Below are 144179 nucleotides of genomic sequence, written 5' to 3' on the forward strand. Positions count from 1 at the left end.
CCGAAAAAGTTGATCTCATGCATGGCTTTTGAACTATGCTGGGTTAAGCATGTTCCCTGCCTCCTATTGAAAATAAAATATATAGATATTAAAGAAAAGTTTTATAGTTGTAAATATCAGTTTTATTGATCAAGTTCCTCATCATCTGTATGGATACTGTTTATAAAGACAGTATGGATCTTTACCACTCGGCATCATGATAACCTAAGGTGATTTCTCTGGGATTTGGTTTCCTTATTTGTAAAGCAGGGATTTGGTCAACTTGATCTTTATAATCTCTTTTGACTCTATGCTTGGGTGTGTATATACATACATGCATCTAGAAGCCTATTTAAAGACTTGGAATCCCTTACGTGAGGTGTCAGTCATGTTCCACGGGCTCCTATAATGTAGAATTCTGGTTCTAGGTGGCCAGTCACTACTCCTGAGGATTTGCAACTCCAGTCATCTAAGCAACTGGCCTCCTGGCCCAGGAGGAGGCTGGTTATACACAGTCCCCGACCCTCACTGTCCCAGTCCCCAACCCTCACTGTCCCAGGATCTATAAACAGTGAAGGGTATTAACCAAATCAGCTGGTTTGCTCAAGGGGGCACTAGCCGTCCCTAGGAGGGGCATTTGAATCAGTCTTCTACTCTGTAGACAGAAGATGGAATTGAACCAGTCACCATCTTCCATGGCCCAGAGCTGAAGGAGGTACTGGAAGGCCTGCTAGTGGAATTACCATTCCATGGCATGAATTTCCCTGGGACCAAATTGCCATGAGGAAAGCCCAAGGGACGAGGCACTTGAAACCCAGAGTGAGGGGAAGCTGGAAGGGTGATTGATCCTGGTTAATCCTGGGGGCCTCGGGGAATGGCCTGTCCCAGAAAGGTGCCTCCTCACAAGGCCCGTCAGAACTAATCTCACATGCAGGTAAAGAAGGATCCAGGGAAGGAAGGATTGGCTCAGCTGGGCAAGTTCACAGTATGAGAGAAAACTTTGCCATAGTGTAGGAGGGACCAAGGGGGTAGTGGGAAGCCAAGTCTGTTATTGTCCAAACAATACTAACATATAAGAGGTAAGAAGGAAAGAAAAAATCAGTAGAATGACCTAATATTGATACAGGTCAAAATCATGGCATCCCAAGTGGAGGCAAATTTTGATAGACTCATAGATTGAAAAGAGTTGATTCTGTGGTACAGAGGAGGTATAGCGACTACAGCCTGTGGGCCAAATATGGCCTGTTGACCTTTTCTGCAAATACAGTTATTGAATCATCTATCTATTCATGTATGTATTGACTAGGGCAGTTTTTGTGTTGCAGTGGCAGAGTTTAGTAGTTTCGACAGAGATCGTATGGTGTACAAAGCCTGACATATTTACCATCTAGTCCTTTACAGAAAAAGTTTGCTGGCCCTTGATGTAGCAGAAAGAACACATTGTTCCAAGCCCTGGGTCCACAACTTTGAATCCACACTAGCTTTTATAGCCTAACTTTCAAAGTTTTAATTTCTCATCTGTGAAATGGGGGACTATATTATTAGTGCCAACTAACCCCTTAAGTCACTAATTATGATAACTTATGATACTCGAATAAAATAATGAATGTGAAAATACGTGCTAAGTTGTAAAGAATTATACAAACACTGAATATTATTCGGGTTATTTTAGGAGTATCTGGCAAAAGAGAGAAGGCAAAGAAAGTTGTTTTTTCCTCAACAGAGGTAAAGTGGACATAAATAATAAATGACTGCAAAGCGTACATGAGCCTTCTTATTTGTGTCACTTAATGTATAGTTCTGAAATGATCTGAACTGGATTATTAAAGTTAAGGAGAAAGAAAGAAAAAACACAGCCACCTTGATGATGGATTGGAGGAATCTGTTAGGTGTGAAGTACAACAGGGTATTGTGGCCATCAGAGGGGACAGCCTAGCAGCTGCAAAGTGGAACTTGGGGAAGGGAAGAATAAAAGGGCAAATTCAGGAAATATTGCATGGAATAGATCTATACTAACAAATATACCTTGTTTACCTGAAATTCAAATCTAGCTGGATGTCTTGCATTTTTATTTTCTAAATCTGGCAACTGATCCTCCCCTCCCCCACCCCCCTGTGTGGTTCTGGTGGGGCGGCCAATCATAGGGCTCTGCTCATCGATCGCAAAGATCGTGCAGATTCTAGGAAACTCTGAATCTTCAGCAGAGATGAATAAAGATGCAGGACAGAGCTGATCATCTGATGGCAGTATTCTAGAAAGGCGTTCAGAGTTGCCCTGTTTTGTCCTTCCCTATGTATGGTTTAGCCTTTCTTTTAATTCTGCAAACTATGCTTTTCATTTCCAATCTATCCCTTTCTGTTTCTTAAACAAGTCGGAGTTGGTTTCTGCTGTTTGCCGTCGAAGAGCCCTAACCCATATGTATTGTATATCAATATACCCCAAACAGTATCCAACAAAATGCTGTGGGGATCGGTGGCTGGTAAAGTTGTGGACAGATGAGGAGATTAACAAGGGAGAGCTTTCTGAATGAGGGTCTGGACAAAGGCAGAGAAGAGTAGGGAAAGCGTACTCTGGACCCAGAATCTGGCGAATGATTACCTTTGCTGTACTGCATAGCAACTCATGGCTCTTCAGAAAGGGAGGGACATGATAAAAATGACGTTTGATTTAAAAAATTATTTCTAAAGCTGGTTTTTAAGGGTTTTGTCTGGAGAATATGGCCGGCAAGGAAGCGGGCTGAGGGCCTGTTCTCATGGACCAATAGACTGGGGGTCTGGGCCCCGGCGGAGGTGCGGCCGTGACATGCAGGGGGATGCAGAGAGAAAATGGTGAGAATCAGCTCAGAGGAGACTCCTGGATTTTAGTGGCTTTCTGATCCTGGGGAACATCCAAGTGGGAGGAGGAAAGAGCTCCAACTGGGCCATGAATGACAGTAACTCTGCTTGGGGGCTGCCCTGACCATGGGCTTCCCAGGGCCTGTGGCTGCAGGGCAGGCCTGAGAGGAGGGAGGGCGGCAGGAAAGGAGCAGCTTTTTAGGTCGTGGGGCGCATCCTTCCAGTTGGCTCGGAGTCTCTACCCTGGAGGAGGGATGTGGTGAGAGTGGAGCCCATCCAGCAGAGTGACAGGGATGATTAAAGGGATGGAAAATCAGGCCCATGAGGAAAGGTTAAAGGGATTGGCGCTGTTTAGCCTGGAGAAGAGAGGTGGCGATGTCATAGGTCCCTTCAAGCCCATGCATGGTTATTAAGAGACGCGTGCTAGGCAGCCGCCCTGCGCATCCGGGGAAGGCAGCACCCCTGAAGCCGGCGGGGCACCTCCTCAGGACGGAGAGGAGGGCTGTCGAGGGAGGCAGCGGCGTAATTATTAAGGCTCTTTTGCGGTCTCTGTAGTGCCCTCTGCCCTTCTCTTTCTTTTTGGCATCTGCCATTACGCCATGCAAACCGCAGCCCGGCCTCGTGACAGCACCAATATCTGCTTTCCTGCCCACTCGGAAGGTACTGTGGCTATAAAATTGACGCGTTAGATAAATACGGGCACAAAGGGTGGACTGTGTCTAGCTCTGCAGAACGTTCTGCCTGCTCTCCCCTCCCAACCTGGGTAAATCGCCCCGTCTCCGGTCCTTGCATCACCCCCAGCCTGGTCTAGTCCAACCGGGCTCCTTCTGACGGCCTCCCCAGGAGTTCACATTTGCTCTAACTCCCTGTCTCATTTGTCACTTGGGCAACTTGAGAGGTCTTCTAGTTCTTCCCAGGTCAAATATGTTTCATTTCACTCTTCTTTCTTTAAATGTGACACTCTCCCTCTCAGCAGGGCAGCCTCTTGCTCTGGGGCCAGGCTGCAGCATCGCACAGCCAGGCCAGCCTGCCACAGCCTCTCCCAGAGGAGACCAAAGACCCCTTGGTCTAGGCCACGTCAGGTCCCTGCTAGGGTGACCCAGGTCCTGGGCGTGTGGAGACTGTATTTTCCCGACGGACGTGGAAGTGATATAGTCACGGAAGGAAGGTCCGTTATGAACCACACATTCAGGCAGGTCAGAATTGGAGCTGAGTGACGGGTGGATGGGGGCATGGGAGGAGGAGAGATGGGGAATGGATGTTAGCCAAGCACGTACCATGTAAGTGATGGAATCTGGCTTTCGGAAAGTCCAGAGCTAAAACTTATTTGGTTACGGTTCCCTGTGTCCTAAAAGCAGCATGTCAGGGACTTCCACTTGGCTGCTAGCATAGTCCCCTGAGTAGGTGAGAAGAAACAGGGGGTCAAGTTCCCACGGAGAGGTTCTGTCAGGAAGCAGGGAACTTAGACCCCACCAGCTGCCTTTAGCCTTGGCAGGAATCACCTTCAGCACTGATAGCTCCTCAGGAGGCCGAAGGAATCAACAGGGACAGGGAAGGGGGCCGACGGGAGAGAAGTAGGCACGGAGGCTGCCCCGCCGAGGATTCCTGGGACAAGCTGAGCCCCTCCCTAAACAAGAGAAGATGCTCCTTTCCCTCTTCCCCTGTGGCCGTGGAGATGTCCAAAGGGCAGGTCTGGCTGGTATTGACCCCTGGGCCAGCACCAGGATGAATACCCAGTAGGCACATGGGGTCCTGAGACTGGGGAGTTAGGACAGTGGGCCTCAGAACCAGGCAGAACTGTCCCACCCTTCTCCAGCTGTCGTTGCCCTCCTCCTCATCTGTGAAATGGGCATGACCACGGTGGCTACCTTCTAAGGCTGCTGTGAATGCTGAGTAGCACTCAGTGCGCTTGGCATGGAGTGGACACTCAATCCACATGAGCTACCATTGTAATAACTTATTGTCACTGTGATCTTCTGAGTGGAATTGATGGCGCAGAGGAAGGGCTGTGAACAGGAAACGCTGGACTTCTGAAACCTGAGCGCTGCTCCTTTTAAGGCCACCCTCTCCCTAGCACTGGTGCCCGGCAGGTCTGTGACCGTGGCCAGCTTCGGAGGGGTCAGCCCCCCACCTTTTGTGGGGCACAGGCATCCTTGGTTCTGCAAAGAGGCGTGCCCATCTCTGTGCTCGATTCTGCTGGAAAAATCAGAACAATCCCTATTATTTTCGGTTCCCAGACCTTGAGTGTGTCAGGCTTCAGGTTCACTTCCTACATCTCTCTCGTCGCCCGGATCTGCAAGTAATTTAACCTTGTTTTCACAGAGCGCAAAGACGTTGTGCTCGTTTACACTGGAGACAAATTTCCCTCAATTGACGCAATCCTATTGATTAAATAATGACTTTCTTCCTCATTTAAAGGTAATTTCGGTTGGTATCATGACATGGAGGAGGAGTGAATGCCTTTTCTGTCCTGCTGTCTGAAGGGCAGGCTGTGAAGGTCGAGTCCCACTGCTCCAGACAGGGCCTTTGCATTTTTCTCACCTGTTCTGGAGTGTGGCTGAGTGATACCGGTGCCAGGATCCTGTGAGGAGGTTGACTAAACGTAGACAGGTTTCCATCAGGGACATTAAAGAGCCTGCATTTGCTTGGCAATGGCTGTCAAAGCTGGGGCAGTGTAGAAGCTCCTTTGTTTCAAAAATGGATTTGCGGGGGGTTGGGGGTGGGTAAACTGGGTGAAGGGGGTCAGAAGGTACAAGCTTCCAGTTTTACAATAAATAAGTCATGGGGACGTCATGTACAGCACGGTGACTGTAGGTAATAATACATACTGCATATTTGAAAGTTGCTAAGAGAGTAGATCATAGAAGTTCCCATCACAAGAAAAACAATTTTATAACGCCGTATGGTGACAAGTATTAACCAGACTTAGTGTAGTGGTCATTTCACAATATATACAAATATCGAATCACTATGTCGTACACCTGAAACTAATATAGTGTTTATGTCAATTATACCTCAATAAAAGGAAACAAAAGAAATGTTTTGAATGATTATTAAAGAGTATTAAAAAAGATGATTAGCATCTAATAAACTATGACCTGCACATAAACTGTCTTGCAAGATCACATCACACGATAGGACATGTCATTTGAGCCAAAGGTTCAAAATCAAAGGGAAAGGAAGCATTCACATCAGGAAGAACGTCAGCGAACAGCATGTGCTGGACAGGCACCGAGATGGTGGTGATGGTAGTGGTGGTGGTCCAAGAGAGCTGGGTGCTCTTAGCTAAGTCCCTTAACTTCATCTGGGCCCAGTTTCCTCATTAGTAAAATAGGGCCAGTTGGATCAGGTGATTTCTTTTTTCTTTTTAAATGAATGAATGAATGAATTTTTATTATTGGAGTATAGTTGTTTTACAGTGTTGTGTTAGTTTCTACTGTACAGCGAAGTGAGGTAGAGTTCCCTGTGCTATACAGCAGGTTCTTCTTTTTTGACAACTTTATTGGAGTATAATTGCTTCACAATGGTGTATTAGTTTCTGCTTTATAACAAAGTGAATCAGTTATACATATACATCTGTTCCCATATCCCTTCCCTCTTGCGTCTCCCTCCCTCCCACCCTCCCTATCCCACCCCTCTGGGTGGTCACAAAGCACCGAGCTGATCTCCCTGTGCTATGTGGCTGCTTCCCACTAACTATCTACCTTACGTTTGGTAGTTATACAGCAGGTTCTTATCAGTTATCTATTTTATACATGTTAGTGTACATATGTCAATCCCAGTCTCCCAATTCATCCCACTCCCCCCACCGCCCCCGGATCAGGTGATTTCTAAGGCCCTTACTGCCTTCAGTGTTCTGTGATATAAAGAAATCTGGAGACTTGGTTATTGTTTGCTTCCATGCCAGGTCTTTCCACTGAGTATTCCAATAAGGATAAGTCCAGAGGATGACGTCTGGGGGGATGGGGCCTCTCTCCCATTGTCTTTCTGTGTGGCTGGTCTCTCACAAGGCCAGGAGATACCTGGCTGGCTTAGGAGTAGTCACATGGAACCATAGCTCAAAAGGTGACTGAGCAGGAGAGAGAAGGAGATGGAGAAAACAGAGTCAGTTCTGTGAGTATCAGGATCCAGGTGGAGGCCTGGCCACCTCTGTCCAGGAAGGATGGCCTGAGGGTCAGCTCAACTCCTCCTTGGGATGGAGGGAGTTGAATCTGAGGGAGGAAGAGAGAGCCTGCCATGGCTCCCCATCCTGTTCTTCAAGATGATGCACCTTGGAGAGTTCCCTGATGCTTCCTGTGGACAGACCTTGTCTCCAGAGCTAACTTGTCATGTCCCGGGGAGGCCTGGGTCCTCTCCACTCTTGGTGAGGTCTGGGCACATGGGGAGGCAGGTGAGTGAGGCCTTCCAACTCCAGAGCAGAGTGCTTCAGGAAGTTGTGAGCCGCCCACTTCTGGAAGCATCTGGGGAAGCTTGCTGTCAGCGGACACTGGCATAGAGGGCCTCTAGGGGTGGGAGGCAAAAGAGTGGAGGAGGGTTTGAAGACCGTACTTATCCATGTAATAAACATTTTTTTGGTACCTAATGTGTGTGGGATCCAAAGCCAGGAGACCGCACCTATATTATTTCCTTCGATTCCCAAAACTGACTTCTGAGGGAGGCACTGTGGTCCCATTAGATAGATGGAGAAACTGAGGCTCAGAAGAGCTGGTCATGTCCCTGAAGGGATGCAGCAGGGAGTGGCAGAGTCAGTCCAGTCTGCTCTCTATGTCCCATCACAGGCCCCTACATTGGGCTGTGCAATGGGCTGCAGTTCTCACTCTGACTCTTGCTGGCTGTGTGGCTTGAACAAGTTACCTGACCTCTCTGAGTTTCAGTTCCTTCGTCTGTTTAAGGGTTATACCTACTTTTGAGGGTTGTCATGAAACAAAAATTGGTATCATGTGGAGGTGCCTAAAACAGGGCTAGGCATGGAGCAGGTCATGTGCATGTTTGCTTTCTTCCTCCTGCTTCAAGCTGATGTGGTTTCGTGAAGTTGACTGAATAATCAGTCTTACTCACTTTGGGATTTTCAGGGTCTAGCAGAAAGCTAGGCATGGCACAGACACTTAATAAATATTTGTTGAATGAATGGATACACAACACTTGTACCTACTGATGCTGGTCACCTGGATACTTAGGAACTTCTAAATGGATGGATTCATGACTTTTCATCTGAATGTTGGATGTCATCCTAGAACATAAGCAGCAAAAAGGCTCCAAAACATAGAAATATGAAATTGGTCAGATCTTACTGATGCCGATTCACTGGGAGAAATGTGTGGATCAGTGAAAGTCTGCATTGGGCCATAATTAAAGAAAGGTGATCTGTTATTTTCCAATAACTCCAGCTCTGTCACCAGGTTTATTTATTTACCACCCATCCATCCATTCATCCAATCATTCAACAGTGGCCTAGACGGGCTTTTAGGGCCTCCTTTAATAAACAGGGAAGAAAGATTATCTGGAGCATGTCGGTTATTTGTAGATAAATAGAGGCTTCCAAACTGCTTATGGGAGCTGGGAAACAGTTTGTTCTCAAGTGTTTTAGACATTCCTCCCATATCCTGCACGTATGGTTTCTTTGCCTCATCTCTGGAGAATCTTTACGCTAATTTACAGTTATATTCTTATCTCCTAAAGCGGTGGAAATGCTGGGTGCATCTGTCTGTTGCGTGTAAGTGCGTCTGAAGAGGAAGCACTAACACAGGGGGAATCTCATTCTTGAGGTTGAAAATGAGTGAAAATGGACTTATAAGGAGTAAAAATCCTTTGAACTGGGTGAGGCTGAGCCATTATTCTTGGAATCAAAAGATGGGTGGAAGAACTTTTTTTTTTTTTTTGATGATTCAGGCATATAGTAATACCTTCAGATCTTCTGAAACGTACCTGGCTATTTAGTCCTACACTAAAATAACTGCAGGTTTCTATGCTTTGGGAGCTCCTATCTGTGTGTTTTGCTTCCCTGTGTCACACAGCTATCACTTTGGTAATTCTCAGTCTACCTATCACCAGCAGTTCTTTCGTCTAATCTGTTGGCTCCTTCTAATATTCCATGGATAAAAAATAAAAAAAAAGTAATAATGATAACAAAACCCAAACCCAAGCAAAAGAAAACCTGAAAGGTAAGCTTGTTAGAACTATTTATGAAGCAAGAGTTAAAAGGATCTGAGGGGGGCTCCCATGGTGGCGCAGTGGTTGAGAGTCCGCCTGCCGATACAGGGGACACGGGTTCATGCCCCGGTCCGGGAAGATCCCATGTGCCACGGAGTGGCTGGGCCCATGAGCCATGGCTGCTGAGCCTGTGCATCCGGAGCCTGTGCTCCACAACGGGAGAGGCCACAGCAGTGAGAGGCCCGCGTACCACAAAAAAAAAAAAAAAACCAAAAAAACCCCCCAAAGAATCTGAGGGGACTTTCCGTGAGCACGTGGCATGACCTTTGAAACCTGGATTTTGGTGTCTGCACTGGCTATTTGGGGGCCTGTGCTACTTCCTTGTTCTTGATTGCAAGCTGATTTCAGGATTGGTGAGACATAAACTACATGTATGTCTTAGCATGGCAACCTGATGGCATTCCTCTGAGGCAGGGATGTGGCTTCATTTTCTGGAGGAGGGGACTGAGAGGGAAACAGTGTGAGTACCGGCTCTCCATGAGGCGCGGCCCTCAAGACCATGCTAAGTGAAATGGTGAGGTGGTGTGTTTATTTGCAAATGACCACATTGACTACTCACCTGTCATAACCTGGAAGCTGATTTTTTAATATTTTGATCAGAGCTGCTGATTTCTTGACCTCTTCCAGAGGCCTTATGGGAGATTCTGGTATCAGAAAAGGAGCGCTCAGTTAGGACTCAGAGGTTGAGAGTTACAGACTGGATTTAGCTCTGTGTGGTTGCTTAACCTCTCTGAACTCTGATTGTAAAACGTGAGGGCTTTGGTTAAACCTGACCTTTGCTAGGATCTCTCTAATCTAATAATATCCCGTGTATCTTTGATTTTCTGTGAGCTATGGAGCTGGCTATCTACAGGACTGGAGGAGAGTGGCTGTGAAAGGACAGCCGTCTTCCTGTGGGGAACTGCTGGGGAGCTGGGCTTTCCCCAGAGCATCATGGCATTATGGCATCCTGGTCATGAGGTGGGCTTACATCAGGGACTTCCTACACTGTCCCTTAGCATGTGCCTGGGGTTCTAGGAGCACTCGGATGGGATGGAAGGGGCATCAGCTCTTTAGGTCATGCTTCATTCCCCTCGGCATTCCCATCTGTCTCTGTCTTATCTTCCTCAGCCTTTCCCGGCTGGAGCCACCAGCAGGCATGTCCTATTCTGCAGCCAATTCTGACCAAGGCAGGAAATGGATGTGGAGTCTCAGCCTGCCACTGGGGGAAGGAGGGGGCCGGAATTTGGTCTCATGTTTTCAATCAGTAACAATCGTGCCTTGGTTAAACCTCAGAGGCGATGGTGCTACCACCGCTCAAAGCTGATAGTAAGTTGTGTTCCTCAGATGTGGGATCCAGAGGCTTAGGCACGACTCACAGGCTCCTGGGTGCCTTCTTCCTGCTCTCCAGTCGCTCAGATCCACATGAGGATTGGGTGTGTCAGAGGCAGGCTGGCTCCCTGGGCAGCCCCCAACTTCCAGAATTTCTTATGCATCCCCATCCCGCAATGGCATCAGCAGCCATTCCCGAATTCACAATCTGACTATAGTCTGATCTAGTATTCTAGACCCTGCCCTCTCTTCCTTGAGACTCAGTTTGAGGCTGGGGGCCTCCCCTAGGCACAGAGGCCTGCAGGGTGGGGTCTCACTGGGGATGGACAGCACAGGGTCCCATCAGTGCCTGGACTCTGCTGGTGTCTCCTCTCGTCTGAGCAGGGTCAGACCCTCAATTGTCACCTGCAGGAACCACACCTGAGCTTGCCTTGAACGGCTGAGCATCTTCACAGGAGTGGCCTCCAAGGTTGGAACAATTAGCCCAGAGTCCCAACACACTTGGTTCCTTAAGCCTGCCTCTTTCATGCCCCTAGAAAGCCAAGAGCAGACCAATAAATGCCTTTTGAAAGAATGTCTAAGTTTGTGGAGGTACCATCCTGAGATGTGATTTAGACTTGGGAGGCCCAGGTCTCCCTGAAATCTTCTTGAGGGATATCAGTGGACCTGCAGTGTAACTAATATCTGCTAAGCCACACTCTTGGCAAAGGTAATATGAGGAAGGTTGTAGAGATGGGAGCTTTTGGTGTCTAAGGAGCAGAACTGAAAATGGAGAAGCCAGGGAGGGTATAGAATTTGTCAGGGTGTCTGCCCAGAGGCGAGTAAATTTGGATTCTAGACAACAGGTGCCGTGCCTCAGACAGAGGGGAACAGGGCTTGCTGCAAATGGTGCTAGGAACATGCACTGCCTGGCCTCAGACTCTGTGCTTCTAAGTGCAAGTCCCAGCCCCTGCTGGCCACAGGGAGGCCCTCCACCTCTCCTCAGGGGTTCCCTGTGGGTGGACACCTGCTGCTCTGGCTTACCTTCTCAGTGCCCCCCCCACCCCGAGTTTGCTACTTGACAAGCAGAGCGGGGGGGTGAGCACTTCCCTCCTGGATGTACTGGGAAAACAGAGCTTCAGAGCATTCAAGGAGGACCCCTGCTGCCTGCCAGGTCCTCTGCCTGTGCTCACCCCATCAGCACCCTGCAGGCAGAGCTGCCTTCCCACCCTTACTCCCATGAGGGCCTGGCCTCAAACAGAGGGAACAGAACTGGGTGCAAATCCAGGAGGCCTCTTCATTCCCTACCCAGTACCTCCATCACCCCCACAGTGCCCTGGCCAGGCTACGGTTGCTCCCTCTCAGGAAAAGGCTCACAGGGGAGGGTCCCTCCAGACTCCTCTGAGACAACCCCAGGGGTCCAGGAGGGGAGATCCAAAAGCCTTAAGGAAAAGTCCGGGAGTTAGAGTGGGGTGGGGGAGGGACAGAAGCCCACTAGAGGTTCTGAACCCCCCTTGAGCCTCTGCCTGCCCCGGGGCCGTGGGTGGGGCAGCAGTGCCCCCTGGTGGCCACCACCTCTGGGCTCGCCACTGTCCCCACCAACGTGGCTTCCCAGATCTGTCCCATCTCTTCTCCCAGAGCCCCCACTGCCCACTATTCTTTCCTTCTATCCTTTTCTTTTATCTATTCCCTTCACTTTTTCTTTCGAACTCAGCTTTTGCCTTTTGAAACCTCGCTGCTGAAAACCATCCTGTAGGGCTGAGATGGATAAACCAGCAATAAGGCTTTAATAGCTGATAGTGCGCCAGGCTAGCATTAAGGGGCGGGGGGTTGTCACCTGGATGGGAGCAATATATTTTTTCATTGTACCATCTGTGTCTCAAAGTTCCTCCATTCCATTCCAACCCTAAACAACTGCGTTGTACTGAATGCTAGTCTGCGGCAGTTCTACTCCGTGGGGATCTACTCAGTGCCTCGTTTTACTCCTGGTCAGAGGCACCAGTATTCCTGTTGGAGGAGGAGAGGGATGGCTGTGGTAGGATGTGGGCGCAGATGGGTCTCCAGCCTGCCTTGCCCCCAGTTCCCCTGCCTCATGCTGGTCAAGATGACCTGGCTTTCTTCAGTCTCGGGGCACGAGATCCTCAAGCTTTGCCACCTCCTCCCATAAGGTGGGTAAGAAGCAGCTGCCCTAGTGAAGTTCTGGACCTCACCTTGGCTGCTGTAGGCTCCTGGCTTCTCACCCCTTGCCGGTGCAGCTGCAGGGCACAATGAAGTGTGTGTGTGGAGGGCAGGAAGCACCCATTCTCAGGACGGGAGGCCCCTGTCCCACCCCAAATGGGCCCCAAGTAGGGGTTAAAGGTAATAGTTAAAAGTCAGAGGGCTTTTATTTTCTTGAAAAGGAAGAAGCTGAAATATTCAAATAAAAATGAGGTTTATAATAGAGCACAAAGCTCTCAGCCTGGGTTCCAGTCCTAACATGGTTAAGCACCCACTTCCTGCCCCAGATCTTAATTTCTCCATCTGTACTGAGGCTGCAGTAACCCCCGAAAGGTCCCTTTTTGTGCTGAAGTTCTGTGGTTCCCTTTCCCTTACTTTTGCACAGCCGGGCAGGCTAGGATGCGGCTTTGATCTCCCCAAACTGGATCCTGTCCTAGCACCAGCTCCCTCCCACCCACTCACATGGATTCTAGGCTTGCATTTTTGCTGGAGTAATATTTTTCTAGTGTTTATTTTTAAGAGGTCTGCATCTGTGGTGACTGTCTCCCATTTGGAAAATTAACTGCTTACAGATGTTGTGTGTGGCACAGCACTCTCCCGAGCAGCGAAACCACTGGGGTTTGGATTTCATTTCAAAAGGAAGAGGAGGGAAGAAAAGCTGCATGTCTCTGATGTAGGTGGCAAAACTTCTTGACCTTCTATGAAATGCCCGAATGAGATTGACTTTGAGAAATTGAAGGGTGCAGAATTTCTTAAGGTTTGAGAACCCTAGTGTTAAAAAGCTCTCATTGAAATGGGTCATTTGTGGGACGTTTGTAGCTCTGGCTGCAGAGGACGATGCTGGCTGCCTGGCTGGAAGTGAGCTAACTCCTTTTAACCCTGCACACACTGCACGGGGTTCAGCCCTCACCCACCCACTCGGCCACGGTCAGCTCTGGCCAGTCCAGGCAGCAACTTCCCTTTGGGTCCGGGGTGACTCTCTGAGTTTAGGTAAAGGGCATCCCAGAGCAGAACTCAGCAGATCCTTCCGACTCTGGAGTCCTGAGCGCGCTCATTGGCTCTCCATCCTGTACTGCCCGCCTCCCCACCTTGACCCACCCCCTTAGTTTCTGCTCTCCCTGGCAACTTCTTCCTGGAGGCTTCCACCCCCAGGCATCACCCTGGCCCTTCCTCCCCACGTACAACAGAAAACCGGTCCAGGCCTAAAAAGACATCGCGTGAGTTCCCGAGGGACCCCCGTACAAAGCCTGTTTCTGTTTTCTTACTCACTGGCCACCCCGAACCCCCACCTCCTTAGCAGTTTCTAAATCCAGGCTCAAGAATGGAAACTAAGGAGGAGGGGTCTCAGCCAACTCTTTGAGTGGGTGCTTGTGGGGTGTGTGTGTGTGTGTGTGTGTGTGTGTAGTTTGTGCATGTGTGGTGGCATTTGTGGCTGTGAAGAGCGGATAGGGGAGCAACATTTTTCCCCAGCTGGTGCTCACCCAGGACCAGACATCATTCTTACCTGGATCTGGGACAGCTTCCTTTTTGCCATACTTCCCTCCCTTGGTTCAGTGATTTCTCTGCTCTCTGGCAGATTCCTGCTGCCTTTGTCCTGTGAGAGTAACTAAGAATAAATGAAAGTTTGAGCAGGAAAGAACCTTAGAGGCTGTCTTGAAATGATAATGAATCTGATCACTTTCCATATGAGAAAATTGAGGCCCAATCTGTGCAGTCTGTTTGAATAGCAATTCCATGCCAGTTCCAAATCAGTAGATTTAAGCATGGTAGTAATATTATTTTGTAGTTTTAGTAAGATTGTCTTTATGATAGAGACACCCAGAAACAACAGGAGGAGAATGTATAATATTCACTGTAGGCAGTTGGATTTGTGTTCAGAAGATGAAGCTTTAGAAGACCAAACTCAAGCTAGCTACAATTGTTTTTTTTTTTAAAAAAATGGAAAATTAACAGGCAGAAAGTTATGTCACTTGTTCAAAATCCTTTAAAATAAATCTGGGAGGGGTAAATTGAATGTAAGTTAAATTTATGATTAGGGATGGTATTGCCTCTTGGAACATGAAAACTATTAAGAAAAGCAGTATGCAAGAACTGCAGGTTGCTGAAAAGATTGATACATTGTACAAATCTTTTTTTTTTTTACATTTATCATAAGGAGAAACATAATTCTTTTGCAAAGAAACAACATGCAAATTTATCAACCATATATATCATTTGGCGGAGTGATGTCTGGTCTTAAGTGGGGGAAACAGAGAGAAGGAGAAAGGAGACAAAGGCCAAAGGCTACCGATGGACAGTGAGACACACACATTAGGGCCCCCTTTCAGTAGTCAGCTGGATGTGGGGAAAACCATCTGAGAGATGCTCCTGGCTGTCCAGGGTTTCCATAAAATATCAAACAGTAGATCCCCCTTTAGGCTCCAAATCTGGGACAAAGATGAAGATACTGACAATTTCTTCCCAGGTAATCACCCAGAGAGAATCTTTTCCTACTATGGGAGCACTCTCAAGCCTTTGAAGGGCTTCTCTGGTTGCAAACCATCATCACCTTGATGGGGAAACTGGTCAGACTACTTGGAGCTTTTAAGGTGCCCCATGCCTCTCACAGGCACAGGACAGGACACACAGCTTAGGCAAACGTGCTGCCTCTCTCTCTTTTGGTCACCATCTGTTTTCTAGTTTATTTGTGCTTGCTTCACATGATGCTAGACAACCAGTTTGACTGGTTTTTGTTTCACTAAATAGATGCCTCTGACCTATTTGGCATCCTGTGGAGAGAGAGCCTAGCACTGGGATGCATGGCAGGCTGAGGGAACAGGTTTTTTCCTTGGAAGCATGTTTGAATGTTCCTGAATGTTGGAGGTATTTAATATGGCAGACCTGTAAGGATGTGTTCTTAGTGGTTTCAGAGGAAGTCTGGAAAAAACAACCACCAACTGAAGCAAACCCAGATGGAAAATAATACTAGAAACGGGGGTTTAGTGATGGGTCCCAGGAGGGCATGGGCTGTTGGAGGGTGCCGAGGTGATCCATGTCCCTTCCCCCCCAGGTCGTGGGCAGTGGCCGCAGAGGGCAGGGCCTGAGAGAAACCAGGACCAGGGGCAGAGGGAGGGGCTGGTGGTCTTGGACAGCTTGAGTCTTTAGGGGACATCCAGACATGGGTGGACCAGATCGGAAATGTGGCTCCCCATTAACTCGGTATAATTCTGCTCCCAGTTCCAATGTGTGGGGTGTCCTACAGTTCAACTCAGTTCTGACACTATCTACTTGGATACACTACCCACAGGTTAAGGGCTCAGTCCTACAAGACTGTCTCTCCACCCACTTCAGATGCCACGTGAAAGTCTAGGTTGTCATCTGTGCCTCTGACCTACCAGCTATAGATCGGAGGTTCCACCAACCCCCTCCTTGGGTTCGCTTAATTTCTTAGAGCAGCTCACAGAATTCAGGGAAATATTTTACTTACTAGATTATTGGTTGATTATAATAGAATATAACTTAGGAACAGCCAGATGGAAGAGATGCGTAGGGCAAGGTATGTGGGAAGGGGCACAGAGCTTCCGTGTCCCCTTTGAGTATGCCACCGTCCCTAAATCTCCACGTATTCACCAACCCAGAAGCTCTCTGAACCCTGTCCTTTGGGTGTTTATGGAGGCTTCGTTAGGAGGTACGATTGAATAAGTCACTGGGCATTGGTGGTTGAACTCAATCTCCAGGCCCCTCTCCGCCTCCCCGGAGGTCAGGGCAGTGGAACTAAAAGGTCCAATCCTCAAATCACAAGGTTGGTTCCCATGGCAACCAGCACTAACATCAGGTGCTTTTGAAAAGTCACCTCATTAACAGAAACTCTAGTGTGGTTGAAAGGGGTTTGTTATAAATATCAAGGCACTTTTATTGCTCTTATCATTTTGGATATTACAAGGGTTTTCGGAGCTCTGTACCAGGAACCATGAAAAGGCCCAGTTATGTGTATTTCTTATTATAAATCACAATATCACACTCAGGTTCCTACATATGCAAATGTAATATTTCATTTTCATGGCACTTTAAACCCTGAGTCTAGCCATTGATAGTTGCTTGATGCTGACTTTTACAGTCGCTATAATTCTGAGACAAGTTGGCCAGATACGTCTGCTAGTTGCAAATGATTGATTTTATTATGCAAATTCAAACTGCTTTAATATGTACCCCCCTACTAAATTTTTTGGTTTGGAGCATTACCTGTGATATATATCTTGTCTTAATCCTGAAGAAAGAGGTATAATATTTTTATTAATGTAAAATAAACATGTAACCAAATGTTAAACAAATAATGAAAAGAATAACAAAGCAATGGCATACATACTATGTGCCAGGTATTTTCCATGTCATTTCACAAATGGCCCACAACAATGCTGTGGGGTAGGTATTATTATTCCCATACTACAGAGGGGAAAATTAAGGTTCAGAAAGGATAAGTAACCTGACTTCAGGTCATGCAGCTTTTAAGTGTCAGAGCTGGAATGCCAACCCTGGAGGCAGGACTGCAGAGTTCTAACAATTAACCCTGCTGCTATACTGCTTCCAAATATTAAAAAACAAACAAACAAACAAAAACCCCAAAATGTTGATTTGAAGAGTAATCACATTGTTAGCCTGTCTGGATGTTAGTCTGCATATGTTCCTTGGGCTGATGCCATTAGGCAGAAATGCAGAACCTTGAGGAAGTGACAGTATCTTGAATGATATTGAAGAGAGAATATTCATGAGGCAAAGCAGGGCAGAGAGTCAGGCCGGGGATAGGATGGATTTTCTGGTGGATCCACAGACTCCCAGGAAGGGTGTCTTGAAGAATGTTGTGTTAGGGTGAGGAGGGATGAATCCAGGGCTCTCCGGAGCAAGGTAAGGGAGTGACTTTCTCCTGGGGGAGGTGAGGCCAGGGGCTAGGGTTCGACTTCAGACCGCTGGGCCAACGCAGGAGGGCCCCACGTGTTATAAACACACAGAAAGCCGTCACTCGGGTGTGGCACTTAACATTGGCACGGTGTGACCGCCATCTCCAGGCCTTTGCTCTCTGACACCATGCAGGCTCCAGCAAATGCTTCTCCATTTGTCCCTCATGGTAAGTCCTTGGAATGAAAGGTGGCTGTGTTTTGATGTGAGGAAGGTTTGGGGGCTGTGTTGCCACCAATATCAGAAAAGAACACTGCTTCGAAGTGCAAGGAGGGTTTTGGTGGCAGAAGCCCTTTGGTGGGGAAAAAACGAATTAACTTGTGAAAACATTCATCTCAGATGGCATAAATGCTATCTTACCAAGTATCATTTTCCAGAAGTACTAAGTATCCATTTTCTTGCTTCTCTTTAACTTCCACTTTCTGGTGCTGGAGATATTCAGGAATTAGCATGATATTAGTATTTGCAACAGTGTCTGAGGAACATTTGCAACCTAAACAATTCATATTACTCTTAATTTTGTCTATATGTACACCTAGATATAACACAGATGAGGCATAACAACTTTTTTTTTTGCGGTACGCGGGCCCCTCACTGCCGTGGCCTCTCCCGCCGCGGAGCACAGGCTCTGGACACGCAGACTCAGCAGCCATGGCTCACAGGCCCAGCCGCTCCGCAGCATGTGGGATCCTCCCGGACCGGGGCACGAACCCACGTCCCCTGCATCGGCAGGCGGACTCCCAACCACTGAGCCACCAGGGAAGCCCATAACACCTATTTTTAACATGAGCAGCAATCAGACTTTGGATGCTAGAATTACAATGCTTTATTGCAATTTAAAAATAAAGGATACTTTACTTTTTTAAAAAGTCTAAATATAATCAAGTTAAATATTCAGAAAATCAAAAATATCATCATTATTTAAAATTTTATATTCATTAATTATAATTTGTATTTTATCATTAAATTATAATGGATAATTATCAATATTGAAATATTATTAAAATAAATTTAAAATATAGGTGAACATAATTTTACTTTTTCATTTTTTCACAGTTTTGATGGGACTCAAATGAGGCAAATTTAAATAGAATCACATTTTATATTAATCTTTTTATCATTGAGAATGAGTAGAATGAATACAAGTCAAGATTGTGATAAAAATATAAAATAGAAGAGTAAAAGCTCGGCTTTTGTTGGACCAGTCCATATAAAGTTTTTACACAGAACCTTACAAATTATTTACCTAATGAAGATTTAATTAGTAATCTAAACAATGAGAAAGTAAAAGGGAATTATTCATATCAAATTTACAACTCGGAAGCCATAGATGCAACTTATGCCTGCCTAGGAGACTTGAAGAAAAATACATTGATGAAATTAGCCCAATGGGAGGACAATGATGAATGGAAATCTTGGGAGCTTTACTGTGCTGTTGGGAGGCTGGCTCTGGGAAATGGCCTATCATGTCTTTCTCACCACAGGAGGGTATTTCCTTAAAACACAGTCCCATCCAGATGAATGGCTACAAATTTTGTTTGGGTGAACATGGCAAGATAATTTAATATTTCATTTTATACCAACATTCTTTCATTTGGAGAAAGAAATTACAGAAACTGGCTTTTATATGTTAAATTCAAAGACCATATTTTGTTCATTCATTCTGTAACAATTACAATCAATCTTGAAGTTTAGCTTTGGGTAAAGAAGATATTTATAGCCAGAAGAGGAAAATCACTTGTACACTCACAAAAAAAGCACATAAGCAATTGTTTGAGGGAAAAAAAAGGTGAATAAGCAGCAAACAATTAACAGTACTTAACAAAGACAAGTCAACACCAACACAGAACATTGGTGTGATATTTTTAAAAGAAAAATATTTATGTGTCCAATATTTAGCCAAACAAAATGATGCTTTTCATGGTTAACAGCACAGTAACAGCACGGAAAACAATGGAAAGTTGTCTGGGTTTTATATAAATGATTTAAGAATTTTCTGTTAGACTGATCAAATATGAAAGAGATTTAAAAAAGAATCAAATGATCATTATTGACAATGGAGGATTAAAAAGATTATTAAATCAATGGATAATAAAATAATAAGGACGTACATAATTTTTTTGAAGCATAGTTGATTTACAATGTGTTAGTTTCTGGTGTACAGCAAACTGATTCAGTTTTATATATATATATATATTCTTTTTCATATTTTTTCCCATTATGGTTTATTACAGGGTATTAAATGTAGTTCCCTGTGCTATATAGTAGGACCTTGTTGTTTATCTATTTTATATGTAGTAGTTTGTATCTGCTAATCCCAAACTCCTAATTTATCCCTCCCCATCCCCTTTTGTCTTTCTCTTTCTGAGTTACTTCACTTAGTATGGTAATCTCTAGGTCCATCCATGTTGCTGCAAATGACATTATTTCATTCTTTTTTTTATGGCTGAGTAGTATTCCATTGTGTCTAGATACACCACATCTTTATTCATTCATCTGTCAGTGGACATTTAGGTTGCTTCCATGTCTTGGCTATTGTAAATAGTGCTGCTATGAACATTGGGGTGCATGTATCTTTTCAAATTATAGTTTTCTCTGGATATATACTTAGAAATTGGATTGCTGGATCATATGGAAACTCTATTTTTAGTTTTTTAAGGAACCTCCATACTGTTTTTCATAGTGGCTGCACCAATTTACCTTTCCACGAACAGTGTAGGAGGGTTCCCTTTTCTCCACACCCTCTCCAGCATCTCTTTGTAGACTTTTAAATGATGGCCGTTCTGACTGGTGTGAGGTGGTACCTCACTGTAGTTTTGATTTGCATTTCCTTTATAATAAGTGATGTTGAGCATCTTTTCATGTGCGTATTGGCCATCTGTTTGTCTTCTTTGGAGAAATATCTATTTAGGACTTCTGCCCATTTTTTGATTGGGTTGTTTGTTTGTTTTTGTTATTGAGATGTGTGAGCTGTTTTGGAAATTAAGCCCTCGTCAGGTGCATCATTTGCAAATATTTTCTCCCATTTTTTGTAGGTTGTCTTTTCATTTTGTTTGTGTTTTTCTTTGCTGTGCAAAAGCCATTTGTTTATTTTTGCTTTTATTTCTATTACCTTGGGTGACTGACCTAAGAAAACATTGCTACAATTTATGTCAGAGAATGTTTTGCCTATGTTTCCTTCTAGGAGTTTTATGGTGTGCTTATATTTAACTCTTAAAACAATTTAGAGTTTATTTTTGTGTATAGTGTGGGGGAGTGTTCTAACTTCATTGATTTACATGAGGCTGTCTAGCTTTCTGAAAACCACTTGTTGAAGAGACTGTCTTTTCTCCATTGTATATTCTTGCTTCGTTTGTTGAAGATTAATTGACCGTAGGTGTGTGGGTTTATTTCTGAGCTCTCTGTTCTGTTTCATTGATCCATATATCTGTTTTTGTGCCAATACCACACTGTTTTGATTACTGTACCTTTGTAGCATTGTCTGAAGTCTGGGAGGGTTATGCCTCCAGCTTTGTTCTTTTTCCTCAGGATTGTTTTGGCAGTTCTGGGTTTTTATCATTCCATATAAGTTTTAGAATTATTTGTTCTAGTTCTATGAAAAATGTCATGGGTAATTTGGTAGGGATCACCTTAAATCTGTAGATTGCTTGGGGTAGTATGCCACTTTAACAATATTAATTCTTACACTCCAAGAACATGGAATATCTTTCCATTTCTTTGAATCATCTTCAATTTCCTTTATCAATGTTTTATAGTTCTCAGCATATAAGTCTTTCACCTCCTTGGTCAGGTTCATTCCTAAGTATTTTATTTTTTTGATGTGATTTTAAAAGGGATTTTTTTGTTTTTTTACTTTCCCTTTCTGATATTTCATTGTTAGTGTAAAGAAATGCAACAGATTTCTGTATGTTAATCTTGTATCCTGCTACCTTGCTGAATTCATTTATTAGTTCTAGTAGTTTTTGTGTGGAGTGTTTAGGGTTTTCTATGTATACTGTCATGTCATCTTCACATAATGACAATTTTACCTCTTCTCTTCTGATTTGGATATCATTTATTTCTTTTTCTTGTCTGATTGCTGTGGCTAGGACTTCCAATACTGTGTTGAATAGAAGTGGTGAGAGTGGGCATCCTTGTCTTGTTTCAGATTTTAGTGAAAGGCTTTCAGGTTTTCACCATTGAGTATTATGTTGGCTGTGGGTTTATCATAAATAGCTTTTATTATGTTGAGATATTGTTCCTCTATACCCACTTTGGTAAGAGTTTTTTTTTATCATGAATGGATGTTGAATTTTATCAAATGCCTTTTCTGTATCTATTGAGATGATCATGTGGTTTTTGTCTTTTCTTTTGTTGATGTGGTGTATCACATTGATTAATTTGTGTATGTTGAACCATCCTTGTGACCCTGGGATGAATCCAACTTGATCGTGGTGTAGGATCTTTTTTATGTGTTGTTGGATTCAGTTTGCTAATACTTTGTTGAGAAAACATACATAATTTTAAAAATAGAAAATGTTACTCAGTTCAACTAAATTGTAGCAGTCAAAAGTCATGTTGAATAACTTACACATTTATGATACTCATCGCTAGACTATCAGAAGAAAACAAGAAGCATAAAATTAATGAGACTTTTATTGGTTTTTACATGTGTTGTGAAATATGCGGGGTTCGTCTTAACTGAAGACATAGCTTTAAATTTTAGCCACTTATTTGAAAGATTGTTGAGGATAAGCCTATGATAATTATGCTAACATGGTTGTTAAAGAAAAAGGTAAACAGTTTAGAAATTTAGCTGAAAATACAGAAGCATTCTCTAAAGATTATTTTGAATTTTAACAAAGACAAGCATAGCTTCAGCAGTGCTGATAGCAATGACATTCCTTAGAACAACTCAAAGATTATATACATTGTTTTCAAAATATTTTTATTGTTATTGCCCAAAGGTGGGACATCTTGATGAAACACATACCAAATCTGACTTTACAAACTCTCTTAGCTCTACAATGGGAATTCTAATGAAATGCTGTTAAAGCAACTAGATTTAATCTAGACAGGATATGAACTACATTAGTAGAATTAAGCAGAACAATATAAGATCCTCAAATAAAGAGCAAATATTGGTCTTTGGCAGAAAGTTAAATTAATTTTGAATTTTCACCATTCAGTTATTTATTATGAACTTTTGTTTGCTATAAATAGTGTTATCAAAGATTTATAAAAACAGGAACAAAAACAATCAAAGCCCCGAACCATTTAAAATTTGGTTATTTCACTTTTAAAATAATTCTAAAAAAGTATTTAAAAGTTTAGAGAAAATTGTTATTCTCAAAAAAAAAAAAAGCTGCATGATAAATATGGAACAAAAGTACAATTCCAGGAAAATATAAGTGAATTCAAACAATGAAAACAAAAAATTTGCATGAAGGAGAAGATTCATATATATACAATCTGGAAACTGGTTTCTATAGACTATTTTCTGGCCATTCTAGATTAAGGTATTATCTTGATCAGAGGGAAATTTGAACAAATAAACCAACATATTGCTATTTTCAGTTTTCTTTATAATAAGCCAGTCCAGAAAAATTAAAAAAAGAAAAACCTATCAAATCCTGTATTGATCTAGATATTGTAAGAGAAGCTTAAAATGACTATATAAGTGATAGCGATTTATATAATGAAATGGAAATATTTTGTATTTCCAATGACAACACTAATTTATCATATATGGCCCCGTTACAATTGTTTGAGCTTGGTATGTAAAATTTATGATTCATTTCCAATCTAAGTATTGCTTTAAGGGCGCTCCTAGACCCAAGGAGGAGAACACCTGTGTGCCCCTGGCATTGTATCTGATGCCAGATGCTGTCCTTACCTGTGCCTCTTGGTGGTAGTGGGGTGCAGACAGAAGAGGGTCATGGGGAAGCTCCTTCAACCCTCAACAGAAGCTATTCATCAAGGGTCCTCAATATGCAAAATGGTCAGCCTTTATTTTTCTGGGTCATTCCAGAAGGAGAAAAGCCTGACTTGGTGATGGGAAGGGGAAGAAGTTTCTGAGTGAGAAGGGGCTTGCCTGGCGGGAGTCTGGGCTGTGGGCTGAGCATGGATGACCCCAGGGGTCCGATGAGATGTCCACCACAATCGAATTTCCCATGTGTTTTGGAACACTTCCTATTTCTGATATTTTGGCTCCGCAAATTTGGTGCTGGGAGGTGTAAGAAAGCGGCAGGCGTAGCAAATGGCCTGGGTGCAAAACCCTGATCCATCATGTATTATCTTGTGGCCTCAGGCAAGTTCATGAACCTCACTAGGCCCTGTTGCCTCCTCATCTATAAAGCAGGGCTAATAGTACACACCTTGCTGGGTTTCCTGTGGCACCCACGTCTTAGGATTTCCTAGATTGAGTGCTGCATCACTGGTGACTAGCACAGTACTTACCACAAGTGCAGCTCAACAAATGGCTGCTGACTGCAAGTGACGATAGGGACGCAGCAGGAGTTACTGGATTATTGGGTCAGACAAAGCCAAGATCAAATCCTAGCTACACTCTTTATTAATTGTGCAAGTTACTTCATTTCCTCCACCTCTCATTCCTTGTCTGTAAAGCGGGGATAATTAGAGAGCATGCCTCATAGGCTGTTGTGATGCTTACGAGAGGAAATGTACGTGTGGTCAGCCATCGAGAAATCCTAGCTGTGATGACTGTAAACAGGCGTGGGGAGTGCATTGAATGTGGCGTCAGGCTGCCGGCACCCAGTTTCCCGATCTGATAAATAACCAGCCCTCTGACTCGGCCATGTCACCTAAACCTAAACTTTCTGAGTCTTGTTTTCTGATCTGTCACATAGGGATGTTGATGCTTCATTGCCTCTGGACCATTGTATAGTTCAGATGAGGTGACATATGGGGAAGTTTGACATCCATGAAGCACTAACCGAATAGAAAGCATCATTGTACTCTGACCCCTGTTGTGTCAACCGCCTGAGTCCTCTGTGGGCTGTCAGAATCCTTGGTAACGGCCCCTGAATGTTGAAATTCCTTTCCTTTTGGGAGTTTCTTTTCATGAGGGTCTGCTGCCCCCTGGTGGGTGATATCACCATGTTGCAAACAGTTTTCTTGGAAAAGATCAGGGCCTTTAGGGAAGCTACAACTTTCCGGCTGTTACCTGGAGCACGGAGTCCCCCAGCCCCTGGTATCTGAGGCTGCAGAGCTGCTTTGCGGGCTGGAGGCCATAGCGCATCTCGAAGTGTCAGCTATGACTGGCTGGTCCATGGCCCACCTTCTAGTCCAGGCTAAGTGTGGACACACTCACACAGAGGGTGGAATATTCTCCCAGTTTTCTTCTCAGGGAGAGGAGAAGAGAAGCTTGGGCAGCCAAAACTCAGCCTGAGGATGGGGTGGGATAAAACTTTGGCTCCTGGGGAGAGGCCTTTGTTGAACCCGCTAGAGGCCGGGGGTCCAAGTGGAATTTCTTTCGAAAATTTCTCTGCAGAAGGCAGTTTGACATACGAAGTGCTTAGATTCATGGATCAGGTTGCTAGGGTTCAAATCCTGAGTCCTCCAAACAAAATGCTTCTCTAAGCCTCTAGGAGGAGAGACCAACTTGCAGACGGAAAGCAGGAAGGAAGCTCTTCTATGTGAGAGGGGAAGGGGTCCTCCTCCTCCGAGCCTTAGACTTAAGGGCTTGCAGCTCTAGCTTTTTAAAAACTGAAGATGCTCAGCCCTGGGCAGCTCCTCCCTCCCTCCACCCTTCAGCCCCCGGCTGTGGGCAACAGCAAGCTACAGTCTGTGTTCCTGTGGCAGGACTGGTGAGGCAGACAGATGTGGAGAGGAACGAAGGCTGTGGACAGAAACATTTGCTTAGAAGCCCGCTGTTGAGCACAGACAAGCAGGTGGTGTCAGCAGGCCTGCAGCTGCCCGCTCACCCTGCGGGGATCACTGCTTTGTCCTCTAAAGGCCCCACCCTCTGCTCTCACAGCCTGCGCCCGCCCAGCACTTGGTGTACAGTCTTGCCGGGATGGGATGGAGACGGGAATAACAGAGTGGCTTCCACTGTGGAGGGAGCCGGGCTGAGGCCTGCCTTCCCCAGAGGAAGAGACCCTCCAGGTGGAAGCCTTGCATCCGCTCTGCATCCCAGTGCTTTGCAGGACCTGTGTCTCTGGATTGCATGCAGGGCTTCTGCTGCCCGTGCTTCCCCAGCACCGGGGCCAGGAGGACACTGGTGTCACCTGCTCCCAGTGCAGAGAAATCTTTCTGCACAGGAGCCTGTGGCCTGACAGGCAGCAAGGGAGTCTCGTGGCCACACAGCTGTGTCCTCTGCAGCCGAGGGAGGCCTTGAGGGCCTGGCTGCTGTGCTCCAAACACCTCATGGCCCTGTCATTCTTCTGCCAGGAGGGGGGACATCTGGTGCTGTCTTGGGGACCAAGAGCTCCCACACCATTGAGCTTCTTCCAGGCCCAGAGAGGTGATGTTCAGCTTTTCTGCCTTTGTGAGACTTATTTTTTTATTCCCACAGAGGACAAGTTATTAGTCCTTGTCCCAATTATGAAAGTGTCCTATGTTTTATTGCCAAAATATTGGCAAAGCCAAGGGTGGAGCGTGGGAACAAGAAACTCAAAACCAAGTATAATCTCCCCACTCATAAATAATCAGTCAAGATTCAAAGATTTTTGTTTTATTAAAAAAATGTTAGAACTGTAGAAAACTGGAGAGAATGATAGTATGAATACCTCTATTCCTTTCACTAGATTTACCAGTTATTACCACCTGCCGTATTTCCTTCAGATCCTGTTCTCTACATTTTGTGTGTGTGCAGAAATGATAACATTTCACTTTCAAATATTTAGCAGGCATTTTGTAAAAGTAAAAAACTTCTCCACAGCCACAACATCCTCATCACTGCTGAAAAATAATTAAGAATTTTACAATATCATCTAACCTACATTCTATATTCAAAGTTTCAGATTTCTCCAATTGTCTTCAAAATGTCTTTTATATTTGTGTGTGCGTGTGTTTGTGTGTGTTTTAAACCTAAGCGCTATGCAACGTATTGAGTTGTTATGTTGTTAGTGTCTTTTCATCTCAAACAGCCCATCTTCCTTGCCTTAAACATTTTCATGATATTGACTTTTTTGAAGAGTCCAGGCAGGTTGTGTTGTAGAATGTCCTACAACTGGAGTTGTCAGATTGTGTGCTCATGGGATTCAGGTTAGACATTTTGGCGAGAATACTTCATTGGTGATACTGTATTGCTTCTTGTTGCGTCATCTCAAGAGGTTCCTGATGTCGGGTTATATCACTGCCTTTAAATGCTGCTTGTGCATCTGAATCACCTGGGGGAGCTTCCTTCTAATACAGATTCTTGGGCTTCGCACCTGGAGTTTCAGTTTCATTGGTCTGTGGTTTGCTTGGCACATTTGCATCGTTTAAAACTTCACAGGGATTCTGCTGGGTGGCCAGGTTGAAACCAGTGAGGGCACAGCCTTCCAGTCTCTCTCTCTTTTGTGAATTAACACCACCCATCCACACCCTGTGAAGCCTCCCTTCCAAACCGACAGAACTGAGCAGGGCTTCGAATCCCCTGCCTCTTCATCAGCCCAGCCTCCTCCCACCTCCTGTGGGATCTCGAGAGATGACTCACCCCAGTCCCTTTGCACTGGGACACAGACTCAGGGGCTGGGATGGATCTTGTCCTCACTCTGGGGTATGGGTGGTGGTGGGTGTGACCGTGGGTGGGGCCCGTGTCAAGGAAACTGGAAGGACCTCTCCCTGGGGATGGGAGGGGCAGTGTACTCCACCTACCCCTTGGGGTGAGAAGGAGGGAGCTTATGTGATCTGAGCCCCTGGATTTTCTTCCCACGGCTGGAGTGACATTTCTGGAAAGATCGGACTGACTTTGAAATTAGGAATTTGAAGATACTCAGCATTCCCTCTTCCTGTTGCGGCAGATTAGCCACTGACAATTCCCACTCCCCCAATATTTGTGTACACACACACACACACGCACACACACACACAGACACACACACACACTGAGGGCTGTGCCTGAGCTGAAGCAAAGCTGGGTTCTGGCCAGATGCCCCCACTGGCTGCTCCCAGCATCCTCCCCTCTCCTGCGTCTTCTCCCCTCTGCCAAAGGGGTCTACACACACACACACACACACACACACACACACACACACACACACACTCAATCAATAGGTGCAGAGTGGAATGGCAGGAGAGGAGCTGCAGGGGGCTGAAGACAGGTGAAGACAGAATCCAGCAAGTGTGACAGTGTGCTTTAGGTTGAAAAATCCAGCTGGTCAACCGAGAGTTAAACCGTGGTGGCAACAAAAGGCCGATGGTGTGCTAGGCTAGTAGGCTAAGTCAGGCAGGATTTAGTGGCTGGCTGTGCCCCAGTCAGGTACCTCCCTGGGTACCTTGTACAGTAACCACTTGGAGGTCTCACGCTCAGCAGCAGAGCACACAGAGGTACAGTGAATAATTGAATGCGTGAGAAGCTGTGGTCCCAGGGAGCTGGGGACCCTTCGATGGAGACAGCAGACCAGACGAGGCTCAGCCTTGTCCCTGGAGCATCACTCTGTCTCCAGCTGGAGGCTGTGACGAGCGCTGACTGGCTGGAACCCGACTGGATCCTGGGAGAGAAACCACTTCTAATCCTCCTGAGGATCAACAGTCTACCTGCTTGGTGCTTCTGACCTGGAAGCAGGAAGCCTCTCATGGGGTCGGGTTGGCTGGAGGTAGGCACATCTGGCTATGCAAGGAGGTGGAGCCCCTGCGATGGAGGGGCTGGGGAGGAGGAGGAAGCTGTGATTCTTTTTTTTTTTTTTTTTTTTTTTTGCGGTACGCGGGCCTCTCACTGTTGTGGCCTCTCCGGTTGCGGAGCACAGGCTCTGGATGCGCAGGCCCAGCGGCCACGGCTCACGGGCCCAGCCGCTCCGCGGCATGTGGGATCCTCCCGGACCGGGGCATGAGCCCGCGTCCCCTGCATCGGCAGGCGGACTCTCAACCACTGCGCCACCAGGAAAGCCCAGCTGTGATTCTTTATAGTATTCCTGTAGCTCTTACCTCCCCACAGCTGCCTTTCCTGCCGCACATCCAAGGCCAGCTGCACGACACCCCTCACATGCATGGATGCCTTTGGAAATATCACATTCCAGAAAGAAACTTCAGAATACACTACCTTGTCATGTATTCACATACATGCAGTCACACGTGCACGCACCATATACATGTACAAACGTGCACGTATGAGTTAGGACTCAGGGCCAAGGCAGGTCTGGTCCCTACTCTGCTACTTACTAGCTGTGTAGCCTTGGGCAAGTTGCTTTACCTCTCTGGACTACAGTTGCCTTCTCTGAGAGAGAGTGAAGTGAGGTGGTCTCTGAGAGCAGAGGATGTCCGAGGGGGATGAAAAGTAGGAATCATCTTCTTCCATCCCTTCCTTTTACAGATGCACAATCAGAGTAGAAGGAGCTCAAGGCTATGTCATCCACCCCTTCCTTAGACCACTGGGAGAAGTGAGGCCCAGACAGGGAAAGGAAGTGACTTGTCCTGGGGCACTTTAAAAAAAAAAAAATTAATTAATTAATTAATTTTTGGCTGCCTTGGGTCTTCGTTGCTGCATGCGGGCTTTTTCTAGTTGCGGCGCGTGGGCTTCTCATCGCGGTGGCTTCTCTTGTTGCGGAGCGCGGGCTCTAGGTGCGCAGGCTTCAGTAGTTGTGGCACGTGGGCTCAGTAGTTGTGGCTTGCGGGCTTTGGAGCTCAGGCTCAGTAGTTGTGGCACACGGGCTTAGTTGCTCTGCAGCATGTGGGATCTTCCCGGACCAGGGCTCGAACCTGTGTCCCCTGCATTGGCAGGTGGATTCCAACTTCTCCAAAACCAAACTGGAGAGGAGGAAGATGGTGGGTAAGCAGTGAAGAAATGGGAACACATGAGGTGACAAAGCCAGCATTGGTCATTCGGGGGTTGGAATGGCAGGAGGCATGAGACTGTGGGTGTTGGCAGGCTGTCTCTGCAGTTAGAGACTACAGGAGAGAAGTTCTGTGTGTGTGTGTTTTGGGCCACAGAGGCAGTGTTTGGTATGTACAGGTGCTAAGGGGTGTAATTGTGAGCTTGTGCAAGTGGCTGATATTGCTGTTTCAAATTGCTTGAGGTCAAAGTTTCAACCCTTTAAAATAGTTTTGTACCTGAAAGAACTGAGTCCACATTTTGTGTTTTTGGTGGATTTTCAGTCTGAGACACCTAGCTCAAACAAGAAGGTTAATCTAGAGGTTGCCTGTGTGGTTTCATGGAGTGTTACTGTATTTCATGGAGTGGTCGGGGCGGCGGGGGCAGGGATGTTTGGAAAATACTGGGGTTGACCAAGGCATTGAGGTTTCCTTACTAAGTGTAAGTCTTCTTAGAGCCTTAGAGCTTTGTAAGTCTCCAGGTGAGGGCCTGCTGTGCAGCATCCCTCAAGCTGCTGGACCATGAATCCTTTTCCTTGGGGCTTAGCATCTCAGGAAGCCATAATTTTATGGACCACCATTTAGCAAACATTGTTTGAGTCCTAGGCATTTTTTAAGTCATAAAAATAAAGAAAAAAAAGACCTTCTTATTTTTAGTATGAAAAACTTAACTCATGCCATTGATTTCCAGCAAAAGACTGTATTCAAAGATGATGATTTTAAGTAAATATAAAGACTCTGATTATTTTTTCAGTGATTCATAACATTTGTGATGAGACAGCACAGGACCTGTTCCTTGCGTTCTTCTGATTGAGCAGTTTTACGCTCGATGTCTGTTCTTTTATTTGACTTGGAAATTTAACATACATGTGTAACTTAAACTCTCAGGCTAGCATTTGTTCTATTCTGCCCAAACAACTCAAAGACTTGAGCTTGCCCTAACTCCAATCTTCCCTCCTGACCTATATGCCATTGTTGTCCAACATCTTAGCTCTGTCTTATGTTTGGAAGCCCCCCAATTAGACATTACGAATATTGTTTTATACATCAGTGTTTGTATAGATTTGTTCACGTGCTAACAACTTAGCTTGCTTTCCTCATTCCTTCTTGCATTGCAGACATTAAAGTTTTCTTATTGAGGGTCTGTTGGTAACAAGCTGTGCTTTGTTTTGTCTACAAATTTCTTTAAATCACTTTATTCTTGAAGGCTAGTTTTGTTTGGTATTAAATCGAGGTGGATGGTTATTATCTCCAAAGTTTATTCCCTTCATCTATTAGAAGTGGACAGTAAATATCTTCCTTAATGACCACATCAGGAGGTTCTTGGGAGGACCATATGGCATAACATCCAAAAAGCTTTAAGCAATAAATGTCAGATGTTCTGTTTGTCCTTTGCCCCATAAGAAAACTTTGAAAGTTGTGTAAGACAGAGCTAACTTTCTCAGCAAACAGGCTCTTTGCCAAATTGTCCTGCACAGTGTTTCTCAACCTTGTTTTCATTATTGTCCTTGTAAGGAGACTTCTTAGGTAATTTTTCCTAATTACTTCTCCGTCATAAATTTTTTTTTTTTTTTGCGGTACGTGGGCCTCTCACTGTCGTGGCCTCTCCCGTTGCGGAGCACAGGCTCCGGATGCACAGGCTCAGCGGCCATGGCTCACGGGCCCAGCCGCTCCATGGCACCTGGGATCCTCCTGGACTGGGCACGAACCTGCGTCACCTGCATCGGCAGGCGGACTCTCAACCACTGCGCCACCAGGGAAGCCCTCCGTCATAAAATTTAATACTACAGATATACTGCATATCTATTATGTACTGGATGTAAATCTGTGCTTTATACACAAGAAGAGCAAAGCTTTTTTTGCCCTGCCCCCTCCCCCCCAGTCCCTTTTTTCTCCCTTTGGGGTCATATAACCTTCGTAGAGAATACATGTCCTAGTGGTATTAGAAAATGAGCAGCATTTTCAAGCCACAGCATTGCCTAAGCGTGAAAGGATCAGGCTTTGGAACTGGATAGACCTGAGATTGAATTCCTGCTCAGGCACTGACTAGCTGCATGTGTCACATTGGGCAAGTTACTTAACTTCTCTAAGCCTGTTTTAGAACTGAAATATGGTGACAGTAATTAAATGAGCATTTAGTATCAGACCTGTAATATAGTAACAGTTTAATAAATGTTAGTTATTAACTAACATTTCCAAATGAGTTCGCATTCCTTAACACTTTTCTTTTGTCATTTTATTATAAAAACAACACACACATGTTTTTAACATATGTAGCATGAAGGAAAAATAAGTTATCTAATTCCATCTCTCCCCCTCTCCAGACCCAACCCCCCAGACTGTAAGGGAGACCCCACAGGAGGAAGAGCCTGTGGAGGTGCCTGGCTCAGTGGTCCAGTGGGAAAGAGCTCTCCCTGAGGGGCCCAAGGGGGAACCCTGGGGCTGGGGAGGCAGACAGAGGTCCTGGCAGACAGGTTCTAAGGGCAGCTATGCAGAGGCCACTGCCAATGTCCAGCTACCTCTGAACACACTGGAGGAAGTTCCCCAAATGTCTGAAAGAAGTAGCCTGAACACCTTTACCTTTCTCTAGGAGAGTGGTTCTCAAAATGTGGTCCCTGGACTGGCAGCATCAGCATTACTGGAGAATTTATTAAAGCTTCAAATATTTGGGCCCCCACCCAGATCTACTGAATCAGAAACTCTGGGTTTGGAGCCCAATTTGTATTTTAACAAGCCCTCCAGGTAATTCTGAGTACCTCTCAGGTTTGAGAACCATTGCTCTGGAACAAGTGTTCCCTCCCACAATGTCTCCTGGAGGGCAGGATTGCAAAAGGTTTGCTAAGGGAGGGGCTGGCTGAATCCCTCCTAAGGAGAAACAGGGGTTGGAAGTTTAGAAGGCTTTGAGCCAGAAGCCAACTGTGAATGCTTGAACGTTCCTCTGAGACTTCTATTGCGGCTGGATTCTGTTCAAAAGAAGCTGTTACTTAGAGCTCAGTTTGGAGCTTGAACTGAACACAATCACTGACAAATAAGTACAGGATTGTGCCTGTGTGTTGAGAATCTTTTTCTGGAGAATACTATGTTTTCTTTCTACATGAAACTAGAATGTCAAGGCCATGCCAATGTGTGGTTTAGGCAGAGAGTACATTGTATGTTTTGGCCCAAAGTGTTCCATGAACTCAAGGTTAATTTTGTGCTGGTCAACCTGACCCAGTCAGAAGAATGTTCAAAGTTTATCTAAAGTTAAGGTAGTTGAGCCAATAATAGACTTTAGTTCTTCTGCTTTGTTGTTAAAAAAAAGAAATCAGTGGGATATAAACTGCTTTCCTTCCACCAACCCTTAAACCCTGCGGCAGAGAGTGGTCAGTGAGGAATTAGGCCAGGCTACATATAACAGGAAACCCCAAATGGCAGTGGCTTATACACATAAGGGTTTTATTTTCTCACATCAAAGAAGTCTGGTGGTAGACAGTTCAAGGTCCATGGTTAGCAAGATTCAGTCTCCTGGGACTTCCCTGGTGGCGCAGTGGTTAAGAATCCACCTGCCAATGCAGGGGACAAGGGTTCAAGCCCTGGTCTGGGAAGATCCCACATGCCGCAGAGCAACTAAGCCCATGTGCTACAACAACTGAGCCTGTGCTCTGGAGCCCACGAGCCACAACTACTGAGCCTGTGTGCCACAACTACTGAGCCTGTGCGCCACAACTACTGAAGTCCGCGATCCTAGAGCCCATGCTCCACAACAAGAGAAGACACCACAATGAGAAGCCCGCGCACCTCAACGGAGAGTAGCCCCGACTCGCCGCAACTAGAGAAAGCCCGCGCACAGAAACAAGGACCCAACGCAGCCAAAAATAAATAAAATTAAATAAATAAATTTATATAAAAAAAGATTCAGGCTCCTTGTATATTTCTGCCCCGTCATCCTAGCTTGTGACTGCCATCCTCAGTGAAGGTCACCTCATTCCTAGAAAGCAGGACTGAGGAAGGGGGAAAGGAGGAGGTGAGGGAAAAAAGGGGAAAACAAAAGGGGGCCAGGGCAGCCTTCACTGTGCCTCCCAGGAAGCCCCCACAGAACTATCTCTTACATCTCATTGGCCAGAAAACTAGTTGCAAAGGCATCTGGGAAATGTAGTTTTATTTTCAAAGGCAATGATCCCAGCTGTAAATCGGTGTTCTGCTACTAAGGAGGAAAGTGGGCTAGATAATGCGGTAAGCAGATAATAGCTTGTGCCCTATGTGAGACTGCTTCTATTGATGTACAGGATCTTCCAGGGGCTGAGGAGAGAGCACTTTATAAGGGCCGAGACTTGGCCACAGCCTTGAGATATTCTGAGACACAATCCTGTTTCTCAGCTTCTTGCAGGAGGGTGGAGAGGGGGCTCCGGTGCTGAGCTGTGCTCCAGGACCATCTCCATCCATCCGCAAGGGGCAAGTGCAGGGTTTTGGCCTCTCCCTCTCCTCGTTCCCTGACAGCTTTGTACGCGATGTTTGCGTGCCTCCTTCCTCCATTTATGTATCCTGGATCCTCACTCTTCTTCCTCTGTTTCTATTTGACAAATGTAGAAACTGAGGGTCAGGGAATGTAAGCAACTTTCCTGGCTGCAGAGCCACATTTTAGAACCGGATGTCTCAGGGTCTCCTATGTCATGACGAGTGCCAACGACCTTCTTGTACTCCTTTTATCTCCTAGCTGAGCCTGATCCCTTAGAAAAAGCTGGGCTGGGAACTCTGCCAGGATTTCTGGGGAGTTTTAATGGAATAACGGTGCATCTGACAATAGGGCAGTGTGTCTTTTTTTTGGAGGTGGTGGTGGAGAGGTTACAGTTAAATAAGTTCTTGGGGGCAAAATGTTTGAGGGACCTGGATGGGGTAGATATAAGGGCAGAGGTGCTGAGAAACCTTTAGCTTTGGGGAGGGGCTGTCTGAGAGAGCCCTTCTGACAATACTACTGAAGGGTAAAGTCATCATCAGCCCTTTCCAGCCCTATGTGGGCATCCTCTCTGGATCTTTTCCTCACTGCGAGGAAGGACTCTCATCCCACAGTTTGCTGGAGAGTGGTTTTGGAGAAATTTGGAGCCAGGTGGAAACTCTTGATCATAAGGATTTCAGTTCCTGGTGACTTGAGTCTTTGGGCCTGGATACTGCTCAGAGTTTGAGTAATCAAAGCCTTGGGCCTTGAGGGAGACTCAACAGAATTTGGCTTTAAAAATTAGAATGTGTGACAATAGGGGAATGGTTAGATGAATTCAGGTATGAAAGACCATGTGGTAATTAAAGAAAAATAGGGATATAGACATAAAAACATCTCTGAGATGTACTGTAAAGTGAAGGAAAGTTGTAGAATAAATTTAAACATACACTAATAAAGAAACTTCTTCCAAATGCATATGTATGAAAGTGTACCAAAAAGGTGCTTTGGGATTCCCACAAACCAGTAAGTGCCCTGAGTCTCACAGGGTTGCTGTGAGTGTTAAATGAGATAATATACGAATGTGCTTTGCAAAAGTTGAAGTGGGAGACAAGTGTAAGGTAGAGGATATGAAACTATACTGTGCCATTACATTCTTGCCCTTGCTCCCAAACTGAATTTGGAATAAGGAAGAAAGGAGAAAACTGAGAGCTTGTTATAGGACAGACACTGTTCTCAGCACTTAGCATGCATTGCTTGCATGCACTACAACCCTATGAAGCAGGTATTATTATCATCCCCAAGTCAGTTGAGGAACTAAAGAATTTTAAGGTAATTTCCATGGTCATTCAGCTAGCAAGTTGCAGTCAGAACTTGAACCCCCCAGGTTCTGACACCAGAGTGCTGTTGTCAGTTGTGATAACTTGTTGAAATACCTTATACATATGTATGTTTTTACCATACGCTTCTTGCAGCAGTTTTGAGGAAGCCAAGATTTAAACCTCCAAGAATGAGTATGTGAAACTGATTCTAAACACTACTGAGTACTTACAGGCTTGTGCCAGGCAAAGGAATAACAGGAGCTAACATTTTCTGAGCATTTGCTGTGTGCAAGACACTCTTCTAAGTGCTTTACAAGTATTAATTCAATGCACACACTTTAGGTAGGAGGTACTATTACCCCAGTTTAACAGTTGAGAAAAGTGCTGCACAGAGAGTTTAAATAACTTGCCCAATGCAAAGATGTTTGAAATCTGGTCTCCACTCTCAGATCAATATGGGAGTAATAAATAATAAAACAGTGCAGTAAATGCTGCAATGTTATATTTACAGAGTTCTAAAGGCGCTCAGAGAGGACCAATCCCTGCAAGGAGAAGATGTGACATTTTGTGTGGGATCCTGGAAGGTGGAAGTGAGCGAGATTAGAGCAGGGGTGACTGCACGTGGAAGGCCCTGGGACTGAATCAGTGAGGCCCCCAATCTAAAGTCCTGGGTCAGAACCGAGTCGGGTGCCTACTGCAGCGCCGGCAAAGAAACGTGGCACACGCTGTCTGAGGCTGCTCTTCTGCAGATTCCAACCCTACAGAACCGCACATCCCGGCGGGGGCGGGGCTCAGCTTCTGCTCCAGGCTCCTGCCACGAAGAGCGCCCCCTCCCCCGCTCACCTTGGAACACGTGATCGTCAAGGGTAAAACTGCGCTCCTGATAGGCTGAAATGGTAAGGGACCGTCTTGGAAGGTAGAGCGATGATTGGTGGATAGGATAAACATGTAAGGGGGCTATCAGGATTGGTTGCCGCCTTCTCCGCCGTGGGAGGGCCGGGCAGAGACGCTTCTCGTAGAGAATTTTTCGGGTAAAAATGTCTGGAGCCTTTTATTCCCGCTACAGACTCCTGTGGGGACTTCCCGCCAGGTGTGCGTCACTTTACATCTTTGGAAACCAGATGTCTCTTAAGAAAATTATTCAGTCGTTCTCCACTGCTCTTCCCGCGGTGAGCGCTGCTCCGGCAGCGGAGCTTCTGATTGGCTGCTGTGGGATGGGGCAGGCTAGACAGGAGCCTGGCTTCCCGGCGTTCTCTCCAGCCCAGGGAGGACGGCGCCCCCAGGTGGTTTTCTGGCGCTATTGCCACCCGAAGTCCGCGCTTGGCGTGCTTGGCTCCCAGAGCCAAAGCTTTTTGACCTAGAAAGAGAAAGACCTAGACTCGAACAGATAACCAGCTATGCTGGATGAGAGTGTGGGCTCTCAGGGCTGACTGCCTGTGCTTGGTTTCAGCGTTACACTTTAGTCAGTTTCCTTTCTTTCCTGCCTGGGTGTCATCTATAAAATAGGTATAATAATAATACCTACCTCAGGGGATTGCTGTGAAGTTTCAATTAATATGCTTAAGGTTCCCACAGTGCCAGGCACATAATAGGCGCATAATGAATGCTAGCTGGTGGAGATCTGTGAAAGAGTTATGTGGAGTTTGAAAGACCAGCCATTATTTCCCAGATTACTCTCTTTCTCTGTCTCTATCTCTGTCTGTGTCTCTCTCAGTTTCCACATCTGTAAATGGGACTAACAGCAGCACCTGCTTAATGAAATTGTGGATTAATTGAGGTAATACTGGTAAAAATACCCAATATATAGTAGTCGGTAAATGTTGGCTTCTATTACTATTATCATTTAGCTGTTATGATTACTGTTTCCATTCTTCCTCCCCCAGGCAAAAGGTCACTTCACTCCGAGTTGGCCCCTCCGAAAGAGGAATAGTAGTTTACTTTGCCTGGAATTAGAGTCTATAAATCTATGACATTCAAATGTTTGAAGACCAGACTTGGAAAATCTCTACACCCCTGTCCTGCTCATCATTTCCGTCACTATTTTAGGCACTGTCTTCTTAAGCCCCACTTGGTACCCGAGAAGAGCATAACATTATAATCATTAACTCCTTGGTGCAGGATTTGTTTATCGGGCTATCTTTTAAGTTGACCCTAGTGTTGAACAGTATTTTGAGGGCAGGGATCACAGAATGACATATGCTGATGGAGTAAGATAAGATGTCAGGGGTCTGAAGGACCTAAGTCAACATATACTCTAGGGTGAGCCTGTGATTGGGACCAGGGATGGTGAAGTGTGTGGTGGTGGTTGGGTGCAGGGCAGCCTGGAATCATTGTGAGTCATGGGAAGAGCACTGGACTAACACTCCGAGATTTGAACTCTGGATATAACTTAATCTCTCTGGCTGTGACTTTGGACGAGGCACATATTTTCTGAGGATTAGTTTCGTTAGTAAGATAAAAATGTATTCTGTTGATTGGTGCCTGGCACATAACAAGCAATCTATAAATACTAGTAATTGTTGTTGTTATTATTGTTATTAACTCATCTTCAAAAATATGTTGAGGATTATGGGAAAATGCAGTCTATTAAGTTTTTATATACCAAGAATCATGGGTACCCGAGATCACCCAGTGAGCAGTTGGGACTTTGGCAAGGGTAGTCCACTTTTCCTTTTCCACTTTCTACTTGTTTTCTCCTCTTTTGTCTCTATTAAAAAAATCTGTCTAGCAGGTGAAGTCACATAACTGACCCAGTTTAATGAGGTCGTCATAATTCCTTGGATGCCTCCCTCCTCTACTGTAAATGTGACCAGCTCCCATCATCTGCCCCAGATACTCCCTTCCCTTTTGGCCTGTAAGATGGGGCTCTAGTTAGAGCTTAGGCCCTGTGCATGGTGACCTCCATGTACCTTGGCAGCCCCAGGACCCTGGAGGTCTTCTTGGGGTGAATGCCTTAGTAATGGGAAGCCCAAAGGTTGTGGTGGTACTGCTGGGAGCAGGTGTGATGGGGGTGGGTGGGTAGGACAGTTGACATCCTCTCCAGTCATCCTGTTCCGCTCACTCTGGGGTGCTATATCTCTCCCATTCTGAAGATGTATGTAGAGCTATTTCTCAGTTAAAAATAAAATAGAGACAGAGTAGTGGAAAAATCTGGGGCTTTTGTGTTGGGCACAAAATTACATTTGAATCTAGTCCTTTACTGTGTGATCTCAGAGGAGTTGCTTATTTTCATAGTTTTTTTATTTATACAGTGAGAGATAATTGGAATACTACTAGCAGCAAAAAGGAATGAAGTATTGACAAATGGAGTAACATGGATGAATCTCAAGATAATCATGCTGAGTGTAAGATGGCAGACAAAAAGATTATACACTGTCTGGTCTTATTTATATAAAATTCTAGAAAATGCACACTAGTCTATAGCATCAGAAAGCAGACCAGTGGTTGTCTGGGGACAATGAACTGGAAACGGGTGGAGGGAGGATTCCAAAGGGCACAAGGAAACTTTTGGAGGTGGTGGTTTCACAGGTATATACATATATCAAAACCTATTACATAGTGTACTTTAAATAAGTGCAGTTTATTGTATGTCAGTTCCTCAATAAGCTTATCAGAATGGGGATAATAAAACCTATTCATAAATAGTTGTGATGTTTTAATGAAAAAAAAAAGTGCTAAAGTGCCAGGAATTGCTAAAGCAATCAATAAAGGGCATTTTTATTCTCCCCCATTTTCACATATTTTAAAGAACAATATCAAAACATTAGCTTTAGCATCATATATTTATCTGACAAGGCCTATAAGTGGGCACCAACACTTCAAGTAATACAGGGTACATTTTTTTCCTGCTGTTTTGGGGATCATGGGTATATATATTATATAAGGATTAAATGGGACAGTCATGAGAGGAACTTTGAGCAGTGCTGAGCATGTAGTAAACACTCGATATGTTTTGTTTTTTGACTACTATTAATCATTATTACAGACTTGATGGATGGCACAGAGTGAGTGATCAGTAAATAATGGTGTAATTACAGTTATTTTGTTGCTATATTGGACAGACAGGAAAGACTTGCTAAAAGATCAAGGAAGTTAATTTCAAAAAAGGGTTTGCCTTTCCTGAGACTCCTTGATGGGGTTAGATTTTTGTATTTGGTGACAAATTGTGACATGTACCACCTGGAAGAAATTTGGTTAATGTCCTTTTCAGGAATATAATAGCTCATCATGACTGTTAATAAGATAATATTGCAGGTTTTTGATGTATTCACAGTGATCAGTGAGTTCAGGTGGAAATAAATGGTCCCTAATCCTAACAAAGTGGTACTAAAATTTGGGAGACATATCTTAGTGTCAGACATAAGCAGCTCCTGAGAAACTTGTCAAAATGCAGATTTGTGAGGCCTACCCGTAAAGATTCTGACTCGGTGATTCTAGGATGGGCTAGGAAGTTGTATTTTATTATGCATACCCAGTTGATTTTGATACAGGTATGCTGTAGACCATACTTTGTGAAGCACTCTTGGAGACATTTGATACCTTGGACAGCTCCTGGTGATGCTAGCTCAAGATTTTCAGGACACAGGACAGCTCCCAGCATCTCCAGCCCCATACACAGTGGGAAATGAACTTCAGTTCTCTATGGCAGCGGTCCCCAACCTTTTTGGTACCAGGGACCAGTTTCGTGGGAGACAGTTTTCCCACGGACCAGGGGCGGGGGTGGTTCAGGCGGTAATGTGAGTGATGGGGAGCGATGGGGAGCGGCAGACGAAGCTTTACTCACTTGACCGCTGCTCACCTTCTGCTGTGTGGCCTGGTTCCTAACAGGCCATGGGCCAGTACTGGCCTGTGGCCCGGAGGTTGGGGACCCCTGCTCTATGGGGCTTGCCCATTTTCCTAGAGAATTTAAAAGCCCAGGTCTCTAAAGACTGCACTTTGGGAAACTAAAATTTCTGGTTCCTGGTAGCAAATAAGGAGAAGGGGTACCTGGTACACCCTGTAGTAGAAAATATTGTAAGTCCAGGGTGCTTAACTTGGGAACTTTGGGGCAGTTGGGGCACAGGTAGTCTCCAGAGGATCTGAGACCTTCCTGAGGTTGTATGCAAAATTGTGAGGAGGATTGTGGACATATATTTTAGTGGGTGGGGAAATTAACTTTGTCTATGTTTGAGGATGGAAATATTCTGGATCAATGAATATTTGTACTTTTATGTAAAATTTATGTACTTTGAAAGACCTCTTAAAATTGTGTGGGTGACTAGAGAATTTTATTTAAGTTCCTCCTGGTTATTCAAGTACCTAACAACTATCTCTATCACTTCAACTATGACAACATCAATAAAAACAAGCATACGATCAATCCCTGAAGGCATCCAACTCTGACATTTCAAGTCATAACTTGAAGTACTCTCAAGTGTTGTGATGGAGGTCCCTTAAAGTTGGTACAGAATTGGATAGATCTCATCTTGGCTAATCTGGAAACTTTACATTACTAAAATACTGTCTTATTATAGGCCACGGTTAATGTGGGAAATGAGGTTGTTGGGTGATTAAGGAGTTTTTTTTTCTATATATTATTTGATCTTTAAGTGTTCTTATCCTTGATGGGTTTACAAGTAGACAAGTCAGTGGTTATGGAGTGTTGAGTTAGCTAATATTTGCAGCAGGTCAGACTATTTCTATAGACAAGGTGATGGCTATTAACAAAATTTCACTTAAAATACATCCCCAAAGGCAACCTTTAATATTAAGCAAACCATCCCACATTCATCATCTGTGGCCTGTCTGATGGTAGTCTGTAGCTTAATATTCTAATATACATAATATATGTAAAGAGAAAGTCATTCTCTCAAAGGTATAGCTGATTTGAATGATGTGTCCTGAAAGCTGTTGTTTTTTGACTGTGGAGAAGACTCTCTTGAGTCAGTGCCAATAAGCCTTGAGCTACTCCTGTGGTGGAGAGGAGGGAGCAGAGCTATTAATATGCTTCAGGAGACTAAGGGTATGCATTTGGGAGGCAGTTTGTGTCCATGACCCTGACCTTTTTCTTTCTGTGAGGAATAATGAGACAGAAATGATTGACTCAAGGCTCTTAGCAACTCAGCAAACCTTCTGAACTATCTGTGCTAATTTCAGAGTAAAGATAACCCAGATAGTTTCTTTTCTTGGCTTCTGTGACACCGGCTTCTCATGTTTGATTCCCTCCCTCCAGTCTCCCTGGATGCTCTCTTTTAATCTCTTAACTGGCTCCACCTTCTTTGCTTGACCTCCAGGCTCTTTCCTGGGTCCTCTTCTCTAGCTACCCTGTCTTCCTGGTGCATTTCATTTAGTCCCATTATGTTAATACCATCTATATACAGATGACTCCCAAGTGTTAGTCTCCAGTCTTGACCTTTCCTTGAGCTGCAGGCTCAAAAATCAAACTGCCTACTTAATGTCAGACTGCCTCCCTGACTTGGAGGTCTAATAGGCATTTTAAATGTCATGGGCCCAAGCAGAACTCTTTATTCTCATCTTTTCCCTCTCCCTATACTGTTCTTCTCCCGGTCTCTTCCTTGGAAAATGGCATCACCTTCTCCTAGTTTTTTAAGATAAAAACCTGGGGGTGGTTCCATTCTTTCCCTCACTTGTCCCATCCAGTTAATCAGTTCTATCTCCAAGATACATCTCCAGTATATTCACTTCTTTCCATTTCTACAACTGTCACCTTCAGGTTAAACAATCAACATCTCTCATCTGGACTTAAAAAAAATTATTTATTTTATTTATTTATTTTATTTATTTATTTTTGGCTGCGTTGGGTCTTCATTGCTGTGTGCAGCCTTTCTCTAGTTGTGGCGAGCGGGGGCTACTCTTCCTTGTGGTGCGTGGGCTTCTCATTGCGGTGACTTCTCTTATTGCAGAGCACAGGTTCTAGGCGTGCGGGCTTCAGTAGTCGTGGCACGCAGGCTCAGTAGTTGTGGCTCGTAGGCTCTAGAGTGCAGGCTCAGTAGTTGTGGCACATGGCTTAGTTGCTCCGTGGCATGTGGGATCTTCCCGGACCGGGGAGCAAACCCGTGTCCCCTGCATTAGGCAGGCGGATTCTTGACAACTGTGCCACCAGGGAAGCCCTAGACTGTTTTAATGGTCTTTTAACTAGTCTCTCAGCTTCCATTTTTGTTCTACTCTAATCCTTTCTCCAAACAGCAGCCAAAATAAATGATAAATCGAATCATATCACCTCCCTTCTTAATACTCACCAATGACTTCTTATTGAATTTAGTATAAAATTCAGACTTCTTTCTTTCCATTGACATTAAGACCCTACATGATACCATAATGTCCATCTCCCCAACTCACCTCCTTCTACTCTCTCTTGCTTTCTCTGCTCCAGCCACGCCTTCTTTCAATTCCTTAAATAAACCAAGTTTATCCCTACCTCAAAGCTTTTGCACTTATTTCTTCTTCCTGGAACGTTCATATTCAAGAACTTCACATGGCTGCCTCCTTCTCAATATCCAGGCTTAAGCTCCAATGTTATTTTCACAGAGAGAACATTTATTCATGACAGAGAAATCATTCACTTATTTCTCCTTCAGTCACTATCTCTCTTGTCTCCTGACTTCATTTTCGTAGTATTTATCATGTACTGGGTACAAATTTTATATGTCACATATTCAAACAAGCAAAAGAAGTGGTAATTTACTTGTTTTTAGTAATAATTGTAGTAAGCTAACTACTGTCACAGACAGCCTTAAATTTCAGTGGCTTGACACAATACAGTTGGTTTCTTGTGCATGGCACAGTCCCCTGTAGGGTGGGAGATTATGGGAGTGGAGACTGGGAAAGGGGTGTCTGATCTACTTCATGTCCACTCTGATCTCTTCTGAGTGGTTGAAGACTTCTGTCTCTGCTGCCATGAGTCACTGAGGTTGTCATGCTACTCTGTCATCTAGTCAGTCCATGCTGGTCATCCAGCATCCTTTTTGTCCAAGGCATGTTGCCTCTTCTGGTCCACTGGTGCTCTCTTAGACAACTCTGTACCCTTACTGGGATTACAGAAAACCTTTTGATGCTCTCCGGTACCATTCTGTGCTGAAGGAGCCTGGTGGGGCAGGGGGAGGTCATGGTTGGAGGACAGTTCTATTGGGTTTTCTTTCTGCCTGAATATGCCAGCCTCCATTCTGCTCTGCTGGGAACAGTCCCTGCTGTGTGAGACATTTTGTGAGGTTTTAAGAAATTCTCTGCTCTCATTCCTGAACCTAGTTAGGGGGCTCTATCAACACCCAACTGAAATTTCTTTTCTGAGAGGGGCCAGGAAGAAGGGGCCCTATCTTAGGGACCATCACCAACCATTTTCTCTCTTGCTTTTATCTACTAATTTTGAAGCTCTTTCCCTCAACTCAAAAAGGTCTTTGATCTCCTCTCTGAGTGAGTGAGAAGACATCTCAACTCTTCTCCTTCGAAACTGCGTTTATGGGTAAACTGTGTGCCCTCTTATTCCAGGCTTTGTCTTCTTGATGTTCGAAGTCAAGCTTTTTGAAACGAAACAAAACAAGGCAAAATAAAGCAAAGCATTTCATCTTCAAACACCTTGATTTTCAATATTGTCTCTTCTATGGATAAAAAAATCTACGTACACACTCAAAACCACTGAGAACAGTGCCGATAGAAAGGGACCGCTGCTTCTTAAAGGGCATGAGGAAGTGAAGTGTGGGGTGAGATGGGGTTGGCTGTGGGAATGAGAAACCTCAGTAAAGGTCTCAACATATTACTCCTCCACCATGTCTTGTTGTGTGTGAGCTCTCTCCCCCAACAGAAAATAATCTCCATGAGAGCAAAGACCTTGACAATCTTTTTTACTTATACATTCCTGGAGCCTAAAACAGTAAAAATTGTACTGTACAAAGTAAATAATTGTGCTTGTACAAAGTAAATAATTGCTAATTAAGCAATTTACTGTGATTAACTGATATTTGCTAAATGAATGGAAGAAAGGCTTTGGCATTTTTCTCAGCCTTGGTTTAAGCTAGGACTTTGGTCTGCCCATCTCTTCCTAATTCTGTACCCCTTAAAAATGATTTGAATGATCATGAACTACCAACTGAATTGTGTTGACATTTGAGGAGCTCTTAGCAGACCCTGTCTTTAGACTCAGTCATATAAATACTCTATAGTCTGAATTCAAGTCCTTTTCTGAAGCACAGTTACCAGGACAGGCACCTGGGTTGCTAATACAGACTTAAGAGACTTCTAATGATAAGAACTGAAACAAAATGAGGTTTTGTTATCCAGAAATTAATAAAATTTAAGAAGGTAGAACTAAAATATACCCATGCTTTATTCTGTAACCTATTTTCTTCACATTATTTTAACTTCTGTAGCATTAAAATAGTTTGGGCATGGTAGTCATCTTACAGAGATTAAAGCAACTTCATAAAACGCCATTTTATATCGTTTAAAGTGCTTTACAAAATTTGGAGGGAGAAGGAAAAGAAAGGAAATCCACTTATTTTGAGGCTAAGATTTTGCTCCCTAGTCACGATCAGACCCTGATATGCGCCCCTCCCTTCTTTTCCAAGGTCATCACCGAAAGTGCCTTGCATGTGCCCAGCCTTCTCAGGCCAGCTAGGTGCTGCCAGTTCTCCATCACCTTGGCCATGACATTCCTTCAGCCATTTCTTCTACTTTAGGGCTCAGCCTAAATTCCACCTGCTCTTTGTTACCCTACCTTCTCTTCCTCTTCTCAGAATCAACTGTCCTTATTCCCATAGCATGCTTTTTATGCATCTATTTAGCATGTATTTCATTCTCCCTTGGGTTCGAGTGCATTCTTGAACCATGTGCTTCTCTCTTACTGGCCTGCCAGCCTCTGGGAGAGGCTCCACTCATCTCCACAGCACTTTGCACTCCACAGGTGCTCAATTGTTAATGCTGTCATTGAACCAATGCTTATGTGTCTACCATGTTAAGGCACCCTTAATATGGCTAGGTAAACAAGGCTCTCTGCTTGTGACTAAACAGAAGTCAATTTTACATTATTATTTTCAATTAAACAGATGGGTTTTATTTCAACATTGCAAGACAGATGATTTTCTCTTTTTTTAATTCTTTAAATTTTAGATGTAGGACTTACACAGATGACTTTACTTTTTGATTATATGTCATCCCCAGCTATATGAGGTATATTCGTATTTCTGCCTATTCTCACTGTTCAGAAAAGAAGCTGAATCCTTCATACACATGAACAGAAAGAGACACTTCTTTCAGTTTGGCGGGAGGGGGTAGGGTTGAAATTTTACATCTGTGTTCACCCTCTGCTATCTTAGTTTGAATTGCTTTATCAGGCAGAGGGTCTCTTTGGGAACATTTATGCATTGAATACGTATTTATTGAGTAGCTTCTATGCATAATACCCTTCTTATTATCTGTATTTACTCTTGGCATAAACTAGCATGAACCACCCACTTTTGAAGGGATTATTAATTTCTTGCCAAACTCAGCCATGCATTGACTATTATGTTAACTTCTTAATTAAGGAATTGCCAGTTGCTAAAAAGGACAATCCCTGAAATCTCAGTGGTTGAACCAACAGGAGTTATTCACATAAGCACAGTTCAGTACAGGTGTTTCGTGTAGATTCAGGGACCCAGGCTCTTTCCATTTTGTGGTTCTACTATTTCTTAGGGCTTCAGAATCCTTTGCTTTCAGTTGGTAGATGGAAAAGAGAGAGGATAGAAAGTGTGTAGAATATTTTTATAGGCCAGGCCTGAACTATAGTGCTTCATAGCTCACAGTCCATTCACATGGCCCCACAGAGGCAAGGGGGAGCGTGCTAGAGAATTTAGTCTCTGAGCGGCTGCTTCCTTGCAGCAATGCTAGCCCTATGGACTGGAGCATCCGTTTTCAATCTCTGCCGCTATCTAGGCCAAACAGTGAAGCCAATGAGGTCTGTCTTCTCATGTTTCTGTTCCTTTTGCCGCCCTCCGTGATCCTCCCTTCACTTTCTCCCTAGCCCTATAGGTGCCCAGTCATCTGTCCTTCATCAGAAACTGCTCTTAGGAAGGAAGTGATGGTTATACTGAAGTCTCAGTGACAGATGAGGCTCAGTCTAGGGCTGTTTGCATTTTAACAGAAGAAAGCCTCTGTTTGATATAAGTAAAAAAATATGAAGCTCTAATAAGGGAATCTGAAGGCATGTGAAGTATTTTGGGGGAACAAGAATCATGCAGCCCCTAAAATTAAACCACATGTTAGATCTAACCGTGTCTTTCTATGCAACCCCCCAAACCACAAGACTGTTACGTATGGGATGAGTTTCTTTATTCTTTCATATAATTTGGAAACTTTCCATAAAGACAGGCTGTTATGGGCTGAACTGTGTTCTCCCCCACTCCCCCAACCCCGCCGCCAAATACATATGTTGAAGCTCTGATACCAGGTATCTCACAGTGTGACTATTTGGAGATAGCATCTTAAGAGGTGATTAAGTTAAAATGAGGCTGTTAGAGTGGATCCTAATCCAGTCTGACTGGTGTCCTTGTAAGAACGGGAGATTGGGACACACAGAGAGACCACAGGGCATGGGCACAGAGGGACAGCCATGTGAGGACACAGCAAGAGGGCAGGCACCTGCAAGTCAAGAAGAGAGGACTCAGAAGAAACCAAACCTGTGCCAATACCTTGGTCTTGGACTTCCAGCCTCCAGAACTGTGAGAAATAAATTTCTGTTGTTTTAAAGCCACCCAATCTGAGGTATGTTGTTATAGCAGCCTGAGAAAACTAGTACACAGATTCCCCCATTTTATTTAAAAAAATTTATTTATTTATTTATTTATTTTTGGCTGCGTTGGGTCTTTGTTACTGTGGGCAGGCTTTCTCTAGTTGTGGTGAGTGGGGCTACTCTTCGTTGCAGTGCGCAGGCTTCCCCTTGCAGTGGCTTCTCTTGTTGTGGAGCACAGGCTCTAGGGCATGTGGGCTTCAGTAGTTGTGGCACGCAGGCTCAGTAGTTGTGGCTTGAGGGCTCTAGAGCGCAGGCTCAGTAGCTGTGGCACACGGGCTTAGTTGCTCTGTGGCATGTGGGATCTTCCCAGACCAGGGCTCGAACCCGTGTTCCCTGCATTGGCAGGCGGATTCTTAACCACTGCGCCACCAGGGAAGCGTCCCCCCAACCCCGATTTTGTATATGGATCGGTATCTTTAAGTATGATAGGGGGCTAAGAGAAGGTTTGGGAGCAAGGATCCTCAGCTGTAAAAGAATCACAGATGAGTGAAAGAGCTTAACAACCGAGAGTGAATGGCTTCCATGTTTCCTTGAGAAGCCAAGAGTGTAATCTGTTAGATATTCTCCAGAATAGTGAATTGGCTTGGTCAGCTCTGAGTTAACGCCTCTAAAACGTGCTCAGATAAATTTGTGCTTGTCTCTATTTGTGTTCCTAAGGACTGATTTAAGTTACATGGGAGGAATGGAAGATTTCTGCAAAATGCTTTAACACATGGAAAATAAAATTTCTGGATAAATATTAGTCAAAAACTTCTTGCCCTAAACTACCCTCAAATGTCCAGCTAGCAATCCATAACTAGATGATTCAAAGGTAAGGTGGCACTGTGGTCAGCACAGTCGGTCTGAAGCCTTGGACTGCCTTTTTTTTTTTTTTTTGCCCCTAAGTAGGAAGAGCCTCAAGTCTTAGTTCCCTTTTGCTTCTGAAACTCATCAATTGCCGACATATTTTTTAGCACCCAAAGCTGAGTTCAGGACTTGAAAATGCCTTAGGGCCTGCCAACGCTGGGTTGGCCAGTGTTTCTTCCTTCTTGCAGGCACACCAGTGGCTCTGGGGCCTTTTCCAGGAAACAGTGTTTAAGAATTCAAACCCAGTCACAAATCCCCTGTGGGTAGACAGGAGAGAGCAGGCATCTGGCATCAAGAGATAGGAAACAGAAGAAACATGGTCCTGTCAAGTTGCTTTCTACAGTGCTTTGTTAGAATTCAATTCTCTTTATCTTAAGAAGCAGTCATGAGCTGCTTAATTTGAGATTTTTGGAAAGCAAATCATCCTTTTGGCAAAGAGGGAAAAAATGTGTCAACCATCTGGCTAAATCAAAGGCATCAGCATAGGGGAGGGAGCTTGTGCACTGAAAGGGCGCAGTGTGGGTGGGGGGAGACGGAGCCCTGGACTGGGGTTCTAGTTCCCACCCTGCCACCAGCTGCTGATGTGTCCCAGCTCAATCACTTAACCTTGGGTTTTCCTCACCTGTTGTATTAGCGTGAGTCTTGGCGGGGCTAAGCTGGGACTCTTGGGGAATGGAGTTAGGAGACTTTGCTGACGCCATGTAACTGTTTGCAAACACTTATCTGCAAAGGGCCTAAGATAAAAAGGCTTCATTGCTGTCCATAGCTGGGATTCCAACATTGATAGACATGTCTGATGGATTGGTGTGTGTGCACATGTGTCTGACTGAAGTACTATTCTAGGGGAATGAGGGAAGCCACTGAGAGAGAACTCAAGAGAAGGAAGAAGGGGTTGGGCAAGGAGATCCTGATTTTAAAATGAGACATAAGTGTCTGGGGACAGTGTGACAGCAGGGTCATGAGTTTGTCTAGACCCAGCCATCCTACAACAGAGGGCTTTTGTTTGTGAATTTAAAGTGCCACATCAGTAAACACTTGCTGGGGACCTTTCCTCCCACAGACAGATGTGACACAGAAGGGATAGTACCCTTCTCACTTTGGGAGAAGGGCTTGTTCTTCCAAGGTGCAGGGCCAACTTTCAAGTCCATGGCACCATCACAGAGGGGGAACCATGGCAGAGGCCATGACCACAGATCTAAGTCATGATTACATATATTCGTACTGAGAATTACAAGGAAAACTTGGAGAAGGGCAACCTGCGAAAGGTAAGACTGCCTGTCAACAGAAAGATAAAGGCTTGGAGCCTTTGAGATTTAGGTAGATTGGAGCATTCAGCTTCCACGTAAGAGGATGTAGCTGATCTTTGAACTCAATTCTAGTCCTCATCTTCTGTATTTCTCAGAATCTGAGGAGAATCCAACAGAAACTCTCACAATGATTACAAGTGTAATAATAGTGATAATTATCATTTGTTGAGTCACCTACCTTGTGCCAGGCAATGTGACGAGCAGTTTCCATTCACAATGAATCTGGAGGGTGGGTGGCAGTACACCCAATCTAAGATGAAGAATCTGGAGAGAAGCTGATTTGCCAGACTCAGATGGTGAACACTGATATTCAGATATGTCTGGTCCCAGATCTTATGCTCTCTCCACTTTACCACAACATGATGCTAGGAGATATTTTAAAATGGCCTTTTCACTATGCTTGACTGGATACCCAGAAGATGTGGCTGTCACCAGGAGACTGCCATGTCAGAGCCCTGAGCTGAGAATTCCAGTGACAAAGATGAGCCAGGACAAGGCACTGCACAACCTTTCCATCAGCAAGGCCACTCTGAAGGCTCTGTGACACTGCCCTGGGGCAGGGGGCAGGTGGAAGTGCCCCCAATGAATTACACTTCTGGGCATCTTTGTCATCAAGACTGGACCTAAGTGAAGTAGTGAAATGGAATGAAAATAATAATAACAATGACAAAGACAAAAATAACACCTAGCATTTATCCAACATCATTACATGCTAAGAACTGAGCAAAACACCTTATAAGCCTCTCTCTTTTTTTTTTTTAACATCTTTATTGGGGTATAATTGCTTTACAATGGTGTGTTAGTTTCTGCTTTATAACAAAGTGAATCAGCTATACATATACATATGTTCCCATATCTCTTCCCTCTTGCGTCTCCCTCCCGCCCACCCTCCCTATCCCACCCCTCTAGGTGGTCACAAAGAACTGAGCTGATCTCCCTGTGCTATGCGGCTGCTTCCCACTAGCTATCTGTTTTACGTTTGGTAGTGTATATATGTCCATGCCACTCTCTCACTTTGTCCCAGCTTACCCTTCCCCCTCCCTGTATCCTCAAGTCCATTCTCTAGTAGGTCTGTGTCTTTATTCCCGTCTTGCCCCTAGGTTCTTCATGACCATCTTTTTTTCTTTTTCTTTTTTCTTTTTTTTAGTTTCCATATGTATGTGTTAGCATACGGTATTTGTTTTTCTCTTTCTGACTTATTTCACTCTGTATGACAAACTCTAGGTCCATCCACCTCACTACAAATAACTCAATTTCGTTTCTTTTTATGGCTGGGTAATATTCCATTGTATATATGTGCCACATCTTCTTTATCCATTCATCTGTTGATGGACACTTAGGTTGCTTCCATGTCCTGGCTATTGTAAATAGAGCTGCAATGAACACTGTGGTACATGACACTTTTTGAATTATGGTTTTCTCAGGGTATATGCCCAGTAGTGGGATTGCTGGGTCATATGGAAGCTCTATTTTTAGTTTTTTAAGGAACCTCCATACTGTTCTCCATAGTGGCTGTATCAATTTACATTCCCACCAGCAGTGGAAGAGGGTTCCCTTTTCTCCGCACCCTCTCCAGCATTTATTGTTTGTAGATTTTTTGGTGATGGCCATTCTGACTGGTGTGAGATGATATCTCATTATAGTTTTGATTTACATTTCTTTAATGATTAATGATGTTGAGTATTCTTTCATGTGTGTGTTGACAATCTGTATTTCTTCTTCAGAGAAATGTCTATTTCGGTCTTCTGCCCGTTTTTGGATTGGGTTGTTTGTTTTTTGATATTGAGCTGCATGAGCTGCTTGTAAATTTTGGAGATTAATCCTTTGTCAGTTGCTTCATTTGCAAATATTTTCTCCCACTCTGAGGGTTGTCTTTTCGTCTTGTTTATGGTTTCCTTTGCTGTGGGAAAGCTTTTAAGTTTCATTATGTCCCATTTGTTTATTTTTGTTTTTATTTCCATTTCTCTAGGAGGTAGGTCAAAAAGGATCTTGCTGTGATTTATGTCATGGAGTGTTCTGCCTCTGTTTTCCTCTAAGAGTTTGATAGTGTCTGGCCTTACATTTAGGTCTTTAATCCATTTTGAGTTTATTTTTGTGTATGGTGTTAGGGAGTGTTCTAATTTCATTCTTTTACATGTAGCTGTCTGGTTTTCCCAGCACCAGTTATTGAAGAGGCTGTCTTTTCTCCACTGTATATTCTTGCCTCCTTTATCAAAGATAACGTGACCATATGTGCGTGGGTTTATCTCTGGGCTTTCTATCCTGTTCCATTGATCTATCTTTCTGTTTTTGTGCCAGTACCATACTGTCTTGATTACTGTTGCTTTGTAGTATAGTCTGAAGTCAGGGAGCCTGATTCCTCCAGCTCCGTTTTTCTTTCTCAAGATTGCTTTGGCTATTCGGGGTCTTTTGTGTTTCCATACACATTGTGCAATTTTTTGTTCTAGTTCTTTAAAAAATGCCATTGGTAGTTTGATAGGGATTGCATTGAATCTGTAGATTGCTTTGGTTAGTATAGTCATTTTCACAACGTTGATTCTTCCAATCCAATAACATGGTATATCTGTCCATCTTTTTGTATCCTCTTTAATTTCTTTCATCAGTGTCTTACAGTTTTCTGCATACAGGTCTTTTTTCTCCCTAGGTAGGTTTATTCCTAGGTATTTGATTCTTTTTGTTGCAGTGGTAAATGGGAGTGTTTCCTTAATTTCTCTTTCAGATTTTTCATCATTAGTGTATAGGAATGGAAGAGATTTCTGTGCATTAATTTTGTATCCTGCTACTCTACCAAATTCATTGATTAGCTCCAGTAGTGTTCTGGTAGCATCTTTAGGATTCTGTATGTATAGTATCATGTCACCTGTAAACAGTGACAGTTTTACTTCTTTAACGATTTGGATTCTTTTTATTTCTTTTTCTTCTCTGATTGCTGTGGCTAAAACTTCCCAAACTATGTTGAATAATAGTGGCGAGAGTGGGCAACCTTTTCTTGTTCCTGATCTTAGTGGAAATGGTTTCAGTTTTTCACCATTGAGGAAGATGTTGGCTGTGGGTTTGTCATATATGGCCTTTATTATGTTGAGGAAAGTTCCCTCTATGCCTACTTTCTGGAGGGTTTTTTTCATAAATGGGTGTTGAATTTTGCCGAAAGCTTTCTCTGCATCTATTGAGATCAGCAGTTAGAGAAAGAATAACAAAGAAACCCCAAAGTTAGCAGAAGGAAAGAAATTATAAAGATCAGATCAGAAATAAATGAAAAATAAATGAAGAAAACGATAGCAAAGATCAGTAAAACTAAAAGCTGTTTTTTTGAGAAGATAAACAAAATTGATAAAGCATTAGCCAGACTCATCAAGAAAAAAAGGGAGAAGACTCAAATCAATAGAATCAATAGAATTAAAAATGAAAAAGGAGAAGTAACAACTGACACTGCAGAAATACAAAAGATCATGAGAGATTACTACAAGCAACTCTATGCCAATAAAATGGACAACCTGGAAGAAACGGACAAATTCTTAGAAATGCACAACCTTCTGAGACTGAACCAGGAAGAAATAGAAAATATGAACAGACCAATCACAAGCAATGAAATTGAAACTGTGATTAAAATCTTCCAGCAAACAAAAGCCCAGGACCAGATGGCTTCACAGCCGAATTCTATCAAACATTTAGAGAAGAGCTAACACCTATCCTTCTCAAACTGTTCCAGAATATAGCAGAGGGAGGAACACTCCCAAACTCATTCTACGAGGCCATCATCACCCTGATACCAAAACCAGACAAAGACATCACAAAGAAAGAAAACTACTGGCCAATATCACTGATGAACATAGATGCAAAAGTCCTCAACAAAATACTAGCAAACAGAATCCAACAGCACATTAAAAGTATCATACACCATGATCAAGTGGAGTTTATCCCAGGAATGCAAGGAGTCTTCAATATATGCAAATCAGTCCATGTGATACACCATATTAACAAATTGAAGGAGAAAAACCATAAGCCTCTCTCTTAATTCTTACCCCTCCATGAGTTGACTGTTAGTATCATTATTTTACAATTGAGGAAACAGAGGCTCAGGGAGATTAAGCAAATTGTTTGATGATAAAGTATGTGAGTGGCAGGCAGAGCCAGGAATTGAACCCAGGTAAATGGAACTCCAAAGGCTGGATGCAGAATCACTATCATCCAGCATCTCTCTAGAATGGTACTCAGTTCGGTGCCCTCTTCTTTCCCTTCTGAATCACCCCACATCTCCCTCTTGCTCTGCATGTGGGACTCTCTCCCTCACCCTTGAAAGATCACTGGGCTCTAGGGCCCTCCAGCTCTTTTCCTCCCCAGTTATAACCCCATGGAAGGCACTGCTTTCAGTCATTTATACTTTAGAGCTGCAGTGGAAAAAGTTGAGGTACTTTGGTATTGTTTTAAAATGTTCCTGCTATGTATCATCACTGTTTATATTTACTTGTACGATAATTGGTACCAGAAAAAAGACAGGTGATTTTTCTTTCTAACCCCAAGAGGATCTGAATAGTTTTTATACTGGTTGACTTAATTATAGCAAGCTCAGTGAAGTCATTGTGGGTTAAATATTACAAAATGCAATTTCCTATAACAAATAAACAATGATTGATAGAAGCAATTTCCTACACTGGGCAGTTCGGCGAGTTTTATAGTCTCAAGGTTAGAGGCTGTGTAATAATTAACCATTATAGTTAATAGCAAAATCCCACAAGAAACCTTTGTGTACAAACTACTGAATTTTATGGTAATAAAATACTGAAAAAGTATAAGTCTGACAAAAAAGCATCCTCTCCCTCCAATCTATCTTATGTTTGTATTCTTAGTGGCTTCAAATTGAGTTGACTGGTAAATATTTTCCAGTTCTTTCCGTATCTATATAACGAGGTGTAATTGTTAGCTCTGTACAGAGTATTCTCAAAGTCTCATGTCGGCTTCTTAATCTCCCAAAGCTCTTTTATCAAAAAACTTGTGGCTTTTAAAAAAATATCTTATTTTTATTTTCTCCCCAGTTTTATTGAGATATGGTAGACATATAGCATTGTGTAAGCTTAAGGTGTACAACATGTTGACTTGATACATGTATATATTATAAAATGATTACCACAATAAGGTCAGTTAACACCTCCATCACCTCACATAATTACCATTTTTTTTTTGTGGTGAGAACATTTAAGATCTACTCTTTTAGCAGCGTTCAAGAATATAATACAGTATTGTTAATTATAGTCACCAAGTTGTACCTTAGATCCCCAGAACTTTAATTTTACTCAATGGTTAGTTAAAGAATTTAGGGTCTGTAATTTTTATTTCTGTAGTGTAAGTTTAAAAGGCAATTGCATTTTGACTTGCTTCTAGTTGAGAAACAATAGCTTTGACCCCTACATAAAGGAATTTTGAAAATTGCCCAGAGGAAAGTATTATTATTTTTTGTGGTGGGACAGGGAGTGAATTTTCTTATGGTTTCTGAAATCATGACATCCAGAGGTCCTTCCTGATGCTGGTCCAGCAGGTCATGCAGTATGGGCACTGTTTTCTGAAAGCTGACATGATGTGAACCGAGCACTGGTGACAACGTGCAGAGGTTGGGGACATGAGTGAGGGTGTGCACAGGGGTCGCCAGAAGGTTGAATGAGCCAGAACATGAAGCAGAGGGGACTGCTCAGTCCCAGGAGAGTGGCCATACAGGCTTGAGTTTCTTGATACTTCACTCCTTCTTTAATACATTCTGTTCAAAACTATATTGATTGGGTGTTCTAGGCACTGTGCTAGCACTATGGATATAAAAGTAAGCAAGGTAGACCAGTATCCTCAGGTGACTTACAGCTTAAACAGATAGTTAAATGAGCAGTTATGAAAAGGTGTGCTAAGTGTCATGATACAGAAAGTTCAGGGTGTTGGGAGAACAAAGCAGGGGACTCAGCCCCATCAAACAGAGGTCAGGAAGTAGTAGTATGTGAGGTCTGAAGGATGAGTAGAGGGTAGCCAGCTGAGGGAGGAGTTGAGAGATGAAGGTTCCAGACAGTGAGTTCTTCTTGTTTGAAGTCCTAGGGGCAAAAGATAATGTGGTGCATTGAGAATTGAAAGAAGTTTACTTTTCGGAGGAAGTAGCTATAGGGTGTGAGATAGGGAAGGGAGAAGGAGATTAGGCTGGAGAGATAGGTCAGGCCCCATCAGAGGCCATAGTAATGTTAGGCTTCATCTGAAAGACACTGAGAAATTACTGAAGGGTTTTGAGACTGAAAATGATGTGGTGAGATTCACATTTTAGAAAATCACTCTTATTGAGACTGAAAGAATGGAAAGGGGGCACAATTAGGGGCAGAGAGACCAGTTAGGAAGCTATTGCAGATTTCCAGTTGATAAATGTTGGGGGTGGTCTGGTGGTCTAAGGCAGTGTCACTGGAAATGAAGATAGTTTGAAGGACTTTGAGAAGGTGAAGTAGACGTGGTGAGAAATTTAATGTGGATGTGAGGAAGGAGAACAGTCAAGGGTGGCTGTTGTATGAAAGTGTCATATACATATTCAAGGAAAGGTTTGAGGGGGGAGGATGATGGTTCAGTCTTGGACTTGTTGAATTTGGGTCCCAGTGGGACAAGGCGGGGGTGTTGAGTAGAAGGTGGGTTCCATGGCTCTGGAGCTTGAGAGAGTGGTGTGGGCTGGTAATATAGATGGTAACCGAAATGATGGGAGAGGGTATGAAGGGAAAAGAGAAGTGAGCCTAAGGAATCAACGTTTGAGAGACAGGAAGAGGAAGAGGAAGGTCCAGTGATGAGAGAGCAGGAGGAAAACCAGGGGGGCCTGGGCTGTGGTAGAGAGTGTTCAGTAAGGGAGAGGTTAACAATATGAAATGATGAGGATGAGTGAACTAAAATAAGGAGCGAAGAGTGCCTGGAAGAGTTAGCCCCAAGGTAGACGTCGGCATCTTCGGCAGGAGCAGTTAAAGTGCAGTGATAGGCCAAACACCAGATTCCTCTGGGATGAGGAGTGAAACATCCTCCTTCAGGAGGAGAGGGACTATATTCTGAAGAGGACACAAGGCTAAAGGAGCTCGATGGGAAAGAGCCAGTGGATGAGAAAGTCTGAAGATGCAGGAAAGAGATGGGGTAATCAATAAAATGAGGTGAAAGTGGGTGGTATCCAGAAACAGGGGAGGGATAAGTCTTAAGCAGGGGAGCCTTACTACACTGGGTGGGAAGGAGGCAACTATGAGCAGGAATGTGAGCATTTTGCAGATGCAGAGGCAGGAAGTTGTGAAGTGTGAGTGAGAGTGGTATCTTCTACTTGTGGGTTAATGTTAAAGACATACCTCCTTATTTCTTTTCATGCACTTCATGAAGTATCATCAGAAATGCTATCAATAAGGTTTCTTTTGATACTTTTGTTGCTGTTGCTATTGAAGCAGATTCTCCTGATTAAGAAAAGGAGAAGGGAGAACTGTGTAAGCAATAACCCCTCACTTCTAAGCGAAGCAGAGTAAGGTCCTGGCCAATCCCAGGGTTATGGCAGTGAACATATCTGACCTTCCAGGCTGGCTGGTCCTCCTTTGGCTGCCAGCTTTAGGTTAGCACCTGCCAGGATGTCAACCATATGGGCTAAAAGAGACTGCAACCACTGTCACTATCTTGGCCTTCTACCATTTGGTTTTAGCCAGAACATTTTAAGGATCAATTATGCTAATACTTTTAAAAGAGCTTTGAAAATTGTAGATAATTAGAAATGTAATGGCATGAGATGATTATGTGAGGCAGTATGAAGTGGTGGAAAACAGTGGTATAGAAATTACTTGCTGTATGATTTTGTTTGGGTGCCTTAAACTCACTGAGACCCTTCAGCTTCTCGTTTATGAAGTAGCCTTTTCCTACCAGCTCTATAGAATTATTGTCAGCATCTAATGCAGTGGTTTTCAGTGTGGCTGGTCTTGTCCATTGGGGGTGATTTTGGAGTGAGGAGGGCAAGTTTTAGTTGTTGCAATAATGGGGAAAGGGTGGCATTTGCTGGGGTGGAGAGATTCAGGAATTTTGAGCATCTCACATACACTTGACAATCCTACAGAGAAGTTTTCCACTCCCAGCGTACAGTTGATGGGTCATATGGTAGTCGCATGCCTAGTTCTTTAAGAAAATGTTTTCCAGAGAGGCTATCCCTTTTTACTTTCTCAACAGCAATGTGCGAATGATCCAGTTTCTCTACAATCTCTTCAGTATTTAATGTTGTCACTATTTCTTATTTTAGTTATTCTGATAGGTGTGTAGAGATATCTATTTGTGGTGTTAATTTACATTTCCTTAGTGGCTAGTGATGTGAAAATCTTTTTGTGTGCCTGTTTGCCATCTGTATATCTTCCTTGGTGAAATGTCTGTTCATTTCTTTCCCTCATTTTCTAATTGGATTGTTTCTTTACTGTTAAGTTTTGAAAGTTCTTTATATATTCTAGATGCTAGTCCTTTGTTGGATATGTGGTTTGCAAATATTTTCTCTTAACAGAGTCTTTTGTTGAGCAAATTTTAAAATTTTGATGAAGTCTAACTTACTGATTTTTCCTTTTATGGATTATGCTTTTGGTATCAAGTCTAAGCATTCTTTGCCTAACCCTGGATCCTGAAGATTTTCCCTTAAGTTTTCTTTCTAATGTTTTATAGTTTCATGATTTACATTTAAGTCTGTGATCCATTTTGAGTCAATTTGTGTGTAAGATGTAAGACTTAGGTCAGGGTTCATTTTTTTGGACCTATGGATGACCAATTCCTCTAGCACCATTTGTTGAATTATTTTTGCTCCTTTGTCAAGAATCAGTTGGGCGTATTTTCATGGGTCTGTTTCTGCATTCTTTACTCTGTTCCATTGATCTATGTGTTTCTCTCTCCACTAGTACCAGACAGTCTTGATTATGGTAGCTATATAATAAGTCTCAAAGTGGGCTTCTCTGGTGGCGCAGTGGTTAAGAATCTGCCTGCCAATGCAGAGGACATGGGTTCGAGCCCTGGTCCAGGGAGATCCCACGTGCCGTGGAGCAACTAAGCCCGTGTGCCACAGCTACCGGGCCTGCACTCTTGAGCCTGTGAGCCACAACTACTGGGCCCACGTGCCACAGCTACTGAAGCCCGTGTGCCTAGAGCCTGTGCTCCGCAACAAGAGAAGCCACTGCAATGAGAAACCCACACACCACAACGAAGAGTAGCCCCTGCTCACTGCAACTAGAGAAAGACTGTATGCAGCAACAAAGACCCAATGCAGCCAAAAATAAATAAACAAATAAATAAATAATTTATTAAAAAAAAAAAAAGCCAAGGGATTGGACTAGAAAAAAAATGTCTCAAAGATGAGTAGGTAGATTCCTACCACTTTATTTTCTTTCTCAAAATGTTTTGTCTATTCTAATTCTTTTGTCTTTCCATATACATTTTAAGAATAATCTTATCTATAGACACAAAAAAATCTTGCTGGGGTTTTGATAGTAATTGTGTTAAAACTGTATGTCAGTTCAGGGAGAAATGACATCTTAGCTATGTTGAGTCTTCCAATCCATGAACATGGTATGTCTCTCCATTTATTTAGATCTTCTTTGATTTCTTTAATCAATAGTGTATAGTTTTCAGCATAGAAGTATGGCACATGTTTTGTAAGATTTATACCTAAGTATTTCATTTTTGAGTGATTTTTTAAATGGTATTATATTTAAATTTTTTGTATTCACATGTCTATTGCTAGTATGTAAAATACAGTCAATTCTTGTATGTTTATTTTGTATCCTACAACCTTCCTGAACTCATTTATTAGTTCCAGGAGATGTTTTGTAGATTCCTTCGGTTTTTCTATATAGATAATTAAGTCTTGGAAAATAGGGACAGTATTATTTCTTGCTTTCTGATCCGAATGCCTTTTATTTCCTTTTCTTGCCATAATATGTTGGCTAGAACTTCCAGGACTATGTTGAGTAAAAGTGGTGAGAGTGAACATCTTTGCCTCATTCTTCATCTTAAAGGGAAAGCATTCAGTTTTTTACCTTTAAGTATAATATTAGCTGTAAGTGTATTCTAGATGTTCTTTATCAAGTTTAGGAAGTTCTCCTCTATCCTATTTTACTGAGTTTTTTTTTTAAATCATGAATGGGTGTTCAGTTTTGTCCAGTGTTTTTCTATATTGACTGATATGATCGTATGTTTTTCTTCTTTAGCCTTTGATATGGTGGATTGTATTGATTAATTTTAGAATATTGAGCCAGCCTTCCATCCCTGGAATAAGCCCCACTTGATCATGTTCTGTAAGTTTTTTATATTACTGAATTCCATTTGCTAGTATTTTGTTAAGGATTATTGTATCAATGTTCATGAGAGATATTTGTCTGTAGTTTTCTTTTTTTTAATACTGTCTTTGTTTGGTTTTGGTTTCAGCATGATACTAGCTTCATAAAATGAACTGGGAAGTGTTCCTTTCTCTTCTGTTTTCTGGAAGAGGATGTGTAAAATTGGTGTTAATTCTTTATTAAGCATTTGGTAGAAATTTCCAATGAAACCATCTGGGTCGGGAGATTGTTTTTGTTCTTTATCATTTCCTTCCTTCTGCTTGATTTGGGTTTATTTTTTCTAATGTATGCATTTAGTACTATAAAATTCTCTCTCAGCCCTGCCTTAGTTCTGTCCCACAAATTTTATTGCCTTGTATTTTCATTTTTGCTCAGTTAAATATATTTTTTGATTTTCCTTGAGACTTCCTCTTTGACCTATAAATTATTTACAAGTGTGTTGTTTAGTTTCCAGGTGTTTGGAGATTATCCTGTTATCTTTGTTATTGATTTCTGTTTTAATTCTATTTTGGTCATAGAACACCCTCTGTATGATTTTAATTTTTTTAATTTTTTTTTTTTTTGCGGTACGCGGGCCTCTCACTGTTGTGGCCTCTCCCGTTGCGGAGCACAGGCTCCAGACGTGCAGGCTCAGTGGCCATGGCTCACTGGCCCAGCCGCTCCATGGCATGTGGGATCTTCCCAGACTGGGGCACGAACCCATGTCCCCTGCATCGGCAGGCGGACTCTCAACCACTGCGCCACCAGGGAAGCCCCGATTTTAATTTTTAAAAGTTTGTTGAGGTTGGTTTTATGATCCAGGATATGGTCTACTTTGGTATATGTTCTGTGGACACTTGAGAAGACTGTGTATTCTGCTGCTGTTGGGTAGAGTGTTCTATAAATGTCGATTAGATTCTGTTGGTTAATGGTAATGTTGAGTTCTTTTTTATCCTGCTGATTTTCTGTCTAGATGTACTAGCAATTGTTGATTGAAGGGTGTTGAAGTCTCCAGATATACTTGTGAAATTGTCTATTTCTCCAAAAGCTTCCATCAGTTTTTGCTTTACATATTTGGCATCTGTGTTGTTTGGTATGTTTACATTTAGGGTTGCTATGTTTTATTGGTTGATTGATCCTTTTAAACATTGTATAATGTCCCTGTCTGACTCTGGTAATATTTTTGCTTTGAAGTCAACTTTCTCTGATATCAAAACAGCCACTCCATCTTTCTTTTGATTAGTGTTTGCATGATGTGTCTTTTCCCATCCTTTTACTTTCAATCTTTTACTTTTAATCATACTGTTTATATTTAATATAATTATTGTTATGTTAAGGTTTAAATCTGCTCTTTTATCTTTTGCTTTCTGTTCTTCTTCTATGTTTAATTTTTTAAAAAATTCCTCTGTTTCCTTTTTTCTGCCTTCCTTTGGGTTATTTGAACATTTTGTAGAATTCCATTTTGATTTACCTACAGTGTCTTTGAGTGTTTCTCTCTGTAGAGTGTTTTTAGTGGTTGCTTTAGGTGTTATGTCACACAGACACACAGACACACACACATCTTATCACAGTCTGCTGGTGTCATAATTTTGCCAGTTTTGTATGAGGTATAAAAATCTTGCCTCCCTTTATGTCCCTTCTCCCCCTATTTATAATAAAGATGTCTTAGATATTTCTTCTCTATACATTTAGAACTATATTAGACCGTATTATAATTTTTGCTTCAACCATCAAACATAATTTAGAAGACTCAAGAGTAGAAGGAAAGAAGGTTGTATTTACCTATATTTTTGCTTACCATGTTCTTTCAAAGGGTACTTATTCACTCCTCTGGAGAAAGACAAGGTGAAAAACACATGACTCATCAAAGATTGTGACTTACCCTGGAATAATTTTTTTTCTTGGAAGCTGCCATTTCCCTCAGGAACTCTCACTGGATCATGTAATTCATGTTTTTATACCCTGTGTGGGGATTTGGCTTTTTTGTTTATGGAGTTTGGATAAATACAACCAGGCTACGCATTTAGCTAGTGTCCCAGCAGGTGCCAGAGAGGGAAGTTTGTCAAATGTAAATTAACATATATAATCTAAACATACTTCCAGTAACTGGGTTTAATATGTGCTCTGTTGACAAAGAAGTCTCCCAGGTAATAAATATTAAATGCTTGGGAATAGAAATATAGAGCTAAACTCCAGCCAAAAATTTAGCTCCTGTCTCTTTGGGCAAAGAGACAAAGTGGTGTTTTACTATTTTTTTTTTAAACCCTGGATGATTAGCTAACTAGATAAAGAAACATATAAATGATATGATCCCTTTTTAGTTGAGTTCTCATTAAAGAGAAGTTTGATTAAAAGTAAAAAATGAATACATTAGTTCATTGTAGGATAATTATATGTATATATAGTTATCATATATGTAAATATATTTCAATAAGGAAAAAACTCACTAATTTTGAATAATTGGCTCAGTGCTATAGAGAAACCCAGTCTGTTTATCTATTTATTCATTTATTATTGAGATATAATTGACATATAACATTGTATTAGTTTTAGATGTACAACATAATGATTTAATATATGTATATATTTAAAATGATTACCACAATAAGTTTAGTCAACATCCATCACCTCACATAGTTACAAATTTGGTTTTTCTTGTGATGAGAACTTCTACCATCTACACTCTTAGTAAATTTCAGATATACAATACAGACTTGTTCACTATAGTCACCATGGTGTGTATTATATCCCCAGGACATATTTATAGAAATTCAGTCTTAATAAGTAAAAATGGTTAAAGTATGGAAGATTTGAATGGATATACAGTGTTAATACTTTAAAGAACTAATAATTAAAGAAAGACTACCAATTAAAAATCCTGACACATTGGCTTTAAGGAAAAGACAAAAGAATTGTCATTGTTACACTCAATGTTGACATGAAAGGAAGTTTCTCAAATACTGTTATTTTATTTCTCAAACTAATATTTTCATTTATCATGTTAGTGCCATTAATTTGTCAAGAAAGCCTTTCTTTTTATAGTTGGAGCAAAATCAAACTTCAAATTAGAGTATATTTGAATCAAAGTCTCTCAACAGTGGCACCGTTGACATTTTGGGTTGGGTGATTCTTTATTGTAGGGGCTGCCCTGTACATTGCAGGACGTTTAGTAGTGTCCTCTACCTACTAGATTCCAGTAGCAACCACTCCTGCCCATCACCCCCACCAAGGAGTGACAAATAAAAATTCCTGCAGGCATTGCTAAATGTCCCCTGGGGACAAATTTGCTTCTGTTTGAGGACCACTGGTCTAAATTATTGGAATATCCAAAATAGTGCAGTTAAAACGTCTTATTGAACATCTACTCTACAATGAACATGAAAGGAAGGATGCCTTTAATTCAGAGTCAGTGATGTCTAAATAGACCACACTTGATGGCATCTGGGGATCTCCATTTTCATGCTCATTCCAAGGCTGAATTTGGGTGACCATAGCAGACTATTTGGTTTACATATGCTTCCATTTTCCCCTTTTCCCTGGCTGGGTTTGGTAGATAACCTGTCTGCTCCACGATAACTTAGAACAGAGTATACCTTATTATATTCAACATAATAGTTGAAGGATGCCCACATTGGCTAAATACATTGTTGATTTAATTACTGTGGTTTTGAATAAAGAGTTTGGCCTTCTTCTTTCCAAATAAATGCTTCATTGACCTTTTCCTTGTAGCTCTTCATAACCCTAATGACACATTCACTAATTTCAAAAAGAGTAATTCCCCTCCAAAGGTTAATAATTTCAATTAACTGTTTTGATCGAGGTAGGAGTTTTAAGTCTTGGCCAGTTGGGCTAATTGCTCATTCAAGGCTTTTGATTGTTCCCTGGCTAATTTCTTTTAAAGAAGCATCTGAACTAGCCTTTCTTTTTGCTCATTAGGTGCTTGGCAGCTTCCCAAAGTAAGCAAGGCTTGACATCTGGTATGTGGTACTTAGTACACTGGGGATTTTTGCCATCTCTTTGATATTACCCATTGTCCCCCTTATTTCTTTCAGGCCAGGGTTTCTTCCTCTTGGGATGCTCCTTGATTTCTAACCAAGCTAGTAACACAACTTCGGGAGCCCAAGTAAGGCTTAGGGCAGTGAGAGTCATCAGTTTTTGTTTTTGCTGGGTCTAGTTGAATCATTTTGATGTAGACTAAGAAAATGGCCAGTGTGGGACATGTTCAGTCTAAGGTTTGAGTGGATAGGGGCTGCTTATGAGGAGATGTTTTGACCTGACTTGGACTGAGGAGTTTTCTAGGACATGGGGCTTTCATTGCTAAAATCAGGAAAGGCCCAAGCAAATTAGAATGAGTTGGTCACCCTAGAAATACTACTGTAATCCAGACGTCTCATGATTTAGTAGCCTGCGAACTCAAATATGGCCACATAGTTATCAATACCTAAAAGTTGATAGCTCTGAGTCTTTACATCATAACTGCAAGAACTTTGTCCCTTGAATGTCTCCCAGATTTTTCTGGGAGTCTCTGGAAAGTGACTCATATGTTCTCAGAAATGAGGGCTCCTCCCTGTCTCTTTCTTCTTTCTCTGTCTCTCCCTCCACCTTCTTTTTTTCTTTTTTTTTTTTTCTTCCCCTATAACTTTCAAGCAGTGGCCTGCAGCCTGCAAAGTGCCTGCAGAACTGCCTCCATACTGCCCCTGTTGCTGCAAGTGTCTGTGAATAAATGGTCAACCCCCCAACCTGGTTTTTCTGCTGCTTTGCCAAGGATAGTTTTCTCCTGAGGGAGATCCCAAAGCCTTCAGGCTATTCACAGAGAGTCACAAGGTCCTTTAGTCCTTGGGCTCCCTCTTCTTTTCTCCAACGCCCCAGCTCCTTTCCTTCCATTATCCTTTCCTCCCACCTCTACTTATTCTCAGACATTCCTACACCTACAAAACGGAGAATCAAAAACCCCCGTACAACACCAACCCACACTGTGGGGCTGGGGTGGGGACATGGTCTTACTCATCTCACCCACTCACTCAGAATCTTCTTTTCTCCTCAGCCAAGCCACTGGGAGGATTTTCCAACCTGACCAAGAGTTTCCTCTCAGCCTCCAACTGCTTAATTAAAACCAGTTTGGGCTGTCCCTATCCCTTATGGCTGTATGGCACAAGTCTGAGAATTTACCTATCAAATCCGGAGTTTGCCAGGAAGCCATCTGGATAGGCAGCAGGAGGTCAGGGGTACTGTCCATGTGCTGCATCAGGACTAAGTGTTGGTGAGCACTGATGAGTTTCAAAGTGCTGAATTAGGGCACGTATTAGTGACTCAATCTCTCATTTCCTCACTAACCACTCCCATCCTAACTTGAATCATTTTCATATCTTTTGTGAAGACAGAGGATGAAAAACAAACTGTCGGAAGGATTTTGGCTGCAAATAACAAAAATTCTGATTCAACCTGGTTTAAACACATAGAACATTAATTATCTTATGTAACAGTGAATCCATAAGTAGGGCAAGCTTCAGAGTTGAGTGACTCAGTGGTTCAGCAATATCAACAAGAAGCCAGGTTGTCTCCATATCTGTGATATGTAATCCATACATTGTTTCACCTTTGGACTAATTCTCCTCCTGGTCACAAGATGGCTGCCGATAGAAACTGGGAAAACCTGTGCCCTTGATTTTATGCATTAGGATAAAGAGAGAGGGAGAGGAGGATAGAGAGATGGGGGAGGGAAGGGAAAGAGTGAGGGAGGGACGTCTTCCTGAAATATGGAATGTGAGTTTTTTCATGTAATCTGATTGGGCCAGTGTAGGTCATACGTCCACTGTGTGATCAGTGAGAATCACCAGAAAAATGCTTGCCATCCATTGATTTGTTGTGACTAATCAGAATCTATGCCCAGAGTTAGAAAAGGGTAAGCTTTTCTGAGTCGCCTGGGTTACATGAGAGGTGGATGGATAGTTGAACAGAATTGGGATTTTTTTTAGGAAGAAGGAAAAAGGGAATGGATGCTGCATAGCCAACTGAAAGAATCCTGTACACAAACAATTCAATTTTATGCCATTTCTCTATCCCTGTAACGGCCTTGGTAGTTCAGGAACTTTGGTAATATTCGTACAATTTGGCAGCCTACATAGTGCAGAGAGGATGGGTGTTGGATTCCTATGGACCCCAGTTTGAGTCATAGCTTTGCCATCTTCTCACTGTCTGACTTCCAGACAAGTGAAGTAACCTCCCTGATCTTCTGTTTCCTTATCTGTTCAATAGCTTAATGCTACTGACTATGGAGCATTGTTGTGGGTATTAAAGACAAAGTGTAAGTAAAGTATTTATCATAGAGCCGGCCACATAGTAGGTACTCAAGAAATGTTACTTGTCTGTGCTTTGTTCTGCTCACTCCCACTGGCCAATTTTGGAACATAACCACCTACTCACTCCACACCCCCACCCCTCTTGGCCAGCTCTTAATGACACTCATTTGCACTTAGTCCTTTTTCCAGCCACACTTCTGGGCTCCTTGGGCCATCCAGGGGGCCAGTAGTTGAGGATTATTATATGTGTAGCAGCCCTTTCCAAAAGGTGGAAGTTGATGGTGTGATATGCAACTCTTTCCTATGTGATGTCAGGTGGTTCAGTCCCTCTCTTTGTGGGTGAATTCCCTACAGTATCCAGCTTCTTGAGTACCTGATCCTGGAACAAGTGCACGTTTAGGGTTAGAATATCTGGATCCTTCCCTTTCTGGATGTGGAATCAGCTACTTGAGTATCTCTGAGCATCGGATTCTTCACAGTACAATTTTGATAACCAAATCTTCTCTGTTGGTTACTTTTCAATATCATAATAAATAGGATGATGTGTGTGAATACACTTAAAATGTGAATATGTGAAACCATGTTGAATAAGTAGGAAAATTTGCTGTTCTCCAGTCTCAGTCTCTCAGGTATCTAGGATGCAGACCCAAATATCACGATGGAATATGGAGCCATCTTACCCAGTGAGGGATGTTTGGTCAACTTCCTAGCCTCACTCCCATTTCATTCCTTCCTTTATTCATCAGATATTTAGGACATTCTGTGGGTGATAAAAACTAGGGGTACAAAGATAGCTAAGTCACCTGGCTTTATGAAGTAGTGACTTCTCTGCCTCCATCCACTTCCAGTTAATCCACAAATCCTGGTTGAGTTAATAAAATAGCCCCTGCTTCTCTAATTCTGTCTCTAGATGGTACCTTCTCAGTGCTGTTGCAGCTTCTGTATGACACTCAGCATCCCCTGAGCATCTGAGTGCCTGGTTTCAGTGGGTCCTGATGCTGAAGATGGAAGCACCCTCCAGAGAAGGGAAAGGTCTTGTTCAAGGCCACACAGATTTAGTACTCTGTTCTCAGCCCTATTTCTTTCTTTTAAAATTAATTAATTAATTAATTAATTAATTTTAAATTTATTTTTGGCTGTGTTGGGTCTTCGTTGCTGCGTGCGGGCTTTCTCTAGTTGTGGCGAGCAGGAGCTACTCTTTGCTGTGGTGCGCGGGCTTCTCATTGCAGTGGCTTCTCTTGTTGCAGAGCGTGAGCTCTAGGCCTGCGGGCTTCAGTAGTTGTGGCACGTGGGCTCAGTAGTTGTGGCTCACGGTCTCTAGAGCACAGGCTCAGTAGTGGTGGCGCACAGGCTTAGTTGCTCCGTGGCATGTGGGATCTTCCCGGACCAGGGCTCGAACCCATGTCCCCTGCATTGGCAGGCAGATGCTTAACCACTGCGCCACCAGAGAAGTCCCCCTCAGCCCTATTTCTCCTGATGCTCTGGTGAATGGTAGAGCTCAGGTCAAGACTCTTTTCTCTCTAACACATGGGTTCTCCTGAACTGTCATGAGTGTGTTTTCCCTAGTGTTGAAGGATTTACTATTGAAAACTATGTCCATCTCTTCTTCATAACTGGAAGTCCATCAGTTGAAGTCTATATATATAAAATCACTTCCCTCAGCTCTCTGGTATTGGCTTGTTGGAGGCAGAGGATGAGGTGGGCAGAGTGAAGACCACTTGGTTCTCATTTCAGTGAAGACTTGCTGAAGGACCTTGGAGAAGCCTCCAGCTGTGCCCATAATTGACAGTAAAAGTTGCCACCTATTCCCTGATCTTCGGGGAATCTGGGAGGGTATCTGAGAGAATGAAAGGAATGTAGGGGAGGAAAGAAGGGCCCTGGATTGGGATTCCAAAGGCTGTGGTGTCACCTTCCTTCTTTTGTGCAATCATGGACAAATCCTCACATCTCTTTGTGCCTCTATTTTCCCATTGATACAATAGGGATAATTATAAATATTTGCCTTCCTGATCTAAGAGGGATTATGGGGAAACCCTAGTATGGCTGTTGCAGTCAAGAGAAAAGAGAAAGTGTGAAGTGAGGGAGATAGGGTGGGACAGGAGGTTGGTACTGAGAAGGAATGGAATGGAGGAGGTGTGTGTGTGTGGGGGGGATGTCAGCAGACGCAAACAGAGTAGGAGCCTTGCTGTCTCTTTTGGGAGGTAGAATGGGTCCTGGTGAATAGTGGTGTTACAAATGGATTGGGAAGAGGTGAGGAGAAGGGGAGGATCTGTAGAAGGAAGAGGACAAGAGGCAAATTGTTCTAGACTGCTTGAAATTGGCAGGCTGTTTTCCTTTAAGATTAGGTTGGTCTAAGACGGGGAGAACAAAGACCACCAATATATAAGGAGTAAGATGGAGAAGTCAAGGAATAGTGAGCAATTTGAACCATCATCAGGAAAAAGTCAGAGCAGGGGTTTTCAATGGGTTATGTTTTGGGTTCTCAGGCTGTAAAAACCGGTGGACTCCCTGTGAAGTCAGGGGAGAGGAAAAAACGTGCTTAAAGATGGTGCTATGTCCCTGGAATTCTCCACAGATACTTTTAATTATTGACCAGAAAATAGTCATATGGCCACACCTAGCTGCAAGGGAGACTGGAAATACAGCTGTGTGCCCAGCTAAAATTTCTATTACTGTGGATACTGGGGGACAACTAGAAGTCTGTGTCCCAAGGATTAAATAAGACAGTGTTTGTAAAGCAATCAGCACAGTGGCTTGGACAGAGTAGACACTCAACGTGAATTAACTGTTGTTTCTACCCCTTGGTTACTTCAGGAGCAGAAGTACCAAAGGGAGGATGGGGCAAGGGTGGGGAGAAGTGAGCTCTGCGCTGTTTTTTTTTTTTTTTTTTTTTGCGGTACGCGGGCCTCTCACTGTTGTGGCCTCTCCCGTTGCGGAGCACAGGCTCTGGACGCTCAGGCTCAGCGGCCATGGCTCACGGGCCCAGCCGCTCCACTGCATCCGGGATCTTCCTGGACCGGGGCACGAACCCGTGTCCCCTGCAGCGGCAGGCGGACTCTCAACCACTGCACCACCAGGGAAGCCCCCTGTGCTGTTTTATAAAAAATTTATTTTGTTGAAATATAGTTGATTTACAGTGTTGTATTAATTTCTGCTGTACAGCAAAGTGACTCAGTTACACACACACACACACATATATATACACACACACACACACACACACACACATTCTTTTCCATTATGGTTTATCACAGGATATTGAATATAGTTCCCTGTGTTATTCAGTAAGACTTTGTTGTTGCTCCATTCTATACATAATAGTTTGCATCTGCAAACCCCAAACTCCCAATCCACCCCTCCCCCACCCCTCCTCAGTCCTGTGCTATTTTTGAAGTGAGAGAAGCTTCTACACTCCTTATGACAGAGGTATGGAAAGGAAATAAGTTTGGCCAGAGGTTGGAGGTTTATAGTTGCCCTTTTAGGTTTCTGTTTTGAAAATTGGCGTTTCAAAGACATAATCAAAATGGAAATGTACTAAACCAGGGACAGGGGAAGAGAGAATAGATAAGACTAAAAAGTGTTGAAATGTTTTAAAGAACTTTTACATATATTTACATAGCAACCCGTGAACACTTTTCTAATAAAAATTCTGAGAGGGAATTAGACAATATGTATGAAAGGCTTTAAACTCTTAGGAGGAATGGAGCTATGCAAATCTGAAGTGTTGGCATTGTTAATTACAACAATAGTTTTAATGTATGTCAAGCACTTTGCCCTTCAAAAGACAGGGGCTTAATGCACAAAAGGCAGGTGCTTAATGCACACCCCGCCGGGAACATGAGTTCCCGGCGGGGTGGCCTGCCTTTTCCTAGTGACTAATGCACCTTCTTCATCTGGGGCAAAACGGAGGATTAGCGGCCACTTCGTTAATCTCACTGTTTAACCACCAGACCAGAAACACTCCCTTTTTCTCTGTTGCTTTTTTCTCCTTTGCTTCTCTTCTTCTCTACCAGCGGGGGAAGTGTACATGCCCCTTTCAGCCCCAATTTCCTTTTTTCCTCCTTTCAAATCCCTCGAGGACTGTTAGCTCTTGCTTCAGGCCTAACTTTGACTAGCAAAGCCAGTATTTTCTCAGGACTCCTGTTTTTCTCCTGCAGACATGAAACAATAGAGCCTGTCCCTGGTGTATGCTCAGAACTAGGACTCTGATCTTGCTACGGACGGAGGGAAGAGCATTGGATTTGGAGGTAGAATGAGTGTTTCCTACTTATGAGTGCAGTTATTTTGGGTAAGCCAAGCTATGAAAGTGCTTCAGCATCCACAAAGCTCTATACAAATGTTATTATCTTACAGGGCAGAGTGGGTTCCAGTTGGCCAGGTAAGTGGAGATACAGGAACACTGTAATTGATCCTACTTACAAATGCCAGAGTTCATTTGCCTCTGCAAGTGGTTTGTCCTTCTTAAGGAGTAAGGATATTTCACAGTCATCCATTTATTTAACACTTCCATCAGATATTCTTTGTGTGCCTACGATGTACAGGGTGCCATCCTTATACTGGGTGCAACACTCCCTGGCCTCGTGGAACTTAGTCATGTGGGGGAGACAGATAATAAACAAGTAAACAAACAATTAAATTTGTAATTCCAGATTGTGATGTGCTCTGAAGGGAACTGACAGGGCTGTGGTTGAGGATTCTGGGATGTGGGCTGGCAGGAGCCACCCTCTGCTGACCCTTTCTAGGATGTGGCTCTCCGAGCGGAAGAAATCTTGGGACGTCTCTGGTCTTTCCCCTCATCCTTGGTTGGACCTCCCGTTTAAGGATCCCAGACTCAGGAGAGCGGATCTTGTTTTAGAAGCACTGCCCTCAGTCGTTGCCCCGTTGCCTCCTGCCTGGTGCTGGGCAGAACATGCTGCTTCCTTGTCTCCATCCCTGGGATCTGCTACCTCAGTGTCTCCCATCACCTGTGCCTTCCCCCAACAGAGGAGAGAGACTCCTAATTTGCCAGGGAAGGGCCCTTGCCTAAGCTTCTACCATGTATCGACTGTGCCAGCTTCTGGGATGCCAGCTCCCAGGCCTGCAGGCTGAGTAAATAAATGCGGGACACAGCTGTTTTGGGAGCTGACTAGCTTTTTATCAGGAGGCTAATGAAGCCTGCTTCCTTCTCATGCTCACGTGGCTGGGACAACTTTTCACTGTCTTAGGTGGCCCACTCAGCCCTGGCCTTCTGGATCAGCTGCTCTTGGGGGTAGCCAGCTGGAAGCTTGTTGGCATTTATTTCCTTTCTTAGCTGTAAAAACTCTGCCCCCTGAGATGGACCAGGTAATTACCGTGAAATAGATCTGGGCAATCACGTCTAGATAGAAATGGAAGGTAATATGTAAGTGGCAGGTATTTACATGATCTTGCTGCCCTGGGGGTCTAATGGTCCCGTTTTGGCTGGCAAAGAGGTCAACCACTTGAGGGGCTGTGTGGTGTCATGAGTTGTGCCCTGGGCTGGGGGGTCACAATATTTGGACTCTGTTCCTCACCAGATGGTGACTTTAGGTGAATCACTTCACCTCTCTGGTCTCAGTTCTCTTACTTGTAAAATGAGGGGGATGGGCTCGATGATTTACCTAGACCTTCTACATCAAATAATGAGATTTTATGAAGCATTTTCAGATACAGTCATCGAAAACAATCCTTTCCAGTCTCTGTCCTTTTTTCCTTTCTTTCCTTCTTTCTTTCAGTAATGAGTGGCCAGGAAAGGGAAATCAGAGGTTAACTCTCTGCTGCTGAGATAACATGTAATTCCATGGTTTCTGTAGACTGGTGACTTATATTCTTTAACTGGGACGGATGTTTAGTCTCTGCAGAACTGAAAGCCCTGCGCTGCACCCTCCCAGACTGGCCTCTGGCCTTTTCCACATTGGTGGGTTCAGGAAAGTGATGCAGTTGTTCCCCCAGTCACCAGTGGGCAAGAAGCGGAAGCCAGGCATTGGTGGGCAGGCCAGACCAGTGGCAGGGAATTGGAATTGTTGACATCCGTGCAGTGGGCACAAGTAACTGCCTGACATCATGCTCTTCACTCTGCCATCTCTGTCCTGCTCTGTGTCACTTCCCTGCCAGCCTGGCAGGTGGGACTAGAGGGAGGTCAGGGTACTTATTTGTGTTCCCTTGGGCCTTGGCACCTGGCTCCATGCAGGACTGTGGCTCTCCCACAGCTCCGGCCCTCACTGGGCTCTGGAAGCACTGTTCCACTACTTATCCCTTCATCTCCAGGGATCATGCAGTGGTTTCTTGTTGGGTGCACTTATTCTCTTAATCCTGCTGAGATTTCTACAAATAGTCCCATGTGGGGTGAATTCTGTTTCTTGTCAGGTCCCTAACTGTTATGACATCCAAAGAGGGCATGAAAAGTAACCAGGAGTTAAGATTGTATTGGCATTTATCTGTGTTTCTTGACCATGGCTGAGCTTTAAACTCCCGAGGGGAGTTTAAAAAAATACTGTGCTTGGTCCCTATCCCTAGAGATTCAGATTTAATGGTCCAGGGTAGGCCCTGGGATTGACATTTTTAAAAAGCCTCTGACGTGCAGCCTGAGTATGAAACAACCAATACCAACCATTGGTTGGTATTAATTGCTGGGGAAAATATATCTTTTTCCTGAGAATCAGGGTCATTTCCTTGGGTACAGACGTTTACTCTTTTTTCTTTTAAAGTTACTATGATAGAAAATTTCATACCTATACAAAATTAGGGAGTGTAGAGTAATGAATATGCATGTACCCATCACCCAGATTCAGCAATCGTCAATTTATGGCCCATCCAATGTAGTTGTATCATTTTATACACTGATCAGCAGTGGATGAGTGTTCCGGTGGCTCTGCATTTCTACCAACGTTTGGTATTGTCAGTCTTTTTTTTTTTTTGGTCATCCTGCTTGGAATGAAGTGATATCGTGGTTTTAATTTTTGTTACCCTATGTCTAATGATGTTGATTACCTTTTCATGTGCTCATTGGCCATTGTGTGTGTGTGTGTGTGTGTGTGTGTGTGTGTATTTAGAGATGACTGCATGTTTTCTGCACATTTTAAATTGCCTTTTGTCTTTTTATTGTTGATTTGTAGAAGTTATTTACATGTACTGAATACAAGTTTTTTGTTGTTTTTGTTATTGTTATTTGGTTACATAGGTATGCTGAAAATGTTCTTTCCCAGTCAGTGACTTGTCTTATTTTTCTTAGTGGTGTCTTCCTTCCTTCTTTCCTTCCTTCCTTCTCCTTCTCCTCTTCTTCTTCCTCTACTTCTCCTCCTCCTTCTTTTATTATTTTTTCCCTTTCAGTTTTATTGAAATATGATTGACACACAGCACTGTATATGTTTGAGGTGTACAGCTTAATGATTTGAATTACATACATCATGAAATGATCACAGTAAGTTTAGTGAACATACATCATCTCATATAACTACAAAATAAAAAGAAAAAAAATTTTTGAAGAGAACTCTTAGGATTTAGTTAACGATTTTCACATATAACACAGCAGTGTTACTAGTATTTATCATGTCATACATTACATCTCTATTACTTGCTTCTCTTATAACTGGAAGTTTGTACCTTTGGACTGCCTTCATCCAAATCCCCCTCTCCCTCCTCCCTTACCTCTGGTTACCACAAACCTGATCTCTGTTTCTAGGAGTTTGTTTGTTTTTGAAGTATAATTGACCTACAATGCTATGTTAGTTCCTGGTACACAATATAGTGTTTCACTATTTCTATACATCTCAGAATGATACCCATTCTTCTTTTTTTTTTTCCACTATAAAAAGGGCCATTCTTAACAGGACAAGGAAAAGGATGGATGTGTCATCCAGGGCACATCCAATACAACAAATACCAAGCTAAAATGTGTGTGTGTTTGTGTGTGTGTGTGTGATTGTGTCTGAATGATTTGACACACACCTTACAGACTGCTCTAGGTGGCTTCCTCATTTTGCCAGCAATTGTCTATGTCATTCAGGGTTCCAGTAGGAAACAGATGCTATACCAATGGGGTAATTGAGGAGACCTTAGTAAAAGCACTATTTGTAATGGTGTGGGCAGGATTAAGGGAGACCAGTAATGGATGGGGCATCACTCTAGGGCTAGGAGCCTAGGAGTCATTCTATCCCTAGGCCCGAGGAGTGAGGGAGGGAGTGGTTATGGGAGCCCAGAGAGGACAGCTTATGGAGAGGGCTGCCTTTGTTAGAGGTGCACACCCAGCTCGGCTGACTCAGTAGGGAGGGAGCTAGATGATTTTAAAATCTGATTTTACTTTCTTCTTTGCTTCCAATACCCAAATGGTGCTTCTCAATGTCTGGATCTAAGTGAAGCCAAAGGGCAAGGGAACGCATTGATGCAGTGTATACTTAACCTCCTGTAGCAAAGAGGCAGTTGAAGAAAGGTAGGGAGTGGATTTGAAAGAGTAAATGGGAAATAACCAGCACATTACTTGTTTCAGCTACTTGTATGGAAGAAATAAATCAGCATCTGTGGAACAGTAACCATCCGCTAGGCTCTGTGCCAGACACTCTACTTATACCATTCCTGTAATACAATATTCCTTATTCCTATGCCTCAGAGGAAGAAGCACTCAGTGATGTACCCCAGGCCAGAAGTGGGATTCAAAATCTGTGCTGGCTCATTTCATAGCCATTGTTCTGTGCATCCCACCATGATGACCCTAGTAACACATGCTCAGGGAGCCAAACAGAAAAGAACTTCTGCTGTCTTGTATGAACATTCTTTCCTGCAGCAGAGAATGAAAAAATAGGCAAGAAGTAGCTAATGTGAGGAATTTGTCTTCTCTGCATCAGAGGACAGCATAGGGCTGATAATGACCTGCTTGCAAAAATGGGGAGCTGGAGACCAAGGGCGATTCAGTGGTTAGCACATTCATCACAATCTGTGTCTTCGGAAAGTGTATCATTTACTGGGTCTTTTTTCATGGGTTCTTGCCTGGCATTCATGGAGCCTTGGGGATCCATGGATGGAACTGTGTTCCAATGTAATTGGTCCCTTTGTGATACAAGGTAGTTTATTTGTGCATTTATAGGCTTTAGGGACTGATGTAGGCATTCCACCATACAAAAGATTAAGAACCCCTGTGTGACAACGAATTCAGCATTAGTTAGTAATAGAGGACTTTAATTTTAATAAGAATATGATTAGAAGTCATGCATCCTTTGTATAGGGCAGGAGAGGTACTAAATGTCATGCCCAAACTCACTGTTCTAAGTGGCAAGGAAAAGGCAATGCTTTCATTAAGTAGAGAAGAAAGAAAGCAAACATGCTAGAAATATTTCATCAAGAAACACTTATTAAGTAGATATTAGACACTGTAGTGAGTGACTAAAAAACAAGGGGGGGGTCCTTTTCTGTGCCCAGATATTAGATCTCGCCATATATTCTTACCTTATTTTGATGTGCAGGTTGGTTGTTTTTGGCAGACACAGTTAAGGTGGGGTGGGATTGGAAGACCCAAGACCTGATGACCCTATGTGTGTGTTAAACCATAGAAAGGCAAAGTCCCAGAGGCAGAGTTAAAAGGGACATCAGAATCCATGAGATTCAACCTCCCATCTAACAAAGGACTCTCTTACATAACTCGTGTGACAGCTGGTTGTCTGACCTCTGCCTGACATGTCAGAGATGGAGCACTCCAGACCCTGCAGGGCCCAACGCTGTCTTTTTTTTTTGCCTTAATTGAACATGAATGAAGCAGCAGCAACACCACCACTAACATCATTTATGGAGCACTTACTCTATGCTGGGCACTGTGCTGAGCACTTTAAATGCATGATCCCCTTTAATCCTTCAAATGACTCTATGGGATTGGTAATGTCACCTCCATTTCATAGATGGATGAACTGAAGCTTAGTGATTAGCACACATATTTGTCACAGGGGTATGTGTGTGTGTGTGTGTTTGTGTTTGTAGGAGTATGTGTATTTGCGTGTAAAATAAATATATAGTACCCGGCTTCTCCTCCCACAAGCAGAAGACCAATACACACTACAGGGGATCTGACAGGACACTATTATGGGTGTCCCAGACAGGCCAATCATTTGGTGACTTTTTAAACTTATTTGGAATTATCTAGAACTTATAATTTTTTTCTGCACATAATTATTGGGAAGTTATTTATCTTTATCCACCTCCTTTCCTTCTTTCTTTCTTCTTCTTCTTTTTTTTTTTTAGTCTTTATTGAATCGGTTGCAATATTGCTTCTGTTTTTTATATTTTGGTTTTTTGGCCACGAGGCATGTGGGCTTTTAGCTCCCCAACCAGGGATCGAAACCGCACCCCCTGCATTGGAAGGCAAAGTCTTAACCACTGGACTCTCGGGGAAGTTCCGTTTCTTTTTTTTTATAATCATAATTCTTAAAAAATGTATTTTTTAAATTGAAGTATAGTTGATGTATATTACAGGTGAACAATATAGTGATTCACAGTTTTTAAAGGTTATACTCCATTTATAGTTGTTATAAAATATTTGCTATATTTCCTGTGTTGTACAATATATCCTTGTGGCTTATTTTATACCTAATAGATTGTAGCTATTGATCCCCTATCCCCTTTCCCTCTCCCCTCCGGTAAATGCTAGTTTGTCCTCTATATCTGTGAGTCTGCTTCTTTTTTGTTATATACTAGTTTGTTGTATTTTTTAGATTTCACATATAAGTGATATACAGTATTTGTCTTTCTCTGTCTGACTTATTTCACTTAGCATAATGTCCTCCAAGTCCATCCATGTTGCTGCAAATGGCAAGATTTTGTTCTTTCTTATGGCTGAGTAGTATTCCATTCTATATATATACCACATCTTCTTTGTCCATTCATCTGTTTATTGACACGTAGGTTGCTTCCATATCTTGGCTATTGTAAATAATGCTGCTATGAACATTGGGGTGCATGTATCATTTTGAATTAGGAGTGGAATTGCTGGGTCATATGGTAGTTCTATTTTTAGCTTTTTGAGAAAGCTTCATACTGTTTTCCACAGTGGCTCCACCAATTTACATTCCCTCCAACAGTGTAGGAAGGTTCCTTTTTCTCCACATCCTTGCCAACATATGTTATTTGTGTTCTTTTTGATGATAGCCATTCTGACAGGTGTGAGGTGATAACTCATTGTGTTTTTTTTTTTTTTTTTTTTTTTTTGCAGTACGCGGGCCTCTCACCGTTGTGGCCTCTCCTGTTGCGGAGCACAGGCTCCGGACGCGCAGGCTCAGTGGCCATGGCTCACGGGCCCAGCCGCTCCGCGGCATGTGGGATCTTCCCGGACCGGGGCACGAACCTGTGTCCACTGCATCGCCAGGCGGACTCTCAACCACTGCGCCACCGGGGAAGCCCCTCATTGTGGTTTTGATTTGCGTTTCCCTGATGATTAGACATGCTGAACGTCTTTTCATGTGCCTGTTGGCCATCTGTGTGTCTTTGTTGGGAAAATGTCTATTCAGTTCTCTGGCGTTTTTAATCAGGTTTTTTTAAAAAAATAAATTTATTTATTTTTTAAATTTTTGGCTGTGTTGGGTCTTTGTTGCTGTGCGCGGGCTTTCTCTAGTTGTGGTGAGTGGGGGCTACTCTTCATTGTGGTGCACAGGCTCTAGGTGCTCGGGCTTCAGTAGTTGTGGCACATGGGCTCAGTAGTTGTGGCTCGCAGGCTCTAGAGCGCAGGCTCAGTAGTTGTGATACACGGGCTTAGTTGCCCCGCAGTATGTGGGATCTTCCTGGACCAGGGATTGAACCCATATCCCCTGCATTTACAGGCAGATTCTTAACCACGGCGCCACCAGGGAAGTCCCTGTTTGGTTTTTTTGATGTTGGGCTGTATGAGCTATTTATATACTCTGGATATTAACCCCTTATCAGTCGTATCATTTGCAAATGTTTTCTCCCATTCAGTAGTCCACCTACATTCTTTTTCTTTTTTAAATCTTTATTGGAGTATAATTGCTTTACAATGTTTTGTTAGTTTCTGCTGTATAACAAAGTCAATCAGCTATGCGTATACATATATCCCCATATCTCCTCCCTCTTGCCTCTCCCTCCAACCCTCCCTATCCCACCCCTCTAGGTGGTTGCAAAGCACTGAGCTGATCTCCGTGTGCTATGCAGCAGCTTCCCACTAGCTATCTATTTTACATTTGGTAGTGTATATATGTCCATGCCACTCTCTCACTTTGTCACAGCTTACCTTTCCCCCTCCCCATATCCTCAAGTCCATTCTCTAGTAGGTCTGTGTCTTTATTCCCATCTTGCCCCTAGGGTCTTCATGACTTTTTTTTTTTTTCTTAGATTCCATATATATGTGTTAGCATACGGTATTTGTTTTTCTCCTTCTGACTTACTTCACTCTGTATGACAGACTGTAGGTCCATCCACCTCACTACAAATAACTCAATTTCGTTTCTTTTTATGGCTGAGTAATATTCCATTGTATATATGTGCCACATCTTCTTTATCCATTCTTCTGTCGATGGACACTTAGGTTGCTTCCATGTCCGGCTATTGTAAATAGAGCTGCAATGAACACTGTGGTACATAACTCTTTTTGAATTATGGTTTTCTCAGGGTATATGCCCAGTAGTGGGATTTCTGGGTCGTATGGTAGTTCTATTTTTAGCTTTTTAAGGAACTTCCATACTGTTCTCCATAGTGGCTGTATCAATTTACATTCCCACCAACAGTGCAAGAGAGTTCCCTTTTCTCCACACCCTCTCCAGCATTTATTGTTTGTAGATTTTTTGATGATGGCCATTCTGACTGGTGTGAGGTGATACCTCATTGTAGTTTGGATTTGCATTTCTCTAATAATTAGTGATGTTGAGCATCCTTTCATATGTTTGTTGGCAATCTGTATATCTTCTTTGGAGAAATGTCTATTTTGGTCTTCTGCCCATTTTTGGATTGGGTTGTTTGTTTTTTTGATATTGAACTGCATGCGCTGCTTGTAAATTTTGGAGATTAATCCTTTGTCAGTTGCTTCATTTGCAAATATTTTCTCCCATTCTGAGGATTGTCTTTTCGTCTTGTTTATGGTTTCCTTTGCTGTGCAAAAGCTTTTAAGTTTCATTAGGTCCCATTTGTTTATTTTTGTTTTTATTTCCATTTCTCTAGGAGGTGGGTCAAAAAGGATCTTGCTGTGATTTATGTCATAGAGTGTTCTGCCTCTGTTTTCCTCTAAGAGTTTGATAGTGTCTAGCCTTACATTTAAGTCTTTAATCATTTTGATTTTATTTTTGTGTATGGTGTTAGGGAGTGTTCTAATTTCATTCTTTTACATGTAGCTGTCTGGTTTTCCCAGCACCAGTTATTGAAGAGGCTGTCTTTTCTCTACTGTATATTCTTGCCTCCTTTATGAAAGATAAGGTGACCATATGTGCGTGGGTTTATCTCTGGGCTTTCTATCCTGTTCCATTGATGTATATTTCTGTTTTTGTGCCAGTACCATAGTGTCTTGATTACTGTAGCTTTGTAGTATAGTCTGAAGTCATGGAGCCTGATTCCTCCAGCTCCGTTTTTCGTTCTCAAGGTTGCTTTGGCTATTCGGGGTCTTTTGTGTTTCCATACACATTGTGCAATTTTTTGTTCTAGTTCTGTGAAAAATGCCATGGGTAGTTTGATAGGGATTGCATTGAATCTGTAGATTGCTTTGGGTAGTAGAGTCATTTTCACAATGTTGATTCTTCCAATCCAAGAACATGGTATATCTCTCCATCTATTTGTATCCTCTTTAATTTCTTTCATCAGTGTCTTATAGTTTTCTGCATACAGGTCTTTTTTCTCCCTAGGTAGGTTTATTCCTAGGTGTTTGATTCTTTTTGTTGCAATTGTAAATGGGAGTGTTTCCTTAATTTCTCTTTCAGATTTTTCATCATTAGTGTATAGGAATGGAAGAGATTTCTGTGCATTAATTTTGTATCGTGCCACTCTACCAAATTCATTGATTAGCTCTAGTAGTTTTCTGGTGGCATCTTTAGGATTCTGTGTATAGTATCATGTCACCTGTAAACAGTGACAGTTTTACTTCTTTTCTGATTTGGATTCCTTTTATTTCTTTTTCTTCTCTGATTGCTGTGGCTAAAACTTCCCAAACTATGTTGAATAAGAGTGGTGAGAGTGGGCAACCTTGTCTTGTCCCTGATCTTAGAGGAAATGGTTTCAGTTTTTCACCATTGAGAACAATGTTGGCTGTGGGTTTGTCATATATGGCCTTTATTATGTTGAGGTAGGTTCCCTCTATGCGTGCTTTCTCCACCTCCTTTCTTTAACTCATGTTAATTCAGTATGTACCCAAGGATGCATTCTGGGGATAGATTATGACCTCAGATCCTGCTTGGTTTGACTTGTCTCTTTTACAGCTCTGGACTTGAGGTGGTATTGATGGTGGAAGTGTATTGTTGATGAAAAGAGTGATTCTCAGCCCAGAGACAGATTTCCTTCTTTGTAAAACGATGTGGGCAGGTTGCATGGCTGCTTAAGTTTCATTCTGGCTATGACACTGTGAGTCTATGAACCTGAAAATGAAAAATGTGAACATGGGGATAAGAGAGAACACAGTGTTCGTTGGCTTGGGGGAATAAAAAAGAAAATTTTCCATAGATAAAATTGCTTTTATCAAATTAACTTAGTTACTTATCATTGCTAAATAAAAAAGGAACTATTTTTTTCCTCAAGGCTGACTACTGAACCCAAGACCTGCCTAGTTCTTGTTAATTGGAAAGGTAATTTGTAATTTTTAGTGTGACCACTGGGTGGCACAATTGCTCCACATTGTTAGTAAAAACCACCCTGCATTTTTAGGTGAAGTGGGTTTTCAGGAAGCTGCTGAACCTGCATCTCCTTAAGGAGAAATATACAGTGGTATATATATAGCCGGAATGGACTTCCGGAATTATTTGGTTCAATCCCTTTTATTTTTTTTAATTGCACTATTTTATTTTATTTAATCTATGTGATATATGAATACATTCTAATTATAAAAGAATTAAGTTTTATGTATGCCCCTCTCCACTCTCTCTCTGCTATGCTCATTCCCCACCCCAGAGAAAACCCATTGTTAACCCTTTGGGGTATTTCTTTAAGGTCCTTCCTTTTTAGTATACACATAGGTATATGTGCATGTGATATATGTCTTTTCTTAATGAACATTCATGCAACCTCCTGATTTTGTAAATGAAGAAAGATACAGTGTAGGAATTGGAGCCAATATTGTTTTATGGGAAGAGGCTGTGCTTCAGAGTCACACAGACTTGAGTTTTAAATTTTGATCTTGCAACTTAATAGTTACCAACCTTGGCCAAGCTATTTAGTTCTCACCTGAGCCTCATTCCCCTCAACTTGCAAGCTATTCAGGTGTACTAAAAGCGATGAATACATGCAAATGCTCTGAGCTCAGCTGGCTGGCTGTAAAGTGTTAGTTTCCTTCCCTGTCACTCTTTGCCAAGTTCAAACAGCTCAGTAGTGGAAGAACACAGTTTTCTCCATCCTGTGCCTCCTAGGAACCTTTGAAAGATGTCAGTACATGTGTACATGCATAATCATATGCAAAATCCAGCTTAAGGACCCAGTGACCCATAAGTATGAATCCTGCTGTTGCCAAAGCCTTCCCTGGCCTCTGTGTGTCTTGCTTCTGTCCAAATTCAGGGAAGAACTGTATTTGAGGGCTGGAAGGAAACGCCAGGGGCTCCAAAGGGCACAGGAATTCAGAAAGGCTCAGTTGACTGGGGTTCAAGTTCAGACTAAGCTCAAGTCTGTAAACTTGTGCAAAACTCCTATGTTCTCTGTGCCCAAGTTTCTTTACCTGTAAAACCAGAAAGATGAATTTGGATCCCATTAGAGCTTATACTAGTGAGTAGATAAATCAGCCATGTAGCTCATGATGCTTTCCTTTTTGCCTTGTTTTCCAGAAAGCTTAGAGCCAAATTGAATGTGAATTGAAACCACTTTCCTTGCCCCCAGGTTTCTGGTTATGGTTTTTCCATTTCATGGTTTTATGTTGGTTATTATTTTAATGGTGTGAACTGTGGATCTGTAAAGGCGATGGTGAGGAGATGGGCTGGACTTCTTGCTAATCCAGGCATGTGGGAGCTTCAGGCCTTGTCCTTTGAGATACTGTGGGCAGGAGGGGTTCCTACCCCTGTTTAAAATGTTCTCCTCTCAGTTTTGCCTAATAATTCCTGATATTTCATTTGGCCATTTTAGAAGATCCTTTCAGATAAGTTTGAAAATAGTTATTTAAAAATAAGATCTCTGATCTTATCTAAATCTCTCAACAGTCTCTGAGGCTTGATCACAAAGCAGCAGGCACACGGGGACACTAGTCGAATGGTGTTTTATAAAAACAACACAACCTTAAAAACATTAAAAGACCAAACCAAACCCAGAGTAACAGCGTATCTGTTTCAGTTAAGAAAGTCTTTTCCTGAAAAAGCGAAGCGGGCTTTAGAGGCAACTAGATGGCTGGCAGCACAGGTCTTGAGGGCAGCTTTGCAGGTTGATGATTTTATTTCATCTCCGGGTAGACTGGGCTCCATCCGATGGGGCCACATGCTCCCTTGTCTCTGTCTGGTTCTGAGCTACTCACTGAGTGACAGCTCTTTCCCCCTTAGTCTGTGGATGTGAATCTCACCTCACAGGTTTCCTCAGGAGGAGAAAGGGGCTGTGGAACCCACCTTGGAGATCACAACCTGCATTGTTATGGCACCTTGTTCTGCCACTGTCCATGAAATGGCAAAGGTCTCTCTATTTGGTTCATATCCTGCCTAAATTGACCAAAGAATCTCCCGGGGTTCCTGGGGCGGGGCCCTGGAGCTCCCCAAAGGGACCACCTCTGGGACTCCCTGGATCCCTGATTTTAGGACTCCTGGAGGGTGCTTCTGAGATACAGAAGGATCAATTTTGCAGTTAAGGAGAAACGAGGAAGACACAGACCTCAGAGCAGAATCTTTCAATCACTCTGCAAAGCAACTCCATTACTGTGAATTCTGGAATGAGCTAGCTGTGGGATGAACAGGAACGGCCTTTGCCACTTTGCAGGTTTTCTCTCATTCCAGGCAGGTGACGGCGGTGGGGGGTTGGGGGTGGGGAAGCAGCTGCAGGCTTTGGGTTTTAAACAAGTCTCCTGTCCTGGTGTAAAGGCTGAGCTTTCTAAGGAAGAGGAGAGAGAGGCTTCGATGACACAGTGGAGCTGTGGGAGAACGCCTTCACATCCCAGCAGAATGGGCGGGAAATAAGCCTTTTCAGATTCTGCCTTGATGAGGCTTCAAGGAGGGACGTCTGTTTCTTTTCCTGAGTTCAGAGACAGGCACAGTCTACAGTCAAGGCTGTGAGCTGTGCTACCACTAATTTTATTTAAAAAAATTTCTTCTCATTTCTGCATGAATTGCTATTGACAGTGTCTGAGCATCTTCCTCGCTAACCGTCTCCCACGGCAGAGTCTTGTCTGAGTAGAACTGTACCTAAGCCATTCAGGTCCAAGCTGCCCGGCATTCAGCAGAAGAAAGCCTGCTTGGAACAGCTGTGTTTCAGTGGTCACTATCTTGCCTCCGCAGGAAGCTGGGCAGCTTTTTTGAAATGCAAAGTCAGCTAAGTCAGTGCAGTGCTGAGACCTGATTAAGAAAGCCTCACTATTCAATTCGATTTAAATGAAGCGATTTTCAAAATCTTAACCGTTTAGATGCCAAAGGAGAAGGAAGAAAGCCAAAGCTGATGGGGAACGAAATCACTTTCCAAAAATGGGGGCTATTTTCACAATGGAAACATCAGTTCTGAACTGCTGCGCTGTGGACAAAGTGGTGGCAGACCTGGCTTCAGGGCCTTGTCTTCAAAGTGTGCAGAGTGCCCTGGCAGTTGGAAAGAGCCAGATGGCCTACCGGTTCCACTCAGCTTGGCTGCACTTGTCAATCCTGCAAAAGGGCTTCTTCCTGACTCCAGACCTCTGACCTCCTTTTCTTAGAGTACTTACTTTAGAAAACTTTCAATTGTAAATTCTTTCTCTGCCCCTTGGAGAGGTAAATCTTCTCCCAGACTCTTGCCACGGTTATAATCCAGGAATGTCTTCTTCAAGGACCTGGGAGCCACCCCTTTGAAATGCATCATCAGGAAACTTAGTGGTTGTATCTCCCAGTCTATGTGGGCAGGTAGGAGTCTAACTGCCACAAGCACCAATTAGCAAACGCAGACAGCCTGTTCACATTGATCAGCCTCCCTGGTAACTCCCTCTAGTACTTTTACACCAGCTCACCCGGCACTTAATAACTCTCCTGCCTTGCCTTTTGTTCAGCCTCTTTCCCCTCTTGCTGCAGAGTCCTGAATACAATCTTCCTTGCCTGTTTAATTCTGTCTAGTGCAATTTTCTTTGGCATTGCTCAGTCCAAATCCTCTTTCTGCCACCCTCTGTGGAGCAAACTCTTCTCAGATGGAACCCTCCTGGGAGATGCCCCTCCCCCTACCTTCACTTCTGGTTGGAAGAACCCCATTCCGGTCCCTCTGGCTGCCGTCTGTAATCCCAGAGATGATCACCTCAGTATTTCCTAAGGAGGGAGGACATGGGGAAAGGGAAAGGAAACCAGCACTTGGCTGCTCCTTGGGTCTGATCTCTTTTTCCACAGTGGTCTCTCTATTTTGTGATTTTCTTTTAAAAATACAGTTTTAAGGAATTCCCTGGCAGTACAGTGGTTAAGACTCGGTGCTTTCACTGCCGGGGCCTGGGTTCAATCCGTGGCCGGGGAACTAAGATCCTGCAAGCTGTGTGGTGCAGCCAAAAAAATATTTTTCTTTTGTTTAAAACTTGGATGGGGGGGGCTTCCCTGGTGGCGTAGTGGTTGAGAGTCCGCCTGCCGATGCAGGGGACACGGGTTCGTGCCCCGGTCCGGGAGGATCCCACATGCCGCGGAGTGGCTGGGCCCGTGAGCCATGGCCGCTGAGCCTGCGCGTCCGGAGCCTGTGCTCTGCAACGGGAGAGGCCGCAACAGTGAGAGGCCCGCGTACCAAAAAAAAAAACCAAAAAAACAAACTTGGATGGGGAATAAATTAGAAATGCTACGCACAGCAGTGCGAGAGAACATCCCTTGAGCCACTGCACTGGGGTTCGGGGAGAGAGTATCTCAATGGCTATACTTAGAGAAATGTGTGGTCCATGTGGAGTCCACATCCCACTGAGTGTGGTGCTTTAGAGACTGGGCTCTGGAGCCCACCTGCCTGGACTGATTCTCACCTCCACTGCTTGATGTGTGACTGTGGGCGAGTTGCCCAAGTCTCCCCGTGCCTCAGTTTCCTCATCTGTAAAATCTGGGCTCCATCATAGGGTTGTCATGAGGGTTACATGCTTACATGTAAAACGCTTAGTACAGTGCCTAGCACAGAGTAAACTTCCAATAAATGCTTAGCCATAATCATTATAGTATGCACATTTTTGTTTTCTCCTGAAAGGAAGCACGGGCAGTTGTTAACAAATAACCTTTGGGGGGCTTCCCTGGTGGCGCAGTGGTTGAGAGTCTGCCTGCCGATGCAGGGGACACGAGTTCGTGCCCCGGTCCGGGAGGATCCCATGTGCCGTGGAGCGGCTAGGCCTGTGAGCCATGGCTGCTGAGCCTGCGCGTCCGGAGCCTGTGCTCCACAACAGGAGAGGCCACAACAGTGAGAGGCCGGCGTACTGCAAAAAAAAACAAAAAACAAAAAACAAAACAAACCTTTGGGGAGTAACAGAATAGGGAGGGAGATATTGCCTTTTGATTTTATACTTCCTTGTACTGTTTCAACTTTTTAACCCTGTACTTCTTTTATTTAAAGATTTTAATTAACTAAACATTTTTTCCCTTTGGTAATTAAGTGAAATAGGCCATTGATAGGAAGGGAGGAAATAATTGTCTAGAAACAAGGCTTCAATAAATCTGTGCCTTGTCAGAGTAAAATTTAATCTTGAAGAGCCCATTTTAAAAAATGAAAATTAAACATGTGAAACAAATAAATACTACGTATTTCAGATCCCTTCTCCTAAGTCCCTTTGATTTGATTGACTTAAAATTACATGGTAATGCAACAGAATCACTGCTGGGAAAACACTTAATGTGTTTCAGAGGTGAACTGCCCTGCAGGGTGGCACCGTAATGTATTTTTGGGTGGAGAAAAAAATACATATTGTTTCCAACCTGATAGCAGAATTCCTGTCGGGGTGGGATTAGCCTTTAGAAAAATTTACTGTTATCTTCTTTAGGTGTGAGGGGATTATCCTGATCCCTCTGCCTTCCTGCCCCTACTGGCTGAGTCAGAGACCAAGAGAGATGAGAATTTCTCTTTATCAGAAGCTGGAGCCATGTTAAATTCCCAGGGACAGCTGAGAAATGAGGGGACGAGGAGCTTAAAGATAGAGGAAAGCAAGAAAGCTGACCAGGGAGAGGTTCTGGGAGGAATGGTCAAGGGGAGCTTTGGAAGAAGGGTGTCTTTGATTTGAAGTTATCCCCTGTGCAGCAGTATCCTCCACAATCACTGTTCTACGTAACAGCTCTTGTGTAAGGGTTTGGGGAAATGAGGAAAGAGACTAAAAGAGAACGAAAAGAATAGCCTCAAGAGGACTGATTTGACTAAGATAATTATTTAGGGGGTGGAAGAAGTCAAAGCCAGAGGAAATAGTGCAACCTCTTTTTTTTTTTTTTTTTGCGATACGCGGGCCTCTCACTGTTGTGGCCTCTCCCGTTGCGGAGCACAGGCTCCGGACACGCAGGCTCAGCGGCCATGGCTCACGGGCCCAGCCGCTCCGCGGCATGTGGGATCCCCCTGGACCGGGGCACGAACCCGTGTCCCCTGCATCGGCAGGCGGACTCTCAACCACTGCACCACCAGGGAAGCCCCAGTGTAACCTCTTTGAGAGATATTGGGGATGTTGGGTTTCCCACTGACTGGGGCCAAGGAGGCTGAAGCCGTTTCTTCTAGTAGTGTGGCAGAAACTTCTAATTGTCCCCCATTATCTATTCTTGCTTTTAACCTAGAACTCGCCTAGCTTCACCAAGGCACATGATTATCCTACTAGAGACTACATTTGCTTTGCAGCTAGATGTGTCCCTTTGACCATGCATCTTGCCAATGGAAGACAAACAGAATGTGCAAAGCATGTAATTTCCCTTTCATTCCCTTGACAGGAAATGATTTATCTCTCATCTTCTCTTTTCCTCCCTCCATGGTCTAGAATGTGGAAGTAGCAGTAAGTCCATTTGACCACAAAGATAAGGACAGCACCTACAAGGCTTGTCAAAGCATAGATTGCAGGACCTCCCTTTCTAGAGTTTCTGATTCCAGTAGGGTTGAGGTGAGGGCATGAGAATTTGCGTTTCTAACAAGCTCTGGGGTGATGCTGATACTGCTAGTCCAGGGAACACAGGAGAATGGAGGACAACACTGTAGGAGCCTGGGTCCCTGGATGTTCTTGTGGAGCAGTCACCTAACCCACTGTATTATGTCTGGACTGTTACCATAAGAGTGGAGTAAACTTTTACCTTGTTGGAGCCACAGTGTTTTCATCTCTCTCTTTTTTTAAAGCAGTTGAACCTGTATCTTAATACAAATATTGCAGGTAAGGGTTACATAGTAAGGCTGGAGGACTTGGGGACTGCTGGGCAGCTGGCTCTTATGTTCGACACAGATGATTTTTATTTGGAAAAGTAATAAAACAAAGGCAATTACTTTTTTAGTGACATAATGACTTCTTTTATGAGAGTATTACAGGTAGGCAGTGAACTGAAAACATTCCTTCCACATCTGCGTCATTGCTTGTTTTCTTGTCTTGGGAAAATCTAAACACTTGTGTTCTCATTTAAGTGGGGCATGCAATTTCAGTGGTTTTGTTCAAAGAGGGGTACCTTGTCTTAGAAATCATTGGAAAGTCAAGCATTTCCTATTATGTTAGTTAATATGAACATAAAGATAATGATAACAATAATACCGAACATTACTGAATGCTCACTAGGTACCAGGTACTATGTACTCTCCATGCATCATTTCATTTATTCTTACAATGACCCTGTGAGGAAGCATTACTATTATCTCCATTTTGCAGATGAAATTGAGGCTTGGAGGGCTCAAATAGCAGGTTCAATTCCATTCCAGGTCTGCCAGATACCAAAGCCCATGAGGTCAACCTTGGCAATACTCTCTCTCCCCCTGGTAAATGATTCATTCTCAGATGGTTTTCAGGCTTAGTGTATCAGGCCTATCATTTGTTAGCAATTGGGTTCTTTTGAGTGTGTATATGTTTTCAAATGCAAATATTATTATTTTTTCCTTTGAGCAGTTAGGCCTCCCTTGCATAATCTAGACTGCTCTGGTTCTAGGAATCTGCTGTGGGGACTGTTAATTGGAAATGGGAAAAGGGCATGGAGTTTAACAGGTGACAAATGGCTTTGGGTTGCCTAGATTTAAGGCTGTGAGAATTTACTACCAATGCAGTGTTGGGTTTAGTAAGTAATCACCTGCCTATGGGGGCAACAGTGAGGGGTGCCGTCCCACAATGGTTTCAGGTAGGGACCATGGTAATTTTCCAAGTTATATGCTTCTGGAGCAAAGCCAAACCCCAATAAATGCAGGCCAGCATGAATGGGGAGCATTAACCACCATTAGACCAAATCCATACATCTCTATAGTGGTCCCTCTTGGTTCTGGGCCTCTGGCTGCTTCTTAGAGTTGATATTTTCCCCAGCCTCCTGTCACTGCTTCAAAATTCATCTGTTCTTTTTCCCATTTTTCTGTATCATTGCAGAACAATCATTGAATGAATTATTCAACAGTTCATTAATTAATTCCATTCTTACTTTGATGGGATTATTAGGATCAGGCAATGCCACCAGCAGAGCATATCTTTAGCTCTACACAGACCCTAGGGATGATCACATGTTTACATGACTTCACAACTGTGAACCATTGTTCCTAAATGTGCTAATTAATCATTGGTAATAAACCATAGGCCTGTAACACCCTGTCTTTGACTTGATTCTGTTCTGCATATTTCAAGGCCTTAATTTGGGGAGTCAGTAAACTTTTCCTGTTAAGGGGCAGATAGTAAATATTTTTGAGACCATATGGCCTCTGTTGCAACTACTGAACTTTGCTGTTGTAGTGGGAAAGCAGCCACACACAGTAGGTAAACAAATGAGTGTGGCTGTGTTCCAATAAAACTTTATTGTAACAAGTAGTGGGACAGATTTGGCCCACGGGCTATATATTTGCCTACCCCTGATTTAGATGAAGACAACAATTTATTCAGTCAACATTTAAGAGGACTTAACAGCTGCTGAGAAAAGTTGGGGGAGGAAGAAGTAGCTGGACCATGGTTTATAGGACCAAAATTCAAAGCTGTCTTGGCATTCTGGCCCCTGCTCAAGACAATAAGATTAAATAGGTTCAAAGTATGACCTTGAGTATGTAGGATGGGAGTCAACTTGCTGGGAGGGAATTTGCATGAAAAAGACCTAATTCCTACTTTGCCTTAAAGTGGGAGGCCTTGCTTGCTAAAAGTGCTGACAGTCTGGGGCTGTATTGCAGGTTGACTGGGTGTAGATCAGTGATATATGATAGTCCTCCTGGGTTTTCTGCTGGTCAGATTACACCTGGAGTGTGGGGTGCAATTTGGACACCTCATTTTGGGGTCCACTGACAAATTAAAGTGCATCTGAAGGAGGGGGACCAAGATGGTTAGGGGCCAGGACATCATTGTCTATGAGGAATTGTGAACTGAACCAGGTTATGTTTAGTCAGGGAAGAGAGGACCAAAGTGAGGATTGTCATTACCTTCCTTTGTCTGGATTTCTGTCACGAAAGATTTGTACGTGGCTTGAGGGCTGTGGCGCTTGCAGGCAGCAGCCACGCAATTAGTACGTGACTGAACAATGTGCAGAGAGGTTACAAGGAGGGAAAGTCAGGCCTGGGAGAAAGGTAAACTTTCTAACAGTCAGAGTTGTCTGTCAATGGAGCGGCCGCTTTGGTTATTTCCAAGCGTCTGGAGAGTGCTGGGCACTGAAGAGTTACTGAGATGCAACAACATTTCCCTCTGCATCAGGAGGGAAACCAAATGTTTTGATGTTCTAACAAAATGGCCTTTAAAGAAAGATAAAAGGAGTGAGGGCAGATGGGTTATTTTTATTGTTTGTAAAATCCAATAAAAATATTCTCTGTAGTGTACAGTGTCTTTGGCTGAGCAGGCATTCAAGTATTGAGGGGGGATAATAAACATTTTCAACAAATTGCTTGTATCATTCAACAGAGAAGTGGGAGAGATGATCATGTAAGTACTTACAGGTTTGCCAGGTGGTCAGTGCCACGTGGATTCGTTACCAAGGCCTTTGAAGAATAGAGGGTGATTCAGAAATGCGTAACTTTAGTAAGCGCTCTATAAGAATAGTGACGTCCTCTTTTTTACAGAACAAACTGTCTCTCTAGTCTCCAGACTCTGTTACCCTCTGGGTCAAGTTATGGAGCATTTGCTACGTGCCAGGAATAGGTCAAAGCATTGTATGTATTGATTTGTTTATTTCGCTACAGCAGTGTTTCTTTTTATTTTTTTTTCTTTTTTTTTTTTAAGGAAGAGCGCAAGGGCCGCGAGCTCCCGGGAACCCCTGGCCCATCCCCCGCGCCGAGGGTGGCGGAGGACCCGGACGCGGATGCGTCCAGCGGCACGTGCGTGCAGCCGGCCCCTCCAGCCCTGTACGGCCCACCCCGGGAAAGGGGCCGACGGGCCCGGCGTCTCGGTCCGCCCCCGCCCCCCCTACAGCAGTGTTTCTTAACCAAGGATGATTTTGCCCTCGCAGGGGACGTGTGGTAATATCTGGAAACAGTTGGTTGTCATAACTGAGGGAGGGGGCTGGAATCCAGTGGTTGGAGGCCAGGGTTGCTGCTAAACATCCTACAATGCACAGGACAGCCCTTCACAACATAGAATTGTCCAGGCCCAAATGTTGATAATGTTGACATAGAGGTACCTTGTTTTATAGGACAGTAGGTGCTATTATCATACCCATTTTACAGATAGAGAAACTCAGAAGCTAAGTAACTGGTCCAGGGTCCTCCAGAGCTGGAAAATTAGGTAACCACTTTGCTGTCTTGTCTCTTTGTTTACCTAGTGATGTTATAATGCATGCAGCCTATGAAGTACTATGTGTGCTTGTCATATTTTCTTGGTACCAGGACAAAAATGGACTATTTTCATTTTTCATTTTATACTTAATAAATAGGAAAATTCTTAGCGAGCAACTCAGTTCTCTCCTGATGAGTTTGTTAGTGGAGTCAGACCAAAGGTTCTGGGAGGCTCTAGCGGCCTGGGAAGAAGAAGGCATGATCCACTCTTCCTTATTGTCTACGGTGCCCTTAGTGGCTGATGGCAGAGAGGTTACCTGCCGCCTGTGTAGGTAAGTTCAGGTGATCAGCACTTCCTCATGAGAGCTGTTTATATATCAGACAGGGAAACCACTTAAGTTTGTGACTTAAGTGGATCAAAATTCTCTGTTTTTCCTTCTCGCTGTGGTCCCCAGTCCTGACACTAACCCCTAGCCAGGGGTCTGAATTTCTTCCATAAGTAGCTTGTTGCTTATTGTGATAAAGAATCCTAAGGTGCAGATGTGTTATCTGGAAGGGCTAACCTAAATTAGGTTCCTACATTTGTTCTAGAGGCCTCTCAGGTTTCTTAGGGAAGGACAGAGGACTGGGGATTTCAGTGGAGAGAAAAGAAAAAGGAAAAGGCAAACATCATTTGTTACAGAGGAAGGGCTCCCATGGCTGGGGCTTGGGAAGGAATGGAAATGGAAACATTTGTTTACCGAATTGGTAGGACACTGGGCCTGACTTCTTTCTCCATCTTCAGCTCTCCTGCTGGTTTGGCTCTTTCTTCCAGAGACAGTCTCAGAGACTGTATGTATGTCACGTGCATAGTGAGTGTGATTGACCTTTGAGACTCTAGTACCTAATGCAGAGCCTGGCATGACTTTACTGATGCATCCATTCAACTGGCATTTAAGGAGTGCTTCATATATATCCTGGTTCCTGACCTCAAGAGGCTTCAAAGCACATCTAGGGACCAGATAAGTAAAATGAAGGCTACATGCTCAGACATGCATGCACAGGGGGATTTGGGGGCAGCAGTGTTTCTGGGTCAGACTAGGGGGTCAGGGAAGGTCTCCTGGAGTAGAAATTTCTTGAGTTGGTTTTCGAAGGCTCAGATTTAGTTAGCTATTAAAAGAAGTGATTGGAATGTGTCTCAGCCCAATGGAGTAGCATGTGCCAGGGCGCAGAAGTGTAAACCTTGGCAATGAGAGAGAATTGTAAGGGTTCAGCAAAGTGAGTGTGGGGGAGGGATGGGAATGAGGCCAGGGATGTGGGCAGTAGCCACACCAATAAGAAACTTCCTGCCACACTAAGGGCTTTGGATGTGGACCTGAAAGCTCCAAGGACTCCACTGAGGGCTCCCATTTGCTTTCAAATGTGCCCTCTGGCAGCTGCTTGCAGAAAGTATTGGAGAAGGGCCAGACTGGCAGCAGGAAATAGTGTCAGGAGCTTTTGTTATGTTTTTGTGTGGAGGAGAAGCACAAAGGCCTGAGCTCACAACTCATAGGAGCACTGGCTAGGAAGGGACTGATTTGAGAAATACTTGGAAGTAGAATCTTCACGGTTGGTAACTGCTTCTACGTGGATAATGACAGGGGCGTGCTTCCCGGCTCCCTCTGAAGTTAGGTGTGGCCATGTGACCTGCTTTGGCCAATGAAATATGAATGGAAACACTTTTATGGTGTCTCATCAGAGATTGCATTGTTTGAAATGAGATTGTAGATGAAAATATTTTAATGAAACATTTTAGCAGAATATAACATAAGAACTACCCAGCAACAGAGATCTTATGTTTAAATGCTCTGCAACCAGAGGAAGACAAGAATGAAAATGACCAGCCCTCCTGGGATCTGTTCACAAGCAGAGTGAACCCTTGTGGTTTTATTTTGGTATGGATTTTTCAGCATTCGACTCCTATATTTGTCTACATCTTAACTGGAGATACTCTGCAGCACAAAGTCACACACACACACACACACACACACACACACACACCCCTCCACTCAAGCCAGGATATAGTGTTCTAAAGGCCTTTAAAGAGAATAGGACAGTTTCACCTTGGTGTGGCTCTCCAGTGATGAAGGGAGGTAATGTTAAATGGACAAAGTTGTTGGCTTCTAGTGTTTCTTCTCTCCTAATGTTTCAGGGTGTGGCCCTGCAGTCAACTCTACATCATTCATGCTCGAATCGATGAGGACTGGCTTCATGTGCCTCTTTCCTTTTTTGTCTCCCACCTGATATGCTGTTTGTTTTTTTTTTTTAAATCACTTTATTGCTAACTGTACTCTTGCAGCAGGGAAAGAAGATCTGGCTAAATCAATCTGATTTACCTGCCCCCCAAAACTGGTGGAGGGGACTGAAAAATGACCCGGAGAATAGTCTCCTGATAACATTAAAAAAAATTCAGATTATTCTCTTCCTCAGCTGGGAAAAGTAACATGTTGAGTGTTGACTTCCCAAGTAGTTTATTCCATAAGTTACAAAATATGTCATCTTGAGCCTGCCACTTGAGAAGTACTGCAGAGCCTTTGATGGTCCATAAAATGAGATGGGTCTTCATGGTGCAGGGCGAGGCTGTCTGGGATGTGTAGCCTGGTAGGAAATGCTCTTTGCAAAACTTCTCTTCTGCGGTCCTTCCCTACCAACTGCCAAGATTTAAACTCACCATCAGACAGAGAGATGAGCTCTGGAACTCTCACTCATTACTGAGATTCAAAGGTGCTAAAATAACCACAAAGCAGTGAGATTCCTTCTTCAGATTGCCAAAGAAGGAAGTGAATGATCTGTGACTCAGAGGTATCTCCTTCAGTTAATCATGGCTGACTCTTCGCTGCCTGCAATCCCTATAAATCACTGTGAAACGAGGAAGAAAAATGATATATGCGATATGGAAGGAAGGGAAATAGGCTGCATGTTTCTACGTAGGGTTGCTGAGACAGTTCTGAGTTTTTAAGAGGCAGCCCCCGCATGCAGAAGGCGGGAACGACAAATGTGTCTGAATCATTGGTTAGCAAAGCCGGCCTCGCCTGACTGACGGCCGTGTGATGGGCTCTGCCCATTCCCATCTGTTTCACAAGTTTATTGCCAGTAGGGGAAACATGCTTAGCTTGGAACTGTGTTCTGGTCTTGCTCGATGCTTTGATAAATCACAGGAACCTTAGAATGAGCTGAAGGTGACTAGGTAAAGTATCTCTTCTGCACTCTGTCCTGCATCTGAGTTCCCTGGTAAACTGGTTCCACCTCGACTAGACTAAGACAGGGATGTTCTTTCATGACAAGGTGGGAAACGGGGAAGGATTTTCAAATAAGAAGGGTCCCCTGGCGTACTGGGTCTACTTCCACAGCCATGGCCCTGGAAAAACAGATAAGACAGTTGTGCTCATTTCTAGGAATGCTCGCAATACTTGGCAGAAACATTCTCTTTCTTGGTGGCCCTGCCTGAAAGCACGTGTCCTTTATTCTTTTGACAAGGCATTCAGTGCCCTTAAATATAACTTTTATTCTTTCAAGCTCCAATAACCTGAGGCAGTAATTGAAGAGTATATGTGTTTGTGACTTGTGATCCCTGTGTCTGGTTTGTAACCAGACACACTGGGGGCATCTGTCTGTGCTCTGTGGTGGCCATCATGAACCCGGTCTTGCCTCCGCTGTAGTTCTCCAGTGGGTTGATCTCACTCCTTGTGGGTATTGCTGCGGCTCAGTTACTGCTGTGTTATGTGTACGGGTGGTCCTTGGGTTTTGTATCCTCTGGTTTCGCATCTGCAGATTCAACCAATTGCAGATTCGACTATAGTTGGTTGAATCTGTGGATGTGAAACTTGTGAATATGGAGTGCCACCTGTATTCCTGCATTTTACGTAAGGGACCTGAGCATCTCTGGATTTTGATATCTGTGGGGGCTCCTGAAACCAATTCCCCACAGATACTGAGGGAGGACGGTACATCCTTGGGGGTGGTGTGGGGGTGGAGGTGTGAAGATTCAAGATGAATCGCCAGCAGTAAAGTCCCAGTGACAGAATTATAAAGATACCGATGGAAATGGAAAAACAGAATCAACAGACTTGGTGACTGGATGACTTTCAGTCATTTGGGGAATTGGAGTTCTATGCAGGTAAACTAAGGAAGAACCTAATTGTGTAAACAGAGTAAGAAAAGAAAACAATTAAAGGGAAAAGGTTGGAAGAGGAAACACAGGGCAAGGAGATTATTTGAGGCCTGGTGGGGAAGGTGATTTCTGATCTAAAAATGGTTGTAGAATTGGTGAGCTGGCAATGAAGGCAGGCAATTTGGGGGGTTGTGTTTGGTAGGGAATTGGAAATCTCAGAAGGAACTGAGATTCAGAAGTGAGGTCAGTACTGGTGAGATAGGTTTAAGAGTATTTCGTGTTGATGTGATAATTGCTAGGTCCAAGGGAGTAGGTCTAACTGCGCAGAGAGAGATGTGCATGGTAAAGAGAAGAGACCTGCAGAGGACGTCCGAAATGTTTCCATTTGAGGGCTGGGAGGAGAAAGGTGCCGGTGCAATGGAGACCAAGAAGGAACAGTAGAAAAAGGAGACCAGAGGGCACAGAGGAAAAGCAAAACAGTTTTAGGAGAGGATAGCTGCATCGAAGGTTCCAGAGGGGTCAAGTAGGGGGAGGACTGTGATGAGACCATAGTGTTTCCTCTTAGAAAGATATTGGAGATGTTTGAAAAAGCATTTTCAGTGAAGTGTTTGATGTGGAAGCCTGATTCCTGGGAGCTGAGAGGTGAATGAGGGATGGAGAGCCATGGGTAGTGAATGGGATTTGTGTATGATGTTGATGAATGGAAGGAGGGTTGCTTGATGTGGGGACATGTGGAAAAGGCATCTTACCTTAAGGGATAAAGGGAAGAGATGAACATTCAAGAGAGGGTGAGGAGCTGATTAATGTGACAAAATCTAGGAGGAGGCATGAAAGATGGAAACCTGTAGCTGAAATTCGGTCTCTGTACACCAGTACTGAATTGAATCTCAGAGACAGCGTTTTGAGTGAAGTAGAAAAGAATAGCTTTACTGCTTTGTCAGGCAAAGGGGGCCACAGCGGGCTAATGCCCTCAAGACGGTGTCCAGATCTGGAGGGGGTAGTGAGGAGTTTTATAGTAATGGTTCAAAGCGGAGGGCGTGATCAGCTCGTGGACATTCTTCTGATTGGTTGGTGGTAAGGTAAGTGGGAGTCAACATCATCAACCTTCTGATTCCAACTGGTCTGGGGTCTACATGCTTGTGGGCAGCATACAGTTAATTCCTTTCACCTGGTGGGGATTTCAGTCTCTGCAAAACAGCTCAAAGATATTGTTATGGATATCCCTTGAGGGGGAACCAGGACCCTGCCCCAAGGCTGCACTATTGTTTTTTGACTGCCCCTCCCTTGTCTCCACATCCCCTCCCTTCCCTGATTAGCAACTGTTGGAACCTGCCCTTTGGAACTCAGGGAAGGTCATGGAGGCTGAATGAAGCCTATTTCCTGCAAACAAGAAACGGGGGACACAGAAAGACTTTTGTGCCCAGGAGCCCCAAGGGTCCTTCTCTGTTTCAAACCAAAGCCCAGGGATCACCATTAGCACAGGAGAGGAGTTGGGATTCCTCCTCCCTGCAGACTAGAGAGAGGCCGGAGGGGCAGATGAAACAATGAAGTTACTTTGAGGTGAAGGTGGTGTGTGGGGGGGATGGGGGTGGTGGTGGTGAGGGAGAGAGCGTTTTCAGTGAAGTAGGAGGCTCAGAAAGAAGGGGATGGGGTATTTGAAGGTTAGAGTAGGATGGGTTGAAATTGCTGCCCTATGGAGCAGGATGGACAGTTAATAAGGATGAATAAAAGGATTAGTGAGCAGCTGAGGCGGAATAACATAGATTTATAATGGAGCTGGTCAGCTGGCTTTTATAATTTTCTACAGTTTGGGAACAGGAGTGGATAAAATGGATGATTAGGTTTACCCAGGGTTGGGGATTGGCAAGATTAGAGAGATCATAGAGTGGGATAGATCTGGAAAGAGGACTTCAGGGTGTTTCTGTATATCTGTATTTAACAACAGAGACCCCTGGGATGGGTCATGAGAGAGGCCTCAGAGTCTTGGATGCCACAGCACAAATGAGCTCACTAGCTCTCTTTCACTCAAGAACTTCTCCAAGGAGGTCTATGGTACCTTTCAAAGGTGAGTTTTCATGGGAAGGAGTGAGGAAAAATGAAGAGCCCTGCTAAGGGGGTTAGGATAGTGTTGGAAATCAAAGGCATTGAGGATCCTGGGACCACAGAAGTCTCCCAGATGGAGGGGGGAAGCTCCTTGGCCTCTAATCTATGTCAAGAATTACATCATGCAATCCTTTCTCTAAGGCTGTGAATTAAACACAGAAGGCTGAGACTTGTGCCCCAGGTTTCCTGGGTTGGGAATAAGAAAATGAGCCAGGATTCCAGCCCAGGTTTGTATGACACCAAAATGCATGAACCACTCACTGCCCCACACCACCTTCTTCCTTGAAGCTTTAGAAGGTTCCATGAAGGTAAGTCTCTGGTTGGTCCTCAAGAGGTTTTGGACCACCAGCACCATCCTGACTCTGCTCATCCGGGAGCAGATTCACAAGCACAGTAGGTTTGGATAGGAGTGTAGCTACCTTTCTGTAAATCGTGACCAATAACCAGGGAGGGGATTGCTTCTAGTGTGCTGTAAATTCCTTATGATTCATTTCTTTGGAGAATGCTTCCTCAAGTTGGCTTTTGAATTCTCTTCACATAAGCTTGGACATTTGTGTTTAAACTGAAGTTTGAAAACATTCTGAAGTGTCTCTTGTCTACTTAATTCTACCTTCTATCTCCCTCTTGGTGGAAGCAGAATGGGTTAGAATTTGAGCTAGAGAAGGACATGTCATTCACTTGCCTTCCAGGGGAGATCTCCTGACAGGAGGCACTATGTACTGTGTCCCTGGCCGTGGACAGAGACCCTCAGAGAGGGAAACATGGTGGTAACTGACAGCGAATGAACTAAAGATTCACAAAAAGGATGCAACCTGAGGGACCATGTGAGCCGAGGAGAGCTGCGAGCATAAGTAATGTGGGGAACAGGAGCCCGAAGCCAAAAGCAGGCCCAAAGGCTGCAGTTAGAGGCTTGTATGCCTTAAAAAAATAAAAACAGTGCCCCTGGGGCTACACTATGCTCAGGCAAGGCAATATTTTAGAAGAAGAAGAATAGGTGACCTCCTTTCATTTCTGAGCTTTATTTTGCTCAGAGCTGGGAATGGAGGCAAGCAGTGTGAAGGGAAGACTTCTAGCAGCTACTTTTGGTTAGTTTTTAAGTTCACTATTATGGTAGCCAGCCTCTACAATGGCCGCCAGTGATCTCCACATACTGGTATTCATATCACTGTGTAGGAGTGAGTGCTAGGCCTAGTGATGTGTTTCTAACAAGTAGAATGTGGTACAAGTAATGGTCGTCACTTCCAAGATTAGGTTACAAAAAAGACTGTGACTTTGTTCCACCGTCTCGTCTTGCCCTCCCACCTGCTTTCTCTGATTGAGTCAGCTGCTGTGTTGTGGACTGTCCTATGGAGGCCCATGTGGCAAGGAGGCGAAAGAGGACTCCAGTCAACAGCCAGTGAGGACCTGAGAACCTCAGTCCAACAACCTCCAAGGAACTGAAGGCTGCCAACAACCACATGAGCTTGGAAGTGAATCTTCCTCCTGTTGAGTCTTGCGATGACTACCGCCTGAGTTGATCTTGATCACGGCCTTGTGACTCTGAGTCATAGGACCCATCAGCAACTGTGAGTTAATAAGTGTGTATTTAAGATGTCATGTTTTGGGATAACTTATTACACAGAAGTAGATAACGAATACAACTCTATGATTTCCCACGTGACTACTCCATCCACCATTGGCGTAAAATAGGTTCTTCCTGGAAAGACAGAAGAGAACGCTTTATAATCACTCTGGGCCATATAGCGTTGCTGCCCCTGAGTCTGTGACACCCCGATCCTCCTTGCCAAGAGCATTGATGACCTCCTGAAATAAAACTGGAGAGGCCAAAATCTCAGTGCCTTCGGATGGCGCCTATTACACTGCTTGGACCCCTCTATGTAAAAGGCTGTGAAAATTCTTTGGTTTTATGGCTCAGTAACACTAAGAACCTACTGGGGAGATGGGCAGGTTAGTTAGTGGTAGAAAGATCAAGTTTTAGGCCAGGGCAGAGTAGAGCCAGGCCTGGATCACCTGGGGACTCTCCTCTCCATAGGACTCTGCTTCTTGACTGGGCTCTGTTCCAGTGGGTAGGGCATCCCTGTCCACTCTCAGACAATGTGCTCTTCCTGACCTCATCACAGAACACTCTCCCTAATTTTCTGAATTACTAACCACACTGCTTTTCATTAACCCTGGATCCCAACCAAGTGTTTTTCTGACACCAGCCTTTTAAGCTACCTACACTTAAAAAAATTGCTTTATATGCTGATGGTTTTACCTAACATTCTTAATTCTAACTCTATCCTGTCTCCTGCCACAGCTATCATAGATTTGGCTTTAAAAGAGGTTTTAGTTTTTTTTCCCTCAAGGCCAATATCCTATCCTTCATTATACCACTCATAGGCAATCGTTACGGAGCTCCTTGGGAATATTTTCAGTTTGTTCTTAGATATATTGGGTGGGCCAAAAGGTTCGTTCTTTTTTCCCATAAGATGGCTCTAGTAGCACTTAGTTGTCTTTAACTTCATTCAAAACAATTTTGTTAGATTGCATATGACTGCTGTCATATCAGCGTGCATTTAAAAGAAGACTTAGCAAAATTGGTGAATTTTTGGTAGCCATTTTAATATTGAAGTTGGAAGAAAAAAAGCAACATTTTCAGCATATTATGCTTTATTATTTCAAGAAAGGTTAAAACACAACTGAAACGCAAAAAAAGATTTGTGTGGCGTATGGAGAAGGTGCTGTGACTGAACGTGTCAAAAGTGGTTTGCGAAGTCTCATGCTAGGGATTTCTCGCTGGACGATGAAATCTACCCATCTCACTGGATGGGTAGACCATTTGAAGTTGACAGTGATCAAATCTAAACAATAATTGAGAACAATGAAATTTATACCACATGGGAGATAGCTGATATACTCAAAATATCCAAATCAAGCATTGAAAATCATTTGCACCAGCTTGGTTATGTTAATCGCTTTGATGTTTGGGTTCCACATAAGTTAAGAGAAAAAAACCTTCTTGACCATATTTCCACATGCACTTCTCTACTGAAATGTAATGAAAACATTCCGTTTTTAAAACAAATTGTGATGGGCGACGAACAGTGGATACTGTACGACAATGTGGAATGGAAGAGATCATGGGGCAAGTGAAATGAACCACCACCAACCACACCAAAGGCCAGTCTCCATCTAAAGAAGGTGATGTGTATATGGTGGGATGGGAAGGGAGTCCTCTATTATGAGCTCCTTCCAGAAAACCAAACAATTAATTCCAACAAATACTGCTCCCAGTTAGACCACTTGAAAGCGACACTCAATGAAAAGCGACCAGAATTAGTCAACAGAAAATGCATAATCTTCCATCAGGATAATGCAAGACCACTTGTTTCTTTGAAGACCTGGCAAAAAATGTTACAGCTTGACTGGGAAGTTCTGATTCATCCGCTGTATTCACCAGACATTGCACTTTCGGATTTCCACTTATTTCGGTCTTTACAAAATTCTCTTAATGGAAAGAATTTCAGTTCCCTGGAAGACTGTAAAAGGCACCTGGAACAATTCTTTGCTCAAAAAGATAAAAAGTTTTGGGAAGATGGAATTATGAAGTTGCCTGAAAAATGGCAGAAGGTAGTGGAACAAGAGGGTGAATATGTTTTTCAATAAAGTTCTCGGTGAAAATGAAATATGTGTCTATCATTTTTACTTAAATAACCAAAGACACTTTTTGGCCCACCCAATAGAAACTTACTGGACTTATTTACAGAACAGAAATAAACTCACAGACATAGAAAACCAAATTAAGTTTACCAAAAGGGAAACGGGGGGAAGGGATAAATTAGGAGTTTGAGATTAAAATATACATACAACTATATATAAAATAGATAACCAACAAGGACCTATAGTACAGGGAACTATACTTAATATCTTGTAATAACCTTGTAATAACCTATAATGGAAAAGAATCTAAAAAAGAATATGTGTGTGTATATATATATATATAACTGAATCACTTTGCTGTATACCTGAAACTGACACAACATTGTAAATCAACTACATTTCAAGAAAAATTTTAAAAAAGATAAGAGATGCTACATAAGAAAATATCTTATGCTGGCATACTTTTGACAAGATCATGTGTGCATTTCTCTCCTTCTATACTTAGAATAGAAGGAATTGTATTACATTTGAACTTCGGCTACTTATTATTAAAAATGAAAGATCAGGGAAGTACTCCTTCTCCTTCCTTGACCCCAGATGACAGTTACTTCAGACCTTCTCTCTCCTCAAACCTCCAACACCTCTCCCAACATTGCTTTAAGCTGGTGACCACGCATCCTACTTTATTGAGGACATCAAAGCAACTGAAAGATGCGTCTACAGACTGCTCCCCTGCCAGTATCTGCCCTTCAAATTCACATCAAACTCCTCCACTTGTGCACAAGCTCCCATTCTCCTCTTGCTGTTTTCAGGGCATCACTTCAGCAACTCTCCACTTCTTTCTTACACCACTGACTTTTTGTTCTTTACTGGATCATTCTTATGGACATACTATTACATCTTCCATCTTAAAAAGGGAATCTTCTCCTGAGTCTACTTTCTCCACCAGCTGCCACCCCATTTCTTTGCACCTGCTGCAACAATAATCCTAGAAAATGATATCTATGCTCACTGTCTCTAATTTCTTACATCCCGATTTCTCTTGAAACCTACTTAATCAGGCTTTTTCTCAAATCCTTCCATAGAAATGGCTCTTGTCAAGGTTACCTATGACCTCCACATTGTTATACCCCATGGCTAGTTTCAGTCTTCATCTTACTTGAACTGTTAGCAGCATTTGAGACACGCGTTCAGTCCCTGCTCTTTGATACACTTTCCCTGCTTGGCTTCCAGTGTACCATACCCTCCTGGCCACTCCTCCTTGACTTCCTTTGCTGGTTCCTTTTCTTCTCTCAGATCTCATAATGTAGGAATGTTCTAGGGCTCAGTCCTTGATCCTCTCCTGTTTTTCTCTCCATACTCCTTGATTTCCTTGGTGATCTTGGTGATTCCTTGGTGATCTCCTCCAGTCCCATGTCTATAAATGCCATCTATATGCCTGCCAATGAGTACAAAATTGTTATGTCCAGCTCAGACTTTTATACTCCAGATTATTATAGCCATCTGTCTACTTTGCATCTATATTTGGATGTCTAATTGACTTCTTAAACCGAGTCTGTACGAAACTGAGTTCCTGTTCCCCTGATGGTTGCCAAACCTGTAACAGTTGTAGCCTTCCCCATCTTAATTGATAGCGATCCATTATTCCATTATTTAAGCCAAAAAAATTGGCGTTATCTTTGACTCTATTCTTTCTCTCATGCCCTGTTTAAACAGTCAGGAAATCCTGTTGACTTTTTAGCTTTTTTGAAAATTGAAGTATAGTTGATTTACAATATTGTGTTAGTTTCAGGTGTACAGCAAAGTGATTCAGTTAATTATCTTTTTCAGATTATATTCCATTGTAGGTCATTATGAGATATTGAATATAATTTCCTGTGCTATACAGGGGATCCTGTTGCTTATCTATTTTATGTATAGTAGTTTGTATCTGTTAATCCCGTACTCCTAATTTGCCCCGCCTTCACTCCCTCTCCCCTTTGGTAACCATAAGTTTTTTTCTATGTCTGTCTGTTTCTGTTTTGTCCATAGATTCATTTGTATTATTTTTTAGATTCTACTTGTAAGTGATATCATATAATACTTGTTTGTGTCTGGTTTACCTCATTAAGTATAATATTCTCTAGGTCCATTCATGTTACTGCAAGTGGCAATATTTCATTCTTTTTTATGAGTGAGCACTATTCCATTGTGTGTATGTGTGTGTGTGTATGTGTGTGTGTGTATATATATATACACACACATATATGTATATATATGTATATATGTATATATATATGTATATATACATACCATACCTTCTTAAGCCAGTTGTATGTTGATGGGCACTTGGGTGTTTTCCATGTCTTGGGTATTATAAATAGTGCTGCTTTGAACACTGGGATGAATGTATCTTTTAGAATTAGACTTTTCATTTTTTCTGGATATATACCCAGGAGTGGGATTGCTGGATCATATGGTAGCTTTATTTTTAGTTTTTTAAGGAAACTCCATACTGTTTTCCAGTGGCTGCACAAATTTATATTCTCACTAACAGTGTAGGATGGTTCCTCTTTTCTCCACCCCTTTCCAGCATTTATTATTTGTAGACTTTTTGATGATGGCCATTGTGACAGTTGTGAGGTGAAACCTCACTGTACTTTTCTCTTTTCTTTTAACATCTTTATTGGAGTATAATTGCTTTACAATGGTGTGTTAGTTTCTGCTGTATAACAAAGTGAATCAGCTATACATATACATATATCCCCATATCTCCTCGCTCTTGCATCTCCCTCCCACCCTCCCTATCCCAGGCCTCTAGGTGGACACAAAGCATCGAGCTGATCTCCCTGTGCTATGCGGCTGCTTCCCACTAGCTATCTGTTTTACATCTGGTAGTGTATATATGTCCGTGCCACTCTCTCACTTCGTCCCAGCTTACCCTTCCCCCTCCGTGTGTCCTCAAGTCCATTCTCTACGTCTGCGTCTTTATTCCTATCCTGCCCCTAGGTTCTTCAGAACCTCTTTTTTTTTTCTTAGATTCCATATATATGTGTTAGCATACGGTATTTGTTTTTATCTTTCTGACTTACTTCACTCTCTATGACAGACTCTAGGTCCATCCACCTCACTACAAATAACAATTTTGTTTCTTTCTATGGCTGAGTAATATTCCATTGTATACATGTGCCACATCTTCTTTATCCATTCATCTGTCGATGGACACTTAGTTTGCTTCCATGTCCTGGCTATTGTAAATAAAGCTGCAATGAACATTGTGGTACATGACTCTTTTTGAATTATGGTTTTCTCAGGGTATATGCCCAGTAGTGGGATTACTGGGTCATATGGTAGTTCTATTTTTAGTTTTTTAAGGAACCTCCATACTGTTCTCCATAGTGGCTGTATCAATTTATATTCCCACCAACAGTGCAAGAGGGTTCCCTTTTCTTGACACCCTCTCCAGCATTTATTGTTTCTAGATTTTTTGATGATGGCCATTCTGACTGGTGTGAGGTGATGCCTCATTGTAGTTTGGATTTGCATTTCTCTAATGATTAATGATGTTGAGTATCCTTTCATATGTTTGTTGGCAATCTGTATATCTTCTTTGGAGAAATGTCTACTTAGGTCTTCTGCCCATTTTTGGACTGGATTGTTTGTTTTTTTTATATTGAGCTCCATGAGCTGCTTATATATTTTGGAAATTAATCCTTTGTCAGTTGCTTTGTTTGCAAATATTTTCTCCCATTCTGAGAGTTGTCTTTTTGTCTTGTTTATGGTTTCCTTTGCTGTGCAAAAGCTTTTAAGTTTCATTAGGTCCCATTTGTTTTTTGTTTGTTTTTATTTCCATTTCTCTAGGAGGTGGGTCAAAAAGGATCTTGTGGTGATTTATGTCATAGAGTGTTCTGTCTATGTTTTCCTCTAAGAGTTTTATAGTGCCTAGCCTTACATTTAGGTCTTTAATCCAATTTGAGTTTATTTTTGTGTATGGTGTTAGGGAGTGTTCTAATTTCATTCTTTTACATGTAACTGTCCAGTTTTCCCAGCACCACTTATTGAAGAGGCTGTGTTTTCTCCATTGTATACTCTTGCCTCCTTTGTCAATGATAAGGTTAATCTCTGGGCTTTCTATCCTGTTCCATTGATCTATATTTCTGTATTTGTGCCAGTACCATACTGTCTTGATGACTGTAGCTTTGTAGTATAGGCTGAAGTCTGGGAGCCTGATTCCTTCAGCTCTGTTTTTCTTTCTCAAGATTGCTTTGGCTATTCGGGGTCTCTTGTGTTTCCATACAAATTTTGCAATTTTTTGTTCTAGCTCTGCGAAAAATGTCATTGGTAGTTTGATAGGATTGCATTGAATCTGTAGATTGCTTTGTGTAGTATAGTCATGTTCACAGTGTTGATTCTTCCAATCCAAGAACATGCAATATCTCTCCATCTGTTTGTATCATCTTTAATTTCTTTCATCAGTCTCTTACAGTTTTCTGCATACAGGTCTTTTGTCTCCTTAGGTAGGTTTATTCCTAGGTATTTGATTCTTTTTGTTGCAATAGTAAATGGGAGTGTATCCTTAAATTCTCTATCAGATCTTTCACCGTTAGTGTATAGGAATGCAAGAGATTTCTGTGCATGAATTTTGTATCCTGCTACTTTACCAAATTCATTGATTAGCTCTAGTAGTTTTATGGTAACATCTTTAGGATTCTCTTTGTATAGTATCATGTCATCTGCAAACAGCGACAGCTTTATATCTTTTCTGATTTGGATTCCTTTTATTTCTTCTTCTTCTCTGATTGCTCTGATTTCTTCTTTGATTGATTCTCAAAGCAGTGTTGAATAATAGTCGTGGGAGTGGGCAACCTTGTCTTGTTCCTGAACTTAGTGGAAATGGTTTCAGTTTTTCACCATTGAAGACGATGTTGGCTATGGGTTTGTCATATATGGCCTTTATTATGTTGAGGTAAGTTCCCTCTATGCCTACTTTCTGGAGGGCTTTTCTCATAAATGGTGTTGAATTTTGTCCAGAGCTTTTTCTGCATCTATTGAGATGATCATATGGTTTTTATTCTTCAATTTGCTAATGTGGTGTATCACATTGATTGATTTGCATATATAGAAGAATCCTTGCAATCCTGGGGTAAACCCCACTTGATCATGGTGTATGATCCTTTTAATGTGCTGTTGGATTCTGTTTGCTAATATGTTGTTGAGGATTTTTGCATCTGTGTTCATCAGTGATATTGACCTGTAGTTTTCTTTTTTTGTGACATCTTTGTCTGGTTTTGATATCAGGATGATGGTGACCTCGTAGAATGAGTTTGGGAGTGTTCCTCCTTCTGTTACATTTTGGAAGAGTTTGAGAAGTATAGGTGTTAGCTCTTTTCTAAATTTTTAATAGAATTCACCTGTGAAGCCATCTAGTCCTGGGCTGTTGTTTATTGGAAGATTTTTACTCACAGTTTCAATTTCAGTGCTTGTGATTGGTCTGTTTGTATTTTCTATTTCTTTCTGGTTCATTCTCGGAAGGTTGTGCTTTTCTAAGCATTTGTCCATTTCTTCCACGTTGTCCATTTTATTGGCATATAGTTGCTTGTAGTAATCTCTCATGATCCTTTGTATTTCTGCAGTGTCAGTTGTTACTTCTCCTTTTTCATTTCTAATTCTATTGATTTGAGTCTTCTCCCTTTTTTCTTGATGAGTCTGGCTTATGGTTTATCAGTGTTGTTTATCTTCTCAAAGAACCAGCTTTTAGTTTTATTGATCTTTGCTATTGTTTCCTTCATTCCTTTTTCATTTATTTCTGATCTGATCTTTATGATTTCTTTCCTTCTGCTAACTTTGGGTTTTTTTTTTTTGTTGTTGTTGTTCTTCTTTCTCTAATTGCTTTAGGTGTAAGGTTAGGTTGTTTATTTGAGATGTTTCTTGTTTCTTCAGGTAGGATTGTATTGCTATAAACTTCCCTCTTAGAACTGCTTTTTCTGCATCCCATAGGTTTTGGGTTGCCGTGTTTTCACTGTCATTTGTTTCTAGGTGTTTTTTGATACCCTCTATGATTTCTTCAGTGATCTCTTGGTTATTTAGTAGTGCATTGTTTAGCCTCCATGTGCTTGTATTGTTTACAGATTTTTTCCTGTAATTGATATCTAGTCTCATAGTGTTGTGGTCAGAAAAGATACTTGATATGATTTCAGTTTTCTAAAATTTACCAAGGCTTGATTTGTGACCCAAGATATGATGTATCCTGGAGAATGTTTCATGAGCACCTGAGAAGAAAGTGTATTCTGTTGTTTTGGATGGAATGTCCATCAATTAATGGACATAGTTAATGTTCATTAAATATCAATTAAGTCCATCTTGTTTAATGTGTCATTTAAGTCTGTGTTTCCTTATTTATTTTCATTTTGGATGATCCATTGGTGAAAGTGGGGTGTTAACATCCCCTACTATTATTATGTTACTGTTGATTTCCCCTTTTATGGCATTTGCCTTATGTACTGAGGTGCTCCTGTGCTGGGTGCATAAATATTTACAATTGTTATATCTTCTTCTTGGATTGATCCGTTGACCATTATGTAGTGTCCTTCTTTGTCTTTTGTAATAGTTTTTACTTTAAAGTCTATTTTGTCTGATATGAGAACTGCTACTCCCGCTTTCTGTTGATTTCCATTTGCATAGAATATGCTTTTCCATCCCCTCACTTTCAGTCTGTATGTGTCCCTGGGTCTGAAGTGGGTCTCTTGTAGACAGCATATATACGGGTGTTGTTTTTCTTTCCATTCAGACAGTGTGTGTCTTTTGGTTGGAACATTTAATCCATTTACATTTAAGGTAGTTATCGATATGTATGTTCCTGTTACCATTTTCTTAATTATTTTGGGTTTGTTATTGTAGGTCTTTTCCTTCTCTTGTGTTTCCTGCCTAGAGAAATTCCTTTAGCATTTGTTGTAAACCTGGTTTGGTGGGGCTGTATTCTCTTAGCTTTTGCTTGTCTGTAAAGGTTTTAATTTCTCCGTCAAATCTGAATGAGATTCTTTCTGGGTAGAGTAATCTTGGCTGTAGGTTTTCCCCTTTCATCCCTTTAAATATGTCCTGCCACTCCCTTCTGGCTTGCAGAGTTTCTGCTGAAAGATCAGCTGTTAAGCTTATGGGGATTCCTTTGTATGTTATTTGTTGCTTTTCCCTTGCTGCTTTCAATATTTTTTCTTTGTATTTAATTTTTGATAGTTTGATTAATATGTGTCTTGGCATGTTTCTCATTGGATTTGTCCTGTATGGGACTCTCTGCACTTCCTGGACTTTGACTGACTATTTTCTTTCCCATAGTAGGGAAGTTTTCAATCATAATGTCTTCAAATATTTTCTCAGTCCCTTTTTTTTCCTCTTCTTCTTCTGGGACCCCTGTAATTCGAATGTTGGTGCATTTAATGTTGTCCCAGAGGTCTTTGAGACTGTCTCAATTCTTTTCATTCTTTTTTCTTTATTCTGCTCTGCAGTAGTTATTTCCACTATTTTATCTTCCAGGTCACTTATCCATTCTTCTGCCTCAGTTATTCTGCTATGGATTCCTTCTAGAGAATTTTAAATTTCATTTATTGTGTTGTTCATCATTGTTTGCTTCTTCTTTAGTTTTTCTAGGTCCTTGTTAAATGTTTCTTGTATTTTCTCCATTCTATTTCCAACATTTTGGATCATCTTTACTATCATTACTCTGAATTCTTTTTCAGGTAGACTGCCTGTTTCCTCCTCATTTGTTTGGTCTGGTGGGTTTTTACCTTGCTCCTTCATCTGCTGTGTATTTCTCTGTCTTCTCATTTTGCTTATCTCACTGTGTTTGTGTTCTCCTTTTCGCAGGCTGCAGGTTCGTAGCTCCCATTGTTTTTGGTATCTGTCCCCAGTGGCTAAGGTTGGTTCAGTGGGTTGTGTAGGCTTGCTGGTGGAGGGGACTGGTGCTTGTGTTCTGGTGGATGAGCCTGGATCTTGTTGGGCAGAACCACGTCTGGTGGTGTGTTTTGGGGTGTCTGTGAACTTATTATGATTTTAAGCAGCCTCTCTGCTAATGTGTGGGGTTGTGTTCCTGTCTTGCTAGTTGTTTGGCATGGGGTGTCCAGCACTGTAGCTTGCTGGTCGTTGAGTGAAGCTGGGTCTTAGCATTGAGAAGGAGATCTCTGGGAGAGCTTTCACCATTTAATATTATGTGGGGCCAGGAGGTCTCTGGTGGACCAGTGTCCTGATGGACCAGTGCCCTGAACTTGGCTCTCCCACCTCAGAGCCTCAGGCCTGACACCCAGACAGAGCACCAAGACCCTGTCAGCCACATGGCTCAGAAGTATAGGGAGGAAGGAAAAGGAATGAAGAAAAAATAAAATGAAATAAAGTTATTAAAATAAAAAAAATTATTAAAAATAAAAAATAATAAAGTATTAAACAAAGAAAGAAAGAGAGAAGAGATCAACCAAGTCAGTAAACAAATCCACCAATGATAATAAGTGCTAAAAACTATACTAAAAAAAAAAAAAAAAGGACAGACAGAACCCTAGGACAAATGCTAAAAGCAAAGCTATACAGACAAAATCACACAAAGAAGGATACACATGCAAAGTCACAAAAAGAGCAAAAGGTAAAAAAAAAAAAAATATATATATATATATATATATATTTTTTTTTTAAAAAAAACGAAGAGAGCAACCAAATCAATAAACAAATCTACCAATGTTAATGAGCTCTAAATAGTAAACTAAGATAAACATAAAAACAGAAACAAAGTAGTTGCAGAAAGCAAACCCCAAGTCTACAGTTGCTCCCAAATTTCACCACCTCAATTTTGGGATGATTCGTTGTCTATTCAGGTATTCCAGAGATGCAGGGTACATCAAGTTGATTGTGGAGATTTAATCCACTGCTCCTGAGGCTGCTGGGAGAGTTTTCCCTTTCTCTTCTCTGTTCACACAGCTCCTGGGGTTCAGCTTTGGATATGGCCCCTCCTCTGCATGTAGGTAGCCTGAGGGCGTCTGTTCCCCTCTCAGACAGGACGGGGTTAAAGGAGCAGCTGATTAGGGGGCTCTGGCTCACTCAGACTGTGGTGGGGGTTGTGAGGGAAGGGTATGGAATGCGGGGCAAGCCTGCGGTGGCAGAGGCCAGTGTGATGTTGCAACAGCCTGAGGCACACCGTCCGTTCTCCTGGGGAAGTTGGCCCTGGTTCACGAGACCCTGGCAGTGGCGGGCTGCACAGGCTCCCCGGAAGCGAGGTGTGGATAGTGACCTGTGCTTGCACACAGGCTTCTTGGTGCCTGCAGCAGCAGCCTTAGCATTTCATGCCCATCTCTGTTGTCCATGCTGATAGCCGTGGGTTGCACCTGTCTAGTGCTCATTTAGGTGGTGCTCTGAATCCCCTCTCTTTGCGCACCCCGAAACAATGGTCTCTTGCCTCTTAGGCAGTTCCAGACTTTTTCCTGGACTCCTTCCCTGCTAGCTGTGGCACACTAGCCCCCTTCAGGCTGTGTTCACGCAGCCAACGCCAGTCCTATCCCTGGGATCTGAACTCAGAAGCCTGAGCCTCAGCTCCCAGCCCCCACCTGCCCCAGCGGGTGAGCAGACAAGCCTCTCGGGCTGGTGAGTGCCGGTCAGCACCTATCCTGTGTGCAGGAAGCTGTCTGCTTTGCCCTCCGCACCCCTGCTGCTGCGCTCTCCTCCGTGGCTCCGAAGCTCCCCCCACCGCCCACCCCACGTCTCCACCAGTGAAGGGGCTTCCTAGTGTGTGGAAACCTTTCCTCCTTCACAGCTCCCTCCCAGAGGGGCAGGTTCTGTCCCTATTCTTTTGTCTCTGTTTTTTCTTTTTCGTTTGCCCTACCCAGGTACGTGGGGAGTTTCTTGCCTTTTGGGAAGTCTGACGTCTTCTGCCAGTGTTCAGTGGGTGTTCTGTAGGAGCTGTTCCACATGTAGATGTATTTCTGATGTATTTGTGGGGAGGAAGGTGATCTTCACATCTTACTCCTCCGCCATCTTGAAGGTTCCCGCCTCATTGTAGTTTTGATTTGTATTTCTCTAATGATTAGCGATGTTGAATGTCTTTTCATGTGCCTGTTGGTCATCTGCTTGTCTTCTTTGGAAAAATGTGTATTTAGATCTTCTGCCCATTTTTTGATTGGGTTGTTTGTTTTTTCCATATTGAGCTGTATGAGCCCATTGGCTTTATCTTTAAGATCTATCCAGAATGTGACCATTTTTCACCAGTTCCTGTGCTTTCATTCAGATCCACTGTCATCTCTTACATGGATTCCTGTAATAGCCTCCTGGGGCTCCTTGTTTCCGCCCTTGCTTCTCTGCAGTCTATTTCCAACACAGCAGCCAGATCTACCATTTTGAAAGACTGTGTCGCCTCATTCTTAAAACATTCCAAAAGCTCTCACCCATATTATATATATTTGTCCTTAAGTGGCCTGCATGATCTGATTTCTGTCACTTCTGTGATCTTGGCTGTGCTACAGAAGTCCTCTAAGTGGTGGTTTCCTCATCTGAAAAGTAGAGGAGAGTATAATTTTGTAAGGATTAAATGAGATAGTACATGTAGTAGTAAAAAAAATTGAAATAATTATTTCTTTACTATTATTAGTAATTATTAAATATTAAGTTTAATGCCTTTAGCTTGGAATTCAAGGTCATTTACATCTTTTCCCAATCTTTCCTTATACTGGATTTCTCATGGTTCTCCCTTTTCTACTTCTCAGTTTTCTTGCTTGTAAAATTTGTAAAATGGAGATAAGTTTTGCCCTTGCTCACGAGGACTGCACATCAAACTCCTCTTACTGAAGAAGGGACTGCACAAATAGAAGATATTTTCACCCTGTTCCCAAGGACTAAAAGGTTCTTCTTTCTTGTCTCTGCAGTAATAACAACAAAGTGCTTTTCCTTCAAATGTTTTACCTGGGAACCCTCCCTTCTCCCCCACCCCCCCAAAAAACCCCACATGTCTGTTGCTCTGGCAACATCAGGAAGGGAATTAGCACCCAAAGAAACTGTAAGTACTGTGCCTGTGCAGCCTTCAGGGATGGGTACTTGATTTGACAATTTAGAAAACAGCAAAGACCCTTGCTTCTACACCTTGTGATACCATTTGTCCTTGTCAACTCTGATTAATTAATGTTTCAGCAGAACAGAAGTGTCATTCATTGTGTATTCTTCTAGATGCTTGAAGTCGATGGGGCTTGTTTCTCTCGTTTAGTTGAAATGCTTCCCACACAAAAGAAAGTCAGCTTGTTGGATTCCCAGAGAATATTCATTCACCCATAGGCCCAGAGCACAATCATTTCAGTGCACATTGTGACAAAAGAGGGAAATGTGTTATTATCCAATCATCTTGTAAAAAATCTGGTGTAATGTTTGAGTTCAGCAGATGGTTGGACCTGGGGAGATGAAAGACTGTCCTAGAACTTTTTGGACGGGCCTGTGACCCATCTGCTTGTTTGAGGTAACCTACATGGCTCCTATGTGAGACCTTTGCTCCTTTTAATCCTGCCTCTACATCTTTGTCCATAAGGGTTGTCTGTATTGTTGGAGCTGGACAACCTAGGTCAGGGGAGGAAGGGGGAAGAGGTCTTGGAAAGAAGTGAGACGCAGCTAGTTCTCTACAGGGATTGTCCAGACGAATGTCTCATTAGTTCTCCATTTTAAATTTGAGTTGAAGACCAGGATATATGAACAACAAAAATAAAAATCTGGTACAATGAATGGAGGTAATGGAGCCACCATCAAGTAACTTAAAGTTCATCCTTACTATATGTAGCAATTGAATAATTGTTACCATGTGTATGGTATTTGGACAGAAATTTAACTTGGCGCCTATTTTGGGGCCTGGGTCCTCGGCAAGGCATTATGCTTAGTGGTGTAATATGATAGGAGAAGCATGACCTCCACGGGCTAACTTTACCATACCAACTGCATGTCTTTGGGCTAGATGTTGAACCTCTCTGTGCCTCAGTTTCTTCTTCTGCAAAGTGAATGATATGATAATAATGATAATAATACTTTGTAGAGTTATTGTGAGGGTTAAATGAGATAATGTATGTGAAACTAATTGGAATGGAGTTAGATCCTTTGACCCTACATGCTTTCAGGATCATCGAGGGGTGAGATGAGTATAACAAGATAATGATAACATGATCCCTTTTCCCCCAGGTGTAGCAGGAAAGTAAGTAGACAAATAATATAAATATAATGCAAATGATTAAATGTGCTATAAAGCAAAATGATTAGAAAAACAAGAGAATGAGATGAATTTTGACTAAGGAGAAATTGGATGCTTTGGAGAAGGTGGGATGGGTGGATAGAATGAGTGGTGGGGAGGTGGAGGGGAAAGCAAAAGCAAGTGCCTGGAGTCTGGAGAGCACAGGGTATGGTGGGGTAACCTTATTAGGATGGCTTTCCAGGAACAGGCTCTCTGGAAGGGTATTGGAAAAGAAGTCTGGCTTCCAGTTAGGTTAAGATGGAGTGCTGGATGAGTAGTTTGGGTTTTATTGTGTTAAAAAATTGGGAGCCATTGAAGTGCTTTGTTTTGTTTGTTTGTTTGTTTTTTTGTAGCAGGTGAGTGACAATGATCAGGTCTGTGCTTTAGAAACATAATTCTGGCTCTAGTATGTCTGAGGGGTAATGGGGAGGGAGACTGCAATACTCTACAGGAGAAATGATGAGGGCCTTATACAGGGAGGTTGGATGCAGGAGAGGAAGTGGGTATGGGAGATGTTGCTGAGGAATAATCTACAGATTTTAGCAACTTATCAGATGTAATGACTGAAACTGGGATAGGCCAAGCTTAGATTAGCTTTGAAGTCCCTTGGGAGCCTGGGTGACCTGGAAGATGGACAGACTAGGGACCTGTGGTTGTTAAATGATTAATTTGTATCACTTCCAGGTCAGTGGTGGGAAAGGTTAAGGGAAACTGGGTGAAACAGAAAACTACCACAAGCTCCAGGAAAGATCCCTGGATCTGTAACTCTGGATGGGGCATGGGGAGATATGGTGCTCACGCTGTCCAGCTACTCTGGGAGATGAAACATGAATTTCCAGCCCTCCCATTTCTGGTCAAGGTAAGAATCAAGGTCTGGCCCCATTTAGTCTTCCCTTTCCTCTCCAGTAGCCTGTCGAAGCTCAAAGCCTTGTCCAACTTTCAGCAGTCTGTGAAGGAGGAGTCATCTTGTACAACCAAGGGGAGGATGCTTCTCTGGTGTCTGATGCAGTGCCAGCCCCAGAGTCCCAGCCCCAAGTCTACCCACCAATACCAGGGGGCAGGCACACCTGTCAGCCAGGAGTAGGCATATAGAACTCAAAGAAGTAATGTTTTGGATTATTATTCTTTTTCCCTTTTTCCTTTGGTTCCACTTACCATCATTATCTAATCCTTCAATAAGAAGTTCTTGAATGCCTACCAATTGCATGGGGTGAGAGCATCCTTTTAACAGTAATTAGAAATTGCCCTCAAGGAACTTATGCTAGACTTTTACGTTGCTTGATACCCTTTCCTGTCTGTTAATAGAAGAAGAACTGCCCTGGGAAAGTTAACAGTTGATCATTGGCATTATTTCAGGCTAGAGCCTGCCATCTATAAATATAGTCTCCCTTATTTTACAAGTAAGAAACAGGATCAGAGAGGAGGTCAGACAACTCAAGCCAAAACTGGGTTTAGAACCCATGTTTTTCCAGCTGTGTCTTTTGAAATTACTCTTTGTCTCTCTGAAGCTGAAAACCCCAGAATAAATTATCACAAAAATATTCTAGCATAAAATCTCTTTTTTGGGGAGTGGTGTCAAAGAATAGTAACACTAATTTGATTTATTTTAGTTTTGAAATATTTTAATTGATTTTTGACAGATAAGAACTGTACATATTTAAGGCATACAATATTATGTTTTGATAATGTATACATAATGAAATGATTATCACAATCAAAGTAATTAACATATCCATTACCTCCCATAGTTACCTTTCTTTTGCATGTATGTAATGAGAATAATTGAGATCTACTCTCTTAGCAAAATTCAAGTACATAATGCATTGTTATTAACTACAGTCACCATACTGTATATTAGGTTTCCAGAACTTACTCATCTTGTAACTGATAGTTTGTAACCTTTGATCAATATCTCCCCTTTTCACTCACCTCTAGCCTCTGGTAGCCTCCATTCTACCCGCTGTAACTATGAGTTCAACTTCTTTTTTCCTTTTTTAAAAATTCTATACCTAAGCGAGATCGTGCAGTATTTGCAATATTTGTCTTTCTATGTTTGGCTTATTTCACTTAACACAGTGTTCTCCAGGTTCATCCATGTTGTCCCAAATGGCACGATTTCCTTCTTTTTTTTAAGGCTGAATAATATCCTATTTTATTTGTATACAACATTTTCTTTATTCATCTGTCAGTGGACACTTCAGTTTCCATATCTTGGCTACTGTGAGTAATGCTATAATGAACATGGGAGTGCAAATATCCCTTTGAGATAGTGATTTCATTTCTTTTGGATATATACCAAGAAGTAAGATGGCTGGATCATATGGCTGTTTCACTTTTTGAGGAATCTCCACACTGTTTTCTGTAATGACTGTACCAATTTACATTCCCACCAACAGTGCACAAGGGTTCCCTTTTCTCTACACCCTCTCCAACCCTTATCTTCTGACTTAAAAATAGCTGTCCTAGTAAGTGAGAAGTGACATATCATTGTGGTTTTGACTTTCCTAGCAAAAGCTCTTAATGATGAAGGATAATTTTCCTTCTCACTCCCTGTCAGTGCACATGGCTTGATGAGACAGAAGCATGAGTTGAAACAGATGAGGAGGATGGAGCAGTACATTGTGTGGGTGAAGTAGAGATAGTGGAGAATTGCTCTGGATGCAGAGACCCATCAGATACAACACTGAAGCCTGTGGACGGGGTGGTATCTAGAAGGATGTGCTTTAAGAAAATGGTTGGCTCTTAGAGTGAAGGTAGTTGGAGGAAGATTTTTCATGTTTGTCTTTTGTTTGTCTGTAACTGTTAATTTTCCTAGAATAAACATGCTTTGTCTTGTTGCTTTGCTACTCTGCATCCATTCTCCATGCTCCAATCAGTTTTATTTCACTTTTTCTCTGGGAGAATGCCTCTCTCCCTGAATCTCAGTTCATATGCTTTGGGTAGGAATCACCTCTGCCCCTAATCTCCAGCATTGGGGGAGGCATGGATTCCTACAGGTCTTCACATTCTTGGTCACATTCATTGTTTCTGAGATGGACTCATGAGTCAGTAAAATGTAAAAGGACATTTTCTGTAACTCTGAGATGAGAGTCAAGCTCTCTTGGTATTGTACTTGAACATGAATACTCTCACTAGACCCCTCAGTGGGAATGTGAATTACCTCCCTAAAGGTAAAAATTATTAGGCATTAGTTGATGGTTTTGTGAGCTCTATGAAAGAGGATGAGAGAAAATTGAAATCATATTCTGTGAGAGAGGCTGGATACCTTCTCAAGTAGAAAATGAGCATTTTCTCTTCAAGTGGATTCAATATCAAAATACCTGGGCAATCCTGGAATGCCCTCAGGCAGTTGCACCAGGGTCTATCCTAGGCTAGTGCTTAATATAGTTTGTTTTAAAGAGATAATACAAATCCCCTTTCCCACACAGTCATTCACATAAACTCTGACACAAATTCTTAAGACTGTTCAATGTAGATGCAGGTTTTTAGCCCATAGGAAATCAGGTCTGTGCCTTAGGGAAATTTCAGAGTTTTTTTGCAAAAAGTATTATGGATTCAAAAGTATCTAGTGAGAAAAATTTAATGCTGGAGAAAAGGAGAACTGTGGACTAGCTGAGCTCTTCTCTTTAATCCAGATAGCTTTTTTTTCTGTATCTCTTTTTCATCTTGGTGTTCTTACAGTTCTCAGATGCCCATATCCTCATGGAACCTCCTAGAACCCAAATTATAATCTTGAAATGCCAGTTTTTGTTAAAAGAAACTCAAGTTCTTGAAGAAATGATTAACCTTAATTCAGGGTCAACATAACATATTGGGTTCTCTAGAAGCAAAGCCTGAGAAAGGGATTCTGGTGCTTGTGATTTATCAAAAGAGTGCCCTTTAGGAAAATTTATAAGGGAGAAAGTGAATCAGGATAGGGAAGGGAAAGAGTTGAAAAGTCTCAGGTAAAGTCTGATCCATTTGTGTGTGGGGGGACAAGAGCTTCAGAGCATAGATCACATGCAGTGTCAAAAGACGAGAACCAGCCTTTAATACCTCTGAATCAGTTGCTGGCAGTGGGTTGCCTTATATGCGTGTGTGTGGGAGGGAACATAATTTCCTATGCTAGGCGACTCCTATCAGCCAAGTATAGTTCTCAGGAGAAGTAGGGCAGCTGTTAGTCATTAGCAGTTGTCCTTATCCACATAGGATGCCATAACAGAGTACCATAGACTGAGTGCTTATAAACAATAGAAATTTATTTTTCATAGTTCTGGAGACTGGACGTCCAAGATCAGAGTACCAGCATGGTTGAATTCTGTTGAGAATCCTCTTCCCAATTGCAGACTGCTGGTTTCTGACTGTATCCTCACATGGCAGAGAGCAGAGAGAGGAAGCAAGCTCTCTCATTCCTTTTATAAGGGCATTCATCCCATTCATGAGGGCTCCACCTTCATGACCTCATCTAGTCCCAGTTACTTCTCAAAGGCTCCACTTCTTAATGTCATTACATGGGGGTGTAGGTTTTCAACATATGAATTTTAGGGGGACACAAACATTCAGTCCATAACAACAGCCAGCACTCACAGCAGCTGTGGGATGGCTACATAGCCCTATAAAAGAAATCTGGATGGGGCACCAATAGCATCTCCTCGAGGTAGGAGATATACAGTATGAACGTAACAACTTGTAATGTAAAGCAAGGAAGCTAATGAAACTTACTGGGTTTGTGCTAAAAGAACTCAGGAATCACCTTGAATAGGCTTCCACTGACCAAGATGAGATTGGCTTCAAACATATAAAATGTTAAGAACCATGAGTTTATAATGGTTATACAACAACAACAAATTAATAGCCTTACTGGTCACCTGGTATGTAAAGGGAAAGAAGCAAGCATTTGTTCTGCCCTTCCTTGAAGAACTGTATTCAGGTAACCAAACAGTTGATAAAAGAAAGTTATTCTTTAAGAATAATTCCAGGTAACAAATTGAGAAGGAATAATAGACTTAGAATATTACCACTTTCAACTCCTAATGTAATAGTGCATCTGTTGAAGAGATGATCATGGCTAAAACCATTAAATGAAAAGTTGACTGGAAACCCATCGTATATGGGAAACCCATAATTGATGGATCAGATTGAAAACAGCTAAACCCACTGATCAATCTTACGAGCACAAAAAGACAGACAAGCAGACATCATGTGCTCATGGATATTGTGTAATAGGAAGCACACAGCATCACATATAAAATAAACTTGCTGCCCCCCTCAAATCAAACTCAAATCTAATTGAGCTTCTGTATTCAACTACCAGTTTATAGAAAATACAGGGGATGGAGAGACATATTAATTGACATTAACGAATTAGCAAAATCTGGAAAGAAGGGAATTCCATAGGACAAATGATCTCGTTTCTTCAATAACTGCATTGTTAAAGGAAAATAAGGGAGGAAAATAGAACATATAGAGTAAAAGAGATTTTAGAGGCATATCAAACAAATGAAATGCATGCACCTTATCTGGTTCCTAATTTGAGAAAATCAACCACAACAACAACAACAACAACAAATTTGTGGGACGAATGGGGAAATTTTAGTATTTCCTGGATAGTTAATTATAGTAAGGATTAAAAAACTTTAAGTTGTGATGATTGTAGTTTTGTTAGAAAAAAAGTGTGTGTATATTGGAGATAAATACTGAAATATTTATAGATAAAATGATGTATCTTGAGATTTGCTTCACAATAACCCACAGTAAGAGAGAGGTAAATGTGGGTATGAATGGAACAAGATTGGCTATCAACTGACAATATTGAAGCTGGGTGAAAGATACCTTGAGGTTTATAATATTATTATTTTAACTTTATATGCATTTGGAATATTCCATAATCATATAAATGAAAATAGACTCCAAAAGGATTGTAGTTTTAAATGTGAAAGGTAAAACAATAAAGCTTCTACAAGATATAATAGGAGAAAATGAATATGACCTTGAAAAGAGAGCACTAACTACAAAATTTGGATTCTTTACTCATTAAAATAAACCATTAAGAAAATACAATAGCAACACATTGAGTGGGAAAATATATTTGCAATATGTATTACTGACAGATAACTCATATTAACATAAAACAAAATACTCCTACAAATCAATGAGGATAGAAAAATAAACTCAAAGTGGACAAAAGACTTGAATAGGCCCTTTACAAAAAAGGATATCCAGTGTCCAATAAAGAGGAAAAGTTGCTCAACCTCATTAATCAAGTAGGAAATGCCAATTAAAATCATAATGGGGTGTTTCTTTTCCTTTCATATTTTTTTTTTCGTGCTTTAAGTCCCCTATGGGCTCTGGGTGAACAATTAGTAATTAACACAGAGCTTTTTAAATAAAATCACTCATGAGACTGATTCATTTCTTTTCTCTAGCTTTATGAGATACTACATAATGCAATATTTCTACACACGTGCCAGAAAGACTAAAATGAAAAAGACTGACCATTACTAATTCTTAGCAAAACTGTAGAACAACTGGACCTTTCACATGCTGCTGGTGGGAGGTATAAATTGGTGCAACCCCATTGGAAAATTGACAGTGTCTATAAAAGCTGAATATATCAATACATGCATAACTCTCTGACCTAGCAATTCCAGTCCTAGGTATACATACCCAACTGAAATGTGTATAACTATGCACAAAGTGTTTAAGAATGTTCATTGCAACCTTATTATTAATAGCATCAGGTCAGAAACAACCCAAATATCCATCAATAGAAGAATGAATAAATAGTGATATATAGTACTATGCTCTAATAGAAAAGCAGGAATCACTTTTTCATCTTCCCTACACAAAAAGTGACAGGACCAATCATAGGTTTCCAAACTTTTAGTGAATATTAGTAGTCAGTAATTTACTGGGAGACATTATATGTACCCACAAACAGCACCACAGAAAATATCCTTTGGACAATAACAAGAAGAAATTAGAACAAAGCCTTCTATACACTGCCAGTTTCATCCCTCTGGTTGGGTCCTTTAGGTAGGAAGTAGGTGCTTAAAGCAGAAATGGTTCTTCATCATCATTATTACTTTTTCATGTCTCCTTGTGTTCAAAAGATTTTGAAAGTAATAGAGATGTATTTCCCCTCTCTTATGGTTGTGGAAAGAATTGACTTACTAGGCAGAGGCACTACATTTTATTTTCTGGGGCTTTTTTCCCCAAGTCTGTTGACATCCACCCACTAAGAAGAATAGGAGTTTGTTTTTTGCCATTTCTTCTGGAGAAATTTCTGGAAGGCAGATAAAATTGAGGTGTTCCAAGCTAGTTCTCAGACACCTACCTGTCTAATATGACTCAGTTTAATATTTTATTCCCATACTTCCAATGTCCTCTTAGGTCTCCTGGCTAAATGCAGTCATAGCACTTATCACAGTTTTTATTGTTTGGCTAGGTGATTATTTATTTAGGGTCTGCTAAGGCAGCAGTCCCCAACCTTTCTGGCAGCAGCGACTGGCTTTGTGGAAGGCAATTTTTCCATGGACTGGGGTTGGGGGAGGGATGGTTTTGAGATGATTTAAGTGCATTACATTTATTGTGCACTTTATTTCTATTATTATTACATTGTAATATACAATGATATAATTATACAACTCACCATAATGCAGAATCAGTGGGAGCCCTGAGCTTGTTTTCACTTGCCACTCATTGATAGGATTCTGATATGAGTCTGCAAACAATTGATTTATTATGGTCTCTGTGCAGTCAAACCTCTCTGCTAATGATAATTTGTATTTGCAGCCGCTCCCCAGCGCTGGCATCACCACCTCAGCTCCACTTCAGATCATCAGGCATTAGATTCTCATAAGGAGCAGGTGACTTAGATCCCTCGCATGTGTGGTTCACAGTAGGGTTCGTGCTCCTATGAGAATCTAATGCTGCTGCTGATCTGACAGGATAGGGAGGAGGTGGAGCTCAGGCGGTAATGCGAGCAATGGGGAGCGGCTGTAAATACAGACGAAGCTTCGCTGACTCGCTGCTGCTCACCTCCTGCTGTGCAGCCCGGTTCCTAACAGGCCATGGACCAGTACCGTGGGGACTGGGGGTTGGGCCCCCCGTGTTAAGGTCCATGAAGTTTGAGATCACGTCTATTTTGCCCACTGCTGGCTCTCCAGTGCCCAGTGAAGTATTTCATACATAGTAGGTGCTAAATTATTTGTTGAATGAAATCGTCTCATTGGACTAACCCCAAAAAATCAGGCCAGTTTTATGCTGCAATTCAGAATGGATTTATTCTTACTCCATACACAAATCTAAGAAGCTTGCTTACCTGGTTTCCAAATCCACAATTGATCAAAAGTAAGATTCATATATAAATCACAAATTTATAGCTATATCCATGTCTATATTTCAGGTATTGGGTAGGAAGTGAAATTCCTAGATTTAATAAAACTTGGAAAGAAATCTCTCCTATTATACAAAACTTATTGACTTGGTTATATTTTCTACGTTGCAATATAAAGCATCTATGGTTTTCACTGTCTTATCGTTTCATGCTCATTGTTGAGGATAAACCCTCAACATCAGTAAGCTTCTGCTAATCCCAATAATGCACACCTCGGGATGCATCATGATTCTGGGGTCAACCACTTAACCAATGTTTGAATTTCTCTTCATCATCCAGTAACATCAGTATCACCTCTTGTGAAAGAAGAATCACAAGCTCAACTCCAGGTCTACTGAGTCAGAATCTGCATTTTATCAAGACCCCCAGATGATGTGTATTCATAGTATAGTCTGAGAAGCCCTGCTATAGACCATCTTCAGCACTCTTGATTATGTTAAAGTTACTGCATTTTGGACAAGCCCATTTCATCTTAGCAGATTCTTAGAAGGATGATACTGAGCTGAAACCTGGCCTTTTATTACTTCCCCACTTGTTCCTGGTTTCACATCCAGGTCCTTATACTAGTCTGCTTCATTTTTTTTCATGACAGTTCTTCAAAGATCTCAAAGCAGCTTACCCTCCTTGAGGGTTTTCCAGGCCAGCATCTCTTAGAACTTATATCAGGGAATATCAGTTTTATAAAATGTTCTGTGGAAACAAATGGTTCAGTGCTACATAAATTACAACTATGTTTGATTTTGGCAAGTTTCATTTGAGGCTCTGAGAAGTAAGGAAAACAGCTTAATTTTGCTTAATCCAATTTTCCCAAACTAAGTTGTTCAGGAAAACTTTTCCATGCATGTAACACCTAGTAACATCTTCAAGAATTGAAGAAGGAATTTTGGGAAATGTGGCTCTCAGCTGGAGCCTCTTCAGGTGCTCTGTGGCAGGCTAAATAATGGTTATCTAGGTTCAAAGATATCTAAGTTCAAATCCGTAAAATCCATGAGTGTTACCTATATGGTAAAAGGGACTTTGTGGATATGATTAAATTAAGGATCTTGAGATGTGGAGATTATACTAGAGTATCTTGCTGGGCCCTAGATGTAATCACAAGTATCTCTATAAGGGGGAGGCAGAGGGAGATTTGACTACAGATGCAAGTAGGAGATGTCACACTGGAAGTAAGAGGTTGGAGTGATATGAGGAAAAGGTCCCTAGCCAAGGAATACAGTAGGCCTCCAGGAGCTAGAAAAGACAAAGAAATGGACTCTCCCCTAGAAGCCTCCAGAAGGTACTAGTCCTGCTGATGTTGTGCTTTAGTCCAGTGAATGAGATATTGGACTTCTGGTCTCTAGAATGGTAAGAGAATCCATCTGTGTTTGATTAAGCTACTGTTTGTGGTCCTTTGTTATAGCAGCATAGGAAACTAATACACTCATCATATCACTGCCTACTCAAAGCCTGCAGTGACTTTCAGTTACCCTTCGGAAAGAGAATCCAAGCTCCTCACTATGGCCTGCAAGTCTGCACCCAGTCCCACAAACCCTTCAGTCTGAGTCCTACCACTCTCTCTTGTCATGGTGTTTGAATTGCACTGCTCTTCTTTCTGTTACTTGAACCTGCCAAACTCAATCCTGTTTCACAGCCTTGTACTGCTAAGCTTTCTAATTTATTTGTTGACCTATTTATTGTCTGTTCTTCCAGTCCTCTGAGGAGACGAGAGCCTGGCACATAGTCAGTACTTAGAAGACATTTGTTGTTGAATGTACAAATGGATAACTGAATATGGATGTGGTTTCAACTTTCTTCGCCAGCCTGATTGCTTCCTTTGGATTATTTACTGCTTGATTTATGTCTTTAAAATTATAATTCCCAGGCCTGACTCCAATCTTATGGACCTGATATGACCATTGTCAAGCATAGCAGAGATATTTCTTGCGAGCTTTAGGGAGCTTATATTTCACATTTTTGTGTCTGAATTATTTTATAGTACTTTTTTTTAAAAGGAGGAAAGTCTGGGGACTTCCCTGGTGGCGCAGTGGTTAAGAATCTGCCTGCCTATGCAGGGGACACGGGTTTGATTCCTGGTCCGGGAAGACCCACATGCCAGGGAAAACTAAGCCCCTGCACCACAACTACTGAGACTGCGCTATAGAGCCCGCGAGCCACAACTGCTGAGCCTGCTCACCTAGAGCCTGTGCTCCGCAGCAAGAGAAGCCACCGCAATGAGAAGCCCACGTACCGCAATGAACAGTAGCCCCCGCTTGCTGCAGCTAAGGAAAGCCCACGGGCAGCAGTGAAGACCCAATGCAGCCGAAAAGAAAAAAAAAAAGAGAAACCTTTCGTTTAAAACCAAACTCAGATGGTATTAACGCTGACATCTTCCCTAGACATCCTGCCTAAAGTTGTAAACTACCTCCCACCTACATTCCCTGTCTCCTTTTCTGCTTTATTCTTCTTAATAGTCGTCACTAAAATCCCATATATTTTACTTATTTTTCTTTTTTGGTGTCTGTCTGACTACACTAGAAAATAAGTTGTTTTTTTTTTCTTGAGGTACGCGGGCCTCTCACTGTTGTGGCCTCTCCCACTGCGGTGCACAGGCTCCGGACGCGCAGGCTCAGCAGCCATGGCTCACGGGCCCAGCCGCTCCGCGGCATGTGGGATCTTCCCGGACCGGGGCACGAACCCGTGTCCCCTGCATCGGCAGGTGGACTCTCAACCACTGCGCCACCAGGGAAGCCCAGAAAATAAGTTTTATGCTGACAAGGAGTTTGCTTTTTTTTAAAATCTGCTGTATTCCAGTGCCTAAAGAATGAGTAGCACAGAGTAGATGGTCAATAAATGCATATTAAGTGAATGAACGTGTGAGTAAATTAACCAGCTGAGTTTATTCACCCAAATGTTGGCTAGAAATTAATTTCAAAATGATTATTCTTTTTCATTATTTCCGGGAAGAAGGATTTTTAAGAAAATTCATTTTCTCTTTTTCCCAGATTGTATTTCTCTCTTTCACGTGCTGTTTGGTGTAGCTAATTAGTGGGATGTGAGCAGAGGAATTATGCCTCCCTCCCACGTCAGCTCCATTAAACCTCCCTAACCTAATTCTCTCTGCTCTTTACCCTCCTGGCTGTGTGTGACATGGATGCCAGGATGACATTGAATGCCACGTGTTGAGGCTGGCAGAGTCTCTCTCAGTCTGGGGCCCTGTACAGTTTTGTGGAACCAAACAGGAAATGCCTTGAACTGTTTATGTGCAGGAGAAACTAGACTCCTATTGCATGTAGGCTGTTATACATCTTTGGGTGTATTTGTGGCAACAGTGAGTCTACCCTAACAGATAAATTTGTACAAATAAATACTCTTAACCTATTAAAGCAGTTAACATGCAAAAAAGGCTAAGACAGATGAAGGATAGTATTTTCATTATCATCTTTATTTTTCCTGCGTCCTATCTTTTTTTTTTTTTTTTTTTTTTTTTTTTTTGCGGTACGCAGGCCTCTCACTGTCGTGGCCTCTCCCGTTGCGGAGCACAGGCTCCGGACGCGCAGGCTCAGCGGCCATGGCTCACGGGCCCAGCCGCTCTGCGGCATGTGGGATCCTCCCAGACCGGGGCACGAACCCGTGTCCCGTGCATCGGCAGGCGGACTCTCAGCCACTGTGCCACCAGGGAAGCCCCGGCCTGCGTCTTATCTTTGAGGTCCTTGGTTACACATGACAATTTGAGGAATGGGTTGTTGGACAACTAGGTTACCCCTAAAGGATACCCTTAAAACCACTTATTCTCTCTTTGAGGTAGCAGAAAGCAATATCCCTGCTTTAGCATTTCTTTCTCATCAGAGTGATTTATGGAAGCCTCTCAATTCCTGGGATTGCAGCAATGTTTGACTGTTCCCCAGATGCCAATACATGTCTTTAAAGAATCAATGGCCTTGCAGTTCCCCTCACATGCACCCTCATTTGCAAAGGCATGTGTAAGCACTGTGAACCCCAGACGCCCTCAGTGAAAAATCAAATCAACGATCTGGTGTGTTCAGCAAACATAGATGGAGGAGGTTAGATGCAGAATAGATGGGGCCCATTATAGCTGACACACGCACTCTTCACCTACAATATTGCACAAACATGCAATGTGTAACTCAGAGTATATTTATGACTTTTCCATTGTTTGTTTTCCACAGTAACCCATCAGGTGGGTTGGCACATATTATAGTTTCTAGTTTGTGGGGCGAACTGAGATTCGGAGGAATTAAGGAGAGCACCCTCTTCTGGGGTAACAAGCTCCCATGGGAGAAATGGGGCCACACCATCAGATGGGGTGACTAGCATGTCTTGCATGAACATTCCCTTTTATTGGGAAAGAGGGATAGGACTAGGGTCAAAGCAGGGAAGAAATGGATGGGCTTTAAAGGGATGTGGACATCCTGAAATCATAAGCAGCCTTTATGTGTACCTGTGTGCATTTTATTGGAGAGAGTCCATAGCCTTCAGCCAAGTTTTTAAGGGGCTAGAAACCCTCAAGTAGTTGAGAACCATTGTTCAGGTGTTCTGTACCTGTAGACTGTCTTGGGCTGTACAGAGCAACTGATATCCAAAGCCTTACTGTGGGGAAATAGTGCTTTTGTATAAGAGGAAAGGGGCACAGAGTCTTCTTAGACAGGATTTATATGTGCCTTATGGATATTTATTGCACAAAACAATATGAATACCAATTCCTGTAATCCCAGAGAATTCCTCTGGCTCCACAGTGATCAGATGTACTATTTTGCCAAAAAATAATAAAGATAAGCTTGCCATTTTAAGAAGAAAATGCTTAGCATTAGCAAAATCCTGTAGATCCATTCCAGGTCAGGTGTATAAGACTCAGAAAGCTTTTATTTTGTACACTGATGTTTATACAGTGGAAAGGTTGGCTTACCAAGTTACCAAAGGGAGCCACAGTTGCTGGGGCATCGATTAAGGGAAATAGGGACTTAGGCAATTATTTTATAAGCATTTCTTTGCTTAGAATTTCAGAAGGGTTGACAAGGTCATGCTTACAACTCTGGCTACCAACATGCCTATCCAAGGGACACTTCACACATTTTCTGAACCAGGTGCTTAGCCAAGCGTAGACCATGAATGAAACCATTACCCTGAGAGGGTACTGTGCTCAGGGCCCAGGGTCTGTTGAGGGAAAGATTGTGAGAGAAAAGAGAAATAGCCCTGAGAGTTGCCCTATAGTTGAGGAAATTATAACGTTCACTCTCTTGTCTTGAAAGTAAACATTAAGCTTTGCGTAGTCACCAAGGGCAAACCCTGAAGCCAGTTGCTGACACCAACTGGTTGTTTTGTATTTTGGCCCTAGGATTTGACTCTAGGGGAGCTCCTTTTCTTAGCTGAGAAACAAAGTAACTGAATTCTCAGCACAGTGTTGATTCTGGGAAATCATTTTGGTTTGTACAATTTGGGGTTCTGAGCACAGAGTATAATCAGAGTGGCAGTGATGAGGTGAGGAACCCCAGGAAGCTGCCCATTCTTGTTGTCTCTTGTCTATGTGTTTTAGTAAGAGATTAGAATGTCCTAGATGTCATCCCATGATTGCTGGCAACATAGCGACTGGGTCTAATTTTCCACTCAGGATGTAAAAATATGTTCAAGAAACTGAAGTGAAATGGAAAACATGAAGAAGCTATCTTCTTTATATTCCCCCCACCACCTCTTCCTTCACTCTTTACCCACTGATTGTAAAAATGCTCATCTCAGCATTCATCTCTTTGCCTTTCTGGAACTTACAACTCACATTTCAGCTACAAATACATTACTGTGGCATTGCAGCCAGACCTGAGCTCTCATGCATATTCTAAGTGTCAAGCTCTGTTGTTGGCCAGGTTCTTGCAGGTTTTACTGCTGCTTAAAGGAAAGAGGTTGGGATTCAAAATCTATTTGCCAAAAGAAGGTAGTTAGGTATGTATGTGTATTCATATGAACATTGCAGTAAGGATTTGGAGACCCTGGAGACAGGATAGAGATAGACAGGAACACTATCTGTAGGCTCATTCTTTACTTAGAGGACATGAGTTCTAGTCCCAAATACCACCCCCCCTCCCCCCCACCCCATGCTAGCTATATGACTTTGGCCAATTCAGTTAAGCTTTTTGAGCCTCAGTTTCTTTCATCTTTAAAATGGGAATAGTGCATGTCTTGCCTGCGCTATTGTGTAATTATGAAGACCAAATGAGGTAATGCCTTATTCAAATATAAGATGGTGTTTCAGTCAGGAGAGCTTAGGTTATGTTGTGATAACAAACATTCCTAGAATTTCAGTTGCTTAAAATAATAATTTTTTTTTCTCACAGTTCATGTCCAAAATGGGTTAGATGGGTTGGCAGAGGGACTCTTCTCATTGAAGTGTCTCAGAGATCCAAGTTTATGAAATTCCATCTTCTTGTGATTCTCCCCTCTCTGTGTGCAATGACTGTGTGCTTCCATGATTACTGCATCGGGAGAGGAGAACACTGGAGAGTGAAACATTGGTAATTATATACATTAGTATAGAAGTGACATTCACTTCTGCTCACGTTTCATTGGCCAAAAAAATATGGTCTTACGTAACTTTAGAGGAGATAGCAGTGTCATTCCATGAGAACCTATTGAGCTTTATTAATGCCAAGCATAGGTGGTTTTGCGGAATTCTCCCCGCCCCTCCGCCTCCATTTTAGTATCTCGGAAGTTGAGATGCATTGAACAATCAATATCATCTTATAATCACCATAAGCCACTTTTTCAAATTTTATCTCTGAAGCCAGAATGCAGTTTACAACTGGTGGTATCCTAGATTTGATGATAATATGGCATTATTGCTATTCTTCCCAGATACTTGGCCTTCAGTGATCCTAAGGGACCACGACTGGGATGGGGTCTGTAATCCCAGCAGTGCTAGATAGTGCCATAGTTTCTCAGCCTCCTTGAATTTTCTTGTATCATTTGCGTGGGGCCACTGGGATGAGAGAGTTCCCTGAGGCTTTCTCTCACTCCCAGGAACGACGGTCCTCTTTTCCCTTGCCCTGACTTTGGATCCCCGTTCTAAGACAAGTCGTTGAGTGTATAAGGGCCCATAAAGATTTATAAGACAGCAGTCTCCTCAGTGGCAGTGACAGCATCTTTTCCTTCTGTCCAAACAATCCCCTAGACACCCAGAGGGTCAAGTTAAATGGTGGTTTAGGATTCAAAATTCCCATTGCAGCTGCTGAAGAAGTGTGACCATCAGCTCGTGTCTGGGCCAATGTCCACACTGTTTTACTTTTGGGCTTTACCCTTATCCCCTTTATTGCCTTCTAGGTAATTGCCTTGAGACATCAGATACTGCCTTCTCTCTCGTTTCTGGTTTCCTTGCCTGTGGGCTCCTAGACCATTTGCTTTTCACACCTGTGCACTCAGACGATGATGGCTGATCAGAAGCAAGAGGAGAGACTGAGGATTGTGGTGGGCACGGGGGTGAGGGGCATTGGAGGGGAGTAGAGAATAGAATGGAGGGTGGGCTGAAGCTCAGATCGACGCCATCTGAGGGCTGAAGTAGGAAGTTGAAAGCACTGGTTTTCTCCATGGCTTCTACCCAAACTGTGTGAGTCTCCTGGCCTCTAGATCATGCATCCTAGTACTTCATACACATCTCCACAAAAAACATGATTTTTGGCAAAAGGACTGAGATTAACCTTCCACACTATTTTCATTTGCAGCCCAGGCAGCCTGTCATGTATAATTTGGTATTTAAATCCTCTCCATTGTGGCCAAGATAATGACCTTTCTGGGAATTAATGGCTGAGTAACGGCATGCCCTTTTGGGGAGTTTCATGGTAACACATCTGATTCTAAGTTAGACCCAACTCCCTGGCGTTCTTGCCTGCTTGGAGACCACCTGGGGCTAACCGGGGACCAGAGAGCCCTTTTCTCTCAGGCTGTGGTTGCCGTTGGAGAGTTTGGGGTTATCTTCTTGTCCAGAGCCTCCTTAGCTTGTGTTCCTACTCAGATTCCCTGGGTCTTGATGCTTCTTTTCCTTTAATCTCTGCTTTTAATTTGATTCACTTGTTTAAGTTTTGTTGGAGGTCATCTTCAAATACCATGACATTTATGGGCTGTTCCCTGGTGGCTACTGGGCCTAGACAAGGCCCGGTGACTCACCAATCTCTTCCCACCCCACGTGCTCTGTGTGTTCCCAGAGAGCTGCATCTCAGGCTTTGCTTTGACCCTTCTCCTGGCCTCAGGCTGCTGCCCAGTCAGAGTCTCCTGCTGTTGACTCCAGTTGGGTATGCTCTAGCCCCTTCCCGCTGCTGCCCCTTGAGGGTATGTTATGTCCCTACCACAGGGCGCAGAAGGACAGCTGATACATTTCTAGCCCATGCTGCCTCCACCTGATCCTGCCATTGTCTCCCCTCCTCCCAATGTAGCCAGTCCTGGCCTGGCCCAGCCACTAACAAGCCTCCATGGTCATGGGTGCTGTTCATGGTCTTGCTCCCTTTTCTCATTCCAACCTGCCTCTGTTCAATGGACACTTGGAATGGTGCCACAGCTGGCTTTAGAGACAGACAGCATTAGGCTCAAATACTGGTACTACCACTTATTTTACCAAAGGCAGTTTCCCGAACTATAAAAGTTGGGTATAGCAATGCCCAGCCAAGCACCCAGCATACAGCATGAGCAGTGACTATTAGCATGTTGTTAGCATAGAAAGTAGCATAATTGTGGTTAAGTTCATAGGGTTTAGGGCCAAACAGGCTTGAGTTCTAATTTTTGCCTTACTGCTTAGCCAGTGTCAGTTTCAGTTTCTGACTCCCAGTCTGGTGCCCTCAGCATTTCTCTGGGCTGTCTTACCACAGTTTACTTTTCATGTTGGTAGATGGTGACCTAGCCAACTCCTTGGACAGACCATTGTAAACTGCTGGATCTGAGTAAAGGGGTGATTATTATTGCAGGGAGGAGGACATGCAAGTAATTGATGGTCGCTTAGTCCAGTGTCTCAACAGAAGAATACTGGCTCTACAGGGCTCCAGGAATCCTCTGCTTTCCTTGGCTCAGACTATTTTTTGGAGAAGAGCTAGTGCCAGGGGTAAGACTGACTCCTTCTTGACAAAGAGTGATGGGAAAGTTAATAAGGTGCTTGGAAGAAAAAGTGCCCTTTCTCTCTGGACAAAGAAAGAGGGAAGAACCACCGTTTGACTGGGCGAGGATAGAAGGAATGAACTCGTAGGACTTAGGAAATTTGCAACCACAATATCTCTTTGCCAGGAAAGCAAGCCAGTGATTCAGCAGTTTTCTCAAGTCGGCAGAAGGAGAAGGGCTGAGAGTGTCAGAGATCATGACTCTGAGGGGAGCAGGTTATCTTTTTTGGGGACTTGACAGCAGTCAGCCTAGAGAGAGATAGGTTTAACATGGATAATTGAAATTCACATATAATTCCAACTCATTGTTGGTGGTGGTAACTACAGCCTCTCTCCTGTAGTAAGTCTTTCAACAGAGCTGTTCAGAAGCAGCAGCAATGATTGCCTTGATTTTATCTTGTTCTGTTCCTCTGCCTACCTTGAGGGGAGCTGCAAATAAACTAGGGAATGAGCTTAAAGATGAGCTGGCAAAGCACGAGAGGAGAGCTTAGTTGGCTAGGACTCTGGGGTTTGAGCTGGAAGAGCAGCTGGTGCCACAGAGAGGCCCAGGAGCAGCTCATACACCTCCCGCCTGGCCCCAAGAGTACAAAGGCTCATTTCTCCCTGGTTATTTGGGTCCGATGGATTCCCATACACACAGGACTTTCACGCTTGTTGAAGACCTTTTGAGGATTGTAGAAGCACACTATTCCCCTGGAACACTCAAATTCCTGAAGTGTCCTGCTTTAACTGCATCGGAATGTGACTTGTGTTTGGAATGCACTGGGGAGAATTGCCTGTTAAGAGCTTTTCTATGAGCCCCTTTTGGAAGGAGAGAAATCACTTTTAGATTATCTTTTTGTAAAACTCTGCATTTCCAGTTATTCAGAGTGTATGAAATCTCCCTCCAGAGCCCTCATTCCAATTTAGTCCTCTAAGAAATTCTGATAGCTCCAAATGTGTAACTCTCAAACCTTGTTTTTAAAAATAGTCATGTACTTTCTCTACAACATGATAGAATTTGCAGAAATTCTGGATGTGTTTCCTGGCTTTCCCAAAAGGCCTTTCTTTACCAGGGGACCCACTGCAGAGAGTGAGGCCTGCATGATGATAGAGAGGGCCATCTCCAGAGTGCTACAGGAGCAAACGAAGCAAAAATACCTGCCAAATGAACAAAAAGAGAAGTTAATAGGACAAGAACCCTGGGTTAGAAACTCACAGTGCTCAATCCCAAGGGGCTGGGAACTTGCTATTTGGATGATCTTGCTGTGAAAGTTTCAAAGACTCAAGGGGATTTATTAATAGTTGGGCCATTGAAACCTTTGGCTGCTTGCAACAGTGTCCTTTACAATAGCAAATTTGTCTTTTAAAAATATCGAGAACTTGTGCTTAATGTTCTTTACTGATTTAAACCAGGCAAGGAGACAGTAAATCAGATTATCATCATCCTCGGGAAGGAGAGCAATCTGGAATGTTAATTTTCCAGCTGAGATTACTGGAAGTTTCTTTTCGGTTTATTTTTTAAAGGGAGAGAATAAAAAAGGAAGCAAGCCAAAGGTAAGAGGTTTTTCGTTTTTTTGGTTTTTTTTTTCCAGGAAAGCATATATTCCAGGTTTCCATTCTTGTCACTTTGTGAGTTATAACTTATTGTTTCTTATGTTTTTCCTAAAAGTATAAAGATCCAGAGAATCTCCTTCAATGGAGCAAGGGATTTTGTCCCTGTATGGAGTATGGACTGTAGGAATTTGTATAGGGATGTTAACCACTCCATAATCAGAGAAGAGATTTCCATATGGCAGATCAAATATAAGATCATTGTGTTTCAAAGCTTGTTAACTGTGGCTGTATTGGAAAAATGCCTTAATGGGTTTATTTATTTTTTAACAAACATATGGGCTTTGGGCAGATATGTTTAAGGTGGAATTTTCTTTCCATTTAGTAGGGCTCATAAATATTTTCCTTTTTGCAGGAGACTTGTCTCTCCCTATGTACAGTGTGATACATGCTGTACTTTATGAACCCAGCCTTCTCAGAACATGGGAGTTGAGCAGCTTCTCTGGTGGGGAGGAGACCTACTTAGGGAAAGGGCCTGGAGTTGGGTACCAGAGAGACCCAGAGTCAAACTGGCACTGCTTGCTCATTACCTCTGTGGTCTTGGATCCCGTGAGTGCTCGGAGCTTCAGCTTCTCACTTATATAATGGGATAATGGCATTGGCCTTGAAGAATTGTCTTGAGGTTGAAACTGTGTGTTTATGAAGTGCCCAGTGCAGTGTCTGACTGTAGGGACTTCATGGCTGTAGGCTTGGCCCAATCCAGCAACAAATGTCCTGCTGAATCTCCCTGACAACCTGATTTTGTGAAACGGTTGATTGAAGCTGGAGGGAAGAAAAATAAGTCTATTATGAATGGAGATATCATGCACTCAGAATCCCAAGTCCCCTCAAAGAACCTGAAGTATCAACTTCAGCTCCCTTTTGTGGGAAATGCTGTAGGAGTTTTAAACACAGGCTCTGAAGCTTTCCCTGGAATCACAAGAATTGTAAGCTAGTTACGGTGTCAGAGGAGTGCCTCATGAGTAATGGTTGCATTCTCTAATGACTCTTGGGATAATTAATCAGCATAACTTCATGAACCTTCCATGGCCTTCTTTTCTCAGCAGTGACAACTTGATTAGTTTGGACATAGAATAATAGTTTGGTACTTAAAGAGGACTGGCTTCATAATGCTCATTTGAAAATGATTCTCATTTTCTTCCTCTTGAATTTTTTGAACTTTAAATTATTTAAAGACCTGAAAATTCTTTTAAAAAATTCATAGAGAATCTTGAGGCTAGTTTTTTTTTTTTTTTGCAGTACGCGAGCCTCTCACCGTTGTGGCCTCTCCCGTTGCGGAGCACAGGCTCCAGACGCGCAGGCTCAGCGGCCATGGCTCACGTGCCTAGCCGCTCCGCGGCATGTGGGATCTTCCTGGACCGGGGCACGAACCCGTGTCCCCTGCATCGGCAGGTGGACTCTCAACCACTGCGCCACCAGGGAAGCCCTGAGGCTAGTTTTGATCATTTATGTGTTATCATTAATGGATAGAATTTTATCTCTCGTAGAGGGGACACAGCTGTGCAACAGCTGTCAAATTCTATTTCTTATCGCTGGGCTTTTCCTGGGCTTAAGTATTCAAGGAAGAACCAGTACTCCATTTTATCAAACTGACAACAGGGGCAGGTTTATGTAGGGAAGAGAGCACTGGACTTAGGTTGACCAACTGCTACTGGTTTGTCTGGGACTTTCCTTGTTTTTGCCCTGAAAATCCTCTATCCTGGGAAACCTCTCAGTTTTAGGCACACAGAGACAATTTGCCCAGGCTGTTCTGCTTTGAATATGGAAGGTTTCATGTCTTGGAAATCTTGGGAAAACTAAATATTTGAGTTCTAGTCCTTGTGGAGCTGCTACATAGCCATGTGACATTGGCCAATCAGTTTGTTGAAAAAAATGAGGTGTTGGATCATATAATCCTGAAAGTCCCTATTAAGGTTGCCCCTTTGGCTTAAGAGGCAGCTTTTTATTGGAATTTACCCTTTGTGTCATTACTCAAGGTTTTCTTTCTTTCTGAGAAATCAGTATCCAATTTGTTCTGAAAGGTCCTATAAATGAATCCAGACTCCAAACTGGATAAAAATGTTCAGAATACTTCAGGATCAAATCTCAGGTATGGAGGTATATGACACTGTTGAATACTGGGGTGCTGGAGGAAACAGGTGCTGCTCTTGTTGATGTTACAAACCAAACACCCAATGCAAGTATCCTACATTTCATGACCAGGGAGGAAATTGGCTGGGATTTTCCATTTTAGCTAACATGCTGTATTTCCCCACTAGTGAGGTTGAAGCCTTGGTTGTAACTCTGGAACCAAGCCTATTTATAAATTGCAATAAATGTTTCCAAGCCAAGATCAACCATGTGCACAAAGTTGGGGTGACACTGATGCTTTTTGGGCACTTGGAGTGGGGAGCGTTGTTCCCAGTGGGCCAATGATCACCCAGTGCAGCAATAACTTCCTGATTTCCCATCATGTGCTTGAGATCCAGGTACAAATAAGACATGGCCCCACCCCCTAGAGGCGTACTGTCTTGTGAGGGGCATGGAATGGTAATTAATTACTAAACAGAGTTTGGCAAATCCTGTAATGGAAGCATAAGCAGAATGATGTGGGAGAGTGAAAGAGAAAGCAGATGATTCCATTATTCTGCTGCATATGGTGATGGTACCCTGCTCCCCAGCCTGCTAGCTCCTGCGTGTATGCTCCTGCATGTATGCCTTTGGGGACCCTTGGTCCCCAAAGGGTGGGACCAAGATGCCCCAAAGCTGTGTTTCTGTGTTTTTTTCTTGTATATAACAGGATAGAGTGCATCATTATTATTGTTACTGTTCAAGGCAAAAAATAAAGATGACAAGAATGATTTGTTTCCATTGAGTTTCCCTGAAATCCCACGCCCAACTTACTTCCATTAAGCTTTTCAACTTAATAGCTGGTAAAACAGTATGTGCATGCATTATAAATATGTCCTTTTAAAATCCAGTTGCTCCCTGCAACAGGAGATAGCCAAGAAATATGGCTTCTATCATTTTGACCCATTGTTCAACATTTAAATAACAGTAAAATAATGACTCCAACATGAAGTTTCTAGTTCAGTGAGCACCAGTGTGGTCACACGGTTAATAGTATAGTAATTTTTGGCATACAGTGATACAGGAAGCTTGATTTTAGCTATCTTACATTAAGGAAAACTTGACTTTTGTGTTTAATAATGAGATGTTTGAAACTTTATAGAGTGCTTTTCTTCCTAGGAACAAGGAGCAGTTCATATATTTTTTGATTTATCTTCATAACATCCTTGAAAGAAGGGGGGAAGAGGTATTGCATTGTATATTTTATAGAATAGGAAATTCTAAGCCTAGAACAGGTAAAGGCCTTGCTGAAGGACGTACAGCTGGTTAATGAAAAGCCTTTTCCTGGTTCCCATGTCTCCTTACTTAATGTCCTCACAACAGGTTGTGCTGTTTTGCTGTAGTCATCAGAATATCTCAGGAAGTCACATTTTCTGATGAAAAAGTTCACTTGCACTTACGGAAACTCAAAATACTAGATCCATGGAGGCCACTCCCCCAGATATCATTATAGCTGTGATCACACTATTTTGAAATTTTTATAGCAGTATTCTTCAGGTCTTCACCCCCGACAGTTAAGGTTCTGGAGGGGTCAGACTCCTTTCTTTAAAAAAAGAAATGTCTGAATCCAAACCAAGCATGGTACAAGAGTACACGTTGTAACAAAGCCCCAGCACACGTCATTAAAGTTGGAAACAGCCAGGAAGACCTGTGCTAGACAGTGACCTGGGTGTGACAGCTGAGAAGTGGTGGGAAGAATGGGACATAGGATATGGGACCTGGGTCTTCGTGCTGACTCTACCATAAATTTACTGAGTGATATTGGGCCTCAAGGTCCTACTTGTTTGTAAAATGAACGAGCTAGGCTGTACTGTCCAATAGGGTAGCTATATAAATTAATTAAAATTTAATAAAATTAAAAATTCAGTTCCTCAGTTGCACTAGCCACATCTCAAGTGCTTGATAGCCACATGTGACTAGTGGCTGCCATAATGGACAGGGTAGAGGTAACATGTTTCCATTTTGTGCAAGTTGCGTAAAGTATGTGCCTTGGTTTTCTCATCTGTGAAGTGGGGTAGTAATAACATCTACCTTTTAGGGTTGGACTGAGTATTAAGTGCTTGGAACAGCGCCTGGCACGGTGAGCACAGTTTGCGGTCATCAGTTCTACATTTGCCTCTCTCACTGTTAATTGCTTATTGTATGTTTAGTCATGGCTCCTTTTCCCTTTCTCCCTGACTACTTAGTTCTAAGCTTCTCCTATTTATTTATTAGTACTATGGCCTCTCCATCTATAATTTCACATTTTCACAGAATCCAGCTATTTCTCTTTTTGGTAACTGAGATGGTATTAGTTTAGCTTCAGTCTTTGGCTCTCCTTGTCCATGAGTTAGAACAGATTTGCAGCTCTGGGGCTCTGAGAACACCTGCAGTTCTTTCAGTGTCTTGGAATCAATTAATCTGGGTCAGGGCCTTGAATAAATGTAAAGCCGTACTTGTGGGATTTTACTGTCTTCTCATCCATCCCTGGCTTTCTGTCTTCATTGACGATGGGTATTCTGCTCTGCAGAGTCAGCATCATTTTCTCAGCAGCAAAGAGGAAAGCAAAATAGGATTTGAGTAATTCTGCCTTCTCCCTGAAACTAACATATTTTATGACTCTGGGATTGCACCTATTCCCTTCTTATACTTAAGTTAAAGTACCTTTATGGTTGTCTCCGTCGTATTGTACAGGCTTCTCTTAATACCCTGTGAATCTGAGTCATGAACCTGAACCACTGCAACATGACTGTGCTTCCTCCAGGACTTGTCTGCCTGATTCCAGCTTTCTCTCTTTAGCTCCTATCCATGGAGCTATGTGCTTTGGCTTCTGTATTTTGCTTGGTTCAGGATCTGTTGGGTTTTTTTTGTTTTTGTTTCCCTGGCCTTCTTTGTTCCTTGGGTCTAGATGTTCAGGGTTCAGATGCTCAGTCCCCCTTGGAGATGTGCCCTGATTCAGAAGAACTCTGGTCCTGGCATGGCCTGGGGTTCTTGGGGAGATAGAAATAAACTGCACCTTGGAATGTGGGAGGTGGGATATTAAACACTGTGTTAATCTAGTTAGGACCGTATAAAGTTCTAAACCTTTGGGCTGGGACTTCCTTGGTGGCACAGTGGTTAAGAATCCGCCTGAGGGTTTGACCCCTGGTCCGGGAAGATCCCACATGCCACAGAGCAACTAAGCCCATGTGCCACAACTACTGAGCCTGCACTCTAGAGCCCGTGAGCCACAACTACTGAGCCCATGCACCACAACTACTAAAGCCAGTGCGCTCTAGGGCCCGCGTGCCGCAACTACTGAGCCCATGTGCTGCAAGTACTGAAGCCCACGCGCCTAGAGCCTGTGCTCCGCAACAAGAGAAGCCCCCACAATGAGAAGCCCATGCACCACAACGACGAGTAGCCCCCGCTCGCCGCAACTAGAGAAAAGCTTGTGCACAGCAACTAAGACCCAACACAACCAAAAAAATAATAATAAATAAATAAAATAAACCTTTGGGCTCTGTTTACTGTGATTTGAGACTTTCTTCAGGGAAAAGTTGTTGGGCACTTTCTTAAGTCAGGAAGAAGTTACTAATTGGCAGTTTCTAACTGGACATAAAAATACTTTCTTATAAGCTGCTTTCTGAGGCAGTAAGTTCCATGTCACTGGAAGTGTTCAAACCAAGAGCGGACGATTTCTGTTTAGGTTATTGGAATAAGATTGGATGGAAGATTAAAGCTGGAAGGCCAATGAGTTCCCTGCTCTACAGAAGAGTAACCTTGAGAATACCTTTTTTCCCTTAAAGACATGACTTGGTGTCTAGCCCAGTACCCAGGAAAGACTGGGCTTAGAGTGGATGCTTTTTGTAGGGTGTGCATTGTTGAAGTTTAAAGGTCCAAGCCTTCTGTTCCAGGCTTACTTCCTATCTGAGGCTCCAGATATACTAGATTGTTTCCACTCAAATATGTCCTCTTCTCTCTTACTTCCTTGTCTTTGAGCAGATAACTTCATGATCATGGAGTTTGTCCCTCCTCCCCTCCCTCCCTTTGCATCTGGCTAACTCTTAACTTGACCTTGGGATAGCCTTGCCTTGGTATCCCTCAGTGTCCTCCACTGCACCCTGGGCTTACCTCGTCAACTCACAAGACCCACCTCATGGTGCTGTAATCCTCTCCTTGTGTGTCTCCCATATGAAATGTCCCTCTTTCTGGGGCCCAGGGACTGTGTCTAATGCCTTTTTGTTTCCCTGCACAGTGCCTGGCAGACTAGGGGTCTAACTGATGGTTGCCAAGTAAGTGAAATGAGCTGGACTGTGGGTTCCAGGCCTTGCAGACCTAACGTGTTTCTGTTCCCTGATTTATTTGTCTCTGATCCTTCCTTTATGGGACTGAATTATAAAGAATTTTGGGAGGAAAAAATAAATGATGATATAAGAAAAATTGCTTTAGTGAATTGGAGACATGAAACCACCCAGCATTTCTTTCTCAGCCAGTACTGGCAAGAGACAGAGAAATTGAGCTGTGCTGGGCAATCCTTGTCTACTTTTTAGCGTGACTTGGCAGAATTCAATTATTCTTTCCCTTGCACTTCAGGGAGTAGGTGGATGCCTTAAAATATTCAAACCAGTACTTTGGGATATCAGATCTGGGTGACTTTTTGTCCAAACAGATAGGTGGTGGATGGCATAATCACTCAGTGGGCACTGGAACTTTCTCTGGGCATCAGTTTAATGAACAAAGTTTGTTGTAAAGCTGTACTTCGGGTTCTTTAATGCATGCATATCATTCCCGAACCAAATTTATGAAAATGTGTTGGGGCGGTGAGCATTTAAAGAACTTCAGGGAATAAGTCAGAATTGAAAGTTCCAAACAAGTGTAATTATTATTGCATGCATGTTGTGTTCAAACCCTTGGCCCTCCTGGGAACAGGCTGACTTCACAGAGTGCCTTATTAATTAAAGGGAAAACAAATGTGCTGCTGGAGTAGTTCTTGCCTCTCCTTGGACTGACCTTGGGAGACTCATGTCAGCTCTCTGGGCCTCAGTTTCCTCAGCTGAAAAATTAGGGATTTGTTCATGTTTAGAATCTCTCCAGGTTTTTAAATCTGTAAATAAGGCACATCTGCTTTTTCTCTTTCTGAAGACCTGTACCTGAAAAGTAGCTTTGTGGCTGAGATGATAAACTTATTTAACATGATTTATTTACGCAATGAATGTTCATTGAACACTTACTTTGTGCAGGTCACTGAATTTATAGAAAAATCCCTGTTCTTAGGAAGCCTAGAGTCTAGAACAGGGCTTGGCAAACTTTTTTCTGTAAAAGGCCAGATAGTAAATATTTTTGGCTTTTCAGACCAGTGTCTGTCACAACTACTCAATTCTGCCTTTGTAATGGGAAAGCAGCCTCAGGCAATATGCAAATGAGTGGGTGTGACTATGTAAATAACCCCTTTATTTACAAAAACAGATGATGGGCCTGATTTGGCCCATGGACCAGTTTGTAGACCTATGACCTAGAAGGCAGAGACATTCAATAAATATATAAACAAATAGATATGTAAGATTTAAGTGGTGATAAGCACCCAATTTCACTGAGATAGAAGATCAAGGAGAAATACAACATTCACTAACAACTCAGCATTTCTGATCAAAACAATCCTATTTTGCACTGGCTTAAATATTGGCTAGGTATTCCCTGTTCCATGGAAATTAAGCATATTATTTAAAAAAATCTTTTGATTTTAATAAGAAACAAAATGAAGACAAGGAAAGCAGTGAGTGTCAACACATAATTAATCACCACTATGGGGTGCCATGCTAGAATTTAGGGCAGTTTATCTGAACCAGGTTGAGGATGGGGGCAGCCAAGACCTGTCCTAAATTGCATGGTGAGGGGCTGCCAAGGGTGGACAGATTTCCACAGAGGTTGATCATTTTGAAATGACTATTTAAATGTATGGCATTTGGTGACGTATCAGTGATCAATAATATTCTTACAATTCCTGCTTTGCTCCTGTTCGATCTTAATTTATAAAGATTTTCTGTCATTGGGAAATGAGTCAGAACCAAGAAAATAGGTTTCATCATTTAAAAATACATTTTGGGAAAATCTAAATGCATCTCTTATTTGTTACCGATGCAGAGACCAAAAAAAAAAAAAAAAAAGTGGGGAGAGGTTCATTTGCTTTGAGGCACCAGGCTTCTTAAAAAAACGACAGAAATTTAACAATACTCCTTTGTGCAGAAGTATATTTGCAGACCTGTCCAGGAGACTTATGATTAGCAAAGAAAACAATTCTACTATCCAGAGATGATTTTGCTGCTGTGTAGCTGTAATGGTGTTATTGCCTTGCTCTGCAGTCATTTTTAGTTCTTCGCTTTTGTGGTGAGCCGGTCCGGAGCAGCTTGTTCAAGAATCCTTAGGCAAAGGGGAAAAGAAATGGATATTTATTGATTGTATACTATAGGGGCTTTTTATATACTTAATCTTACTTCATCTTTAAACACCTTATTGGTAGGAATTATTATACCATTTGCCTTAGGAGGAAATCAAGGCTCAGAGAAGCTTAAGGAGGTTAAATAAGTTGCTCCAAGTCATGTACCTAATAAGGAACTGACCAAGGATTTAACTGCACCTTGGACTCCAAAACCTCTTCCTACTCCATACTGTTTAAAAATGGTTGAATCAGAAATAGCCAAGCTATTTTGCTAACAATTCAAAGAGAGAAATAGAATTGCAATCCTAGTACAAATTAGAATCTAGTGCAATGCCTTCCATTCATAGGCACGGAAGGTAAGGGCCCCATACGGTGGTTCCCAACCTTGGGGATACATTGGAATCATTTGGGGAGTTTGAAAAAAATGCTGTCTCTTCCCTAGTGCTTCTGATTTGATTGTTCTGGGGTGTGACTTGGGCATGGGGATTTTTAAAAAGCTCCCCAGGTGATTTGAATGTATATTGGGTCAGGGTTGAGAACCACTGGCCTAGAGAGGTTACAGTGTAACCAAAAGTGGAGTCCGGCTGTTCGCTGCTCAAAAGCCAATAAAGAGGCAAGATTGGTGGAAAGGAAAGTTTGCTTTATTTTGGATGCCAGCAACCGGAGGGGAGGGCGGACTTCTTTCCAAAGGGCGACTCCCCACCACTGACTATCAGTGGGCAAGAGCTTTTATAGGTGGAGGGAGGGGGCTACATGTAGAAACAGCACAGTCAGCTCTGACAGTCATCTTGAAGTTGGTCATTGGTGGTCTGACCAGCGTCATCTTGATTGTTTCAAGCACAGTTAACCTTCAGTTCCAGGATTGGTTTGTTCCCATTTCTTTGAGGCCAGTTCTCATAATTGTGGCAGCTTATGTCATGGCTACAGTCTGGTCATCATGTAGTTAACTTCTTCCATCTGGTGAGGGTTTCAGTATGTACAAAACAGCTCACAGGTTATGGCTCAGAATATTATCTATAGCCCTTGAGAAGGAACTAAAGGTCCTTGACTTTGCTTAATGACTGTATTATTATTTGGTCTCCTTTGACCGTTTTCCTTTGTTTCTACATTTTCTCACTCCTCTGATTAAACTTATTCTTTGGCCAAAGTTTTTTCATAGACAGAACGCAGGCGGAGGACATGGGGGAAAGGACTATAGGGTCCTGCTCCATTTCAACATACATGATCAGGTGGACATCCTTGTGCAGGCTCATCTGATTGTGGTTCATGGGGGACTTAAAAATATCTAAAAATATTTCTGAGACAGAAAAGAGATAATCTTTGGAGTTTCTGGTTATAGCAGCTTTTTGTCCAAATCACAGTAAATTTCATGGCTTAATAAGAATCTCACTGCTGGTTTGATGCCCTCCCAGACTGTGACTCTTAGGGACCCATAGAGTGTGGTTTTAAAGCATTTTAACTATGAATTTGGGATTTAACATTTGGGATTTTACCTTAGGAAGAAAGCATGATACTCCAGTAACAAAATTGATGGAATGTACAATTTCAGAAAGGCCAAGAATAAATAACACCAAGCTTGGAAATTATTTTCCTTGATTTTTTAATTCTGGAAAAATTTCCAATTTAATAGAACGTACGTGTGGATGGAGTCTTGGGGTAAGGGCATAGGGAAAAATCTTATGTGAATTTAGAGACCATAAGAAAAACCTGATACACTAATTCTCCTTATATGGTTTTATCTAGCTCTTTTCCACAAGCTCAGCTGGAAGAGATGACAGCTATGAAAACAAGTTGTCCTTGGATTGGTGGCAGGGGCTGGTGCTTTTCAGGAAGAGTGGGTTTTAGATAGGGAGCCAGTGGTGTGGCAGTTTGTAGTTTATAAAGCATATTTACATATATCCTATGATAGAGTGATTGCAGAATGGCCCTATTTCTTCACTCTTCCATGTATACATGCCCTTTGAAGTGTGATTTTGGAGTCTGTTTCCCCACCCCTTGAATCTAGGCTGGTCTTGTGATTTACTTAGCTAACAGAATATGGTGTAAGTGATGTAGTGTCAGTTCTGACCCTAGGATACAAGAGGACTTGTATGCTTTCTCTGTCTCTGTAATGAGAACAAACCTGGACTTGCCTATTAGAGATGAGAGGCCACAGGGTGCAGAGCTAGTTATCCCAGTGATGCCGTGCTAGATCACCAACAACCGGCTGACCACCAGGCACGTGCTCAGACCATTAAAACTGTCCCATCTAGTCCAGCCAAGTTCAGCAGACTGCCTAGCCTCCTCATGGACCCAGGAGAAATAACAGATTAGGTTACTGTGGCAAAAGACAACAGATACACGTCGTCATGTGACTATAGAAGGAATTATAATAATCCCTTTCTAGATGAAGAGACTGAGGTTCTGAGAGGTGACATTTAGGAGGAGGTGTCCCACCATTGTGAAAAGGGTGGATGCTTTCAAATTATACATAGGCTTTCAAGCCAGGGAAAACCCGTGGTTCTGATATCTACTAATTGTAAAGCCTTGGGATGATTATTCAAGTTTTCTGAATCTGTTTCTCTGTCTATAAAGTGGGGATAATAGGATCTGGCTTATAAAGCTGCAGTGAGGATTAAAGGAGATAATCTATAATCTGTGTAAAGGGCTGAGTTTGTTTTAAGTTCTCTATAAGTGATAGCTTGTTATGCCGATGATAATGATGATGGTGATGAGAATCGCTCAAGATCACATGGCCAGGAGGGGTCAGGGACGTGAATTCAGGTCTTGTAATTCCACAGACTTTCTTTTTATTTATTTATTTATTTTTATTTTTTAATTTTTTTCGGTACGCGGGCCTCTCACCGCTGTGGCCTCTCCCGCTGCGGAGCACAGGCTCCGGACGCACAGGCCCAGCAGCCATGGCCCACGGGCCCAGCCGCTCCGCGGCATGTGGGATCCTCCCAGACCGGGGCACGAACCCGCATCCCCTGCATCGGCAGGCGGACTCCCAACCACTGCGCCACCAGGGAAACCCTCCACAGACTTTCTATCTCCTCCGCTCCCAACCCCCATTTCCTTTTCTCCTCTGTATCTCTCTTTTCTGTTGTTACCTTCTCTGATGTGTTCTAAGGGCTTATTTTATGTATTCAAGCCACCATCAGCTCTACCTTATTTTTAAAAGCCTTGCTTTGTCCTTTGTATCTTCTCCTCACCTTGCATAAAGCTTATTCACTATCAACAATAATTTTTATATCTTGTGCAGCTCTCAATTGCCCACCTCTGTGTATTTGAGAATACAGTTTTATTCTTGCATTTTCACTTTATTGCAATAAAATTAACTCCTGGGAGTAACATTTTGGTCCTAGTTTTAAATGTTATGTCTGTTTGTTTATTATTTCTCCACATTCAGATGATTTCTCCTCTAGAAACCAGTGAGTGAAAGATGTTGTGAAGCACATGGCCTAGGTGTGTGGGTAGTCATTGAGCACCACTGACTTGTGGGTTACCTATAGGAGCAAAAGCTGTGCAGCAGATAAACAGTGCATCTCAGAGTCCCACTGTCTAAAATCCTGGAGGGAAAGGAAATATATATCAAGATTATTTGTGGAAACAATTATTCAGTACTGCTGGCTTCATCAAAATGTCTTTTAGTTAAAATTTGGAAGCCTACTATTAATCAAGTTGCCTTGGGAAAGATCACTTCTTCCCTCAGGATCCCGCTTTTAGCATCAAAAAGCAGATGTTTTGCTAGATAAGAAACAAGCATT

The sequence above is a fragment of the Hyperoodon ampullatus genome (assembly GCF_949752795.1).
Source record: "Hyperoodon ampullatus genome assembly, chromosome: 15".
NCBI classification, from domain to species: Eukaryota; Metazoa; Chordata; class Mammalia; order Artiodactyla; family Ziphiidae; genus Hyperoodon; species Hyperoodon ampullatus.